Source organism: Neofelis nebulosa, chromosome 13 (assembly GCF_028018385.1).
Source record: "Neofelis nebulosa isolate mNeoNeb1 chromosome 13, mNeoNeb1.pri, whole genome shotgun sequence".
Lineage (NCBI taxonomy): Eukaryota > Metazoa > Chordata > Mammalia > Carnivora > Felidae > Neofelis > Neofelis nebulosa.
Window position 1 is genome coordinate 44,462,617 of NC_080794.1, and position 143,645 is coordinate 44,606,261.

Sequence of the window (143,645 nt, forward strand, 5' to 3'; positions counted from 1 at the left end):
ATTTTGTTACTACAAGGGCTTATAAAAACTCTACGGTATTTTGTTGTTAGAATAACTTCCTAGAAGGGTTTGCAAGAAAAACATGTTTTTAAAGGAGTTCTCCAGGGAGGTGGACTAATACTGTAATGATCGGGTCCTGGGGTCTGGGGCATGCCAGCATGGTCCTGGCTCTGGGTCAGGGGGTAGATGGAAGGGGGGGGTGATTGATGTCTCTCCAAGGATGACTCCGAGTAAGTAGCCTGTGGCCTTATAACAGCACAAGCCCTACGGAGAGGCTGAGCAAGAGGGGCAAGGGAGCCCTAGGCATCCGTCTTTGCCTCGGGAGATGGCTGGTCGTGTGGGAAGTGTTCGTTTTTGGGTGGCATCCTTGTTAAGTGAGGACAAGCACTCAGATTCAGTGCTGTCCCTGAGGTTGTGCAGGGAGGGAGCTGCAGAGTCTGGGCAGACACGAGCCTGGCACCTGGCCAGCCTGGCTGAAGCTCTAGGACGTGACCTGACGCTTGCAGAGTCAAGGGGCAGCCACATCTCACTGAATGGTTCCTCGGGACAGGGCTTCGGGGTCCAGACAGCTCGCTGCCTGATTGCTGCCCCCTGGCGGCTCAGTGGCTTGTGCTCCTGGAGAAGGGCAGTACCCACGCTGGGTGCCGCCTGCTGCTTGGCCACTTCCCTAGAGGCAGGTACGAGCCGGGGGCAAAGCCAAGATCCATGGGGAAGGAAGAGGGGAGGTCTTGGCTCTGTGGACGTGCATCCCCAGTGGAGACAGGGATGGGTTCCTCCATCTCCCCTGTCTGCCAGGTAATAAAACCAAAGCCATTACGTGACAGGAGGGGAAATCCTGGACCCGGATTCCTTTGGGTTAGGACCTGTGCTGTGGCAGGAAGAGGGCTGAGCCTGAGTTTGAGTGTGGGCTCAAAAAAACCCCACTAAAACTTAATGCCTTGGTTTCTTCATTTGAGAAGTAGAGATGACTGCCTTCATGTCACAGGGTGTCCTGGAATATTCAGTTAATTCCTGAAGAGCTGTGACTCCCCAGCCACCTACTGTTCACTAGCCATGTGGCTTTGGGCAAGTCACTTAACCTCCTTGGGCCCTTTTTTTCGTAAATGAGGATAATAATACCCCCACACGGGGCTGCCTTGGGGATTAGATGAGGCGGGTGAGGGTTTTAACATAGGTCCGGATTACTTAGTGTGTGGCTCCAAAATTACTGCTGATAAGCTACAGTTACTGTAGCTGCCAGTGCACCCCTGCCCCCACCCCCCAGGCTGAGCTGCCTGTCCTGTCTCCGTCCTGCCGACCCTCTGTCCTGTCAGGAACTAGGCTTGGAGGGCCGTGGGGAGACTCAGCAGGCATTTGGAGGTTAAGGTCTGTTTGCTTCCTGTGCATACAGGTGTGCATACAGGGTGGGGGAGGAGAGGGTGTTGCTTCTTGCCTGGAGTGTGCGTTCTTCTGGAAACCACAACTCCAGAAGTCCCTGGAGCCCCCAGAGGAAGCAGAGCGGCCCTCCCCCTCACAGGGACCGGGGCCCCACGGGAGAGTCAGCCTAGCGGCGCAGCCTGCCCTCAGGGGGCCCAGGAGGGATGACATGGGCAGAAAGGGGTTCAAGGAGCTTGGGATGGGAAACAGGACAGGTCCCGGAAGCAGTCCTTGCAGGAGATAAAGCCGCACACACGGCAGGACGTCACGTTTGGATGGGCTGGACCCCATCTGGTCCCACTCTGGTAAGAACAGACACCCAGGGAAACTCTGGGGCCCGCCGAGGCCTCAGAGCGAGTGCCCGAGGCCAGGAGGCTGTCTGTGTCCCTTCCACCTCTGACACGTGAGGGTGTTCTTCCACGTGGTGGGGCAGCCTCCGCAGGATGGAAACCAGGAGCCAGGGAGAAGGGATGTGGCTGTGCATGTAAGTCAAGTGCATGGGCCCCTGCTCTGCTTGCTCCCAGGAGATCTTTGCGTCAAAAAACATTCGGCAGCCCTCACCCTCCCTGCCCAGCTGATTCAGCCTCTCTGTGCCTCTGCAAGGCCAGGACTGCGGGCCCTGTTTGTAGATGGTTGTTGGGACGCAGCCCTTCATCTGTCTGTGGGGACTGGGCCCAGATCTTGTGTTTTCTTGTAGTTTTAGATCCTTTTTTTTCTTTTTTCCCCCCTGCTTTCTAAAATCACAGCTGTTGTCCTATATGGAAAGTGATGGAGTGGCCTCTAGGAAGGACTTAGCACCCTGTCCCTGGAGGTATGCGAGCCCAGGCTGGATACCTACCTCCTGGTAGGGGTGATACGGGTGGGACTAAGAATGGGTTTTGTGCTGCATGGACCACCATCAGTCTTCCCATCTCTGAGAGAGGCAGTGGTCTTTAGTGTGCCTTTTGCTAGAGATAATCCCCCTCGAAAGCATTACTTATATAATATTACATATGCACGTATCAAAAATTTTATTTAAATGAGGAAGCTGGTAAGATTAACAGTTTGAAAGAGAAATCACGTAGACCTATATAGAGTAAAAGAATTTTGGGATTGGCTTTTCTTGGGCCTCATTCTCATACGTACAGTTAGGCACGTCCGTAGACAAGAAGTATTTTGTGTTAACTCATAACTTAGTTGTAAAGCAGCTCAAAGGTAATGAAAGCCTAGAATCAAATAACTGGACGACTGTGCTCTAAACAAGGCAGGGTTTTCTGCCAGAGACGCCCAGAATCTTTTTTTCCTCATTCCAAAAAAGATTTCCTTGCACCTCTTGTCTTTCTGGCACAGCTCGCTTTTGAAAATAGGACCCAGGCAGGGAATCCAAAGGAGCCAATCTCTCACTGTGAGAAATGGATTCTGGGGGTTAGAGCATCTCCTACATGCCCTAAGTAAAGGTCCAGGACTGTGGGAGGTGTCCTGGGGGCACGGGTTGCCCTCTCAGCGATGGCTGGCTGGCTTAGGTCCTCAGGCCGTGTCTGCTGCCCTGAGAGCCTACTTGTCAGCAAAGCTGCTTTAGCCTGTCTCCCCAGCCACTCCTGCAGACACATCGGGAGCCACGTCCAAAACTGAATTAGTCTTCTTCCCCCAGGACCAAGTCCCGCCCACACCCCAAACTGTTCTCCACTTTCCCCCATCTCAGCTGAGGGCCCCACCACCCACCCAGCAGCCAAATCCAAGAGGGTGGGCATCACCTGGGTTCTGAGCATGCCATCAGCTCCCCTGCAGTCAACAGAATGCCAGCCAAGGTCAGCCAGCCAAGGTCAGCCATCGTAAAAGAAACCCCTCCTCTGACCAGGAGGCCATCTTCAATGCTTCACTCCCTGGAACAACCTCCGTGGCAGATTTCAGTGCCTTTCTCCCTTTTTTTTTTTTTCTTCTGCACAATTCCTGGGACTCCTCTTGTTTGTAAGGTGTACATTTGAGTCTCTTTTCAAGCATAACTGCATTTTGAAGTGAGTTTACCTCCCTTCCCTGTGCATCTCAAAGTGATTCTAGGAAGCTGCAGGGGGTGGGCGGGCCCTGGTGGTATTCTCGATTAAAAGAGAATCTGTAACGGATGCTCCGTAATGGATCAGCAGGGCAGCACAGCGCTAATGGAGGAACCGGGAACCGGTCCCGTGTCCTCGGTGAACTGGAGATCTTAACTTCCACTGCAGCTTAGGCAATGGTGCTGGGGTTCTCAAGGTGTGGTCCCTCGACCAACAGCTGCGGTATCACTTGGGAGCCTGTCAAAAGTGCACATTCTGTGGTCCCACTCCAGGCCTGTGGAGTCAGAAACTCGGGAATGGCACTCAGTAATCTTTAAAAAAAAATTTTTTTTTTTTGATGTTGGTTTATTTTTGAAAGAGTGCGCGCACACAAGCAGGGGAGGGGCAGAGAGAGAGGGAGACACAGAACGGGAAGCAGGCTCCAGGCTCTGAGCTGTCAGCACAGAGCCCGACGCGGGGCTCGAACCCATGAGCTGCGAGATCATGACCTGAGCCGAAGTCGGACGCTCAACCGACTGAGCCACCCAGGTGCCCCTCCAGTAATCTTTTTAACCAGTTCTTGGGTGATGCTAATGCATGCTTAGGTTTGAGGACCATTGCACGAGGGTAGAGTCAGAAGAGACTAGACACGAGAGCAAGCATCTCCTGAACTTTGGTGACTTTGAAAGATAAGTATCCTTTGGAGTATCTCTGGTCAGCTGGTGGGGGGTGGAGGGGGGAAGAGGGTGAGGAGGGAGGGAGGGAGGGGGAATCTTAGGACTGAAGCCCGAGTGGCCTGCACACCACCTGTGTTCACATGCCATTTGGCCAGAACTCAGGTGCCACATTGAATTACGAAGGGCTGATAAAGGGGCGCCTGGGTGGCTCAGTCTGTTGAGCATCTGACTCTTGATTTCTCCTCAGGTCATGATCCTAGAGTTGTGGGATTGAGTCCCCACATCGGTCTCCATGCTGAGCATGGAGCCTGCTTGGGATTTTTCTCTCTCCCTTCCTCTGCCCCTCTCCCCCACTCACACTTACACACACACTGTCTCTAAAATAAAAAATTAAAAGATTAAAGCGAAACAAACAAGGGGCTGACAAAACTCTAGCCTCATGCCCAGGAAGAAGAGGAAGGACACCGGAGGTCTGTGTCCCAAGCCCCACCGCCTGGGGCAATGAAGACCAGAACTGGATTTCCTGACTTCCAGAATCTCCCTTTGCAAGGAACCCAGGGCCTTGCCCAGCTCACCGCCTCTGCTGAGCCACCTCACTGCTCATTGGCCTGGAGGCCGTGGGCACCTCACCATGCTGGGCAGGTTTGTGGGCTCCACAGGGCCCGAGATGTGGCCTGGGAGCAGATCAGGGGGGTCACGTGGCACACTGAACTCTTGGTGCCCTCCGGGTTGACCCCTGGGGAGGTGTGGGCACAGCTGCATGGCCCTTGAAAGACTGTCCAACTCAGGACAAGAGCCCGATGTGTGGGCCGGGAGGGGAGGAACACGTTATGGGCTCAGCATGATGGGTTTAAGTCTTGGATCCGCTGGCAGCTGTTTGGCCTAGACAAGAAAGCTGACCTTGGGGTAAGACAATTTCCTGCTTCATCATCTTGCTCGGAGAGGTAAAGGAGATAGGGTAGGAAAGCGCGTGGCACAGTCCAGTGGGCGTGTAGGAAATCTTAGCAGCCCTTCCCTTCTCTGAGGAGGGCATGGGGCCTGAGGGTGGGTGGGGTGGGGAGAGCCTCACCTGGAGTTCTAAGCTGCTTGCGAGGCAAGCACACACTGCTTCTCTTCACGGGTCAGGGCGGTCTCGGGGCCTGGTGTGGCTGGGCCTGTGATTTGGATGTGGCTGTGTCTGCAGCTGAGAGGCGCCCCAGGCAGTGCTGACAGACTGTGTGGTCTTTAGCAGGCACCAGGGGACCTTGGGAGGGCTTCGTGGGCAGCTGCCTGAAGTGTAAGTCTGTTTGCCATCTGGGGCTCCAGAGTTGTCTCTTGCCCTTTGAGTTAATAAGAGCCAGTCCTGGGCCGTGACTTAGCCGATCTGTTATTTTTGTGCCGAGTGGCCTCGTTCCAGGGGAATTTGGATGGAGCGGAGTATTTTCTAATTAGCAGGACTGGGGCTTTAGGAGAGATTTAGGGGGCAGGGGTGCAGGCGAGTGTGGGTCATCCGTCTGTCAGACGGCAGGTGCAGAGGTAGCAGCTGGCTCGATACCTTCTCCACCCCAAGGACCCAGAGTGTCCTGCTCCACTAGCTGTGTGCGGGCACGAGGGACTCGGCCTCCTCTGGAAACTGCCACTTTCTCTGCTGCGTCACCAGATTCCTGGAGGGAGACAGAGGAAGTTGGACTGGGGCTGCATTCAGAGAGAGAGCTGGGGTCTGGGAGGACTTCCTGTGAGAAGTGGACCTTGAGGCTCTGCCTCCCCTTCCTGACGTCCTGTCCTGTCCACCTCTGAAGCATCCTTGGCAAGACAAAAGCAGAGACAGCCAAGCCTCTGGGGTGGTCAGGACCCATGGGTTGCAGGGACCTCACCTCAAGCAAGGTTAAGCAAAAGGAGGGGTTTATTGGTTCCCAGGGCAGGGAGGGACAGTGGGACGTTCTCAGACAGAGAGGAAGTGAGGCCTTGGGGGCCTGGACGGGACTTCACATGGCCAGGGTGTTCCCTCCGTCAGCATCTCTGCTTCTCCCCGCATGCTGACCCCGTGCTCTCCTACTGCACGCAGACCTTCTCCCCTGTGGGGAAGCAGGAAGACCAGCGGCCCAGAGTCAGAACTGTGCTAGAAAGTCAGCCCATTTCTCCCAGTGTGGGTATATCAGTGCCAGGCCTGAGTCACACATGGGTCTGGGACTCAGGACTTTTCCTTGACACCACAAGGGGTCTGGGGCAGCTCGCTGGGCAGACAGCATTAGCTGCCACGGCTCTCCACAGCCACCTAATATTTTGATTCCCCAATTTAGTGAAGAATCAGGTCCCAGATTAAGGAATGGGGAGACAGAGCTCACATGGTCACCTCCTGTGTGCCTGGCCGACTCTGACGTGACTCCCCTTACATGTTTAGTGCTGACAGAAGCCCCGTGTAGCGCCCTGATCATTTCCACGTACACGGAAGAGGAAAATAAGTCGTGGAAATGAGAGGCAGTGCCCCAGAGGTCAGGCCTGGCCGGCTGCGAGCCTGGGCTCGGCTGCCGTAATTATCAATGTGTGATTGTGTCTATACTGTTGTCTTTTTGTTTCCCAATGTCAGCGTGGGTGTCCTTGCCCTTCAGAGGTACTCAGATCCTCCCAATTCCATGGTGGAGAAAGCCCCAAGCCCCTCCCCGTGATTTCAGCTAATGCCAGGGACCCACGCTCCCATGTGCCTCCAACTCCTGTGCCCCTTAGCGGTCTCTGTTTTGTCCCTCCTCTGTCCTGACAGAATTGGATAAAGGTTAAGGGTTCTTTGGTCTATTATTTTGTTTTTCCTGTAAAAATCTCCTCACGGCAGGCCTTTTGAGGATTCAGTCGTTTTGGTGATGATTTGAGACACGGTGGTCCACAGCCTGGGGTTGTGTGGCCGTCTGCCTCCTTCCTTCCACTGTCATCTCTGCTCCTGCGGAACCTGAAGTCTGGCCTGTGTTACGTGCAGCCGCTCGGCTCGCCCCAGCGCGGCCTCCCAAATGGGCGAACGAGACCTGGCAAGGTTTCCACCTTGGGTCTTTCCTTTCAACTGGACCTGCTTAGTCTCCTCTTAGAAGGCAGTAAGGGTTGAAATATTCTTTTCCTCCTTCATAAAACTGAGACCATACCACCCTGCTTTCTGCCTTAGCAACACATAACGAGCACCCTTGTGCATCAACAAATATTCTCAGTGGCAGTTCTGTCCTATAGATCTGCCATGATTTGCTAATCCAAACCTTATATATTGAACCCATCAATTACGTTGAACTGTTTGCTCTTGTGACTAATGCTGCAGTAATTACTCTTACGTATGCCACAGAACCCCCAGAGTTCATGACCACTGAGGGATGTCCTGGTAGGATCCCAGGTAACAGACAAGGATCTAGCTGATTAATTATTCCTGGTCTAATTAATTATTCCCTCCCCCCATTATTAGCTGCCATTTTGATTGTGTACCAAATAATTACATATATATTTGGATATGTGTCTGGGCTTTCCCACTTCAATCTGCCTGTTCCTACGTCAGAACAGAGATATTTGCTTGATAAGTTTGAATTGGGCAGTGCAGAGTTCAGTATGCCTCTGTGTCTTCTAGGCTGTTCTCATCTATTCACTCTTTTGTCTAACTTGGGAATTATTGTATCAAGCTTCTCCCCCACTTTGCAATTGATTTTCAGAGTTGGCCTGAAATTGTAGGACATGTATAAATTGATATTGCATTCGTTACACATTGCTGCATAACAAAATACCCCAAAGTTGGGTAGCTCAAAACAACACGTATGTATCTCATACCCTTTCTGAGGGTCAGGAATCTAGCAACAACTTAGCTGGGTGATTCTGGTGAGGTCGCAGTGAAAGTGCAGGACCCGGCTGCAGCCTCCCCTACCCAGATCTCCCTGCCAACCTCGCTCACGTGACTGCTGGTGGGAGACTGCAGTTCCTTACCACGTGGGGCTCACAAGCCTGCCCCAAAGTGGTGAGAGAAAGAGAACCCGAAGGGGAAGCAGAATGTCCTTTATACCCTAATGTCAAAAGTGACAAATCACCACTCTGGTGGTTTCTAGTGATGGCACAGACCAATGCTGACATATGTGGGGTCATATGTCAAATGCTACGGGGTCATATGCTATCCAAGGTCACGAATACCAGGAAGCAGGGAGTCACTGGGAGCCACACTGGAGGCCAACTGACACGGATGAATTAGACATTTTCTGGCAGTATAGCCCCAGAAATCTTAGGCATATCCTCAGGGAGGAGTTTTACTTTTCCTCATATGGGTCCCCACCCATATGTCAAATCTGTTTGTAAAATCCATTGCCAGCATCTCATCTCTGGTTCTTACTGTGAATGGGATCTTTTTCACATTGTATTTTCTAAGTAGTTGTTGCACTTCTCAGGGACACTTTTACTAGAGGAGTTAAAAGTCGGTTTTCATGGCCACAATTTTTCAGTGGTGCTTAGCTGGTGACGAGGCAGAAACTACTGTAGACTTTCACTGAGCCCTTGGATTGCAAAACTGAGACCAAGTTGAGATCCTAAGTGTGCTTTTGGAAGCAGCTTCCCCAAGTGTCTGTGCCAGGGGAGGTGAGTAGAATAGGAGAACCCTCCTGTAGCCAGTCCTTACGTGATGGCTGTGCCCAGGCTTTCCCGAGGCTAAGATGATGGGATTCTCTGGCCATCGCTTGACTCTGCCTTCAAGGGACCATGTGATTAGGGCATGGGGGGACAGCCAGGGCAGGTGGCCTATAGCAATCAGTCTACCTAATATCCCATAGATTTAGCCAATCTGCTCATGTCTCCTACGTCCAAGTCTCCAGCAACCTCCCTTCAGAGTGCTGTTCTGGACACCTCCCCAGGATTTGCACAGGCTGTAATCAGTTCTACCTTGTAAGTTCCTTCCTTCATTCTCTTTTCCTTATTTTATTAAATTAAACGTTTTGTTTTGGAGAGACAGAGACAGAGCGTGAACAGGGGAGGGGCAGAGAGAGGAAGACACAGAATCAGAAGCAGGCTCTGGGGCCCTGAGCTGTCGGCACAGAGCCCGACGCGGGGCTCGAACCCACAAACTGAGCAACCTGAGCGGAAGTTGATGCTTAACTGACTGAGCTACCCAGGCGTCTCCATTCTCTTTTCCAATAGATATTTATCTAGCACCTGCTGCATGCTAAGCAGTAATAGAGGCACTGAGGGCTATCTAATAGGTAGAGATAAAAACACAAGTAAAATGGTATTTTACAAAGTAAGTAATAAGGGAAAAAAAAACTGAGTTGAATAAAAGACGAGCAAGAGTATAGAGGAGTTTAAAAGTTTGAGCAAAGAGGTGAAGGAGGTGAATGAGCCGTTGTGGCTTCCGGACCGAAGGAAGGTAAGACCCTGAGGAAGAGGCATGTCCGGTGTGTTTGTGGAAGGTGGGGGAGGCCAGCGGAGGGAGAGGGGTGGGAGGGCTAATCTGGGGGTGGGGTGTGGAGAGGCAGATCCTGGAGGGCCCGGTGGGCCCCTATAAGGACTTGGGCTTGGACTCTGAGTAAAATGGAAGCCAGCGCAAGGCTCTGAGCAGAGAATGTCACAATCTGATTTAAATTTGAAAAGGACTTTAAGCAGATGCGGAGATAACCTGATAGGCTCTGGGACAAGAAATGTCTCCCAAGTCTTCCCTCCTTAGTCCCCACTGGCAGCTCCCGTACAGTCCTTATCACTTCTCTCCTAGACTTTGGCCAAAGTCCGCTGACTATCCTCCCTGCCACCTGCTCTCCAGACTCCTCTCCGCACCAGCACCAGAGCTGAGAAAATGCCTCCAAGTGGTTTAGGGGCTTGGGAACCTCTGGTGACTTGATCAGTTTACCAATCCCCACGCTGTAGCCTTCCTGGCCAGGGAGCTCTGGCTTTGCCTCCGCTCCGCCCTGCGGGTGGGGGCGGGTATGGAGGCCAATGTTTTGGAACCACATTTTAGGACTTTTGAAATACATTTAGTTTCAGTCATCTATCTTACTTAAAACAATACAGAATGGTCTATAGCGGCCTCCCTTCCCCTTCCAAGAAGCAAGAAACCACGTGTGTGTTCCATATTTTTCCTTTGTTTACACAAAAGTAATCACATACAGAATTGAAACAATGGCTTACGCTGTGCACAGCGTTCTGCGGGTCACCTTTTCGTTTTATCTGCCGTGGACATCTTCTCTCGCTAAAGCAGACATCCTCGACCCATCCTTTGTGACAGGTGTAGTGTTCTGTACTGGGGAGACCCCACCCCATAGAGGGACATTCGGGTGGTTTCCAGTCCCTTGCACAGCGTTGCTTGCGTGTACTCCCGCCCCAGAAGGAATTGCGTTAGGATGCAATATTAAACACATCACATCGGCCAATGACCAAGGAAAACTAAGGGCAGTTGAAAAGCGTCAGACAACTGTAGACCCGGGGGCCCCTCGCCTCGTTTTTAGTCGCCAGTACTCCTTTCGTTTGCGCGGCCCCTGCCCCTGGGGTAGCGGCCATTGACAGCCACCGTGTCCCCGCTGCACGGCGTCGGGGGTGGGGGAGGGATGCCCCTCCACCCAGATCCCGGCGTCACCTCGCGCCGGGTACCCTGGGCTCCCAGCCAGGCTGGCTCCCCGGCTGCTCGCGGCGCCCACACCGGCCGCCAGGGGGCGCTCCAGGCAGGGCCGAGCGGCGTCCTCCGCCGGGGAGGGGGCTCTTGAGAGGTGGCGCGGAGCGGGCCGAGCGGCTCCCACCAGCTCCTGGCGAGCGCGTCTTTCCAGAAAGCCGATCCCGTGGCGCCGGGGCTGCGCTCGGAGGCTCAGCCTGCCGCCCCACCGACCCGGGATTGCCTCGGAGCACCGTGCCCCCTGCGGCAGGAGACGGGGCTCTAGCGGGGGTCATTCCTTCCGGCCGCCACCCACCCTCTCCCGGCAGGGTGGCCGCCTCGAGGACGCCATCAGATCCACCCCGCCGGAGGCGCACTCACAGCCAGCCCTTTCCTGCTCTGCGTACTTCCCCGCCCCCCCCGCCCCCCCTGCCCCTCCCCGCCCCCCGCTCGTTGTAGGCGCCTGCCCTCCCCCCTACCCGAAGAAAGAAGGAGGCTGCCAGCAGGAGGCTGGACTCTATTCGCGGCCCCGTCCCCCTTGTCCCTGCTCTGGACTCCGCGCTCCCACCCAGCGCCGGCTAGGGCGGTGAGAGCTGTGCCCCAGGCAAGGGAAGGCTGTCGGTGTAAGACACCGAGGGAACCAAGACACAGGTCGGGGAGTGGCCGGAATGTCTGAGCCGGGAGCACAGAGAAGAGGGCGGGGTGGGAGCCCAGGGCTCTGCGTGGCCAGAGCCTCTGTGTGGAGGCCGCCAGGTCGGGGTCACACTGCAGCAAGCCGGCTAGACCTGAAGGCGGGGCAGCCTGGCCCTTCGCACTTGCTTTTGACCCTGTGGCTTGAAGCTCATCCCAACAGCTTAATTATTCTGTTGTGTGTTAACCTAGCAGAGGGAGAAGAGGACCCGCTCACACCTGCGTTCCGTCACCCTTGGGTGTCTGATCCACCTTTGGTCCTCTGGGGGGAGGAAAGGGGACATGAAGGCCACCAGTCCTACCAGCCCCCGGTGCCAGACCCTGTTCTGTTGTTTTCTCCTGGTGGGGTAACATTTTTAAGCCATCGAAAGAGTCACAGTTGCCGGTGGATGTTAAATTTGAAAATTGGGTAGAGTCCCAAGGTGGCAACTCGTGGATTGGGTAGCCACAGGCAGGTTACTTACCTTCTGAAGCCCAGCTACCTTGTGGGAATACAGGGTCTGGGGCCCCAGTCCTACCCCGTGGTAGGACACCACTCTGTCCAGGGTGCTTCGGATTCAGGGCTCCGAGAAAACACGGTACCATTCTGTTCGGTGATCTCCAGACACCTGCGACAAACAAAAAGATCAATGACAGCAACCCAAACTGACCCCTGGAGGCACACGCATGGCTTTAGGACCTCATCCTAGGGAAGCAGAGAGGAAGTTGGCCTCCTTTGTGTCCTTGAATTCCATGGGAAAGCCCCTTCCTTGTCCCTGTTGATTTTTTTTTTTTTTTTTGGTCTTGCTGGGCTCTAACACAGTTAGAAGGCAGAGTTTTAAATGCATTACCTCAGGATGCCACATGTCTTGGAAAAGAAGGTTGGCAAGGTGGAGCAGGCAGAGGGAGAGGCTGAGGAGCCTAGAAACTCCTGGCTGGCTCCTCTGGCCTGTTTGAAGTTGGCCCAAAAGACATGGAATTAGTAGGCAGAGCTGCCTGCCCCCTCCTCCTCTTACCCGCGGAGGGGAGATCAGTTCCTGGCTGGCCCGGGGCAGTGTCATCGATACAGCTGGTGTCATCGTTACCTTCCACTAACAGATCACTCGACACCTGTCGGCCCAGGCAGGGCCGGTCCCGGCGATGCCCTGCAGAGCCGAGGCTTTGACCCTCCCCATTGTCCCTGAACCCCAGGGGAGCCCGAGACAAAAGCGCTGCTGGGATGCGGCAGTTGGTGACCCGTCAGAAGGACTAGGTTGCTCCGGGTGCCTGCCCCACCCCCCCTTCAGGTTCCCTGCTGCCTCTTGGCTTCCTGCTGCCTGGCCCCTGTTGCTGTCCTGGGCAGAGGCGATGAGTTTGGCACTGGCTGGGAGCTGAGGCAGAGTGACGATGCTGCACAGAGAAGGGGGCCCCCCGAGTGGCCCCAGAGTGAGGAGCCAGGGGTGAGGAGTAGCCTGGGGTACCCCGCCTGGCAGGGCTTCCCTGGCTGGCCGCCCTTCTGGTGTGTGCACCCCAGGTGACACCATGCTGCAGCAGATCCTACATGACATGTACATCGACCCCGAACTCCTCGCCGAGCTCAGCGATGTGCAGAAGCACATCCTCTTCTACAAAATGCGAGAGGAGCAGCTGAGGCGCTGGAGGGAGCGCGAGGCTTGGGAGGCCCTGGCCGAGGCAGAGGACCTCAGGCCCCCGAAAGTCAAGCGAGGTATGTGGCTGGGAGTCACCGAGGGGTCACCCCCTGGCCTCCCAGGAGGTGGAAAAGCTCCTGATGCCAGGCTGCATTCTTTAAAACGAGCACTAGTGTGCTGAGGGCTGGGGACTTGAAATCCTTGTCCTGTGAGTGTCTGGCCCCATTCACCCGGCCTCTGTGTTTTGACGAGGTCTGCGAGGCTCCAAGGCTGCAGAGGGGATCTCCGGAGCCCCTGATGGGGTTGGGGAGTGGGGACTTGCTCTGTCTTGTTGTGGGAGGCCTAAGTTCTGGGAAGACACCGTTGGGATCTCGGTTTGGGCTCAGACGTCGCTCCATAATTGCCTGGTGAGGGAGAGGGCATATTCTTGACCTTCCCAGTGGTTCTAGGATGGAGGGCCACACAGTTCCTCCCTCCCTTGTGCGTGCACACGGTGGCTCTCAGCTGGGGCCGGCACAGCACACCCTGTCTGTCCTCCCTATTTTCGCGTGAGAGGATGCTCGGGGTTGTGCCTCGAGCCTTGCTGGGCATCTGGAGAGAGGGTGTCAGGGAATGTCCCGCACACAGAATGACCAGCCCCAAATGGCAGTAGCAGTGGCAGAGAAGAAATAGGAGCCCAACCTGCCTTTCGCGTGGCTTCTATGTGGTCATGCGCCCGTGGACCGGTGCCCCTGTGATGAAGATACATGTGAGGTTGTCGGGTTGCTGAGCCTCGGGACAGGGCTCGGGGGTCCTGCTGGGGACAGTACTCTCTGTGGACGCCGCACTTTGTGGTTTGCCAAGCCCCTTCATCTCCTCTCTCATTCGCTCCCCACCCCCAAACCCTCCCCTTGACCTCCATACTCTTCAGCAGAGTGAAACGTAGACTTGATCTGTTTAAAGTTTTCAATCCAGGACCAAGTCCAGCATCTGGACTGGGCATGCAGGCCCCTTGGTGGCCTGGCTCCTTCTCTCCACTCCGGGCTCCCTGCTGGACAGTCCTTGCCACGTGCCACAGGCCACGCTCATACCCATGGGGACACGCTTGCTCTCCCGAGCCTCTGTCTTAGCACAAGGAGTTCTTCCTGTTAGAAACGCCCCCCTACCTTCAGCCTCCGGACAAACTCCTCCAGGACGAGTCCCCACCCACTGGAGTCTTTAGGGGATGCTCCTTGTGCAGGGAAGAACTTGTTCCTCTGCAGGAGTGTAGCGCCCGCCCCTGCTCGAGAACTCGACACACTGTCTATCCTTTATCATCTGCTTGCCTGGCTCTCCCAGGGGTCCCAAAGCCACTGGAGCATGAGAGCAGGCTGCATTCTGTCTTCCATCCTTGGGTCTAACAGAGAGCTGGCACGCAGTTAAATCCCTGTTTTGGACCCCAAGGAGGAGAGCTCTGAGTTGGCTGCGCCTGGCTGGTACCCAGGCCTGGGCCTTCCGGACCGGGCTGCGCTGGCAGCTGCCGTCACGAGCTGGTGACGAGGACAGGCTGCCTTTCCAGCCCCACCCGGCCTGAGCCCTGGGGCCTCACACCGTCTGCAGGCTGGCTCTTCTGGGAGGAAGACAGATGCCTAAAAATTTAACTGCAAAAACATTTTTATGGCAATTTGTCACACACTGACATCTACATTTTTGTGTGTAAATTATACATTAAACTCATTTGGGTTTCTGGTGCAGAAGACTCTTTTCCGGGTAATTAATTTTCTGATTTATAAAGAATGGAGAAGAGGAGGAAACACACTGAGGACTGTGTGTATTCCAGGTCAGGATCTCGTTCAAATCTCAGCTCTTTGCTTCAGTCCTGCCTGCGGAAGGGCCTGGGTGGACCGTGTCGAGGCTCTGGGGGGCTGGCTTTGCCTTGGAAGGTCGCAGAGCTTTCTGCAGGGACTGGGACACACAGTGTCTGCTTCCTGTTCTGGGATCATGATGAAGGGTTCAACAAACCCCCATCTGATCTGTGAGTATCATACATTTATCAGATGCCTGCCCTCACTGAATGCTCCCCTAGCCCTGTGACCCCGTTTCAGATGGGAAAGCCACGGCTCACAGAAGTGACTCAATCCATCCATAGTCACCGAAATGCTAAGAAGTGGGGTTGAGAAGAACATCCCTTGACTTTGGCCTTGGGTCTGGGGACTGATGTCCATTCATTCACTTCCTTTTTGTTTTTTTAATTTTAATTTTTAAAAAATGTTTATTTATTGAGAGAGAGAGTGAGCGAGCATGGGGGAGGGGCGGGGGGGGGCAGGACACAGAATCTGAAGCAGGCTCCAAGCTCTGAGCTGTCAGCACAGACCTGGACGTGGGGCTCGAACTCACGAACCGTGAGATCATGACCTGGGTCGAAGTCGGATGCTCAGCGGACTGAGCCACCCAGGTGCCCCCTCCATTCATTTGCTTCTGAACTCAGACTTTAATTCAACAAATGATCTGTGCATGCATTCATTTGTTCATTCATGTAAGTGAATAAGTGAATACTTATTCATTCACTTGTGCAACGCGACTAAGTGCTGACTTTGGCGAACTGCATAGAGCTTTGGCCCTTGAGACTGGGGGTGGACAGATCACAGGGAACACAGCAGACTGGTGTGCCAGGAGTGAGGCCTGGGGCACAGCAGCCTCATGGTGGCTCAGGGCAGGAGTAAGTGGGGACGTGTTCCACTGGCTGGATCTTTTCCTTACCTCCACTCCCCGCCCCCACATGTCCTGAGGGAAGGATCTGCTATGCTGCATCGAGGTGCGTGCCCCTTGGGGATCCCTGAGCACAACTTACCCGGTACCTGATGAGTCTAGATGATGCCTTGCCTGCTCCTGCCCATTGCCCCAGTCCTGTCTTGTCCCCTAAGGCCTCCCTCCCACCATCTCTTTTCTGGGGATACTTCCCAGCTCCTAGCAGACCTGACCTTGCTGTTTGTAGGGCTCAGGCCCTGTAGGGCGGGGCCGGGCGTGGTGCTCCCTGTCCCTGAGAACTTTGCCACTATCCGGTTGTGGCTGGAGAGGGGGGTAGTAAACACTGGTGACACGGATCATTCTAGTTTACAGAACCTCGGGGGGTTTTATCCTTGAACACACCCTTGGGGGGTGTGATCCTTGAACACACCTTTGGGGACCACACGGAACTGAGCTGGGGTAACAGTGACGGTCATGGCTGTGCACACATCACTCCCCTGACCACGCAGGCACGTTTTTTTGTTTGTTGGTTTTCACTTCATACTTTGGTGAGAATCTTCCGATGTTCTGCCCCGTTGTGGAAGATACAGACCCTCAGCTTCGATCCTTTATACCATCACGTTTGCTGTTTTGTCCCATTTCTGAGAAAATCCGAAGTCTGACAGGACTCTGGCAAGGCATGCTGTAACACTAGGTGCCTGTTAGATTTAAACCAAGCCCATCCGATGTTACCATGACCTTCACCCTCTCTTCCCCTGTTGAGGGCCCTTTCTCCACAAAAGCCCATGCCACACGTCAGGGGTTGTAGAGCCTCACAACCTCCGGCCCCTTCCGTGCTTGCTTGGTCACCCCGTTTCTTAGGCTTGAAGCTGGGTGTTGCCTGGGACGAGGACTCAGGAGACACGTGGTCGCACCGCCGCCATGACCCAGGAAGCTTCCCCACCTGGACCTGTCCGTTCTGCCGTGACTGACAGTTTGTGTCGGGTTCAAGTGCTTCCTCCATAGCCATCTGGATGTCCTTTGTCTGGGAGCCAGCTGTCTCCCCCCCCCCCCCCCCCCCTTCCTGCCTGTTTCTTGAATGTGGCCGACCCTGGCCACCCTGGGAACTGAGCCTGTGTGCTCATGGAAGGGGCAGTTCTCACCACGTGGCCAGCTCCGTGCCAGAGAGCCCCACATCTTCCTGTGTCGGCTCACTGGTCTGCTCCAGCCCCCTCTGCCTCATCCCCCGCCACTGGGATCATCCTAGGCCCACCTCTCTCTGTTGGCTTCGCCTGGGCAGCAACCAGGAGCAGCTCTAGAACACCCTCCTCAGCATCCTCCCTGTGTCTCAGAATTAAGCCACTCCTGCTGCACATCTGCCCCGGCCTCGGTGGCCCACGTGGGTCTGGTCCAGGCCCCGATGACAGCTGTGTGACACGCTCCTTTTCATGGGACATCTGCCTTCTCCCTGTTTCCTGGGAACCATCTGGTAACCATGGCAACCTCGCCTGCTAGGCCTGGGCCCTCCTAGCCTCAGTGAGTTCCCTCCCCCCTGACCCCCATGGAAATGTCGACCTTGAAAACCAGCCCTGCCTGGAACCCTGTACTTTCCTGCAGACGTTCCCCGCATGGCCATGTTCCGGGTGGTCCCCTTGCTTCACGCTCACTCCCGGCAACCCTTTCTCCGCACAGCAGCCAAAGAAATTTTGCAATACCTGATTAGCTCATTCATCTTCCCGCCGCAGTGGCTTCCAATACAAAGAAAATAGAACGCTTCTTGCTGGCCTCTGCCCCCTCTCCAACCTCATCTCCACGCATCTGTGTCCCTCTTCGGGGAATGCTCTCTCCCCAGATCCTCACGAGGCTGAGTGCTTCCCCGATCACCCACTCTCCACGAGTCCCATCCCTATCTCTCTCTCTCTTACGACACCCTGCCTAATTTTCTCTACAGAACCTGCCGCATCTACAGATATCGTTTTTTTTTTAATTGTGGTGAATTACACACAACATAAAATGTACCATTTTAACGTGTCCGTTTCAGTGACAGTACATTCAAAATGTTGTGCAACCACCGCCTTCATCGAGCTCCAGAACGTTTTCATCCCAGAACGGAAACCCTTTATCGATGGATGAAGCCCTCACCCCCCCATCCCCTCCTCCCCTCAGCCCTTGGCACCTCCTGGTCGGCTTTCTCTCTCTATGGATTTGCTGCCTTCTTTTTTTTCCTTACGTTTCTGTTTGCTTGTTCATGGTCTGTCTCCTCCGTTAGCCTGAAAGCGCCGTGAGGCCACGGACGTTGCCGGCTTTGGTGCCGGCATCTGGACGCGGCTGGGGACGTGGGCGCATAGCTTACACATGTGCTGTGTCAACAAGAGCTGGACCAGACGGACAGGTGCTAAAGGGTGTCTTTTTTGAATGGAAACCTGTGCGCTCTGCGGTGTGACCTCTCCTCTAGAAGTCGAGAATCTTCAGTGCAAGTATGAAAAGTCACAATATACTTGTGTGACTGAAATATGATCTATAATAACATAGGAGCTGAAATATGATCTATAATAACATAGAAGTAATGGCAATTCTGTCACCTTTTCTCAGACTTAGAACTCACTTTAGTTTCGTTCCTTGTTTTAGGTTTTTGACTTACATTTTAGTTTGACCAATATGACCTTTTCTGTCTTTGCATCTTCTTAGTGTGTATTTGCCTCCATCTGTTGTTTTTTTTTTTTCCTCCAGCCTTTTGGTACCATTTTGTTTTAAGAGAGCCTATTGGAAAATGTATATGAAATAGTATATGCCATCTCAAAACTTATTTTTGGAGAGTGCCTGGCTGGCTCAGTCGGTGGAGTGTGTGACTCTTGATCTCAAGGTTGTAAGTTCGAGCCTCACATTTGGCATAGAGATTACTAAAATAAATAAATAAATATTTATTTATTTTAAATATTTATTTATTTATTTATTTAAAATAAGTAAATATTTATTTATTTATTTTAAATAAGTAAATATTTATTTATTTTAAATAAATAAATAAATAAATATAAAAAAACTTATTTTAAAAAATGTACTTGAACCCATTTTATCTATCTTTATCAGGGCTAAAGCATTTTGTCCTGAAGATGAGAAATATAAGGACTTTAAAATACTTTTCTTCATGATTTTCTTGGTATAATCAAGAATTTTATTTATTTATTTATTTATTTATTTATTTATTTACTAGTTTTATTTTTTTTATTTTTTATTTTTTTATTTTTAAAAAAATTTTTTTTTTCAACGTTTTTTATTGATTTTTGGGACAGAGAGAGACAGAGCATGAACGGGGGAGGGGCAGAGAGAGAGAGGGAGACACAGAATGGGAAACAGGCTCCAGGCTCCGAGCCATCAGCCCAGAGCCCGACGCGGGGCTCGAACTCACGGACCGCGAGATCGTGACCTGGCTGAAGTCGGACGCTTAACCGACTGCGCCACCCAGGCGCCCCTATTTACTAGTTTTAGAAAAAGTTTTTAGAGAGTGGTCGGGGAAGAGTGGTAATGAGGAAGAGAGAGAGAGAATCCCAAACAGGCTCCACACTCAGTGCAGAGCCCAACGTGGGGCTTGATCCTACGATCCTGGGATCATGACCCATGACCTGAGCTGAAACCAAGAGTTGGACGCTCAATGGACTGAGCCACCCAGGCTCCTCTAATCAAGAATTTGAGATGGATTTTATTTGCCTTATTTATTATTTCACGATTTACATTTTAGGCTTGCAATAGGAGTTTCTTAATCGAATCATAATAACTAATTATTTGGACATTACGTCCACTTGGTAGCTGTGTCATTACTCCCTACATGTTTTTTCCCTCTGAGGGGAAAGCGATCAATGTTTTATTCCCCCTTCGCCCCATGGCACAAGTGATTTGACCAAGCCAGCAGTACACCCCAACCATGGGGATTCTCAGCACGTCACACAGAAGTCACTAAACATCCATCAACTGACGAATGGATAAAGAAATTGTGGTTTATATACACAACGGAATACTACGTGGCAATGAGAAAGAATGAAACATGGCCTTTTGTAGCAACGTGGGTGGAACTGGAGAGTGTGATGCTAAGTGAAATAAGCCATACAGAGAAAGACACATACCATATGGTTTCAATCTTATGTGGATCCTGAGAAACTTAACAGAAACCCATGGGGGAGGGGAAGGAAAAAAAAAAAAAGAGGTTAGAGTGGGAGAGAGCCAAAGCATAAGAGACTCTTAAAAACTGAGAATAAACTGCGGGTTGATAGGGGGTGGGAGGGAGGGGAAAGTGGGTGATGGGCATTGAGGAGGACACCTGTTGGGATGAGCACTTGGGTGTTGTATGGAAACCAATTTGACAATAAATTTCATATTAAAAAAAAAAAGTCACTCAACATCAAGGGAAACCCACGCTTGACACTGACTTCTGCTGCGTCCTGTTCTTGCTCACATAATGTGGTGGGACCCCATTGATCTTGGCATGCTGACTTCCTTCAACTTCCTTCTTGAATTTTTCTGTTAGGTCCAACAGTTTTTCAGTTGACGTGGGAGGCGATGACCACATAGGATCACTGGAGAGAGGGTGCCCCGGGTTTCTGAACTGTAGTCGGAGCTGTTGCTCATGGCCTCTTTCCTGGGTACCAGGGACAGAGCGTCTAGGGCAGCGCTGTGGGAAGAGGGCGTTGGGGAGACCATTGACAGGCTCTCCCCTTTGGATCTCACAGCACCAGATTACCTGCCATTTGTGCCCATTCCTTTTGTTAAGAAAATGTTTCCCGTCGATATGTAAATTTTCAAGGAACAATTCTGGGGAGGGGAATGTTTGATGGTTTTTTTTTTGGTTGAATATATGTGATGAGGAGAGAAGAGGTGTCTGGGGGTGGGGCAGGGTGTCCAGCCTGCGGGGGACACTAGTTAGTGCCGTGTAAACAAGAGGCAGAAAGTCCCTTGTGCCAAGATAATTGGTAAATTGGGGCTGAGTGTGAGTCTGAGGGGTCAGTTCGGGTAGCAGATGAGCAGTGGGGGTGCTACAAGCCTCTTAGGGAGCCCTGAAGTCAGGCAAGAGGAACGTCATGAGAAGCGTGTGTATGGTGACCCAGAGCTGTCCACCTGAGCCCGGAAAGGCGTCCTAGCACCCATGACCTGTAAGGTTGGCACCTGCAGCCCTCGGGGTATATTTGGGGGCAGGCGGACCATGTTCATTCTTCTAGATTTTCACCCTTGAAGGGACACTCCATTAGTTCGTTTTCTGCGGTGCCCGGGGTGGGGGGTGGGGCGGGAACAACAGTCACCAGTCAGTTCTTCCCACTTTGGTTGGGTTGACGTTATTTTCAAAATGCCTCTAGCATGGTAGGATGGAACCAGGTCAACTGGGTTTTCATCTTGGTTCTCTTTTGACCTTTGAAAGTCACCTGCGTCAGGGGAATAACAACCCTTTCTCAATAGTCGTTGGGAGGATTCACAAAGCTTCTTCGACAAGTGAGAAAAGCTTCTGCCGCCGCCATGTCGGGCACCTAATTATACTCCTCGCCTTCCTTTCCTCCTCTTTCTGCCCCCCCCCCCCCCCCGGCTCCGATGGCAGCTCCTCTTGGAACTGGCTCAGCCTTTTCCTGGTGTTCCACCACTAGACCTAGGCTAGGGACCAGCTGCCTCACGGCCCGCCCGGCCAACCTCAGTTTTTCTGGAGTCTCAGCCATAGGGAGGTGCTGCCTTGGCTGTGCCTGTCAAATCATCACCCCTTGTGTGGTTTTATTTTGCGGGATAAATGAGAGGAAATGCAGTTATTTTATTCTTGGTTCTTGGGATGCTGATAAACACCTTTCCTACGGATCAGGCAAAGACCTCAGACGTCGTATTATAGTGCATGCGGGACTAGTCTGCGGGGAATCGCTGTTGTCTGCTGATAGCTGGAGGCACAGCATTGTGTGGCCTGGGACCATCCCGGCTGTGACTGTGTGGCTGGGCATGGGGCCTTGTCCTGGGCAAGGCAGTGGGAAAAAAAGCTAGGGGTCTCTGAGAGCCGTGTGTGCATGTGTGTGGGTGTGGGAATGGTATTCATGTTGCTGGTACTTTGGGGTGGGGGAGTGCTGGGGCCAGGCTTTTCTGTTCCACCTGCCTGAACGGTGACACCCTGCACGGGCCTTCCACCGGTAGGTGCTCTATCCAGGCTTGTGGACTTGACTAACGGGGCCCCACTTTCTGGCTTGCTAGTCCCATGTCCTGCCGGCACGCGGCAGACAGAAAGGTGGGACAGCTGTGCTGGTGAGTGAGCTCCTAGTGGAGATGCCACACTGCCTCCCTGCAGCTCAGTTCCTCATCTGCAATGGGGGAGGGGTTTCCGAGTGGCCGCGAGGATGCCGGAGCCACTGTGCAAAGTTACGAGCCAACTCTGCTTGCACGGCACTGGCTGGGGGCCTCTGGTTCCTTTGCAGCTCCCCGCCTTGGCCCCTTCCCTTCCTGCCTTTCCCCAAGCCTGGAGATACTGTGCTGACTGAGGCAGCTCCATCTGGCAAATGGCGCCGGGGTCCATGGCCCTCCTGTCTCTAGTGGTAGCACTTTTAGAAAGGGAAAAGCCCAACATCACGAGTAAATCACACCAGTGCAAATTGTAACACTGAGATGGGCAAATGTCAAAGAAGTTTGACAGTGGTAATGTTGATGAGGATCCAGGAAAAGAGATATTCTCTCTTACATGGCTGAAGGGACGTATAAAGAGGGACAGAGTGCCTGTCCTTTTCCATTATTTCTGTTGGTTCCCGAGGAGCTTGGGCCCACTGGGATGGGGCAGATAACGAAGACCAATGCCTGGAGCCATGCAGCCGGCCAGCGGTCAGTGGCCCAGCAGAGAACTTGGCTTTCTGGGTAGCTCCCTGCCCTTTCCTGGCTGCTGCCAAAACTCAGGGGCTTTGAGCAGACGGAGTTTGTCTCCGCTCTGGATGGAGGGAAGCCCCTGTCCTGCCTGTTGAAAGGGGGATGCCTGGCGAGCTGCTCAGGTTTAATTTCTCTCCCCTTGCATCAGGGGCGACCATGCTTGCCACCTCCCTGCTTTCTCTTCCGGGTTGGAGGTCAGCAGGGAGAGTTTCTGAGAAAGGCCACCAGCTGCTTATCTCCCGACTCCCTGTAACCCGACCCCAGGTCTCAGCTCCAGCTCAGAGTAACAGGTTGCAGACGGCTGCCTGTCCCTCAGCTAATCTCTCTGGGCAGCTAGCATTACTGCTTTCCAGGTTTTTCTCACATAAAAATTAACAAAGCTTCTTAGGGTTTTCCCACTTGGAACCGGATTTTGCATTCGACTTTGGGGTCTAAATTCCTTGAGGGCATTTTCATACCTATTTCTCCCATGTTCTTGTAAAATTACCTGACCTTAGTTATTTTTATCCTATCATTTCACAGATGTGTTTATTTTCTGGCCACCAGGGTTGGGTTCTTGCAGCTGGGCTGTGTGAGATGCTAAACATTTTGGACGTTGGGTCCGTGCCCCAGTACTTGTGCACCCCCTTCCTTTTACAAATTAAGTTATTTTGTGCCTCAGATGTTGTTCTAGATAAAAATTCGTGGCTGACAAGGAACAGAAGTAAGACTGGGGTCCAGAGACCTCCCTAGCACATTGGCTGGGCTGTGTCAGTACCGAGGGGAGGTGGGGTTGAAGGTGGGGCATTACGGATTTCCCAGTGACGATGACACCAAGTCCTAACATACATGGGGCATTATGGTCTTGGTGGAAGTTCTTGGATTTGCCCCTTATTCTTCTCACAGCAGGGGGCAAGCCTTCTGAAAGAATGTGGCCTGGAGCCTGGGGTGGGGGGGGGGGGCGACTTCAGGAGCCATTTTACACTCACAAGCTTAAAGCGAGTTTGTGTGTGTGGGTTTAGTGTGACCTGACTCCAAGTGTGTGGCTGACCCAGTTCTGAATACGGCATAAAGCAGCCTGATTATTGACAACGTACCTTTTTTTTTTTTTTTTTTTATTTTATTTATTTATTTATTTATTTTTGGGGCAGAGAGAGACAGAGCATGAACGGGGGAGGGGCAGAGAGAGAGGGAGACACAGAATCGGAAACAGGCTCCAGGCTCTGAGCCATCAGCCCAGAGCCTGACGCGGGGCTCGAACTCACGGACCGCGAGATCGTGACCTGGCTGAAGTCGGACGCTTAACCGACTGTGCCACCCAGGCGCCCCTTGACAACGTACCTTATGCCCACACCATGCCGACCTTCTTTCACGTCACTTGTGCCGGAAGTGGTACGGAGGCCACAGGGCCTGAGTTCAGCGGCTCTGACCAATGTCTAACGGCAGGTGTCTTCCACTTATTAATTTCACCTTAGCAAGTCATTCAAGCCTTCCTGAGCCTCAGTTTCTTTTTACGTATGTTGGGGATGATGGCAATAGGACCTGTATCAGAGATCTGTGGGCAAGATGAAACGAGCTGCTCCCAGTACCTGATAAACATTAGCAAAAGCACATTTCTCACCTCGTGGAGCTCTTTTCTGTTTGTTTGTATGTTTTTCCCAGAAGATTAAAGTTCACAGCTTAGGATAAAAAGCACCTGTATAAAGAGAACGCACCAGCTATTGGGGCAGCCACCTCCGTGTAGGATTCATTGAAAGGCACCATTTCATCAGAAGTGGCCCTACCCTTCGGAGATATCTGTATATCTATCAGTCTGTCTATCTATCTATTTAGATTTATTTTAAGGAATTGGCTACTGACTGTGGGGACTGGCAGGCCTGTAGGGCACACAGACAGGCTGGAAACTCAGGCAGGATTTCTATGTTCCAGTCTTGAGGCAGAATTCCTTCTTCTTGGGGAAACCTGTTTTTTGCTCTTAAGGCTTTAAACTGATGGGGTGAGGTCTACCCACATTATATACGGAGAGTAATCTGCTTTACTTAAGTCAACCAATTGTAAATGGTAATCACATCTACAAAAAAAACTTCACAGAAACACCTAGACTAGTACTTGACCAAACAGTTGGGCACATGTCCTATCCATGTCGTCATATAAAATTAACCATCACAGCTTATAATTGATTCTACCCACATGTAGTAAACACCTACTGTGTGCATCTACTGTGAGAGATGCTAGAAGTCCTCCATGTGGCTGCGGTGGCCAGACACTTTGGTAAGGACGTGCTAGGTAAACGGGGATCCTTGCAAGCTACCCCTCAGGATCCAAGAATGGCAAGTACGATCTGGAATCAGAAGGCTGTCTGTAGCCAGAGTTGTTTTTCTCCTGGGTTCTTGGTGTTTTTTCTGCACACTTGCTCCTACAGGCCACCTCCCGGTGCTATTCATCTGCGGACGCAACCCTTCTAATGCTATCCCAGGTCTGAATTCTAGGTGGCCTTCCACTTCCAAGATCTGTTATCATCAAATGACCCCACCCTTTTTGTCTTAGTTTAGATTCCTTTCAGTGGGCATCTGATTGGCCCAGCTCTGGTTCACATCTGTGAGCTAAGAAGCTGGGGTCATGGAGAAGGTAAGGCTGCTGCTTTTCAGAGTGGTGAGCTATGGAAGGCAGAGCTAGAAGGGAAGTTGGATATTATGGGTAAACTGGTAATGTCTCTGCTTAGGGTAAACCTTCTTGTCTTGGTTGGCCCAGCCTTTATTGGTTTTAAAAGTGAAACTTCTGCATCTTGGGAATCTCCTTTGTTCCAGGCAAACTGGGACTGTTGGCCATCCTATCTCTGGTACATCTTTTCTATTTGGAGGGGCAGGGGGATATGATATTACCTTTCCCACTCCTTGACAGGTAGAACATGGGCATATATAGAGGGTAAAGTAAGGTTCCACGTTCTATTTTCTGAGAAGAAAATTCTTTCTCCATTGAGTTACTTTGGCCCTCTTGTTGAAAAGTATTTGACCATGTATGTGTGGGTCTATTTCTGGACTCTGTTCTGTTTCACTGATGCACACACCTACCCGTACACAAATATCACACTATCTATAGTTTCATAGTAAATCTTGAAACTATAATTTTGTAGTAAATCTTGAGACTGAATTGTTTTGAGTCACACTTTGTTCTTTCTCAACATTGTTTTGGTTATGCCAGGACTTTTGCTTCTCCACATAAATTTTAGAATCAGCTTGTCAATTTCTATAAAAAGCTTAGTAGGAATTTTAGATTGCATTGGACATGTAGACCAATTTGGGGTGAGCTGACCTATTGATACAGTTGTCTTCCAATTCATGAAAAAGGTATGGTGCTCCATTTATTTAGGTCTTCTATTTCTCTCATCAATGTTTTGTAGATTGGAGAACACATTTTATTAAATTTATCTCTATTTCATGTTTTTTGATGCTATGGTACATGATATTTTAAAATTTAATTTTTACTTGTTTGTTGATAAGATATAGAAATATAATTCATTTTGGTGTATTGATTACATTTAAATTTTCTTTTTCTTGCCTTATTACATTGGTTAGGCTCTTAGTACAATGTTGAATAAATGTAGTGAGTGCAGACAACCTTGCCTTGTTCCCAGTCTTAGGGGAGGAATTTCAATCTTTGATCCTTTGATATAATGTTAACCAAAGATTTTTCGTATATATACTTTATTAGGGTCAAGAACTTTTCCATTATTACTATTTTGCTCAGAATTTTTATTAAGAATGGACATTGGTTATATCAAAAGTTTTTTGTGAATCTGTTGAGATAATTATAGCTGCTTCTTTTTCAGTCTGCTCATATGACAAATTACTTTGATTGACTTTTGAATGTTGAATTGACCTTGAATTCCAGGATAAACCCTGTATGGTCATGATACATTATCCTTTTTATATATTTCTGGATGCAATTGGCTAATACTTTGTTAAAAATCTAAAAACTGTTTCTGTAAGGGATATTGGTCCATAGTTTTCTTTTTCTTTAAATTTTTTTTAATGTTTATTTATTTTTGAGAGAGAGAGAGAGACAGACAGACAGACAGAGAATGAGTGGGGGAGGGGCAGAGAGAGAGGGAGACACAGAATCCAAAACAGGGTCCAGGTTCTGACCTATCAGCACAGAGCCTGATGCAGAGCTTGAACTCATGAACTGCGAGATCATGACCTGAGCTGAAGTTGGATGCTTAACTGACTGAACCACCCAAGTGCCCCTGCTCTATAGTTTTCTTGAAGTATCTTTAGTTTATTATTAGGATAATGTTGACCCCATAAAAATGAGTTGAAAAATATTCTCTCTTCCATTTTCTGGAAGAGTTTGTGTAGAATTGGTATTATTTCTTCCTTAAATATTTGGTAGAATTCTCTAGTAATTTCTTCTGGGCCCACGTTTTTGTTGTGGGCAGATTTTAAAGTACAAATTCAAATGCTTTAATAGACACAATATTTCTTGAGTGAACTTTGGTATTTTATGTCTCTCAAAGAATTTGTTTATTTAATCTAAGTTACCAGACTATCGGCATTAAGTTCTTTATAAATTCTTTTGTCTGCAGGATCTGCAGTGATGACCCCTCCTTCATGCCTGATATTGGTAAATTGTGTATTTTCTTGCTATTTTGATCAGTCTAGTGAAACATTTATTAATTTTACTAATGGTTTCAAAGAACCAATTTCTAGTTCATTCATTGTTTTCTGTTTTATTGATTTCTATTATCTTTATTTCTTTCTTTTATTTTTGGATTTAGCGTGTTCTGTATTTTCTACTTTATTAATGTGGAAGCTTAGACCATTGTTTTAAGATGCTTCTTTTTTTTAAAAATATAAACATTCAGTGCTATAGATTTCTCTCAATGTACTGCTTTAGCTATGTCCCATGGGTTTTACATGTATTTTCATTTTTCTTCAATTAAAATATTTTCTAATTCACCTCGTGATTTCCTCTTTTATCCATGACTTGTTTAGAGGTATATTGTTTCATTATTATTAAAAAAAATTATTTTAGAGACAGGGAGAGCATGCAAGCAGGGGAGAGGGTCAGAGGGAGGGAGAGAGAATCTTAAGCGCATGGAGCTTAGATCCGCATTGGAGCCTGACACAGGGCTGGATCCCATGACCCTGGGATCATGACCTGAGCTGAAACCAGGAGTCAGATGCTCAACTGACTGAGATACCTGGGCACCTCTAGAACTATATTGTTTTATTTCTGAATATTTGAAGGGATTTTTTTCCAGACATCTTTCTGTCATCAATTTCTAGATTGATTCCACTGTGGTCAGAGTATATACCATACATGATTTCAAACATTTTAAATTTGTTGAGTTTTTTTTTTTTTTTAATGGGTGAGAATATGATCTGTCTTTAGTGAGTGTTCTACGGGCACTTGAAAAAGAAAGAGCTCTGCTGTAGTGTGGAGTATTCTATAAATGTCAATTAGGTTAAAAGTTGGTTGATAGTGTTGTTTGGACCTTCTTTACCCTGATTTTTCCCCCCTACTTATCTTATAAATTACCAGGAGAGAATTTTTCTTAAAAAACTTTATTGAGATATAATTCATGCACCATGCAACTCAGTTATGTAAAGTGTATGATTAAATCACTTAAAAAAATTTTTTTTAACCTTTATTCATTTTTGAGACAGAGAGAGACAGAGCATGAATGGAGGAAGGTCAGAGAGAGAGGGAGACACAGAATCCGAAACAGGCTCCAGGCTCCGAGCTGTCAGCACAGAGCCTGACGTGAGGCTCGAACTCACGGACCGCGAGATCATGACCTGAGCCGAAGTCGGATGCCCAACCGACTGAGCCACCCAGGCGCCCCCGATTAAATCACTTTTAGTAAATTCACCAATATGTGCAACCATCACCACTGTCAATTTTAGAATATTTTCATTACCTTAAGAAAGCCCCGTACACTTTAACTATTACTCCCCTAGGTCCTTTTCTTCCTTCCCCAGTCCTTGGCAATCACTAATCTACTTTATGCCTCTATAATTTCTCTGTTCTGGATTTTGATATGAATGGAATCATGTAATATGTGGACTTTTGTGGCTGGCTTCTTGCACTTAGCATGATGTTTTCAAGGTCCATCAATACTGTAGCATTCCTTTTTGTGGCTGAATAATATTCCATTGCTCAAATGTGCATTTAAAAAAACAATTTGTCCATCTCTTAATGGACATTTGGGCTGTTTTCACCTTTTTGCTATTATGAATCACACTTCTATAAACATTCATGCACAAGTTTTTGTGTGCACATATGTTTTCATTTCTCTTAGGTGTGCACCTAGGATTGGAATTGCTGGTTAAACCTTATGTTTAACCATCTGAAGAACTACCAGCCTGTTTTCCAAAAGAGTTGCACCATTTTACATTCCCACCAGCCGTATGAGAATTCCAATTTTGCTACATCTTCAACGACCCTTGCTATTATCTATGTCTTTTTATTAAAGCTGTCCTGGTGGGTATGAAATGATAGGTCATTGTGATTTTGATTTTGATTTCTTTTATGAGTAACAATATTGAGCATTTTTTCTTGTGCTTATTGACCACAATATCTTCTTTGAAGAAATGTCTGTTTAGATACTTTGCCCATTTTTTGACTGGGTTGGATTTTACTATTGAGTTGCAAGAATTTTTATACACTGTAGGTACAAGTTCCTTATCAGATTTAAAAATATTTCCTCCCACTCCTGGGTTGCCTTTTTACTTTCTTGGTGTGTCCTTTGCAACATGAATGCTTTAAATTTCAATGAAGTCTAATTTTATTTATATATATCTAGTTCTTGTTATTGCTGTTTGTGTTTTTGGTACCACATCTAAGAAACCATTGTCTAATTTAAGGTCATGAAGGGGCGCCTGCGTGGCTCAGTCGGTTGAGCATCTGACTCTTGATCTTGGCTCAGGTCCTGATCTCACGATTGTGGGATTGAGCCCCATGTCAGGCTCTCAGTGTTCTCTCTCTCTCTCTCTGCCCCTCCGCTGCTCATGCCCTCTCTCTCAAAAAGAAAAAAAGAAAAAGAAAAAAGTTTGCAGCAGGATCCATTCTCTTCATTGACACAGGCCTCCCATTGCCCTTTCTCTCCCATCCTGCATCTTGGCTCCATGCTGAGTATTCTAGATATATTCTACCTTCTCAGGGCTCTCCTCCTGTCTCTCCCTTCTTCTCCCTCTGATCTGCTATTTCTAGGTTCCTCTTCATAAAGCATGGAGCCTGCTTACGATTCTCTCACTCCTGCTCCCTTTGCCCTTCCGCTACTTGTGCACATGCTCTCTCTCTCTCTCTCTCTCTCTCAAAAAAAAAAAAAAAAAGTAAGGTCATGAACATTTATGCCTATATCTGCATCTGTGTTTTCAAATTTATTAACATGGAATAGCACATGAAATTCTCTTGTAATCACTCCTTGTTTTACATTGTCTTTTTAATTCCTAATGTTTTCTTTTTTTTTTTTTTACCTTATTTCTTTTTACTTAATTAGTCATGCCAGGTGATTTCTTATTTTACTACATTTTTCAAAGAACAAATGTTTAGACTCATATACGCTTTGCATTTCATTAATCCTGGCTTTTTTCTTCATTAGTTCTTTTCTCTTACTTTATCTTATTTTATTTTTTAAATGTTTTAGATTAAAACGTAGTTAATTCATGTGCATCTTTTAAAAATAAAGCTTTAAAAAATCTCATAAAATATTTGAACATCTAGGCAAAATGGAAAATAATATAATGAATACTCATGGACCCATAATGCCTTTTTAAAAACTTAAAAAATTTTTTTCAAGTTTATTTTTTTATTTTGAAAGAGAGAGAGAGAGAGTGAGGGAGGGGCAGAGAGAGAGGGGAAGAGAGAGAATCCCAAGCAGGCTCCATACTGATAGTGTGGAGCCTGAGGTGGGGCTTGAACTCATGACCCATGAGATCATGACCTGACCAGAAACCAAGAGTTGGATGCCCAACTGACTGAGCCATCCAGGTATCCCCTGGTTTTAAAGTTGTTTTTTAAAATTTCAATTCCAGTATAGTTAATATACAGTGTTATATTAGTTTCAGGGGTACAATATAATGATTCAACAACTCTATACATTACTCAGTGCTCATCATGATCGTGATACGTGTACTCTTTTTTTTAAGTGTATTTGTTTTGAGAGAGAGAGAGAGAGTGCACACATGAGCAGGGGGAGGGGCAGAGAGACAGGGAGAGAGAGAATCCCAAGCAGGCTCCGTGTATTCAGTGCAGAGCCGGTCATGGGGCTCCATCCTGAGAATCATGAGATCATGACCTGAGCCGAAATCCAGAGTCAGATGCTCAACCCTACTGAGCCACCCTGGTGACCCAATAAGTGTTTTAATCCTCAATCATCTTTTCACCCATGCCCCCACCCTCCTCCCCTCTGGTAACCATCAGTTTGTTCTCTATAATTACGAGTCTGTTTCTTGGTATGTCTGTCTCTCCTTTTTTTTTTTTTTTTTTCCTTTGCTTGTTTGTTTTGTTTCTTAAATTCCACATATGAGTGAAATCATATGATATTTGTCTTTCTCTGCCTGACCTATTTCACTTAGCATAATACATTGTAGCTCCATCCACATTGTTGCAAATGGCAAGATTTCATTCTTTTTTTTTTTTAAATGGTTGAATGATATTCCATTGTGCATGTCCATATGTGTCCATCTATAGATGGACAACTGGGCTCCTTCCATAATTTGGCTATTGTAAATATTGCTGCTAGAAACTTAAGGGTACATGTTTTTGTGCTTTTTATGTAAATACCCAGTAGTGGAATTACTGGATCACAGGGTAGTTTTCCTTTTTTAAAACTTTTTATTTTTTATTTATTTTTTAAAGTTTATTCATTTTGAGAGGGAGAGAGAGAGAGCACAGGTCGGGGAGAGAGAGAGAGAGAGAGAGAATCCCAAGCAAGTTCTGCAGTCTCAGTGTGGAGCCCGATGTAGGGTTCCATCCCATGAACCACGAGATCATGACCCGAGCCTAAGTCTGACGCTTAACTGATTGAGCCACCCAGGTACCCCCCACTTTTTTAAATGTTTATTTTTGAGACAGAAAGACAGACAGAGAGAGAGAGAGAGAGAGAGAGAGAGCATGTGCATGCATGCATGAGCAGGAAAAGGCCAGAGAGAGAGAGAAAGAGAGAGAGAGAGAGATCTGAAGTGGGCTCTGTGCTGACAGCAGAGGGTCTGATGTGGGGCTCAAACTGACGATCTGTGACATCATGACTTGAGCCTAAGTCTAGTGCTTAACTGATGGAGCCACCCAGGTGCTCCTGAATCTTAGGGTTAGTTCCATTTTTCTTTCTTTCATTTTTTTTTTTAAAGTTTATTTATTTATTTTTGAAAGAGAGAGAGAGAGAGAAAGAGAGAGAGAGAATCCCAAGCAGGGTTTTCACTATCAGCGTGGAGCCTGATGCGGGGCTTGAACACATGAACCGTGAGATCATGACCTGAGCTGAAGTCGGAGGCTTAACCAACTGAGCCACCCAGGCGCCCCAGGGTAGTTCTATTTTTAACTTTTTGCGCAACCTCCATACTGTTTTCCGCAGTGGCTGCACCAGTTTGCATTCCCACCAACAGGGCATGAGATTTCCTAGTTCTCCATGTTTTCTCCAACACTTGCTCTTTCTTGTGTTTGGACCCATAATGTCTTTATTAAATGTTGATATTAGTGCCTTCTTTGTTTTTATTTAAACACTTCATATACAGCAGAGACCTATGTTAATGCCTTCCTAAAATTTTACTCCCTGTCTCTCTCCCAATATGCAACTCTTATTAAATTCAATGTATATCCTGCTTATATCTTTTCCATACCGCAATATATATTTTGTAGGCACTATGTTGCTTAATCATTATATGAATGACATTATACTGTATGTAACCTGAAGTTAATTTAATTTTGTGGTTCTGTGTTTTTAAAAGACACATATCTGTGTTGTTCAAATATATTTTTCTTGCCGTAGAGTATTACATTATAAAACATATCAAGATTTATTTGTCTGGTTTCCTTTATTGGGTATTTATGTTATTTCCAATTTTTCATATTCTGAACAGTGTTAAATTGGAACAATATTTTCTGGTTCAGTTTTCTTTGAGCACATGTGAAAGAGATTCTGTAAGTTATACACCTGAAGTGCTATTCCTTAGTATTAATGTACAGCATTTTCAACTTAACATTATCAAAGATCTTCAAAGTGGTTGTATCGGTACCTTCTACCATCAGCAATTTGTAACAATTAATGTTGCTCCATATCCCTTCCAACACTTGCCTCATCAGGCTTTTAAAAAAAAAATTTTTTTTTAATGTTTATTTATTTCTGAGAGAGAGAGAGACAAGTGTGAGCGGGGGAGGGGCAGAAAGAAGGAGACACAGAATCAGAAGCAGGCTCCAGGCTCTGAGCTTTCAGTGCAGAGCCTGACACGGGGCCCGAACCCACGAACCGTGAGATCCTGGCCTGAGCTGAAGTCAGATGCTTAACTGACTGAGCCACCCAGGTGCCCCGCTTCATCAGACTTTTTACAAAATTCTTTCCAATCGTGTAGGAGTGAAATGATAGTTCATTCTTGTTTTTATATGCTTGTGTCTAATTAGCGATAAAGTTAAGTATCTTTGTCAGTTTACTGTTTGTGTTTCCTCTTCCGTGAAATGTCTGTTCGTATCAATAATGTGACAGGAATGTGTTAAACTGGAAGCAACAGAAAACCTAATCACCAGGGACTTCTGTAAGTAGGGTTGCTTTTCCACCTAACCAAAAAATCTAGAAGTAGGCAGACCTGAAGCGGGTTATTTGCTCTGTGATGTTATTAATGTTGCTGACACTTCTTTCTTGATCTTCAGATGGTGGCTTAGTAATTTGGCTTTTTAACACCACATCTGTGTTCCAGTCACGAAGAATAGGGGGAAGGAAGACTGGGTGTTAGGGTTCCATGGGTGGCTCAGTCAGTCAAGCGTCTGGCTCTTGGTTTCAGCTCAGGTCACGATCTCACAGTTTCGTGAGTTTGAGCCCTATGTGGGGCTCTGTGCTGACAGTGCGGAGCCTGCTTGGGATTCTCTCTCTCCCTCTCTCTCTGCCCCTCCCTGTTCACACTGTCTCTCTCAAAATAAATAAATAAACTTAAAAAAAAAAAGAGAGAAAGACTGGGTGATATTTGTATCAGGATAGCAAACACTTTACACAGCCCTTTCACTACCTTTTACTTATAATAGTTGGCCAGAACTCTGTCACATGACTACCCTTCCCTGGAAGGGAGACAGAAAATGAGAATTTTATGCAAGCATATTGCTGTTTGATTAAATTCTGCGTACTAAAAGCAAGGAAACAGTGGAAGGAGGATGGAGGGGTAATTGGTAGGCAACTAGTGGCATTTGGGACAATTATCAGTTGCCTTTTCTTCTGTGGGGCTGCTGATCATTTTCTTATTTGTTTATAAGTGTTCTTTGTGTATTTCAGATAAATTTTTTCCCCCTAATCAAGATTCTGTGAAAAAATTAAGCCCTGACATTTTAGCAGTGATTCTTGCAGTGTGGTCCGTGGGTTCCTGGAGGTCTGTGACTCTGCATGTCCACAAGGTTAAAACTATTTTCACAATAATACTAAGGTGCTGTCTGACCTTTTTGCCACATTTGCGCTTGTACTAACGATGCGAAACTAAGAGTGGGTAAATGGGCTGGTCTCTTGGTATCAGTAGCCATTGTCTTTTTCCACCATCGTGTCGTTACAGTCAAGTTTATGATGGTTTCACTCCTCGATGAGACAGTAAACCTTATTTATTATGTTGTATGATAAAATGAGAAGTATGCATAAAGCATTGAGGAAAAGCACTGTGGAATTTCTGGAGTCATATGGTGCACCTCTTGATTCATAGAATACCTTCTATTCTGAAGTATTCATAGAATGCTTCAAGTTTTTACTTGAAGGAAGACTGAAAGATAAACTACGGCTTTGTTAAGACTTGGGGATTTGAGAGGCACCTGGGTGGCTGAATTGGTTAAGCGTCCGACTCTTGATTTCAGCTCAGGTCATGATCTGGGGGTTGTGACATAGAGCCTGGCGTTGGGCTCTGCACTGAGTGTGGAAGCTGCTTAAGATTCTCTCTCTCCCTCTACCCCTCCCGCCGCGTGCTCTCATTCTCTCTCTCTCTCAAAAAAAAAAAAAAAAAAAAAAAAAAAAGACAAAAACAAAGACTCGGGTATTTGAAAATGAATAAAGTGAACCTGTCACTTGAAAAACAACTGATACAATATATGCCAAAGATAAAATCCCAGCTTACAAGCAAAAGTTAGAATTTTTGGAAAACTCTGTCACCAGAATCATGAGACTCATGGTGATGTTAACAAACACTTTTCTAATATTGTAAAATAAAATGTATCCACATTGGGAATATCTACTTGACCTAGTGAACCAGTATCTTCCAAAGGACCGATGAAAAATGTTGCAAGATCATGCATTAGTGAAAGACCCATTCGAAGCACAAAATAAACCAATTGATATTTATTTTGCTTTTTAGAATTTTAAGCTTTTTATTTTGAAATAACTTTAGAGACTTCAGAGTTGCAAGGTGACCCAGAGAATTCCCATATAGCTTTCACCCAGCTTCTCCAAATGGAAACATTTTATATTATCATGGTATATTGATCAAAAGTAAGAAATTAACATGCAATGAGTTCTAACATAACAAAGTACAATAAATTCATTGATATTTTTTCAGGTTTCACATCACAATATACCTTTAAGAAACTACGATTTGTTTAAGTTTCATTGTAGTATCAAAGATTATCAATACATATCTGAAAAAACTATCAATTTTTCTATTTTCTTCTCCTTTCTAACTATGTATCCGTGTGAAGTCAAAAATTTTTCATAAACTTCAACTAAAATTACATATTGCAACAGAATGAACGTAGAAGCAGATATGAGAATCCAGATGTTTTCTATTAAGGTGGACATCAAATAGATTTGCAAAAATGCAGAACAAGGCCACTCTTCCAATTAGATAGTTTTGTTCTAGAATATGCAGCCACTTTTCATAAAAATGCTAGCTGTGTTAGCATGTCATGGATTTGCCATTATTTTAAATAAACATTCATTTTTTTTCCGATTTTAGTTTTGAATATGGTAAATATTAGTAGATATAACTCAAATAAATTAAAGCGTTTGAAATACTCGGTGTCTTTAAAGAATGTAAAGGCATCCTGAGAGCAAGTTATTTGAGAACGGTTCCCTAAAGGATTCACTGTATGTAATGAGTTAACTTTTCTACAGTGCATCAGGCTAGTACTATCTATATACCATCTTTGGGAGAACTGAGGAAAATCATCATTCAAATTACGTTTTAGAGGGCTTATTTTTCTCACAAGACCCCAGTAGGGAAAGATTGTTCTAGACATTAATAAGTTTAATAGATGTAAAATATGTTGAACCATGATTAGCAGATAAGCCCTCTGTAGAAGTTAGCTGTTATTATTGCTTTAATTAATTGTTGCAATCATTTGACAGTTATGTGTATTCAAATATCTTCTCTCAGTTGGTGGCTTGGTTTTTAATTGTCTTTATGGTGTGCGTTTTTGTGTAGAAATTTTAAGCTTTAATCTGTATTCAAATTCATCAACATTGTCTCTTACAGTTTATTCCTTTTATGTCTTGTAGAAGAAATTCTTCCCTTCCCCAAAGTTATCATGATGTGCTTTTATACTTCCCTCTAGAAGTTTCCAAGTATTCCTTTTCATCAACTCATGAAACCACTCTTATTAAGATAACCATGACCTCCATGTTGCCAAATTCAGTGGTCAGTTCTCTGTCTTCATCCTCTTGACTGCAGTTGATGCCTCCTTAATTCCAGAAATTCTTTCTCCCCTTGGCTTCTGGGATATCGCTCTTTTAGGGTTGTTCCCCTGCCTCACAGGGTTCTTTGTCCTTGTCTCCTTTGGGGGTCCTCCTGCTGTCTAACTGTTGAAGTGTCCTGGGCCTCTGTGCTATACTCTGTCCCTGTTGTCATCCAGTTTTGTGGTTTTAGATATCTACACACTGATGACTGCCAAACTTTTTGTCTTCTTTCTAGCCTCTCCTCTCACCCCTATTTTATTCAACTGCCTATTGGACACCGAATAAGCATGTCAAACTTAATTTGGCCCAGATGGAATCATTGATTTCGCCAAGTTGTTTCTTTCATGTTACCAGTTTCAGTCACGTGACCATTTGTTCTATCATTTGAGCTTGAAACATTGGAGTTCTCTTGTTCCCTTTCTTTCACAATTTGTATCCGGAATTTAAGCAAATATTGCTTTTTTTCTTCAGAATGTATCCTAAATCTTTTTTTAAATTTTTTTTTTCAACGTTTTTTATTTATTTTTGGACAGAGAGAGACAGAGCATGAACGGGGGAGGGGCAGAGAGAGAGGGAGACACAGAATCGGAAACAGGCTCCAGGCTCCGAGCCATCAGCCCAGAGCCTGACGCGGGGCTCGAACTCACGGACCGCGAGATCGTGACCTGGCTGAAGTCGGACGCTTAACCGACTGCGCCACCCAGGCGCCCCAGAATGTATCCTAAATCTTAACAACTTTATGACTCCTCCATCCTTACCCCAAGAAATGATTTCCTTTCACAGGGACCGTTCACAAATGCTAATGGACGCACGGTTTTCCCCACAACAGGTAGAGTGCATTGTGAAATGTAAATGAGATATGTCACTTTCCCCGCCCTCCGCTTCTTGTGGCTTCCATCTCACTCAGGATGAAATCCAGAGTCCTTACCTGTGCCATCCGTGTCCACCAGGGCTGGGGCTGCTGCTGCCTCTCCACCTTCTTGCCCACTCTCCTTCTTGTCCACTCTACTGCAGCCACAATGGCCTCCTTGCTGTTTCTTGCACTTGCCAAGCACTTGGCTTCAATAACGATCCTTTCAGGCCCCTGCTTTGCCTGGAGAACTTTTGTTCCCCTTTTCTCTGTAAGAGTTACATTCCTGGTGACCACGATTTGCCAGGGGACCCATGTGGAGTCCAAGGCTTCCACACTGTTCACTGTTTCCACATTCCTGTTTGGAATAGATTCCATGGAGGTGTTTCTTGTATTCCTATGCATTTTTCCCCCTATTATTTTGTATTTATTATTGTTACGTGCTTGGAGAAGAGAGGTGCATCTTCATGGGGACATCAAAAAGGAAAGCCTTTAAGTCTATAATTTTTCTTTTATGTGTCGATAGTTTTGGGCTACATTTTCCTTTTACATAATGCATAATTTCAATTTTGATTTTTTTCTAAGATTTCATAGAAGACCTAGGAGATATCTTGTTAATTATGAATTTATTAATGGCTTTTATTTTTATTTTTTAATTTTTATTTTTTTAGAGAAAGAGAGTGCGAGCAGGGATAGGGGCAGAGGGAGAGAGAGAGGATCTTAAACAGGTCCCACACCCAATGTGGAGCCTGAGGCGGGGCTCAATCCCAAGAGCCTGGGATCATAACTTGAGCCAAAATCAAGAGTTGGATGCTTAACAGACTGAGCCACCAGGTGACCCAAATTTATTAATGACTTTTAAAAATGGCTATTTTTCCCATCGATTTCTAGTTTTTGTATTATTATTAGAGATTATGGCCTATAAAGTTCTCCTCATATTTGCAAGCTCAAAAGGAAAAAAAGTATAATGTCAAAAGCTAAGGAATAAAGTTCTGTAATTATTAACTAAAATTTTGTTGACACATTATTCAAATCCTCTATATTATTTTTAAATAATTAAAAAATTTTTAAATGTTTAAATAATTTAAAAAATCTATTTGATCCATCAACTTCTGAAATAAATGTAGTAAAACTTGCATCACATATATACATTTTCAAATTCTTCTTGCCTTGTTAGGAGTTTTCTGAGGGCACCAGGGTGGGTCAGTGGGTTGAGTGTCCAACTCTTGATTTTGGCTCAGGTCATGAACTCGAGGTTTGTGAGTTTGAGCCCTGCGACGGGCTCCGCAATGACGGTGGAGATCCTGCTGGGGATTCTCTGTCTCCCTCTCACTCTGCCCCTCCCCTACGTGCTCTCTATCTCTGTCTCTCAAAATAAATACATGTTTTTTAAAAATTTAAAAAGTTAGGGAGTGCCTGGGTGGCTCAGTTGGTTGGGCATCCAACTTCGGCTCAGGTCATGATCTTATAGTTTGTGGGTTCCAGCCCCATGTTGGGCTCTGTCGAGCTGACAGCTCGGAGCCTGGACCCTGCTTTGGATTCTGTGTCTCCCTCTCTCTCTGTTCCTCCTCCTGCTCACACTCTGTCTCTTTCTCAAAAATAAAGATTAAAAAATTTTTAAAAAAAATTTAAAAAGTTAGGAATTTTGTTTGATGCAAGTTGTCTGCTGTATCACATATTGTGTCAAGTTTTATGACTGTTACTTCTTCTTTGTGGAGTGCATCTTTTGTTACCACACAGTATTCTTCTTTGTCTTGTTGAACACAGTTGTCCTTGAATTTGCTTTGTTTGACATTGCCACTCTTGCTTTCTTTTTGCTCACCTTTTCACAGTCTATTGTTAGCTAGCTCTTTATTTTTAACCTTTTTCTTGTAAAAAAAATGTATGTTTTATTTAAATAATCCACAGTTAGATTTTATTCTTTTATTCTTTTTATATTGTTATTATTTTTTTAAGTAGACTTCATGCCCAGCGTGCAGCTCAACGTGGGGCTTGAACTCATGACCCTGAGATCCAGACCTGAGCTGAGATCAAGAGTCAGATGCTTAAACCGACTAAGCCATCCAGCTGCCCCTAGATTTTATTTTTTGACCACGTCTGGAAGCCTCAGATTTTCAGCAGGGGAATTCTGTTCATGTTTTTTGTGTTAACGAACATACTTAGGGTTTAGGGTTTCAGTGTTATTTTGTGTTTGTTACCTATATCAGTTAATGATGTGCTTGGCTTTACCTAATGGAGCACCTAGCAAATAGTTGCTTCATTAAATAACTATTTCTTGTTTATATGATCACATTTCATTTGATAATGATAGAACTGTATTCTTTGAAGTTCCTTACTTGCCTGCAGTGGCCAGGCTGGAGATGTGCTGCACGGGTTAGTATTGGTGTATCTGCTCAACAGAATCATGAAGGCCCCGAATCCTCTCTTTCTCCTTGCTTGCCCTTAGCTTGTGGCTTTCTTCCTCCTAGAGACAAAAGTCTTCCAGCTGTCCCTGGCCTCACCTCTTCATTCCAGGGAGGAGGAGGGAGGAAAGGGTGAAGGGGTTTCTTCCAAAGAGTCTTCCCCTTTTGTTCCGAGGGGGAAAGCCCTTTGCTCAGACTTCTGCTTACGTCCACTTTGCCAGAAACAGGGACATTTGCTCTCTTCTAGATCGATCGCTCACCAGTTTTACTTGTCCTTTGAGGCCGGCGTAGAAACATGCCTCTCCCAAAGCTGAGAGATGTCTGTAACACCCTGAGCAGATCGGGGTTTTCTGATGCAGGGAGGAAGGTGGGGGTGGGGTGGGCAGTGGTCAGGAACTGACGGTGCCTGCTGTAACAGCTGCATAGTTTTTGTTGTTTTCTCTTGTCCCTTTACATATTTTCATAAGATCGGTAGGCCTCTTATCATTTATTTCCCCCCACTATTAATTTAGAAGATGTATGGGGCGCCTGGGTGGCGCAGTTGGTTAGGCGTCGGACTTCGGCTCAGGTCATGATCTCACAGTTTGTGAGTTTGAGCCCCGCGTCGGGCTCTGTGCCGACAGCTCAGAGCCTGGAGCCTGCTTCGGATTCTGTGTCTCCTTCTGTCTCTGCCCTGCCCATGCTCACGCTCTCTCTCTCTCCCCAAAATAAATAAACATTAAAAAAAAATTTAAGAAGATTTATAATTTTAATAGCGGTTGCCTCCCTGTTTCAACCAGTCATAATTAAGCCTGTGTTTCTCTATTACAATATTTCTTTCAACGTGCAGAAAAATGACAGTGCCCTCCTGTATCAGGGAATTAATGCTGCCCTCGGTAATAGATAAACGCTGAAATTTCAGCGAATTAAGTGAGGAAGCTTTATTTCTTGATGTGGATGAGGTAACTCTTCTGTGTCATTGGCTTTCAAACATGGACTCGTGGATCAGGCTGCTTTTTTCTCGCGATGCCACCATCTTGGATGAAATGGGTGGATGAGAGACAACGAGGAAAAGACATACCAGTTGCAAAAGCCACAGCCTGAGAGCATACAAATCAGATCCCCTGACATTCATAGACTAGAATTCCTTCACATGGCCACATGGAGCTGAAGGGGAGCTGAGAAAAGTAGTCAGCTGGTGGGTTCAGGGAAGGGAAATAGGGTGCCAGACAGCACGGCCGTTGTCATAGATTGTCATTCTGGTCCCTCACACATTGTGTTCTCCTCTTCCATGTAAATACACTCACCATCTCCTTAATGGGGACACCCCCAAGTCGCAGGCAGTCACTGCATCCAGCCCAAAGTCCACAGTCTGCATGGATTCTGCATTAATCTCTAGAATGTCTGGATGTGGCTGAAAAGACATGTTACCTAAACAACCCCACCCCCACCCCCACCCCATATGACACAGTGCACAGCAGTAGAGCAGGTCCACTATGGAAAAGAAGAGAATGTGAGCCTCACTCAGTCATTAGTTGATAGCATTCCTGAAGTCCTGCTAGTCAGGCACTGTGAAGTTCTCCTGTCCTGGCAGTGAGGGGACAGCCTTGAATGAGGGTAAGACTGTGCCCTAGAGGAGGCCCCTCCTTGTTCATTGTCCCCCTTGGCTTCATCTGAATGAGTGTTGAGGACCACGCCCTCCTTGGATCAGGATACCCTTTGAAATCTGCCTCCCATTCATTCATGGAGGTTGGGTACCCAAAGGTTGCTGAAGTCTTGAATAATCGAAGGCTTTTTTGTTTTAGTTCAGGCTCAAAAACTTAGTAGGCTTCTGATCTGTTTGCTTCCATGTCCCGGGAACAACATCTAAAATTCTTTTCTAGACATATTTTGCAAGCTGACTGTAATTCTCTGCTTCTTTTCCCCTATACCTCTACTTGCAACCGAAGGGCATCTATCTTAGGCTCTTTGAAAAGTAAGTGGGAAGCATTGCACTCTTCATGCGTTTGTGTTAGCCTGGCTCCTCCGAGGAGTTAGAGACAGGGATGGGGTTACACACACAAGGGTTTTATTCAGGAAACGCCTGTGGGGGGAAAGGGGAAGAGTGCTGGAGGAGTGTGGGAGAGCCATCACCCTGCAGCACAAGTCTGACCTTGAGTGAAGGAGGCAGGGAAGGCAGATGAGGGGACGAGGTGTTCTAGGCAGCCATGCAGCCCAAGGGAAGCTTGTCCAGGCCGCATGGAAGCTGCCCATCCGAAGGGTCTGGTGTCCCCTAGGAATGGGCCCACCATGCTGAGTCAAAGACTGGGGCCACCTCTGGGAAGCACGGCCATGGGCAAACACAAGAGCACAGGGACTGTACTGTTTGCTCAGTTATGCTATCTGTAGTTGGATGTCTGCGGAGCACATTCTCATGGCCACCTGTACCTTAGGTCACTTTATTCACCTTAGAAGTTTTATTAGGCTCTGTCATGCAAAACTTAAAAAAAAAAAAAATCCCATCTCTTGTAATTTGGGCCCTAGAAAGAGGTGGCTTTTCCAGTCCTACAAAGTCCCAAATTTCTATATTCTCTCTATTCTCTTTCATTTTGATTTGCCAAGCAGTCAATCCTTTCTCGAACTCCTTTCTTTCTCTTAACACCTTGCTGAACACAGCTGCTAGCAACCAACACCCGCTCTCAATGTTCTGTTTTCTAGCGTCTTCCTTAGAGTGGCAAGGTCAGAAGGTACGAGGGTCTGCCTTTCCAGTTACAGCATCTGACAATTTGATCAAGTGTTTTGCCCTTGCATAGCATGGATCTCTGGCCATCCATTCAGCCTGCTGCTGAATGCCAGCAACCTGCTAAGGCAATGGCATTACATAGTTTACATTTCTGTGTCAGCACTACCCCGCTTTGGGGACAGATTTGCATTTTAGTCACGGGAATCGTTGGGGTCTGTTGCCGCCGGCAAACTAAGAAATCTCAGTGGCTTAAAACCACACGGGTTTATTTCTTCCTCACGTTACAGGCTGATGTGGGTCAGGGGCCTAGTGTCTTCATCTTGCAACACTATCTCCGTCCCCCGTTTCCAGCCAGTGGACGGGAGGGAGAGAGAGGAAGGACTGGTGCGCTGTCTGCTGAAGATCTCAGAGGGGCTCGGCCTCCAACACCAGTTCCAGCCTTGGGCACCGGCTTTGGCAGCTGTGATGCTCCCCAGCAGGGGCGGGAGGGAGAGAGGGAGGTGGCATTGCACTCGGGCCGGCCGGTATCTCTCCGGAATGCCTTTGTCGATGACACTGCTCTGTAGAGAGGTGTGAAGGTTGTGCTCCGTCGGCCAACCTAGCTCCTCCCGTACTAATTGGGACTCAGACCTGTTTCTTCTTCCTTCCTGGTGCCTCCTTCTGCTGTGAGGCAGCGAGTGACAAGCACATCCAGTGGCTCCTGGGGGCAGATGGTGAAGTCTGGGTCTGGATCATGGGAGAAGGCCCTGGCGACAAGCCCTATGAAGAGATCTCTGAGGAGCTGATTGCGGAGAGGGCGCGGCTGCAGGCACAGAGGGAGGCCGAGGAGCTCTGGTGAGAGGTGCAGACGGGTACCGGGTCGGGTCTGAACACAGAGCCTACGGTGGGTCCAAGCCGCAAGACGCTAGGTTGTGGGTGGGAGGGGAGAGGTGCCAGGCAGCTGGCTGGCCGTTTTCTTAGCTCAGCTAAGATTAGGGGACCAAAGCACCAGTCTTCCATCAGGTAGGTCTGGTGGGTTCAGATCCCGGCTCCACCAGTTACTTGTAAGCTGATCTGGGGTCTCAGTTTTCACATCCGTGGTGCGGGCATAACAACACCCTTTCCGTCTGGACATAGATTGGATTCACTGCGATGATACAGATGGCATGCTTTTCCTCTATTCCTCGCGGAGCTGTCCCTGGGACAGCAGAGGAGTTCGGGTTCACCTTTGTGGCTGCTTGTTCCTCTTCACCGTACCTGCCTTTCTCACACAAGGTGCATAGTTGAGCCCCCAGTGAGATTTGGAGTCAGACTTCTTTCATAAACAACTTTTACCTTTTTTTTATCGGAAATCCGTATGAAGTTGACTTCAACATTCCCCTACCCCCCCTATAAAATAAGTGACAATATTTTATTTTATTTTTTAAGTATTTATTTATTTATTTATTCATTCATTCATTTATTTAATGTATGTACGTACTTATTTTTGAGAGAGAGAGAGAGAGAGTGCGCACAAGCACAAGCGGGGGAGGGCAGAGAGAGAGGGGGTCAGAGGATCTGAAGCGGGCTCTGCGCACACAGCAGAGAGCCCGGTGTGGGGCTCGAACTCACGAACCGTGAGATCGTGACCGGAGCCGAAAGCAGACGCTTAACCAACTGAGTCACCCAGGCGCCCCTTAATAACAATATTTTAGTTGTAAAATTGTAACAACAACGCAACGCCCACCGCCTGAGATAATCACGGTGAGCATTTAGGCAGCATGTGCTTTATAAACTGCTTTATTCACACCTTGATAAATTGATTAATATAGATTCACAGTGTTATTTAAGACTACTATATAGTATCCTATTACATGAGAAACCCAATTTATTGGCCCTGTTGATGGACATTTAGGTTGTTCGCCATTAGTTATGTTATAAAAATTCTCTGATGAACATCTTCTACCTACATCTTTGTAAACTTGAGTGAGATATAGGATTTCTGAGTCTTTTTTTTTTTTTTTTTTTATCCCTGGCTTCCTGACAATTCTGTTGATTTACACTCCCTTACAGGAGGGTGACTGTTTCTCTCCAACTTGGCAACATTGAGTTTTGCTGACCTTAGATAGTTGTCATTCTGATGGACCCAGAAATGTTGCTCATAGTTTTTATTTGAAGCTCTGTGGTTACGTGGTCCTTCAGTCTCCTGCATGAGCTTATATCTGCTGGTGTCTTATTGGAAGGAGACAGAAGGAGGCAGAAATCACCAAGAAGTTTCGGGATGCGCTGGCCAATGAGAAAGCCCGGATCCTGGCGGAGAAGTGGAAAGTGGAGACGGAAGACCGTAAGGCTGCCAAAGTCCTGGAGGAGCGCATCCACGAGGAATTCAAGGTGAGGCCGTGCGTGGAACGTGTGTGTGGCCACCTATGCGGGCTCCCAGGCTACTGGCGCCCACCTCTGGTTTGAGCATTGGTTGGCACTGAGCAGAAATCTCACATGTCTGAGCAGGAAGGAATTTGACACACCAGTTGGGCCAATTCACTTCTCACTGGACAGATGAGGAAACTGAGGGTTAGACAGAGGAAGAGATTTGCCAAGGACAAGTAGCTGGGGACCGAGCCAGGATCAGAACTCAGACCTTCTGCCTCCCAAATGAAGGACTTGCAAAGGGACCTAGAAAGTGTTGAGTTTGTGGTCAGACCAGCCTGGTATCCAGTTCCAGTTTTACTGGTTAGTGCTGCGTGACCTTGGGAAACTTGCTGAACTTCTCTGAGCCTTCACTTTCTTGTTTATAATATTAGGGTAATAACAACACCCAACTTGAGATTTTTGGAGGATGTAAGGAGATGAAAAATGCACATTTTCTGGCCCCGGACAGAAAATTGTTGGGAACCTTGCATACCTATTCATGCTGGGAAAGTTCAGTGCTGGTAAAGGAGATTTACACTGCTCTAGTAAGAAGTTAAGATTGCCTGAAAAAATTTTTTTTCCTGGTCCCTATTTTGCGTTTTTTCCCCCTACAGGAATAACACATTTTGGGGGTGAGGGTAGAAAACTCAAAAATACATATAAGTGAAAAGAAGAAAATAATAATCTGCTGAATCCTATTAATGATATTATTTTATAAGTTGTATATTCATGGAATGTGCACATTTAAACATTTTAAAAGTATTTTTTCCTATAATGATTAGATAGAACAATGGCCCCTTAAGATCATTTATGTTGCAAATATTCTTCTCAGTGTTATTTTTTCTTAATTGTGGTTATAGTGCTTTCGGACGTACAAAAGATTACAAGTTTTATTAGCCAACTATATCAATCTTTTTTTTAAATGTTTATTTATTTTTGAGAGAGAGAGAGAGAGCACGAGTGGGGAAGGAGTACAGAGAGAGGGAGACACAGAATCCGAAGCAGGCTCCAGGCTCTGAGCCGTCAGCACAGAGTCCGATGTGGGGCTCGAACTCATAAACCGCGAGATCGTGACCTGAGCCGAAGCCAGACACTCAACTGATTGAGCCACCCAGGCGCCCCTATATCAATCTTTTAAAAATTATTGTTACATGCTAAGAAAGATCTGTGCCACTACAAGCTTATAAAACACTAATCTACGTTGTTTTCTATGTCTTTCATGATTTTATTTCTTTGCACTTAATTTCCCTCCACTTCAATTTTTTTCTTTTAAGGTTTGTTCATTTCTCAGAGACAGAGACAGAGCGTGAGCGGGGGAGGGGCAGAGAGAGAGGGAGACAGAATCAGAAGCAGGCTCCAGGCTCTGAGCTGTCAGCACAGAGCCCGACGCAGAGCTTGAACCCACAAACCTCGAGATCATGAGCTGAGCCAAAGTCAGACGCTTAACCGGCTGAGCCACCCAGGCGCCCCAATTTCCCTCCACCTTAGAGTGTGGTACGATATAGGGCTATAACTTTGCTTTTCTTCCAAATAGTTAGCAAATTGTCCCATCATCATTTATCAACTTTTTTTTTTTTTTTTTTTTTTTATTTATTTTTGGGACAGAGAGAGACAGAGCATGAACGGGGGAGGGGCAGAGAGAGAGGGAGACACAGAATCGGAAACAGGCTCCAGGCTCCGAGCCATCAGCCCAGAGCCCGACGCGGGGCTCGAACTCACGGACCGCGAGATCGTGACCTGGCTGAAGTCGGACGCTTAACCGACTGCGCCACCCAGGCGCCCTCATCATCATTTATTATATCATCTCCCTTCTCTTAGTGCACTCGCTGCCTTGATTCTTCTTACCTACCTTTGGATCTCTTCATGGGTTCTTCTTCATTGATTATTCCTGAACCAGATTCACTTATTTAATTATTGTCGCTTTTAAAATGAAGTTTAACATCTGCTATCAGGGAAGAACCTATCCTTGCTCTTCATTTTCCAAATGTCCTTGGCTAATTTTAGTCATTCTTGGCCCACTAGAGATACATCTGATTCATCATGTCGCCGTCCTCCTCCCCGAAACAACAAAAAAACACACGGTGGTTTTCATTGGAATTACATCTGCGTTCGAGATGTCATTTCTCGTTCAGTCTTTTTTTTCAGGGTGTGGTGTCTTCTTCCTGTTACTCAAAGCTTCTTTTTGTCTTTGATAAAAATTTTTGAAACACCTCTCTATGCACCATCCACCCAATCCCAAACATGCACAATAACTTATATATACGCATGGTGCCTCCGTCTTTTGGAACTGGGCAAAGTTTATTGTTTTATTTAAATGCTCCACGTTTCTTTTCTACGTAAACCTTAGGTTGAATATTTTTTGTTGCTATCGTGAAGATTGTTCTCATTACTTTAAAACCTATTGCAATTGCTGCTTATATATTTACATTGCTATTGATCTTATTTAATTTTCCCTTGCATAATATATACATTTTTAGGAGATTCATTTACTCTCAAAACATACGATTTAAAAGCAATTTCAGGGGTGCCTGGGTGGCTCAGTCGGTTAAGCGTCCGACTTCAGCTCAGGTCATGATCTCACGGTCCATGAGTTCGAGCCCCGCGTTGGGCTCTGTGCTGACAGCTCAGAGCCTGGAGCCTGTTTCGGATTCTGTGTCTCCCTCTTTCTCTGACCCTCCCCTGTTCATGCTCTCTCTCTCTCTGTCTCAAAAATAAATAAATGTTAAAAGCAATTTCAGAATTGCAGCAACAATGAGAGAAAAAAACAAATGTTCGTGTGTTCTCCCCTGAAATTCACCAGTTATTGATGCCTTGTCCAATTTTCATTCTCTTTCCTCCTCTTCCTCTGTATCTGCGTCTATCTATACGCAGACGTATATATACACACACATATCTACATATGTACATTTTTGTTGCTACTGCTAAATTGTTTCGCTAAACAATTTGAATGGAAGCTATAGACATCATATCCTCCAGCCCAGGGGTTAGCAAACTATTTTCGGTAAAGGTGCAGATAGCTAATATTTTAGGCTTTGTCGGCCACACCATCTCTGTCACAACTCCTCAACCAGGCCATTGTAGCACAAACACGGCTACAGACAATATGTAAGCAAATGGGGGTGACTGTCCTTTAACAAGACTTTATTTTAAATAACAGGGGGCAGATCTGGGAGCCTTAGTCTGCTGACTCCTGATCACACACTATGTACTTCAGCGTGCCTCTCCCACGACTGAGTACCTTTGCCCCTGGGTAGCCAGGACAATCCTGATTGCACCTGTTGAAATGAACAGTAATTCCATGATAGTATCCATAATCCAGTCAATCCATAGTGGAGAGATGTTCAGTTTGTATCGTTGGATTTTGCTTATGGTTGTTCAAGTCTGCTGGGGAAGAAAACCAAAACTTTCTGTGTATCTCTAACAGCAAGAATCACATGTTCTAGTCTCTGGCCCCCCTCCCAGTTCAGATACTGGGAGGGTGGCTCCTTGGAGCTGGGGTCCTGGGGTTCATTTATTTCACAAGGAGATTCCAGAGGGAATGAGTTCTCAGAGATTTTCGGGTTGAACTCCTCCTTGAGAACTTCAGTGAGAGAGAGAGAGGTGATACGTTGTGGGGCGCTCTGTGTGGACGTTCATGGAGGGCTCAGTAAAGCCATGAGGTTCACTAAGGAACCCAAACGCAGACTTTTGGTGTTATTTCCCAAGAAGGCCATGGTAATTATATGTCTGTTTTTGTTTTAAGAATTAACTTGCTGAATGTGAATGTTTACACGTCAGTACTCACATTCCGATTCTGATTTGGCATATCTGCATTTTGAAAAGCCTCAGACTTGCAGGTTGTATCTGTGAGGCCCTGGTGGGGCTCATCAGGGCAATGTCTGACAGGAACACCAGCACATGGACTCTGGAGTGGGAAGGGCCAGGTTTATGAACTAGGATATTTCCTGTCAGAGCTGTCTGTAAGTGAGCTACCCTTGTATTGTGATGAGATCTTCATTGCAGGAACCGCTTACCATGGGCTGAAATGGTATCTGAAAAGTTTCTGTGGTGGATTAAATACGGCCGGTGGCAAGTTCTTTGCCATGTCTCTCTTTGAGACTGCTCTTCCCTTGAGTCTGCTCTGGCCTTGTGACTAGCTTTGATCGGTAGAGTGCAGTAGAAATGACTCTGTGTAACATTTGGGGACAGGATACAGGAGATTTGTAGCTTCGGCCCCTCTTGCGATGCTCACTTTTGGAAGCTGCCCCCATGAGAAGCCCTATGACCTTAGCCCATCACTCTGTAAGGAAACCCAGGCAAGCCAGGCAGAGAGAAAGGGGCTGTGGGGGGGAGCACTGAGGCACCAGACACGTGAGTGGAATCTTCTTGGTTCTTCCAGTGAATGACCCCAACCAAGTGATTGACCTTGGATGCCTCGGATTAACCTATGGAACCACAGGCAAATAAGATTGTTGTTGTTTTAAGCCATTATGTTTTCTGGTAGTTTGTTACTTGGTAATAGACAACCGGATCAGTTTCGCCAAAGGGATTTCCGCACTGGATTAGAGATTGGCTTAGATAATTTTTATTGTGTCTTTCAACAGCCAAGACTCTAGCCTGACGTGAGGCTCGCATGCAGGCATACGCCAACAACGTTCGTTTAATTTCATACATTTTTCCCCCTTTCCCTGAGAACCTGAGTGCAGGTTGTTTGGGGGAAGTGATGGTGGTAGTTATAAACTCCCTCCTCTCCTCAAGTGTAGAGGGTGCCAGGGGAGAGAGAGAGATAACTCTGGGAGTAACCTTCAGCCCCCACCATGCCTGGGGGACTATGATGGAGTTCAATGGAGCACCTGTACGTGTCCGGGTGTGAGCAGAGACGGGAAATGGACAGGAGATATGTGGAATCGTGAATGGTCTGCTGGTGGGAGAGGAAAAAGTGATGGGGGAAGCCAGACAGGGATCTGGCAAGGTAGGCTGTGGAGCCCTTGGGTGCTACCATAAAGAGGCAGACAGTTCCCTGCGGGCAGAGCGGAGCTGTGAGGATCTTGAAGCAGAGGGACATGGCCAGATCAAGTTCAGTGAGAGTAACTGGTGGTGATGGTTATGATTCAAGTGCTGAAGGCATGGTGAGAGGGAGAGGCCAGTGGTCAAAGTGGGAACTGCTGAGTGTGACTATGGTGAGATTCAGGGGGATGGACACAGAGAAATGGAGGTGAAATCAGCAAGGCTTGGCATCAGTTAGATGCCGGGATGGGGGGAACCCAAAGAGCAAAGACATCAGAGCCCCAGGCTGAGGAGTAGGGACAGGGTGCCACCCTGTTGCTATGGAGATCTGGGAAGGCAGAGTAGGCTTGGGGGGAAGAGAATGTGCTTGGGCTGGCTGGGCCAATGTGGTTCTCTAGAAGGGGAATTTGGGGTGGGGGCTGGAGGAGAGGGGAGACGCTGGATGGGAAGCCTGCTGGTGGAGGGGGGCTGGCTGGGCTCACTTCCGGCTACCGGTGTGGAGGATGCAGGCAGGTTCTTGAAATCCTCCTGCTTATAGGACAGATAATAGTGAAAATTCCTTTGAGAAAATGGGGAGGAAAAAAAATCCCAGAATCTTGTGTCAGGTTAAAGAGGGAACTTCAAAATAGAAGATACAGACAGCTGGAAACCTGTTTTTAAAAACCATTCTGTTGTGGCTGGCACCATTGGAATGCAATTTACAATGCATATGAAAATGTTCCTTTAGTAAAAAAGGGGATCAGGAGGCCAGATATAATTTGCATATTTTCTCTGCTTTCTTAACTCATAAAACTGCTTTTGGCTGCTTCTGTCTCTGCTTAAGACCGCAGAACACAGACAATAAGGCTCCTTCTCTCTCACTCTGTCTTAGTCTCCCTCCCCTCCCACCTCCTGCCAGTGTTCCTGATAAGGAACAGTCATGGGTTGATAGAGTTAGACTGCCCTTTAATTTTTTTTCCAATTTTCTATTCAAGGCCACTCACGCTCTTTGTTTTTTCTTTCTCCTTTAAGGTTGTAGTTCATTTTGGCCCTTCGTGACATCTTGTATGACTACAGAAACTATCCCCACCTTATTTCCAAAAGGATTATATAAATGGTGGGGACACTTTCCACTTTTCAATTTTCTCTAGAAAGTTGTAGACTTTATCTGAGTTTCTCTTGGACAAGGCTGGCATCGACAGGACGACATGATATAGTTTATGCTTCGCCTTTCGACAATCATCACAAGCCCTGTCTTACCTTCTTCATTTGTTCACTTGCTTGTCCAGTCAGTGTTTATGGAGCACCTGCTATCTGCCAGGCTCTGTGCTGGGGGCTGTCGATGGGGGAGTAAATGATACAGGCCTGGCCCTGCCCTTTTGCTGTACCTCATCTCGAAAAGCATGATGGTATTATTTGGGCCAGATGAACAACTGAAGGGTTTGGGACAGCCCTCCCGCCCCTGGAATGTGCCACTTTGGCGTGTGGACTATTTTGAGCTGAAGGCAATTGAGACCCTGAGGTCTTAGGAGAAACTATCACCCCTCCCTCCAACCACATAGAAGAATCTCAGTGGGGGCTGTTTTCCAGAATGAGGGTTATTAACAGTGATAAATTTTATCTGAGTGACCCATCTGTATGGCAGGGCAGACATCTAATTACCAAATAGCTGCTCATCTCTTTATCACCCTGTGAGGTGCATTCTTTTCTTTTGAAGTTCCAGACCCCTATCGCCTCTCCTAAGCTCAGGATGACACAGATCCCTCATTTTGCCTGATGGTCTTTGGAATTTCCGTATCCGTGTGCTTTCCTTGTATATCTGTTATTAAATCTGATTTTCTCCTGTTAATCTGTCTCACGTCAGTCTGATTCTTAGTGCCGCAGGAAGGATCCTTGAAGGGGACAGGACTGCTTGCTCCCCAACACAACAAAAGCGACTATGCCTTCCAGAAAAGCATCTGTCTCGGTGACATTTTCCATCGGGGTGGGGCGGACCCGGGCCTCTGGGGGCTCCTGTGGTGTGCTGTTACTGATGGGTTATCAGGAGAAGGGGGATTGAATAAGCCGGACGGCTCAGAGGGCTTTGGGCCTGCCAGAAAAAGGCATCCATTCCTAATGTGGAAGGGAGTGTTTTCATAGTCGCCTTTTGGCTGCCTTGGCCTGTGGCTGCTAAATTTAAAGACAGACTTTTCACTGGGGCTCATGGAGGAGACGAAGGATTCTGAAAGCAGCCCCAAACAGGGAGAGCTTTTCAGACAATTTCAGCTGTGAGGGGTGAGTCATTTCAGCAAGACCCTGGAGGGAAGGATGCAGTGCTCTTTATCTGTAGGTGAAAAATGTTTCCTTTTGTTGTCCCCATCCCTGTGAGAAGCTTGTCTTTGTCACAGTAAGTGGCCAGTTATTTTCCTTGGAGATGGAGGCTGTTTTCCGACTCCCAGTCTGTTGTTGTTCATTCGTGGGTGCAGAGGATTGAGTGAACAGTGGCACTGCCGTTTATTTATGTATTTATTTATTTGCTGGTAATTATCACCCCCCCCTTTACTGAGCTACAATGTACAAAGAAAAATTGTATATATTTGAGATGTGCAATGTTTTGGTGTATGCATACATTGTGAAATGATTACCATAATCAAGATAATGAACGCATCTCTCACCTTACCTGGTTACCGTTTTCGTGTGTGGTGAGAACACTTAACATCTGCTCTCTTAGCAGATTTCAAGTACACAGTATAGTATTAACTATAGGTACCATGCTGTACATTGTATTTCCAGAATTTATTCATCCTGCATCACTGAAACTTTGTAGCTTTTCACCAAACACAATCTAAGTGTCTGTTGATCAATGAATGGATAAATAAAATGTGATATATATACATAATGTATATGTGTACATATATATGTGTATGTAATGTGTGTATATATATATATATAATATATATATAATATATAACATATATATATTATATATATATATATATATGATGGAATATTATTCAGTCTTAATAAAGAAGGGAACCCTGCCATTTGTGACAACATGGATGAATTTGGAGGACGTCAGGCCAAGCATCAGTCATGACCCTTCTCTGGGGTGCACTCTTTGTTATGGGCCTCATATGTTGATGGCCTAACTTCCACCATCACAGAATGTAAGTGTATGTAGAGGTAAGGTCTTTAGAAAGGTCATAAGTTAAGATGAGGTCTTCAGGGTGGGCCCTAATCCAGTATGACTGGTGCCCTTATAAGAAGAGGAAATTTGGACACAGACATGTGTGCCCACAGAAGACAGGGCATGTGAGACACAGGGAGAAGATGGTCCCTCTAGAAGGCAAGGAGAGAAGCCTCAGAAGAAACCAGCCCTGCCCACGCCTTGATCTCGGATGAATGGGTGTTCTAATTGATGAGTTATGGCCTCTATAGCTCGTAAGTGTCTGTTGTTTAAGCCTCCTGGTTTGTAGTACTTTGCTATGGGACCCCAGCAAGCCAATTCACTCCTTGTCTGTATCAGAAAGTAGGACCAGGAGGCTGAAGCCCCTCTGACTCTGACAGGTCTTGGCTGACCGTATTTTCCTAAGACCTTCCCGCCTGGAAGACCTGACGTGGGCAGGTGCTGGATCTGAAGTGTCTGGGTGGACGCCATTTTGGCTGGCGCTCTGTGTGTTGGGTGATGTGACCTCCTTGGTCAGAGATGGGGGGACCCTGTGGGGGCACAGGAAACCTGCTGTGTACATCGTAATGCTGTGCCCACGTGGGGCTGATTTTTGCTCTGCTGACATGCTGGTGATTGCCGAAGGTGAGTTTTTTTCACGGCTTTGAGCTAAAACCCCGCTTGTTCTGCTTTGGAGCCAGGCCGACTTTGGTTCCAGTTTTGTATCCATCACCAACTCTTGACTCTAGAATTTCTCACCTGAGGCTATTTCCCTCCTGACCCCACACTCCACTCCACCTGTTGATCCCTGTCTCTGCTTGTCTGCAGATGTCCTTAAAGGGCTGCCTGCGGTCATTCCACTCCCTCCCCTCAGTCGCCTGGATGGCTGCCTTCCCCTCCCCTTACCTTGGCCGCTTTCGCTCTCCCATCACATCCTGTGGCCACCACCCGCCTTCCCTTGTCGCTTCTCTGTCCTTATCTTCTGTGCTGTCTCGATGTCTCTGGGCCTGCAGCTCAGTTTACCACTCCCTTTTACTTGAAATGTTCTCTTCTATTGGCTTCTCCAACAGACATCACCCCTTCTGGGTTTTTAGCTTATCTGTTGGCCTTCCTTCTCAGCCTCCTTTCCTGGCTCCAGCTCTTTCTCTCAAGTTTTAAATGCTGGAGTGGCCCAAGACACTCTGGTTGTTCTCTCTCCCTCTCCCTCTTTTTGACTGTTACTATTGGAGTGTAATTGATGTACAGTGTTAGTTTCAGGTGTGCAACATATTGATTTGACCATTCTATGCATTACGCCACGCTCACCTCGATCAGCGTGGTCACCATCTGTCACCATGCAACATTATTACGGTTTTATTGACTATATTCCCTATGCTGTACTTTCATCTCTGTGATTTATCTCTGGTTGTTTTCTTTTGATCTGCATTCTTTCTCTCAGGGATAGCATTAGGTCCTGTGGCTGAGACACTTCATCCCTCTGCAGATGGCTTCTCAGCCAATATCTTCAGCTGAACTTGCCCTGAAGCCCAGGCACACGCATCCTGCTGCTAACGGCAGGCCTCTGGGGACGTCAGATGGCTTCTCGAACTCATCAAAGATAGCATTTTCACTTTTCTTCTTTCAAACACGGTAGATGATTCTGTACTCAAACATGGCAAACCCATTTGCAATGCTGGCCCTATTGTGTGTGTGGTTTTTCTCTGCCCGGAAATTTCTTTTCCCCAGTACTTACTTACCAATATTCTTCCTTATTGTTCGGTTATCAGATCACATTGTCCCTCCTAGGAGGGCTTCTGGTCACACAGCCTAAAGTAGCTTCCTAAATTCTGTCACTTACCCTGTTTTAATTCTTTGCACACTGTTTATTATTCTCTGGCATTTCCTGATTTTTATTTGTCTGGTGTGTTTCACGCACTGGAAGGTGAGCTCTGAGGGTGGGGCCTGTGTGCGTCATGCCCATGGCTGTGTCCCCAGAGCCCACAGCCCGATGCCGGCCTGAGCCTCTAGGTGCTTTGTGTTTGGTGAGTGACTACATGAAGCCACTTGCCTTCTTTAGCCCTAATTCCCAACTCTTGAGAGTGGCTCATTTGGAAGTGGAAATTTTATTCTTTAGGATTAAAAAATAGATTTGAATTAGTGGAAAAACCTTAATTTATACCATTTCAGAAGAAACAAAAAACTTTGTCTTTATTAAATGAGGGATTAAAACTCAGTTATCTTTTTTTTTCTCTTGTTGATCCATTAAAATAGTAGCAAAGGACCGAGAAAGTTCTAAAGCACACGGAGATAGAAGATGAGAAGAGAGAACAGATGAGAAAATATTCACGAGTTTGGTTGCCGGGAGGGGGAGTGGGGAGGGGTTCAGTGGGGTGCCTGCAGGAAGAGGGTGAGTAGGTGAGCTGTATTGGTCTGGATCCACACGGGCTCAGGACCCGGAGGCACCAGGGACTATGGTGAGGGGAGCTCAGACTGGCTCAGTTTCTCTGTGGTGTGGCTGGACCCCCATGTCCCCATTTTCATCCATTTCTTCCAGGCTGCTACATCCCTCCCTCCAAGCGGAAGGAGATGGGGTGCTGGCAGGGGTCCAGAGCTCAGTGTGTCAGGCAGAGTGGCGAGAGCAGGCCAGGGGCAGATGGGAAACAGTAAAGGTCTGAACACATGCAGTGGGACCTGCAGCCAGGATTCCCCTAGGATGCACAGGGCCGCAGGTATTTCTGCATGGTGTCTTTGTTTATAATAAATTATTAACTTGAGCCACATAAAATCAGCCTGTTAGCTCTGTTCTGGTGACCTAATCGTATGCGATCCTGTGATGAAAATATGGTGCTGCGGGCACCTGGGTGGCTTAGTCAATTAAGCGTCCAACTCTTGATTTTGGCTAAAGTCATGATCTCACGTTCGCGGGATCAAGCCCCACATCCGGCTCTGTACTGACAGTGCAGAGCCTGCTTGGAATTCTCCTCTCTCTCTGCCCCTCCTTCTCTCTTATTCTCTCTCTCAAAAAAAATAAATAAACATTAAAAAAAAAAAAAAAGAAAATACCATGCTAGCTGGCAGGTTTCATCTGCTTGCCAGGTCACCCTCCTGGAACCATGGCCTGGCCATCAGGCTCCAGGATGACTCCATAAATGAATCCTGGAGCCCCTATGGGGCATATGGTTAACACCTTTCACGAAGGAAGGGTCAGAGAGCACCGAGGGGGAGAAATGGAGACTAGGGGTCATGCAGGAGCTGGTCTGGACTTGGAGTACCTTACCTGGATTCCACTGCTGCCCCTGCCAATCCTGGGAGGACTCTGTGGCCATTCCTGGGGGGGACCTGAGAGGGATGTTTGCAAAGAAGACATTTCAAAGCATGGTGTTCCTATGAAATATGAGGTGTGGGCCATGGGTTCTGCTTGCTAGGGTCTAAGGGCTGTCCTGCCTGCAGCCTGCCTCCCCCACAGACTTCTGGTATGCTGGTGGTCAGACATCACTCAGGTAGGATAATCTCCGAGAAAGGACTTCTAGATACTTGAGCGTTCCCCAGCGAAATGGCTGATTCCTTGTCCATTCATCCTAGAGTGGAGCCCACCTCTCAAAGAAGTCCTGTCTATATACCGACCCTCTGTGTAGTTATTTTCTCTCTTGAATATGAATAGACAGCCAGGAAACATCAGACATCTGAGGAAAGCCTCCAACATGAATGACAAGCATCACATAAAACACACTTTAAAGAAAATAAAACACAAAAAACAGAGGAAATAGATCTAAATCAGAATATAGGGGAGAAAAAGCTCTAACATCCTCAGAGATGAAACATTACACTCATAACAGGGATGAAACCAGAACAGGGTGCAATGAAGCCAAAAAGAACGACCAAAGAATAAGAAGGAGGGCTTGGGGATTACAAATGCAGTGCTTGAAATAAAAAATGTAGTAGCAGATTTAGACAAGAAAGTCAGTGAAATCAACCAGGAAGTAGAACAGCAAAGACAGGAGACGGAAAATAAGAGAGAAATGATAAGGCACCAAGAGGATCAAGTCAAGGAGTCCAGCATTTGACAAACAGGAGTTCTAGAAAGAAAAACAGTGAGAGGAGAAGAAATTATCCAAGAAATTCTAAGCCAAGGTATATTAGACTGGAAAGATCTGGGACTTCAGGCAGAAAGTTACCTGAGTGCCTGGCACAGTCAATGAAAGAAAATCGCCACCAAGGCACATCATGTAACTACGTTCAGAATGTCAGCGATAAAGAGAAAAATTAATATCTCATGCAGAAGATTGAGAATCCGAGTGGCAGTACTGGATGCTAGGAGGTAAAGTCTTCTAAATTCTGCTTTAGGAAAATGATTTTTAATTAAATTCTATGCTCAGCCAAATGAGCTGTTATATCTGAAGGCAGCATATAGATGTTTTCAGCTAAGACTCAGTGAGTGTCTCTCTGTGCGTCCATAGCTGAGAAGTCCTGTTGCTGCCAAATGACGAAGGGGCCAGAAAAAGAACAAGGAACAAAGAAACAAGAGCTTCAACTCAGGGAGGGCTGAGAAATGAGTCCCTGGTGGGTGGACAGACAGGAGACTCCGGTAACAACCATTTGAGTTGGGAGAAAAAGGGAGGCTGGCATCTGGGGGCAGTGATGATCCTGGAAAAACAGTAACTGCTGTTTATCTGTTATCATAATAAACACAGTGGGGCACCTGGGTGGCTCAGTTGGATAAGCGTCCGGCTTCGGCTCAGGTCATGATCTCACGGTTCGTGAGTTCAAGCCCCGCATCGGGCCCTCTGCTGTCAGCAAAGAGCCTGCTTCAGATCCTCTGTCCCTCTCTCTCTCTCTCTCTCTCTCTCTCTGCCCCTCCCCAACTAGTGCTCTCTCTCTCTCTCTCTCTGTCTCAAATAAATATTTTAAAAATCTTTAAGAAATAATAAACACAGAGAAAGATCTACCACAGGTCTTAGAGAAGTTTGGGAAAACTCGATATTCAACTTCAGGATAAAACAATTATAAACTCAGGAAAGAAACAGCCATCATACGACCATGTTTTACTAAATATAAGATGCCATTATTAGTTAAGTAACGACTTGTCAATCATCATTTTAAGAAGAAAGAAAAAACCGTTGCCCATGAAAAAGGCAGATTGTAGGTTGTGAGACATATACCCACGTTTCAGAGATTGTGTTAGAAGGCTAAAGAACATCACAGCGCCCCACTCTGGCTTTGCAGTGAGCCATATTTAGTCTGACTCATTGATTTCACCACAGAGAGCGATGTCGACATTGTGAGGATGAAGAGAGGGAAAGTTTGGGTGTGTACCTGTGTGAGAAACATTAGTGCTAAATAGTCATGAAGCAAAAATGAAAGGCAGAAGTTTAATACCTAGAATTGATACATCAAAATATTAGCCGCATTAGGCAAACGGAGATGTAACCACACGAAGGAGCAGCCAAAATAAGGGAGAATGGTGGCCTCTGGACACTGGAGAAGGGTGGGGTAGGTTGGGGTGAAGTGGTTTGGAGACTTGCTGGTTTTTATTGTATTAAAAAAAATTTTTTTTAATGTCTATGTGAGAGAGAGAGAGAGAGAGAGAGGGGACAAAGACAGCTTGAGAGGGGGAGGGGCAAAGAGACGGAGACAGAATCTGGAGCAGGCTCCAGGCTCGTAGCTGTGAGCTATCAGCACAGAGCCGGATGCAGGACTCGAACCCACAAGCAATGGGATCATGACCTAAGCTGAAGTCATATGCTTAACCAACTGAGCCACCCTCAGGCACCCTGAGACTTGGTGTTTTTTTTTCCATTTATGTATGTATGTATGTATGTATGTTTATTTATTTATTTATTTATTTATTTTATTATTTTTTTTTTTTAATTTTTTTTTTCAACGTTTTTTATTTATTTTTGGGACAGAGAGAGACAGAGCATGAACAGGGGAGGTGCAGAGAGAGGGAGACACAGAATCGGAAACAGGCTCCAGGCTCCGAGCCATCAGCCCAGAGCCTGACGCGGGGCTCAAACTCACGGACCGCGAGATCGTGACCTGGCTGAAGTCGGACGCTTAACCGACTGCGCCACCCAGGCGCCCCTGTATGTTTATTTTTGAAAGACAGAGAGAGACAGAGCGTGAGCAGAGGAGGGGAGAGAGAGAGAGGGAGACATAGACTTCAAAGCAGGCTCCAGGCTCTGAGCTGTCAGCACAGAGACTAAGGTGGGGATTGAACTCAGAAACTGTGACATCATGACCCTAGTGGAAGTCAGATGCTTAACCGACTGAGCCACCCAGGCACCCCATAGACTGGCTGGTTTTTTAAATGAGCCTTTGGCATATAATGCACGTTTGACCAAAGGTAGAGGAAAACACACACACACACACACACACACACCCCTTTTGGAGATTAAAAGAGGGACAACAATTGCAGAAGTGGGGCAACCCTGCTTGTCTCTGAAATACCTTATTCGGACATAAGGTTAGGACATGTTCCTATCCTGCTTCACTGGCCCCCAGGAAGACGGGTACTTACCCGCCTTCCCCCCACGATGCAAGATGGCCCAGCGTCCCCTTTTCTTTGCAGAAAGCTTTAGAGTCTACACATTGTTCCATGTGTTTTTACCCATTTGATCCTTCCCGCTGCCTGGATTAGGCCTAACGAACTGTTGCCATTTCATGCTTCAGAACCGGAAACTGAGCCGCCGCCACCTCCGGGGCCGGCCCACCCCGCCCCGCCGCGCATCGGCTCAGCCCTGCTCAGCCGCACAGGGGCGCTTCTCTCTCGTGACCTCACGCCCTTCTGTCCCCATGATATTTTAGAGGAAAGAGGAAGAGGAGCGGAAGCGGGGAGAGGAGCAGATTCGCCTCCAGGAAGAGCAGAGGGCGAAGGAACTCTACTGGACCCTGAAGCAGGCCCAGCTGCAGAGCCACGCCAGCGAGAAGGAGGAGCGCGAGTGGGAGGAGCAGCGTGAGTACTCGGGCCTGCCTCCCCGCCCACCCTCCTCCCACTTGTGTCTGTGCCCCGTCCTCCTTCCGGTTTGCCCTTGCGCGCGGCCCACACGCCTTTAGTCGGGGCCACCCACGCGCGCGGCCCTGCGGAGGACCCAGAGGGTAAGGGCTCTCAGCCTAGGGGGGAGATTTCTTACACTAAAAAAACGAAACCCTACATTTACCAGTACTTCACTGGCCAACCCCTAGGCATCCAGAAATGAGGGTTCATGGTGCTTATCTTGGAGGGACTCATGGGCCAGACTCACAGGCGACGGGCTTGGAGGGGGAAAGTAGCACGTACTGCTGGAACAGAGAGTGGCGATCCTGGCGGGCTTCCAGACGCAGCATTACGGAGTGGAGCTTGATGGGGGGCACAGGAACAACTGAGGCAAACAAGTGGAGGAGGGAGAGGGCGTAGGAGATGGAGACCCCAGCAGGTGTAAAGGCATGGTGACCAGAGTGTGGGGTGCTCAGGAGGGTGGAGATGTACGGGGGTGGCGAAAAGGCTTGGAGACTGTCGGTGGCGAGAAGTTAGGTGGGAGAGGGAAGGCGGGACCAGATTTGCAAGGTGGTGTTTCAATATGTGCTCGGGGTTCGTTTGAATCAGGTCTGGTGTCACATGCAGATGTGGAGATGTGGATCTTGCAGGAGGCAGTTTTTACTCGAGGGGGCGGGGCTACGTGGGGGGAAGGCCTGGGGCCAGTCAGGAGGCGGTGGGAGCCTGGGGACAGTGTGGGCCAGAGTCTTTGCTGTGGTTTGCTTGGGAAAGGGAGGGCCAGGCAGGGTAAGCAGGTTTAGGATTGGCCGGGCTTGAATAATTTCTGCAGTCTCTGGGGCATAGGGGACGTCTCTGGTTGCCTGACACCTGGCTCTGGGGTGATGGGGGCATGTGGATAGTGACCCAGAGTATAAGAACTAGATAAAGGAAATGGTTGGGATGTAGGTTTTTGATTGGCTGGTTTACAAATGAAAGGCACACTTGCACATGAGCCCTTTAGTATCTTTGGGGATTGGCTAACTCTGGGAGGGGCAGTCTCTCTGGGCTCAGGTGTGAAAACATCAAAAACTATGGAAAATAAAAAGGCATGGTTCATGCAGGTGGACAGTGGGAAGCATCCAGAAGTGGGCTTGGGAGTGAGAGGGAGGAGGCGGCTGTTGCCGAGGTACACATTAGAGATGATTGGAACCAGGCCCGCAGCAGGGAGAGCGGAGATGTGGGGTGACTTCTACTCGCCAGCCTTCTGGTCCTCGAGCTTTTCTCAACCACATGCCAGAGTCCTCAAACAGACCTTAGAAAAATTGAAATACAATTCACATGACATAAAATTCACCGTTCTAAGGTGTGCAATTCAGTGGCTTTTAGTATACTCGCTACGTTGTGCAGCCTTCACCACTATTAGTTCCAGAACATTTCGTCACTGCAAAGAGAAACTCTGTACACATTGGTTATTCCTTCTCTTGCCATGCCTCTGGAAACCACTGATGTAATTTCTGTCCTTATGCATTCGCCTATTGCAGATATTTCTTATAAATTGAATCATGCGTTACGTGGCCTTTTGTGTCGGACCTCTTTCATTCAGCATGCTTTCAAGTCCAGCCATGTTGTAGTTTGGGTCAGTACTTCATTCCTTTTTGTGGTTGAATAAAATTTGAATGTAGGCATGTGCCACCATGTTGTTTATCCATTTGTTAGCTGATGGACCTTTGGGTTGTTTCTACTTTTTGGCTATTATGAATAATGTTGCTGTGAACATTGGTGGGTTTTTGTGTGCACATATTTTTCCGTTCTCTTGGGAGTGGAATTTCTAGGTCATATGGTAACTATGTTTAGCATTTAGAGTAACTGCCATACTGTTTTCCAAAGTGACTGTACCGTTTTACATTTCCACAAGCAGTATATGAGGGTGCTAGTTTCTTCCCATCTTTGCCAATGCTTGGTATCTTTTGTCTTTTTTCTTTAATTTTTTAAACGTTTATTCATTTTTTTTAAATTTTTAATGTTTATTTATTTTTGAGAGAGAGTGAGTGCTGGGGAAGGGCATAGAGAGAGGGAGACACAGAATCCGAAGCAGGGTCCAGGCTCCAGGCTGTCAGCCCAGAGCCCGATGTGGGACTTGAACTCACAAACTACGAGATCATGACCTGAGCCAAAGTCGGACGCTTAACCGAGTGAGCCAGCCAGATGTCCCCGTTTATTTGTTTTTTGAGAGACAGAGCATGAATAGGGCAGGGTGGGGGGCAGAGAGAGAGGGAGACACTGAATCTGAAGCAGGCTCCAGGCTCTGAGCGGTCAATGCAGAGCCTGACGTGGGGCTCGAACTCACAAACCATGAGATCATGACCTGAGACGAAGTCACCTGCTTAACTGAGCCACCTAGGCACCCCTGGTCTTTTGGATAATACACATTCTAACAGGTGTGAGGTGACACCTCATTGTGTCATTTGATTTGCATTTCCCTGGTGATTAATGATGTTGAGCACTTTTTCATGTACCTGTTGGCCATCTGAATGTCTTTTTGAAGAAAAAAATATCTGTTCAGGTCCTTTGCCTATTTTTAAATTGGGTTATTTGTTTTGGCTAATCGAGTTGCATGGGTTCCTATATATCTTGGATATTAACCCCTTATTAGGTATGTGGTTTACAAAGATTTTTGCCTATTCCACAGTCTGCCTTTTAATTTTGTTGATGGCTTCCTTTGCTGTGCAGAAGCTTTTCGAATGGATGTAATCCCACCTGTTTAATTTTGCCTTTGGTGTCATATCCAAAATATCATCGCCAAGACCAATGTCAAGGAACTTTTTTCCTAGGTTTTCTTCCAGGTGTTTTACAGTTTCAGGTCTTACATTTAAGCTTTTAATCCATTTTGAGGTGATTTTTGTGTATGCTGTGAGATAAAAGTTCAATTTAATTCTTTTCTAGTAGCTGTCCACTTTTCCCTGCACCTTTTATTAAAGAGACTATCCTTGCCCATTATGGATTCTTAGTGCCTTTGTTGAAAATTAGTTGAGTATATATGCATAAGTTTATTTGTGAACTCTACATTCTTTTCCATTGGCCTTTGTGTCTTTTTGTGTCAGTACTATACTGTTTTGATTACCATAGCTTTGTAATATAATTTGAAATCATGAAGTGAGATACTTCTGGCTTTGTTCTTCTTGCTGAAGATTGCTTTAGCTATTGAAATCTTTTGTGGTTCCATACAAATTTCAGGATTATTTTTTCTATTTCTGTGAAAAATGCCATTGGAATTTTAATAGGGATTGTTTTGAATCTGTACATTGCTTTGAGTAGTATATTTATTTTAACAATATTAATTCTTCCAGTCTATGAACACAAGGTAAGTCTTTCCGTTTGTTTGTGTCTTCTTCAATTTCTTTCTTCAATGTTGTATAGTTTTTAGTGTACAGGTCTTTTGCCTCCTTGGTTAAATTTATTTCTAGTATTTTGTTCTTTTTTTTTTTCTTTCCAAGCTTTTATTTAAATTCCAGTTAGTTAACATATAGTGTAATATTAGTTTCAGGTGTAGAATTTAGTGACTCATCACTTACATACAACACCCAGTGCTCATCCCAACAAGTGCCCTCCTTAATCCCTATTGCCTGTTTCATGCACCCTGATGCTATTGTAAATGGGGTTGTTTTATTATTATTTTTTTGCTGATTCACTGTTAGTGCATAGAAACACAACTGACATTTGTATGTTGATTTTATATCCTGCCATTTTAATTTGTTTATTAGTTCTAACAATTTTTGGGTAAAATTATTAGGGCTTTCTATGTGCAAGGTCATGCCGCCTGCAAACAGAGATAGTTTTACTTCTTCCTTTCTGATTTGGATGCCTTTTATTATCTTTTTCTTGCCTAATATTCTGGCTAGAACTTCCAGCATTATGGTGAATAAAAGTGGTGACAGTGGGCATTCTTGTCTTGCTTCTGACCTTAGAGCAAAAGCTTTCAACCACACACTGGGGCTTATGAGGTTAGTTATGGGCTTGTCATATATGGCTTTTATTATGAGGTACATTCTTTCTATCCCCAATTTCTTGAGAGTGTTTATCATGAAAAGATGCTGAGTTTTGTGAAATGCATTTTCTGCATCTACTGAGATGACCATGTGATTTTTATTCTTCTTTTTGTTACTGTGGTGTGTCAGAGTTATTGATTTGCCGCTGTTGAGCCATCCTTGCATCCCAGAATACATCCCACTTGATCGCGGTGTATAGAGCATTTGGAAAGGCCTCCATGGAGGAAATGGCATTTGGTTTGGGAAAAATGGAGAGGTAAAGAAGGCAGGGAAGGGCATCACAGCAGAGGGAGCAGCACTGAGCAAAAGCAAGGTCATCGTCGTGTGCATAGGGCACGGCACATGTTCTGAATCAGCTGCAGCCTGGGGTTCCTGGTGAACAATGACGAGAATGAGACTAGAAAGGGAAGATAGGCAAGAGCTAAAGAACAATTCATTTAGATTCAGAACGGAAGAAGAGAGGGGAGAAACAAGAAGGTGGGACAAAGGTTTATACTGAAAATATGGTGAACAGGTACAAGGTTAAGTCACATGAGGCTACTCTAGTGTGGGAGGGGGAGGAGCCCTGGACTGGGAGCCCCGCCCCAGCTCTGCCACTGGCTCGTGTGACTGTGGACCAAGTTCGTGCTCAGTTGCTCAGTTTCTGTTTTGTACAGTGGGGGCATCCGTGTTGAGTTGAGGCTTGTTGGGAGGGTAAAGGGAGAGGGAGGATGTGTCACTCAGGAGCGTTTCTCTTCTGGTAGTGACACGATGAGGTGGACTGTTATGGGCTGGGCTGGTGTTTCCTTGGGGACAGAGACAGGAGATTCTCTGGCTCAAGTGCTGCCTGATTGCGAATTAATGTACAGCGTGGCAGCAGAAAATGGAAAACCCTCCAAAAGACAGAGGAAAGGATAATTCAGGTCCCCTGATTTTGGTTCCCTATTTTATGCTTTCTTGAAGAATGATGCGCTAAACCCTGGAGCCTGTCATTCAAAACCAGCAAAGTTGTTCTGCACTCAATTAATTTAATATGAGAGATTATAGTGGGCCATTCATCTCCTGGGAGCAGCAGTTTTTGATAAAACACCTAAATTAAATTCTCCAAGTTAGAGGAAAAAGGGCATTGTTTCCTTTAGTATCACTAGAATACGAAGTTAGTTGTTCAGTTCAAATAGCAGAGCAGGCTCTGGCTTCTGAGAAGCTCTGAATATTCCAGGCAGAAATTCATTTAATTATGTCTCAACTGTGAACTTGCAGGCATGTGGAGTTAGGTGATGTCTAGCTGCCCAGAGATTTGGAGACAAGCCAGCATGACTTGGTAAATGATATACACTTTCCAAAAATTGGAGCTGTGTTCTTCTTCACCCCTCTCCTCCCTCCTTGAACCGTGTGATTCTGGTGTGACCCTTAACACACGATCTGTGCTCTGCTTGGCTCCCCCCTTGCCAAGGTGTGGTCAGAACTGAGGGAGAAACTGTGTGCTCAGGCCCAGTATGGAGTCCAATTACGTTGGTTCCCTTCTCTTTGCCCATAGAAAGGAGACTGCTCTGGAGTCTGGGTTTCATGTGGGTGATTCTAAAATGCTGTGTGCTTGAGACAGGCAGAACCCGCAGGGGTTTGAGGAGACGCAGTGCGGTCTGGAGATGGGGTGGGGCTGGAAGGAAAAGATAACACAGAAGAAGGGCCTGTCCTATCTACTCATGGGATGGGAAATTATGCAATGTCTCTTTGGATGTAACCAGTTAGAGCTGTTCTTCATGTTCTGAGTGCCAAATGTTTTTGGTTTTACAACTTAGAATAGTGCCAGCCTGTGTCTCCACATGCCTGATTCATATCCTGCTTGGGGTTCTCTCTTCTCTTGAATTGCTCAAGAATCCCTGGGGGCTTTCTTTTGTCCCAAAGCAGAGTCATCCCCAGGTTTACCCTGGCCTTAAGGAACCCCTGAAATTACTTCTGGTGGCCACAGGGGGTCACTGTTGGCAGCCATCAAGAATCGTCAGCAGGACATGGTGGGTGGTGACCTCAGAAGATTTGAGTCAGGGTGGAGAGAGGTCTTCTTCCCTTGGCCACGTTTAGCTGGGGGTGAGCCTCACTTTCTTTCCCTGAGGCTCATCTCTCAGGGTTCATAATCTTGGTGCCAAATCCATCTGTTCTGCAGGTGATGGCTGCTCCAGCACATTGAGTGCCCAGGGGCCTGTGTGCATATCCTTCACTCTCTGGAGTGCCTGTTGTCCTTTCCCAGGGGTCAGGAAGCCTCCCTGTTGCACAAAGATTTCATTTTCCCCATTTGCCCGACAAGAGCTCCTGACAACCCAGCCCCCAACCCTACACCAATTCCCCACCTCCACCCCGTTGCCTTAAGTGGGATAGACCCTTTCTGAAGGAGGCATTCCAGTCCCCTTACTGAAGGCAGCAATAACAATAAATATGTAATATTTAATGAACTTGTACCGTGTGACAGGAGCTGTCCAAGACCCTTCTGTGTAGTATCTCGTGTACCTCATTTACAAAGCAATCCCAGGACGTCCCCATTTTACAGGTGAGGAAGTAAGGTGTAGATATGGTAATTAAGTTGTCCAATGTCACGTGGAACAGAAAATGGAGAAGTTAAACACAACTACCCACATATATAATTTAAATCTTTATGAGTGCTTTTTCATATATTTTTCATATATATATGATTTCACATATACGTATAATTTCATATGCTATAATTTCATAATATATCTCATATATATAATATACACAAAAGCACCCATAAAGATTTAAATTATATATGTATACAATTATTCACTATTTTTCGGGGACATTATATTACACCCAAGGGGTTGCTACAAATAGATATTGCTTTGAAGGATTTGGTTTCTCTGTGGAGGTAACCAACCAGATCATCTGAATTCTATAAAACACTGACTCTTTTCTTTCTTTCTTTTTTTTTTTTTAATTTTTTTAAATGTTTATTTATTTTTGAGAGAGACAGAGACAGAGTGTGAGTAGGGGAGGGGCAGAGGGAAAGGGAGGCAGAATCCTGAGCAGCCTCCAGGCTCTGGACAAGCTGTCAGCACAGAGCCCAATGCGGGGCTCGAACCCACAAACTGTGAGATCATGATCTGAGCCGAAGTCAGACACCCAACCAACTGAGCCACCCAGGCGCCCTTACCCTGAGTCTTTTCTATCTGGGCAAAGGTAGAGAGGGCCCAAGGAACCATGGGCAAGTTCTCCAGAGAGACGTCTCATGACGAGCAGCAGCTAGTAATCTTCCAGAACCCCATGCCCACTGCTCCTTTCTCATCTTCCCAAACTGAAACTCTGTCCCCATTAAACAATCACTCCCTGTCCCACCCAGTCCCCAACCCCTGGAAACCAACATTCTCCTTTTTGCTGTATATTTAACTATTGTAAGTACCGTGCGTGGAATATCAGTGGAATCATATGATGTCCTTTTGTGTCTGGCTTATTCACTTAGCATAATGTCTTAAAGATTTGTCCACATTGTAGCAGGTATTGGAATTCCCTTCTTTAAAAAAAATTTTTTTAAAAAATGTTTTATTATTTATTTTTGAGAGAGAGAGAGAGAGAGAGAGAGACAGAGTGTGAGCAGGGGAGGGGCAGAGAGAGAAGGAGACACAGAACTAGAAGCAGGCTCCAGGCTCTGAGCTGTCAGCACAGAGCCTGATGTGGGGCTCAAACTCACAAACCATGAGATCATTACCTGACCCGAAGTCAGACACTCAGGCGTCCCAAGGAATTTGCTTCTTTTTAAAGGCTGAATAATATTCCACTGGAATATATATTCCATATATATATATGCATATATGTATATACACACATACACACAAACACACACATACCATACTTCGGTTATCTCTTTGTCCTTTGATGAACATTTGGGTTGTTTCCCCCTTCTGGCTATTGTGAATCATGCTTCTATGAATATTGCTGTACAAAAATTTGTTTCAACCCCTACTTTCAATTCTTTTGGGTATATATCCGGAAGATTGTATGGCAATTGTATGTTTAATTTTTCTGGACCTGCTATACCATTTTCCACAGCAGCTGCACCATTTTTCATTTCCACCAACAATGCACAAAGGTTCCACTCTCTCCATATCCTTGCCAACACTTGTTTATGGTCTTTTTCTAATTAAAAAAAATTACAAACAAAAGAGCTACCCTGATGCGTGTGAAGTGGTGTCTTACTGTGGTTAGTCTATTGTTTGATATCTCAATTCAGCCTTTCTCCTGAAGTCCTCAGTGTTTTCACACTGTTCTAGCCATCCATTCAGTGTTACTGTGACATGAGCCTCAGTTTCCCATTAGCAGAAGGAGAAAGGAGACCACGGATCTTATCTTGGAAGTAAGAATGGCCATGGTCACCCTTTGTTCTGTGTGTGGAGCAGGCCTCGCAGTGCCTGTTGGCCAGGCCCATGGGGCGTCACCTTGGGCTGGGACATGGGCTGTGGGAGGAAGAAGCAGGTGTCTTGGTGTGGGTCCTCACCTCTGCAGTGGGTCTGCCAGGCCACGGGGAGAGTTTGATACTTGCTGGCTCAGGGCAGAAAATGCCTGTGGCTCCTCATGTGAGTTTGAGTTATTTTCACTGGGTTAGAAGAAAAATACCCCATGGGTTCTGGCTGAGGGTTTTCTGTGGCAGATTCCTGGGATACAGTCTGAATTCATTCCTGATTCTGAGAAGGCACTGAAGCAATCCCTCAGGAGTTCAAAGTGGAATTTAGGGTAAGCTGCTTGACCCAGAGAGGATTCCCCATGATCGGCCAGCAAGGGTGCCCCCTCCTGGACTGGCCAGGAACTCGGTTTTGGACCTGGCAATTCCGGGGCTGATGAAAAGAAACATTTTAGCTAATACTTAACCATAGTGCTTAATATGTACCTGACATGGTTTTAAGTGGCTTACCTTATGAGCTCTCTGGATCCTCATGACAACGTTACGAGGTAGGGACTGTTATTATCTCCGTTTAACTTATGACGGAATGCAGGCCCAGGGCGATTAAGTAACTGGTCCCACGTCACCCAGCTGGTAAGTGAAGCTGGGATCTGAATCTAGGCACCCTGGCTCCAGACTCAGGCTTCGAGAGATTTGAAGAAAGGATCAAAGCCAGGGGCCTGATTTAGTCAGACATCGCTTTTCCAGGACACTTCATAGTTTATAGTGTTTTTATATGTTTCATTTACTCTCCATGACAACTCCGTGAGGCAGACGTTCGTGTCGTTCTCATTTTGACAGAGGTGGAAACTGAGGCCCAGGGCCATTCTGGAATTTTCTTAGGGAAGCCAGGTGGTGCATGCCAAGGATGTGCAGAAAAGGGAACCGGTGTATGCCGTTGGTGGGAACGTAAATTGGTGCAGCCACTGTGGAGAACAGTGAACTTCCTCAGACACTTAAAAATAGAAATACCCCATGATCCAGCTATCCCACTTCTGGGTATACATCCAAAGGAAATGGAAACAAGCTGTTGAAGAGATACCTGCACTCCCATGTTTATTGCATCATTACTCACAATAGCCAAGATATGGAAACAACCCAAGTGTCTATCAATGGAAGAGTGGATAAAGAACGTGTATGTGTGTATAGACACAATATGTATACACACTCTCTGTGTGTATGCACACACACACACACATACACACACACACACACACGCAGAAATACTATCCATAAGAAAGAAGGAAATCTTGCCATTTGCAACAACATGGTTGGACCTTGAGGATAATATGCTAAGAGAGATTAGTCAGACAGAGAAAGACAAATACTACATGATGATATCGCTTATGTGTTGAATCAAAAAAAGCGAAACTCCTAGAAACAACTAGAATGATGGTTACCAGGGGCTGGCTGGGAGGGGGCAAGGACTGGGGGAGATGATGGTCAAAGGGCACAAACTGGCACCTAGAAGATGAGTAAGTTCTGGAGATCTAGTGCACAGCACAGCAGCTCCAACGAACAGTGCTGTGTTATACACGTGAGAGCTGCTAAGAGACTAGATCTGGAATGTTCTTACCACAAGAAAGAAATGATTATGAGAGGTGTTGGAGGGGTTAGCTAATGGTATCGTGGCCATCATTACAATTACAATATATAAATGTGTCAAATCAGCATGTTGTATGCCTTAAACATACGCATTGTTATAGGTCAATTATATCTCAAAGACAAAACAGGAACGTAAGGAGAGAAAAAATAAAACAAACCAAGAAAGTTGTTTTGGAGCTGCCCTTGACCCCGTGTGACTCCACTCCGGTCCCTTTTCCATAATCCCTTTTCTTGCTGCCCAGGGTTGGCTTTGCCAAGGCCAAGGCAGAGCTCCCGCTTGCTTCCTGCTTGTGGCTTTGGCCATGTCCTCACCCCGAGAGCTGTCAGTGCCTTGGCCTTTCTGCGCTGCCCTGGCTGTGTGTTCATCACAGTTGGTCTGAGCTGGCTGAGCACAGCCGAGCAGGACAGAGTCTGCAGAGCATGGGAAGCCCAGTGGAGCCCAGCGAATAATGGGGAGGAGCTCAGAAACCATTAGGCTGGGAAAGAAAGTGGGGCAGGCGGGACACTTCTTAAGGGCTGGGGAGGGGAATTTGTCCTTTATCCTGTGTCCAGTGGGAGCCCCTGAAGGCTTTGAGGAAGAGAATGGCAGGCTTGAGCTGGCCCTTAGGAGGCTGAGTTTTGTCTCTGTGTGTCGAATGGCTCTGGGCCTCACCTGGCTGAGTCCCAAAAGCCCATCTTCCTAGGTTGCCTATGACTTCCTTCTGCAACTTGTCTGTCACTGAGTGTCGCTGTCTGTGTGGGGCTGTGAGCTCTCAAAGGTCGCTAGCTTTTGTAGGGCACCACTGTCTGTGTTTCTTTTGCTGGCTAGTGGCTGCAAAGCCCACGCCTGGGCACCCTGGCCTTGTTTGACCCTCCCACGGCAATGCAAGGCAGGCATCATGGTGTTCCTGGTATCCGGAACGTACAGATGAGCCAGCTGGGCACCAAACCTAGGATTCTCCCTGGGATGGCTTCTTTTTCTGGAATACTCCTGTTGATCTTCCCAGATGCTTCCTCTCCTGTGATGGCTGTTGGCTTCCTCGCAGAATATGAGAGCTGCTGTCCCTGAACCCTGACAATGCTTTATTTGTCCCAGACTTCATTGTGTTAGAGATATTTATCTTGTTTTCCCAGGTAGCACCTTGAGGGTCCGGTCTCTGTTATGTCTGCACCCAGCTCAGAGTTAAATCCTTAGCTGGACACAGTCGGCCAAGAATAGGCATTGTCTGTTGGCTGGCACGTATGTATTGTAGGCACTGGACGATAGCCATGAGTAGAGCAGAAGAAATTCCCCACCTGACCTTGTGGGACTCTGCCTACTGGATCCTCTGTATGTGACCTCCACTTCCATAAATACCTTCTGAGGGACAGACTTGATGTGCCCTTCTTCGGATCTGGGGCAACGTTGTTTTTTGTGTTTTTTTTTTTTTTTTTTTTTGACATTTATTTATTTCTGATAGACAGAGACAGAGTGCGAGCAGGGGAGGGGCAGAGAGAGGGGGAGACACAGAATCCGAAGCAGGCTCCAGGCCCCGAGCCGTCAGCCCAGAGCCCGACGCGGGGCTCGAACTCACAAACCGCGAGATCGTGACCCGAGCTGAAGTCAGACGCTCAACAGACTGAGCCACCCAGGCGCCCCTGGGGTCACGTTTTATTTCAAGAAAGGGTCTTTGACAAGTTGAGAGACAACTTTAGAAGTGCTGCCTCTCAGGACAAGGGCTTATTTGTCTTGTGTCCTCCAGGCACTAACAGAACACAGATCTCTGACGTTGGCAGGTTGTAGGTGTTGGCTCCACATGCATGGAATGATTGGAATAGAAGTAGATTATGGGTAAGATTTTACTCTAGGAGGGGAAGGTGACCTTCTCGGGCCCACTCAGTTACCAGTCATGCACAATTAGGACACGGCCAGCCCTAAGAGTTCTCTGCGGAAAGAACTAGATTTTAGAGGCAGATAGGGACCTGACAGGATGCATTCAGACTACAAAAGAATTAGCTTGAATTCTAGACCTTGCCTCCAACCGGTTTTGTTCCCTCTCTTGGCATTTTCCCAGCTCTAGGACTCCCTTGTGAGTGTTAGAAGCAGCAACACACAGATGTCTTTCCAAGGCCACTTGGCTGAGACAGGGCCCTGCCTGGAGGAACACAAAAGCCTGGAAGGCTGGAGAGAGGGGCCTCTGGGAGTGACAGAGCTCCCGAAGGATCCTCTCGCCAACACACTCGTCAGCTGTCAAGGCCACCGCAAACCAGAGAAGGGGCACCAGGACCAGGACGCCAGTGTTTCTAACAACTCTCCCTGTGGTAGCAGAGAGGATGGTTCCTGGCTTGGCCATTGACCCAGCCCGGCAAGTTACTGTCCTAGCATGAGCCGGGGAGGGGCAGAGAGAGAGGGAGACACAGAATCCCAAGCAGGCTCCAGGCTCTAGGCTCTGAGCTGGCAGCACAGAGCCTGACGTGGGGCTTAAGCTCATGAACCGTGAGATCACGACCTGAGCTGAAGTCGGCCGCTTAACTGGCTGAGCCACCCAGGTGCTGTGGAGGCTGGGTTTCTGGTGTAGAAATTGTGATGGGCCCCCTTCCCTGGGTGGTTGGGGGAAGTGTCTATAATGAGATATCGCAGGCAAAGCATAGAACCCAGGGCTTGGCACAGAGAAAGCTACAATCAATGTGGGTGATGGTAGTGCTATTTGGAGATGCTGACCACCTTGACAGGTGCCCTTGAGGCTGGGCAGGTAGGCACATGGTTTGAGAAGCTGCTCTAAGCAGGGTACTCCCGGAAGGAAATACGTAGAGAGATGTATATTTCCATCCAAAGTTTGCTTGCTCATTCTGGAACAGAGCCATAGGAACAGGCAGATGACCCTGAAGTGTCACGAGTGTTTCTACCTCCACAGGGACAGGCAAGCCCTGGGCTGCTGGCCAGGGCTGGGCCTGCCCTGCCGTTTCCAAGCTCTGAACCTCCATGCAGCCCATGTGGGTGAATCCAGGTGAATCGTGGGACTCTGGGTGACTCCCAGGGCTCTGGGCCCAGTCCTGACTTGCTCAGTGTACAGCCTGGGCTGCGGGTCTGGGTAAACATACTCTCTACCCCTTTGCAGTGCGCCGGTCCAAGGCTGCTGATGAAGAGAGGAGTCGCAGAGCCCAGCGCGCCAGGGACGAGTACCGGCGCCACTCACTCCGTGCCATCCAGAAGGGCACCGTCGCTGGCCTCAGCTCCATGTTCCGAGAGCTTGGCCAGAGCCAGGAGCAGGAGGCCAGACTTGACCACCACCTTCCTGGCGCAGGGCCACCGCCACCCCTTGCCGTACCTGTCAGGTGGGTCTGGGGGACTCTGCAAATGCAGTGTGGCTGGAGGATCCAGTCCTGTCTCTGCTCCAACTGCTGTGAAATTTGGAGCTAGTCATTTCCCCGCTATGGGCCTCAGTGTCTCAGTCTGCATAATGGGGCAGGAGGGGACAGTGAGGAGTCTGGTCGGAGATTTCTAGTAGCCCCGGAGTTCTGGGAGTCTTAACATTTTGGGTCTAGGATGCCTTTGAGAATCTAAAGAAAGCTGTGTACAGTCTTGCTTCCAAAATGTGCATATGAACATACCCCAAAATGTCTGCATATAATTTCAAGCTCTTCAGGGTCTACAGATACCGGGTTAAGAACTTGTAATATAAGACCTCAAATGGGTTAAATATGGTCCAGCAGCTTGGAAACCAGTGTTGGCTGCTGTTTCTAACCGCAGGTGGCGCTGGTGCATCCTGGGTTCTGATACCGGGTTTGCAGGTGAGTGTGCTTGAGTGCAGGGGGGTCATCTCAGGAGTGCTTTGGCAAGGACACTTAAGTGACTGCCCATGCTCGCCAGACCCACGGTCAAGAGGTTGCCTGGAGCGTCTCCTTAGACCAGCCCCAAGGTTGGTCCCTGCACGTCCATCACTGCTGAGCAGCTCCTGCCCCAGTGAGGGTGGACAGTGAGTGTTTGCTGCTTCCCTGAACCACAGTTAATCTGCAGGGCAGTCCATTCACTCCCAAATAACGGTGGCTTGTCTGAGTCTTGCTTTAATTGGGATTTAGGATTATTCATAACCCCCTTCTCCCTCTCCCCACCGTCTAGGGAGAGCTGACCACGTCTGCATTTCTCCTTTCCTTCCTCCCTCCCTCGTCATTTATGATTCACAAACCAGGAAGTTTAAAAAGAAATATGGAGAAAGACAGACTTCCATTCCTGCCTCCACCTACTAGGTTTTCCCGTGCCCCGTGGGTGGGAGCACTGTTCTTAGTTTATGTGTGCCTGCCCACTTCTGTCGTGTAGTTGCTGATGTGAAAAGTCGTAAAAAGTCCTAGCCCAGTCTCTCTCTCTCTTTTTTTTTTTTTTAATTTTTTTTTTCAACGTTTTTAATTTATTTTTGGGACAGAGAGAGACAGAGCATGAACGGGGGAGGGGCAGAGAGAGAGGGAGACACAGAATCGGAAACAGGCTCCAGGCTCCGAGCCGTCGGCCCAGAGCCTGATGCGGGGCTCGAACTCACGGACCACGAGATCGTGACCTGGCTGAAGTTGGACGCTTAACCGACTGCGCCACCCAGGCGCCCCTCTCTTTTTTTTTTTTTATAAGAAAAGGTTGCATGCTGTACACATGGCTCTGCTTTTCACATCAATTCTTAGCTATTCATTTATTTTTATTTAGTTTTCTTTTTTTAAAAATATTTTTAAGTAATCTCTACACCCAACATGGGGCTCAAACTCACAACTTGGAGATGAAGAGTCACATGCTCCCCTGACTGAGCCATCCAGTGCCCCTATTTAGTTTTCTTTCTTTCTTTCTTTCTTTCTTTCTTTCTTTCTTTCTTTCTTTCTTTCTTTCTTTCTTTCTTTCTTTCTTTCTTTCTTTCTTTCTTTCTTTCTTTCTTCTCTTCCTTCCTTCCTTCCTTCCTTCCTTCCTTCCTTCCTTCCTTCCTTCCTTCCTTCCTTTCAGTGAGAGAGAGAGAGAGAGAGAGAGAGAGCGAGCGAGCATGATGAGGGAGGGACACAGAGAGAGGGAGGGAGAGAATCCCAAGTAGGCTCCATTCTGTCAGTGCAGATCCGATGTAGGGCTTGATCCCGTGACCCTGGGATCATGATCTGAGCCAGAAGCGAGAGTCAGACCCTTAACCCACTCACCCACCCAGGTGCTCCGAGTTTCCTTTTTTATAGTTACGTCATATTCTACTCCATAGATGTGCTAGAAGTTAATTATCAAAAACTAGTGGACATTAGAGTTGTTTGAAATCTTTGGTTATTACCAACAGTGCCCTTAAAGAATAGCCTTGTAGACACTCATCTGACACACGGTGGCCACAGGCGGGAGGCCTATGAGTGGCCGGGAAAATGCCTTTTCTTTCTCTCAGACATCTCCTCCTGTCCTCTTTTCCATTCCCACCTGTGCGGCTTTTTTTCGAAGCAAGTGATAACAGTTCTCTTTGGGGAAAAGTAATAACAGCTGGTACGTTATAATCTGCAAAGTGCCTTCAAGCACCTGGACTCATTTAATTGTCTCCACAGGTGTGAGTGTGGGCATCGTGCTTATTCATCTCATAGCGGCCCCCCTCCTCTCCCCTCCGCTCCCCTCCTCTCCTCTCCTCTCCTCCCCCCTCCTCCTCCTTCTCCCCGCTCTTCTGGTCCCCTCCCCCTCCCTCCCTGACTTTCCACATCCCTGCTGTCTTCTCAGCAGGACTTGGGAGCGCCCACGGAGACCTGTCTCCAGGGAAGTCATAGTCCGCTGGTTTAAGGAGGAGCAGCTGCCTCGCCGAGCCGGCTTTGAGAGGAACACCAAATCCATCGCCCCCTGGTTCCACGGTAGGATGGCTTTCCGGGCCCCTGGGGTGGATAATTTCCACGTGTCCACCTCTCTCTGGGGTTGGCAGGAGGTCCTGAAGGACTACGGTCATCAGGGCTAGTGGAGGACTTTGGACTCTGCTGCTTTCACGCTACCCCCACAAAGACTGGCCGGTCTCCCAGGGTTAAGGATTGGCTGTCCTGTGTCGCCCGGGTGAGAGTGGAGTGGAGAGAGGTCCCGTGGCTGTCCTCTGTTTGCTCATTGAATGTGCTGCGTTCAAGCCACAGGTTGTGATTTCCCCAGGGCCTGAGCTGAATTACTGAGTGGCCTCCATCAAGGCCCTCAGGGACCAAGGCAGACATGTACGAGCAGGGGTCCAGGACATGGAAGGCACCAGGGATTTCTAATGTGCATTCCCCTCTCTCTGCTGGGGAGGGATGACCACGATCTTGCTCACTGCTTTCACTCACAGACTCCTTGAACATCGGGGCCTCCTCAGAGGTGTCTTCTCTATACACCCAAGCGTGAGCTCTCCGTGAGCTCTCACTGCACCGTGAGCTCCTGGTAGGCAGGGCCCACATCTCGTTGTCTAAGCCGCCTGCATCCCAGATCCCGGCCATAGGCTGGCACACGGCAGGCTCTGAACAAGTACTTGTTGCTGAGATGACAGAATGGCTGAATGAAGAGGTCAGGGTCACCCAAGCATAGAACATGAGAGCTGGAAGCCTCCCTGGAAGTGTCTCATTCCTCATTTTACAGATAAGGAGACAGGTCCAGGTCAGGGAGGACATTTTCATAATGTCACCAACAGACTTGTAAGGTTCAAGAACACATCTCAAGCTCATGACCCCGTCCAGTGATCTGAACCTGTAGAGGCCTCAAACAGGGAAACAGGATTGTGATTTCAGCAGAGACTTGCTACAGTGAAATAAGAGTGGCTACTGGCCATCAGACTCTTCTGTATCCGTTAGCTGTTGCTACATAACAAATCACCCCAACCTCAGTAGTTGAAAACAAATAAGCATTTATTATTTATTCATACTTTTTTTTTTTAATGTTTGTTTATTTTTGAGAGAGAGAGCGCACGAGTGGTGAAGGGATAGAGAGAGATCGGGAGACAGAATCTGAAGCAGGCTCCAGCCTCTGAACTGTCAGCACAGAGCCCGATGCTGGGCTGGAACCCGTAAGCCATGAGATCATGACCTGAGCCGAAGTCGGATGCTTAACCGAATGAGCCACCCAGGCACCCCAATTTATTCATAAGTTTCTGAATCAACTAGGCAGTTCTTCTGGAATGGGCCAGGCTCAGATGATCTGAGCTCAGCTTGCTTGTGTGTCCCCAGACAGCAGGCTGGTCTCCTGGGTGCTGGCTTATCCGGGATAGACTTGACCGAGACATCTCCTCTCTGCTCCATGTGGTCTCATATTCTCCAGCAGCCTGGCCAGACTGTCAGGTTTCTCTGGATGAGTTGTCTCCTGGCCTTGCTCCCCGAGTCTTCCCTCCCTTGTCAGCACTGAGCCGAGGTTTGCCTGAGGGCTCCTCTGGTCAGAATTGATCTCACCTGCCACAGTTAGCATCCATCAGACCCTTACCTGCCTTTGTTGCACTTCTGCCTGCTTCCTGGGAGCTTGGCCAACCTCCCCTTGGCCTGTGTGCCCTCTTGCGGTGTGAATTGCCAACCTGCTTCCTGGCCAGCTTCCATGTGTTCTCAATTCCATCCGGATGTAGAGATGACCCCAGTGTCACGATGGGCACTAGAGACCGTGGGATCTCAAGGGCTACTAGGGAGGCCCTCACAGGCAAGCTGTGGGCATGGCTCCAGCTCCAGGAAAGGCAGCTGGAGTGAAATCATGCAGACATCATGCAGGGGTGAGCGAGGCCACGTATGCCTTCATCCCCATCTTCAAGAGCCTAAAGAGCTTGTGAACTCCTAAGTATAGGCAGTCACAACATTACAGATGGGGTGAACTGTAGCATTTTTCAGGGACTGTCCCAGGTCATAAAGGTCACAGAGGCACCATCCAGTTCATGCAAGAGTATCTTCAGTGGTCTGCCTGTTTCACTCTGACCCCTCTACAATTTATCATTCACACAGCGTCCTGAGAATATTTTAAATATAAGTCAGATCCTGTCACTCCCCTGCTTAATACCCATCGCTTACTTCCCTTTATACTTGCAATGAACTTCAAACTTCATGCTGGGGCCTGCAGGTCCCCAGATGATGGGTCTTGCTTCCTGCTTCAGCCTTATACCACAATTCTCCCCTTGTCCACCTTGCTTCCACAGCTCTGGCATTTTTCTTCTTCAGACAAGCCATTTTCTACCCCAGGCCCTTTGCACTTGCTTTTAATCTATTTGGTATTGCTCGTTTCCTAGCTTTTTTTGCATGGATGATGCATTCTTATTTCTCATCTCAAATATCCCCTTTTCCCAATAGGCCCTTTCCTGAATCCTTACCTAGAGCAGCCTTTGTCAATTTCTCTCACTTTACTACACTTATCTCTTTAAGAGTGCTCACTCGGGACTCCTGGGTGGCTTAGTCAGTTAAGCATCTGACTCTTGATTTCAGGTTAGGTCATGATCTCACTATTTGTGAGTTTGAGCCCCATGTCGGGCTCTGCTTTGTTGGCACAGATCTCGGTCTCCCTTTCCCCCTCTCTGTCTCTCTTTCAGAAAAATAAATAAACATTAAAAAAAAAAAGAGTGCTCACCCAATTGATATTTATCTTGTTGTTTGCTTTTGTGAATTCTCCTCCCTTAGCAAAAGCCTGTGAAACTAAGGACCTTATTCATTTTCCCTGGATGCCTGCCATAGTAAGTGTCCATAGAAAGAATAGAAGGTGGAAGTGAAGTGTCAGTTTAGATCCCAGTCTTTCTGGTCCCCATGAACAGCCATTGCTTCTGTGCACTGGGCCCTGGTGGGTGTGTGGGTCCCCTCAGGGTCTGATGAGTGAGGTTAAGCTAGAGCCATCTGCTTGTAGACGCCTTCCTTCTTCAGGCCTCCACTTATCCAACAGAAGGATGGAGAGGCTCTTTATGGCCCAGAAAGAAGGGAGTCAACATTCACAGGTGACTGAGCGACACGTCCTCGAAGCCGGTCCTGGGGGATGCCCTGCCTGTCACTCCCAGTTTTGTGTCCCTGTAGCCCTAAGAGAGCTTGAATCATTGTTTTCCTTTTCATTTATCCATTGGGATCATGGAAACACAACGGTAGCGTCTCAGGCACCTGTGTAGTGCAGCTCAGGAGTTCTGTGGAGATGGGGCTTTGCAGGGGCCCTGCATGCTTGTGGCAGCCAGCAGAGAAGGCATGACACAGGGACTCCCAATTGATCTCTAGCTTTATTTTCTCTCCTGATGGAAAAAACGTAATTTTTATATTGTCACAGGACAAACAGAGCCATGATTTAGGTCTTGTAATTTATGTAACTGATTTCATGTTCTTTTGACAGTTCTATCATAAAGTATGTGAGGAAGTTGCTAATACACAGACCGGAGCTATTTAGTGACAGAGTTTTTATTGATCTGTGACAGAATGAAAGAAAAAGGCTCATGTATGGAGGGTGGCCGACCGTCTTTGCTTGGAGAGGACTGAGTCATATTCTAAGATGATAGCCTTTCCTCAGTTTCAGTGTTCAGATGTTCCATCATCTTTTTTTTTTTTTTTTTTTTTTTTAATTTTTTTAAATGTTTTTTATTTATTTTTGGGACAGAGAGAGACAGAGCATGAACGGGCGGGAGAGGGGCCGAGAGAGAGGGAGACACAGAATCGGAAACAGGCTCCAGGCTCCGAGCCATCAGCCCAGAGCCTGACGCGGGGCTCGAACTCACGGACCGCGAGATCGTGACCTGGCTGAAGTCGGACGCTTAACCGACTGCGCCACCCAGGCGCCCCTCCATCATCTTTTATGAATTGGTGGTGACAGTAAACAGTAGTTATTTTTATATAGTGCCTTTGCTCAGAAGAGTAAAAAATGTAGCAGCCCCATGCTGGTTTCCAAACTCTTGAGAGTACCTTTGCTCATACCTAAAATCCCAAAGTCTGGAACGACTGGTATGGTCCAGCTTCTGCCCCAACGTAGGCATTTCCTGACAGCATCTCTGAGAGCCTCCCCTGTACCAAACCTTCCAGAGATGGAGCTGCTGACCATAATGTGCCCAGACAGCCTGCACCCATTTAATTGTTAGGGAGACTTTGCCCCAGGTTGGCTGGGGGCTCTGCCTTCAACTGGTCTTGGTAGACATCTTAGCGGGGGCAGCTCCGCTCCCTGTATCTCCCATGCTCCTCCTGGGGACCGGCAGGCTGGCCCATGCACGCTCTTCTCAGGGACCAGAGACCAAGTGGCATTCTTGGCTTGTGAATCCAGTCTTTGAAGCAGGACGCTATTGCCCTCATCTCACACCATTGGCCACGTTATGTCCCAGGGTTCAGGGGTGGAAAAATATATTCTACTTCTTTCCTGTGAGGAAGACAAGGAGGGGAGGAGAATTTGAGTCAATAATGTCATCTGTTACAATCCCAATATAAGTCTTTTCTTTTCTGGGTAAAACAGTCCTAGTTAATTTAGCTGGATTTTAGATGCAGGTTAAAAATGACCACTGTGATTTCTAGTTCCTTCCCTTCCCTCAAACACATCTGGATGTGTTGTGGGGTATACACTCCAAAGAGCAATGTGGACAAGGAGTCTGAAGCTATGGGGCCCACTCTAGAACCTAGCAGCTCTGTGACCTTGGGCATGTCCTTTATTTATTTATTTATTTATTTATTTATTTATTTATTTATTATTTTTTAAATGTTTATTTTTGAGAAAGAAAGAGAGACAGAGCACGAAAGGAAGAGGGGCAGAGAGAGAGGGAGACACAGAATCTGAAGCAGGCTCCAGGCTCTGAGCTGTCAGCACAGAGCCTGACTCGGGGCTGGAACTCACCAACCGTGAGATCACGACCTGAGCTGAAGTTGGACGCTTAACCGACTGAGCCACCCAACAGCCCCTGGGTGTGTCCTTTAAATGCCCATCTATGAAATTGGGATTTTCGGTGTGAGTGCTGATGTCTCTCCGAGTCTGAGGTGGGCCACCAGAGACCCCACCCCCTCTGGGAAACAGAGTGTATATGGAGCTGGGGGGTTGGGAGAGGACTCAGAACAAGAAGGGGAGGGGAGGAGAACTGGCTTTCTGTTGGGACCAAGGGGTTCTCAATAGTCTCCTCTGTTAAAAAGAGAAAGTGGTAAAGTTATTCCTTGGTTCTCCTTCGTTCATTGTTATGTTCCAGGGTTGTAAGAGAGCCTTGTAGTTATACAAAAATACTCCTGAGGAAAGCTACTGCATATGAGCTTGGCTTGGAGGAGAAAAATCTATTTTTGGACTTCAACATGTATCTAAAATTATTAAGAACATCCTCTGTCTGAACATTGGCTCAGTCAGACCCCATTTCTCTTTCTGTGCTTTACTTGTAGGAAAACAGTCACAACGTGAGCCACGATGTATTGTCTTGGCGGCTTCCCGCTGGCCGTCTTGCAGGTTGACCTTAGGACTTGGTGGGGAATCAGCAGTGGCTGATGTAGTTGGTTTGGTAAACTACTCCCACAAGACCCTTCTCAGGGCCTGGGGGCGGACCTTGAACACAGCCTCACCTGCATGTGGGTGGGGTGTTACTGTCATGGCTTTTCTGACCTTCACCGGGGAGGAGGTATTCCCCATCCACGTGGACAGACGGTGCAGTCTGCAGGGTGCCCAGCAGTTGGGGGTGGCTTTCCACGCAAAACTTGAGCTACCCAGTGGAACGGGCACTGCTTCCTACTTTTCCACACTGTGACTCCCAGGGCTGCAGGGTTCTAGCATGGGCCCAAATCTTTAGACTCCTTGTTCACCTTGATCTTTTTTTTTTTTTTTAATGTTTATTTTTTGAGGGAGAGAGAGAGAGAGAGAGAGAGAGCTAGCAGTGGAGGAGGGGCAGAGAGAGAGGAAGACACAGAATACCAAGCAGGCTCCAGGCTCGGAGCTGTCAGCGCAGAGCCCAACTCGTGGCTTGAACTCATGAGCTGTGAGATCATGACCTGAGCTGAAGTCAGACGCTTAGCCAACGGAGCCATCCAGGCGCCCCTACCTTGCTCTTGATTACAACGCTTCCAAATGTATTTGAAGGAAGGGAAGGAAATAGAAGTCATTGTCATATGTAGCGATTACCTGGGGGAATGTTGGTCTTGGAAAAGAGAACCTGTGGTGTGGGATGGATGGGGGAACAGAGCCGCCACTTCTTGATCTCAAGTTCTGTCTTGAGAGGAGGAGATTATTAAAGGGGATGCGACCGGAGCTGGGGGCTAAGCGTTTGGAAGAGATATGTTTCACTTCGGTACAAGAAAGAACTTTTTGGTGGCTACAGCTTACCACTGGGCAGTCTGGATGGCTAGTGGACTCACCGAATGGGAGAATGGGGACCTTTACGCTTTCTGTCCTTTGTGTCTGGGATACAATGTGATTCTGAGCGCATGTTTCGCTGGCATCACTCGAGGACCATTGGCTCTGCTCCTGCTGAGGCTCCAGAGCTTTCTCTGGTGGTTGGGAGCATTGGAAACTATGGCCAGGGCACGGGGCTGGCCACTAGTGGGCGCTTGGGAGTCTGCGGGCTGAGGATGAAGGGTGTTCTTCCCAAGACTGTTGGCTTCTTCACCTTCCTCATTTCTCTATTGCTGGTGGCGTTACTGGTCCAGGAGCCGAGGCACAGGCAGTGGTGACCCCTTCTGGATCGTTTTCAGGAGTCCTGCAGCTGAAAGGCGGACCCACCAGGCGTCCTGCAGGGAGGCAGCCCTCTGTGAGGTGGGAAGGATTGTGTCTGGAAGGCAGAGGCCGAGTGGGAATGGAGCGTAGACTCAGTTCCTCCAACTGCATGCGCTGGGAGGTCCCTTCTTCTCTGAGCTGCATGGAAGGACTTGGTTGGCTGACCAGCGCTGATCATCGGCGATCCCTCCAGCATGATGGTTGCATGTGGCTGTTTAGACATATGGGGGTGGGGGTGGGGGGTGGATGTGCACCGTCTCACAGGGGCTCTCAACTGCTCTTGACCCAGTCATGGTTCACTTTTTACAGGTGACCATACTGAGGCCCAGAGAGCTTGAGAAACCAACCTCTGTCACCCAGCAGGAATCACAGGAGCTGTAGGGCTTCTGGATCCTGGCCTTTCCTACTGCATTTTGGCAGTCCCTTAAATATACTGTTACCCAGGGAGGGAGATCGGGGCCTAGAAGTGTTGCCTCTGGATTCACTATCCCTTACTGTATATTCATTTGAACCTCTTTTATTTTATTTTACTTTTCTTCAACGTTTTTTTTTTTTTTTTTTTTAATTTATTTTTGGGACAGAGAGAGACAGAGCATGAACGGGGGAGGGGCAGAGAGAGAGGGAGACACAGAATTGGAAACAGGCTCCAGGCTCCGAGCCATCAGCCCAGAGCCTGACGCGGGGCTCAAACTCACGGACCGCGAGATCGTGACCTGGCTGAAGTCGGACGCTTAACCGACTGCGCCACCCAGGCGCCCCTGAACCTCTTTTAGATGCTGCCCGGGTTCTTTATTTTTAAATCTCACCCCTGCTCATTCTGTGACCTTGTGGAGTGGAGATGCCACTGGTCTCCTGGCCCGGCTGGAGGGAAATCTGGCCTGGCAATGCCCTGTTTGGCCTTTGGGATCACTCTCAGAAGCTAGCTTTTCTGGGGCCGAGATGGAGAGAGTGATCCAGCTCAGGCCCCGTCCTTGCTGTCCAAGATCCGTGGGAGGACAGGGAACCGTGGTGAGGTTTGGAACCTGCAGCCAGAATGAGGGACTTGGGCAGCTGTGGACCCAGACACGAAATCCATGCTAAGCCTGGAATAGCCGAAGACACCGGCAGGTGCAGAAAGTAGTAATATCCACTTTGTAGTTGTGTTATGAGGATTAAGTTATAATATTTATAAAGTGTTTAGAACATTCCTGGCATACAAGAAATGCTTCCATTTGTTACCTGGAATAAATAAACACGGTCGCATTTGGAGATGCATATCATGATTTGAATATGTAAATGGTGGCCTCACACCCTGAGGCGATGCTTCTGCTGTCATGGAAGTAAAGAAAAAGATGACATCAAATGACTGTGCTTAAAAGGAAGACGATACCTGTTTAGCCTTTCCACCCCCAAAAAGCGAAAGTCTGGATTTTCTTACGTTATGAACATGATCCCCCTCTTGCAATGTTTTTTGAAAGCTGTGAGGGTAACACACGGGGTCATTTGGAAGGATGGTTGGCTTGTCACAGATCCATCATGTCAAAGTTAGATTGCTAGTTCTCCTCTGCCCAGCAGAATGTGGAATGGAAATTTTCCACCAACTCGGATCCCAAATGCAAACATTTCCAAAGAGGAAAAAAGTAGGTCAGTTGACCTACTTTCCTCTTAAGTTCTTGCTTAAGCTGTTCCAACTAAGAAATAAAGGGATCTTTCTCCTTCTTTCAAAAAAAGGTTGGGCGCTGGCTGTAAAGGCTCAAAAAAGGAAAAAAAAAATTACAAAGAAGAGCAACGCTAATTTTTGCTTTGGGAAAGCGTAGATTGTAAATGGCATTTTCAAGGTCTTAACTCTTTCCTTTTGGCCGTCTGTCGTTCTGTGTTTTTGGTTTCAGCCTTTTGTGTCTTGTCTACCTCACACGTTTATTTTGGCTCTTTTGCTGCCATTTAAATTTTTTTTTTTTAACGTTTATTCATTTTTTGAGACAGAGAGAGACAGAGCATGAACGGGGGAGGGTCAGAGAGAGGGAGACACAGAATCTGAAACAGGCTCCAGGCCCTGAGCTGTCAGCACGGAGCCCGAAGCGGGGCTCGAACTCACGGACCGCGAGATCATGACCTGAGCTGAAGTCGGCCGCTTAACCGACTGAGCCACCCAGGCGCCCCCCATCTTTACTTTTTGATCCACAGGTGGGGGTGACTAAAATGTGTGGGCAGGGACAGGGCTAGGGGATCTAGTTGGATTTGAGAGGATTGAATTTTTGTTTTCTTTCTGGATTTAAAAAAAGCACAGAGTAACAATAAACCATGATTTCTGTTGATGTAATTGATTTAATATTCTTCTGATGGTCCCGTCGTATTTCTGGTGTTCCCAAAAGATCCCTCCTACCTTCCTAACTCTGGGAAGTGCCTATCATAGGTTAGACCCTTCTTCAACTCCAGCAAGCTCTTTTGGGACTTTCTTTGCTCCAGGCTCTGTAGTCTATCTAGTTTCTCACCTGTTTCCAGCCCCAAGTTCATCCCAGCCCTGGCACCCACGGCCACTGCTCAGCCCAGAGCATCAGCTGTGCATTTTCCTGAGGGCAGGCGTGGGGTTGAGAAGGAAAATTTAGAGCGAGGGGCACAGCTGCTGTCTTGAAACCATTAACGTCCCCATACCTGTTGAAGGCCTCAAGGTCAGGATGTGAAGTACATGGTGAAAGTCACAAGGTGCTGACTTTGATTCAGTCTGGTGAACTTTGCAGCACTTAGCTGTCCGGAGACGGAATAAGCTGTCTCTGGGAGTCGCGAGCACCCAGTGCTGGGGTGTGTAAACAGAGGCCAGACAGCCCTTCGGTCAAAACAGCGAGCCTGTGGATTGTCCAGTCTGATGGGGATTAGGTCTGATCACATGACATTTCCCCCCTAACCTGCCCACTGTTAGTTATTCTGTCTCTGCTTACCTGAGAAACAAATACCGTGGCTTTGGCATTTGCTGGAGAATCAGGTCTAGTCTCAACTACAATAGTAGTTGAGAAGACTTTCTGGAAATGAAGATTCATTAATATTTATGCTTAATTATTAAAAGTTGATCGGACTCAAATTACCTTCTGTCTAGTAATTAAGTTCTTTATGGATTTACATGCCTGAGCATTTGCTTACAGGTTTCATTTCAAACCAGGATGCTGCTTTTGGGTGTTGTGATTCACACTCCGTCTCACCAGCCTCCAGGGGGTGCACAGGGCAGGAGGGTGGCCCCTACCCCTGCGACAGCCTAGAAATGCTTCCTGGAGGAGAACAGCATGGCTTGCATACGCAATCAATGTATGGTTTCTCTTGTAATAGACACAAATGTGCCGCCCCTGCAGACAGTGAGGCATTGCCAACGTTTGTGCAGTCGGGATGTAGGTGTCAGTGTCCAGAGAAAATGCAGTTCCCTTGCTTTTCTACATTTTCTCCCATATCCTGAACTTCTCATCACCTCCTTTTCCTTTCTGGGTAGTAGGGAAAAAAAGTAAACTCTAGTCCATTTTTGGTTAACTTTGTCCTACTCAGTGGAGTAGTCTTTTTTAGTTAAACTGCCTTTTGGGGGAGATGAGGTCTTTGGGGTTTTCTCCCCCCACCCCCTTGCTTCTCTGCAAGAGGGCATTGGGGTGTTTGGGGCTTCTCTCCAGGGTGAGGAGGTGGTCAGGGGCAGGGCTGCAGGGCAGATGTTCAGACATCGTCTTGCATGAGGGTATGTGGCTGAGGCGACCAGAGAGGCAGAAACCTGGGTGTCTGCTTCTGAGTCCTGTATGCCCTCCAAGTCTCCTACAGTCTGCAAAGTCCTCACGCAATAAATAGAGCGAAACTGGGAATTGTCAGTGTTTGGAATTACCCAATTACCTGGGCAGGGGCACGAGGAGGCAGGCTCCCTGCGTAAGGCATTTGCATAATTAATTTATTGATTGTTACTATTATGCTGCTGTTGTGTGCTAGGCACCATGCTAAGTACAGAGCATGTGGTGGTGAATGAAACTGACAACTTCCCTGCCCTCACAGAACTTACATTCATTTGCAAGTAACAGAAAAAAAATCAAACTGATAGAATCAAAGAGAGGATTTATTTGCTTATATGACTGAAAAATCCAAAGGTATGTCTAGCTTCAGGCTTTGCTTGATCCAGGGAGCTTAGGTTGGCCTGGCCTTTCTCCATCTCTCAGCTCTGTTGCTCTACATGTTGTTTTCATTCCCAAGCAATGCATCAGCCTGTGGTTGCATGCCCGCTTTTGCTGAGTTTGACATCCAGGAGACACAGAGCATGGTTTTCTCTCAATACTCTGAATACTAGTCCCCATACCCTGCCTTGTTGGGTCTGCTTTGGTCACATGCTCACTCCTGACTCCAGTCCCTATGGTCAGAGGCATGAGACCTCTGATTGGCTAGGCCTGAGTCACATGACCATACCTGGCATGGGAGACAGTCCATCCCACTGCAACTGCATAGACATGAATGAGAGGGTGTGGCTTTCTAAAAGAAGGTCCAGGATCCCTTGCCAGAAGAAGGGCAACTGGTCTTGAGTGGGCAAGACTGATGGATGTCTATCATAGAGAGGAAAAAAAACCTGTCCTCTGTCCTAGTGAAACTGTCCGTCCAGTCAGCAAGACTGGCATGAATCAAATAATAGATTTATGCTTCCAGTTGAAGTTAGTGCTACACAGGATCCTTGGGTAGCCAGGTTGGGAGGTCATTTTGCTGGGTGGTTGCAACCCTCTGTCACCAACAGTGGCATTAGTGATTTGAACCTGGCATGTCAGCTTGGAGCAGGCAGTCATAGGTGTGGGATACTGCCTCTTGTGCATGGCTGTATCTGGAACCAAGAAGCTCATCTGCTGAAACCCTTGTCTCAGCAGTTCGCTATGGTTAAATTTCATTTGGAGGTATAAAAAATGAAGGCATGCGAGCTCCTTTATCACAATCTCTGTGGCTTTAGGATGCTTTAAGAAACTGTTCAGAATGAAGAGCTTAACAATTCCAGCCTCTTTAATGATACCATCCAGAAAGTATGGCAATAAGAAAGGAAAGTCACAAAAATGAGTGAGAAATAGCTAACCCGTCATGGAGGAGTTGCCGGCCGGTGAGGCGTAGCTATAGTGAAAGCTGTAAGAAATATGCACGTCAGATAAATTGAGACCCATAAAAAGTAAACCCGTCGTGTCTGGCCCTCCTGCATTTCTTTCTTTCCAGACAGAAACCCTGACAGAGAAATAAAAGGAGCTCATTTGGTTACCCAGGTGCAATTCAGAGCTAATGATTTCAGGGAATGGGCATGGAGGTAGAGGAGGGGCTGGGAACTGAATCCCGGGCTGGCCTTAGAATTTGCTAACATGTGGATTTTTGGGTCCCTTATAGCTGAGCGTCTTTTGAAGCTGTGCCTTCCCTTTCCTGGGCTGCCACAGTTAGCACCGGTGGGATAAATATTTTGATAGCAACTTGAAGTTGTTGGCAGGTTTGAGAGCATCTGCATGGGATGCAGGGAGATGATTAGGTGGCGTGGGGAAGAAGGCACGGGGATCCATGGGGATTCGTGCTCTGTGCAGTAAGAAGGGAGTCGGGAGCTGCTGGCTGCACCTCGCGGGGGTGCTGGGTGCAGACGCCTGCCTGCCAGTGATATTAATGGGTATTAGGACAGGGATAGCAAGCCTTGCCTTAAGCCTTGGCTTCTTGCCTGGCCATCCTCCCGTCCTGCGTTTCTAGCTTCTCAACCGTCAGGGGGCAGCTGCCCTGGAAGGCTTAGGTTCCCTGACCTTGGCCCTGGCTTTTTCTGCAGAGGTCCAGCAGAGGGCGCTGTAGTTGCCTTTGACGCCCAAAGTCCAGAGGAGCCCTGGACTATTTTGCTCTAACTTTTGTTGTTATTGTCAATGAGAGATCTGTCGGGTCTATCTCCATGTGAGTGGTTCTCAACTTACCAGGGGTGATTGTGCCCCAGGGAAGAGCTGATAGTGTCTAAAGGCATATTTGGTTGTCACAACTACAAGGTGCTGTTGGCATCTAGCGGGTAGAGGTCAGGGATGCTGTTACACATCCTACAATGCATTCTGCAGACCCTTATCTGGCTCAAAATGTCAACAGTGCCAGGTTGAGAAACCCTGGTCTACCTGTAGATTTATGTCTACCTCTCCACCGAGCTTTTTAATTGTTGCTGGAAAGACCTACAAGTGTAACTTCTTGTTTACTTCTTTAAAAAAATTTTTTTTTAATGTTTATTTATTTTTGGGAGATAGAGAGGCAGAGTGCAAGCAGGGGAGGGGCAGAGAGAGGGAGAGACACAGAATCCAAAGCAGGCTCCAGGCTCTGAGCTGTCAGCAGAGAGCCGGATGCGGGGCTCAAACTCACCAACCTGCGAGATCATGACCTGAGCCACTGTCTGACGCCCAACAGACTGAGCCACCCAGGCGCCCCTACTTCTTTTTAGAAATGATCTTACCTCGTCAGGACCTCTATTCTGCTAATGCCTGAAAAAAAACCCTTAAAATTTCCGGTTCCTCTGGTTTAAGAGTCTCTTTCAGTTTACCTCGGTTACTTTCTAGCAACTATTCAACCTTAATTTTAAACTCAAAGTTCTGCTTCTCCCTTCTCACGGGGTCTCTCCGACATCACTCCTTCCCCCCAAGTAGTGTCTGAGTGTAAGGGCAGCTTGTGGCTTGGGAGGAAGCCAAAGAAAGGCCGTGGTTGGTTGCTCATCTCTGGACTTTGTTCTCTGCTTTTAGGGGTCCCCTTCCCCGCGCTGATTATCCCCTAAACTTAACTTGCCTGTACCTTGACTCTTGCTGGGGCTTCTGAATTTTAACAACTGACATCAATTAGCTGTTAGTGAAGACCGTCCACCCCAAAGCCTAAGTTCGGGGGTCACCTTGCCTCTTTTCTGGGCTCTGCTCTTTTTTTTTTTTTAAGTTGATTTATTTTGAGAGAGGGAGGGAGGGAGAGAGAGAGAGAGAGAGAGCGAGCGTGCATGTGCAAGTGGGGGAGGGGCAGAGAGAGAGGGAGAGAGAGGCAATCCCAAGCAGACTCTGCACTGTCAGTGCATAGCCTGACTCTGGGCTGGAGCTCACCAACCCGGAGATCATGACCTGAGCTGAAGTCTGATGCTTAATGGACTGAGCCACCCAGGCGCCCCTGGGCTACACTCTTAATGACGATTATTTTTTCAAAAAACCCTAAGTCCTAAAGGTTCATTTCACTGGCTCCCTCTTCCCTCTCTTGTCCTCACAGTTTATGATCATTATAGAAAGGAACAAGGCTGTCTCTTATTGTTTTATTTTCTTACTCTCCTTTATTTTTCACTCACATTCCCATTCCTCCTCAATAAGCAGCCTCTCTGATAATACTGTGTATCTGTTCAAACGGTTCTTGTATATATATTGTATATATATATCACCCGAGGGGGGTTACTCTGCTCTTTATTTTCTTTTTTTCTCATGGTAGCGTTGACCTTGGTGCTTTTCTGTGGCTAGTTTTTATGTGAAATTAGTTTGCCTGAACATTTCAAGTGAAACAAGAGCCTGGAGAGTTGTTTTGGACTTTCCAGAGCCTCCTGTTCTATTATTTTTGTGAAGTGCTCACAAACAGGGCAGCTTGCCTCTCCGGAGTAGCTCGGCTCTGTTCCCCTCCCCCCACGTGGGTCTGGACCTTCTCCTTCTTTCTTTTCTTTTGTCCTACCCGGCTCAATTTTTATGCCACTCCCAGTGGTCGAAGGTGGCTCTGGATGGTGTCACCATGGGCCTCTTGCACTTCCCCAGGATTGCAGAAGGCAAATCCTTCCCAAGTTTTGACTGCTGTTCTTAAAATTAGCCTCCTCCTTTCCAGTGAGTTCCTGTTGACTGCTCTCGGGTCCATTGGTCACTCTTGCTTCTTTCTTCTTCCTGTGGAAACACCTGGTATTGTGAAGGTCTTGTGTTGATTATTTGTTCCCACCACTGTTTGTATGTGGAGTTCATGGGACCACCTTGCTACCTAGTTCTGTTGTAACCATAGCCCATGGCCTTTTGGTTTCGTCTTTACTTGTCCTGCTTCTTCTTATTTGGGGATTTGGACAGATTGGAAAATGATGTTGCTGCCATCACAGATTCTACCTTGTCCTACCCTGTGCTTAAGTACATTTACCTGAAAGCTGAGGTAAATCATTCTTGTTCCTCACTCTGTCTCACCGAGCATCTGTTATGAGAGCCATGCTGTTCCTGTCTCTGGCCTATTATTTCTAATTGCTGCACAGTATTCCTCAGGGTGAATCTACCTGGTTTTGCTCATCCACTCTGAGTCACGGACACCCTGATTGCCCCCAACTTACCAGCACCACAGATCAGTCTAAGAACCAATTATATCTCTTGCGCCAGATGCTTATGGACCCGTGTGACGATTTCTTTAGAATATATCTCAGTAATGGAATTGTTGGGCCAGAGGGTATACATGCAGTTAATTTGACTAGGGGTACCAGTGGCTCTCCAGAAGGCTGATCCGGCCCCTATTGCCAGCAGCCAAATGTGAGAGTTGCTCTAGCCCCATGTTCCAGATCCCACACCAGAACGCGGTAGAGGTCCTTGGTCCCCTCCACGATTCACAGGAACTTGGGGAGGCTGGCAGACATCATCATCAGGCTCTTCTGTCTCCAAATACATCATTCTGCCCTAATTGTGGCTCTATTATGTGGGCAAAATTGGGGTACGGGGGGATATTCTACTTTCTCAATATCTGTGGGGTTCAGGAACATGAGTGGGGCCCCTCCCTTTAGTCCTTCATCCCCTCTGTCCCACCCCAGCCCAGGAAAAGCTCTTTCCCATCTGGCAGAGACTTCTCATAGGACCTATCCCATGTCCTCTCTAGAGTAGGTCAGTTAATTGTGTTCAGACCTCCAAGTATTACTTTAAATACAGAGGAAGTTTCTAGAATGTAAAAATCACTTTTTAGCTTTTTGCCAATCCTGGCTTGCAAGACTGTTTACACTCTAGCTCGGCGAGTCTCAAACCTGGCTGCCAGTTGGAATTACCTGAGAAGATTGTAAACATGACTGATGCTTGTTGTTCCCAAAGTGACTGACACAAGACTCAGTCAGAGTGGGCCAGGGTTGAGAACCATGCTCTAGAGACTCAAAACAGCCAACACTGACATTTAAAGCTCATTAGCGATCCTTTTTTTCCTAGGTGATAACCTCCCTATCCCTCAAAGGACATTGACCGACTTTGAATGAATGTCATAGCATAATGTGTGGGGAGGTACAGAGCAATGATATTTAAATACTTAAAATATTCAATGTTGAATATACGTGGTGTGTGCACGTACAGATGTGAAGGGCATGAAGGGAGCTTCAGCAGCGGGGACACGACCAATCCTGGAAGCACCTGTGTGCTCGACCCCAGGGCAGCCCCTGCTCCTTCCACCAGATGTGATCTGTCGCCTGAGTATTTTCTCCATCAGCTCTTTGCTTCATTTCTTATTTCTATGTTAATCTCCAAACACTGTAGTGTTTAGCTTTGTGAGCTTTTCCATTTAATATAAACGGAACTATAGTGGTGTTATTTTTTAGTTATTAGCTTGTTTCACGCTTCATTGAAGAAAACTTTTCTCTCATTGCATTTTTCCATCTCCGTTGTTTGGAGGTTATACCGCTCTCAGTGCTCGTCTTTCAGTGGTTGGTTTAGAGGATTTAACATTCATATTTCACGTATCCTAAAGTTGATGTATATCGTTACCCTCTTCCTAAACACACAGAATTTTTATTTATTTTTAATGTTTATTTATCTATTTTGAGAGAGAGTGGGCACACGAGAGAGGGTGTGAGTGGGGGAGGGGCGGAGAGAGAGGGAGAGACAGAGAATCCCAAGCCGGCTCCGTGCTGTCAGCGCAGAGCCCAACTCGGGGCTCGATCATGAACCGTGAGATCATGACCTGAGCCGAAATCAAGAGTTGGAAGCTTAACTAACTGAGCCACCCAGCTGCTATTTTTGTTTTTTATTATTTTTTGAAGTTTTATTAATTTAGGTAATCTGTATACTCAACATGGAGTTTGAACTCACGACCCCAAGATCAGGAGTCGCGTGCTCTTCCGACTGAGCCAGCCAGGTACCCCCTAAACACATAGATTTTTTGAAGTCCAGCATTTCTACTCTCAACTGATCAGATGTTGTCAACATTACAGTTCTATCTTTTTTAAACCCTCCACTATCAATTATTAGTATTATTTTGTAAGTCAACATATACTTTTAACTTAACCTGCGATATCTGTGCTCATCATGCCTTCTAGCCTCTCAGATGGTCTATCCAGGATCCAATTTCTTCTACCTGAAGTACGTCCTTTAGAATATCCCTAATTGTCAATTTTCTCAACTTTTTTTTTTTTTCTGAAGATGCCTTTATTTCGTCCTCCTTGAAAGATAGTTTCATTAAACACTGTTATTTTTTTTCTCGGCGCACTGAAAATATTATCCCATTGTCCTCTGGCTTCGACTGTTGCAACTGAGGAGTTAACCAGCAGTCTAATTGTTCATTCTTTGTAGACAATCAGCCTTTTTCTCTGGTTGACAAAATGAGACGTTAAGTGGCTTTGTGCAGTTTCCCTGTGATGTGTCTGTGATGAATCACTCTTAAATATTGCCTCCTCTCCATTCTCCTCACCAGTCTTCTCTGGGATCCAGATCATACACGTGCTAGATCTTTCCGTCCATCTGCTGTGTCTCTTCCTGTCCTGAGACTTAAATTAGGCTTCTCTTAGGTTGCATTTTTATAAATGTGCCATGGACTCGTTCTTCTTAGTCTTCGCTGTGACTCTTCACTCATTTTATCCCTCCTTCTCCCCTTTTACCTCACCACCTCGGCTTACGGCCACGGAATCTACGCAGCCCCCAAGGCCTGCTTCTCATCCCCCTTCGTTGCCTCTTTGAGGCCTGCCCTGACTTTTCTACAGGCCACATTAGTCTCCTCCTTCTTGCGCCTTTCACAGCCCTTACTGTCCTCTGCATGAGATAACATGGTGTAGAGCAAAGAGTACTAGACTTGGAGTCTGAGGACCTGAGTTCAAATTCCGACTCCACCATTTAATAGCTCTGTGACCTTGGGGAAGTCCCTTTTCTTGCTGACCCTCAGTGTCCTCAGTTATGAAGTGATGATAATTGGGATGGTAGGAAGACTGAAGGAGATGAGGCCCACTGAGGCCCCAGATGGTGTCCCATGCTGGCTGTGACATGAGGCTTTTCATGTAACCCCCAATGTGTCCTTTTGCCCCCCTGCTTCAATATAGAAGCCATTTCTGGCAGACTAGTGGTCTGGGAGCTGGATTCCAGTGCTGTAGCTATGGAAATGTAGCTATGAAGCAATGCTTAGATGAAGGAGCCCTCATTGCATTGAGATCGCTGGCTTGTGTGCCTATAATTCATACCTCCTGAGGCCATTTTTTTATCCTTGAACATTCTCATATTCTTCTTCTGCTTAGGGAACACCAGTCGTTTCTCATTGCCCTCAGAATTAGGTCCAGAATCCTTCTAATGGTCTGGGGAGCGCATGGGAGCTTGGCCCCTGCCGACCTCTGTGTATGTTGTCACCACCCATCTCCTACGTTGGCCTCCCCTCCTGCCATGAAGACTCATGTGCTAATCCCTTTTGCAAAACAGATACTTGCCTCACCCCTCTGTTTTAACCCTTCTGGTCTTAGTCTAAGTGTCACTTCTGCCCCTGGCACCAGAGCTGGGTGGGGTGCTTCCCCTGGATGCTCCCATAGCACCCGTGGCCTTGATCACCACTGGTTACAGTGAGCCTTTTCTTTAAAAAAAATAAAAAATAAAAAATAAAATAAAATAGAAAAATTCTGCCAATCTCTACTTCTGTCCAGAGTCAAAACTTCTGGGAGGCAGGAACTGTTTCTCATTCAGTGCTGACTCCCAGGTGCTGAGCATGGGGCTTGGCTCCTAGAGAGTGCTTAATACATACTTATTAAAGGGAGGAAGGAGAGACAGGAAATGCTACATTTCCCATCGTTGGTGGGTGAGAATTGGCTCAGAAGGGATCTACAGTTGCAGTCTCCAGTGACCATTCCAGAACAGGTGCTGTGGGGCCTCGGCCATGTCCCTCAGCCAGCCCTGGTCATTGCTGAGGCAGAAAGTTCCCATGATCCCTGGGGAGCACTGTGCTCGCTCCCCAGTCAGAAGGGGTGACTTGAAGCTCTCCCTTCTTCCTCAGCCAAGAGGTTGTGGAGTGTTTAGAAGGGGCAGAGGTGGGATGGGTTGGGGTATGGTTAGTGCTTAGGCTCAGTACACTTGGCTTAGAGGCCATCCAGGGAGAGAGAGGGGGAGATGGGGAGGGCAGGGTGAACGGGGCAGGAAAATGTGACAGCTTCTCCTTGTAAGTGTCCCTCGGGGCTCCCAGCCACTAATTCTCTTGGGGGTCAGGTTTGCTGTGAAATGGCCGGTGCTGTCCTAAACACTGAAGCTGTACTCCTTTTGGTCTTGGGCCCAGTTACAATTTTGATTTCTAGGTTAAGTATCCAAGAGCGGGGCAGATCTCACACATGTTTACTATTCCAGACACCCGGAGGAGTCTGCGGGGGGAGGGGGGGAGGCGGCGATGGCAGTACAGTCCCCACCAGAAGAAGTCCTCCTCAGCAGCCTCAGTCTGGGGGGATTGGGTGCTTGGGCAGCACAGCCTGGCAGCACGATGACCAAGGCTGCTACCAGAACAAGGTGACATCCAGTCTTGGCACACGAGCAGCACCCTTGGTGTGGCCAGGACAAACTAGTTGCGTGTATTAGACGGCCATTGTGGAGGTGCCTGGTGGCTCAGGCGGTTAAGTGGTTGAGTGTCTGACTCTTCATTTCGGCTCAGCCCGTTCGGTGTGAGATCGAGCCCCGCGTTGTGCTCTACAAGGAGCATGGAGCCTGCTTGGGATTTTCTCTGCCTCTCCCTCTGCCCCTCCCCTGCTTGCATGCATTCTTTTTTTATAAAAAAAAAAAATTAGGTGGCCATTGTGTTCTCAGGCACTGTGGTAAGCACGTTCACACATTAATTTAATGTAGGCTCGAGCAACCTCATGACGTAGATGGTATTAGTGCGACTGCTTAATAGATGAGGACGCTGCCCTGGGTTTCAGAAGCTTAAGTAACCTGCCCAAGGCCACCTGTTGAACAAGTCCCTGAGCTGTGGTTTTAGTCCACGCTCTGGATTACTGCTTCGGACAAGCCCCGCAGCATTCCAGGTCCTTGGGGCACAGACATCAGCTTCTGTGTCAGTGTGGGGCTTCTGGGAAGCAGAAGTGCAAGGGATTTACTGGAAGAAATGCCCATGAAGGATAAAGGGGAGAGGGAGCAGGAGGAGGTGGGGAGTCTTCAGACAGTGGTGCAGGGAGGGAGGGAGGGAACGAGGGAAGGAGGGGCGGTTGGGGGAGGAGCCTGCTACTGGAGCGCAGCTCAGGGCAAGTCTTGCTCAGGCTGATGGGAAACCCCAGAGCAAGGACTGCTCACTCAGAAGTCCTGCACTGGGTGGGCACGGTGGCTCCAGTACCCTTGTGCTCATAGAAACCTCTGTGCTCTGAGGCAAGGGCGCCCAGTCTTTTTTTTTTTTTTTTTTATGTTTATTTTACTTTTGAGACAGAGAGAGAGAGAGCAGGGGAGGGGCAGAGAGAGAGAGGTACAGAGGACCTGAAGCGGGCTCTGCGCTGACAGCAGAGAGCCCAGTGCAGGGCTCGAACTCACGAACTGTGGGATCATGACCTGGGCTGAAACTAGGAGTTGGACGCTTAACTGACTGAGCCACCCAGATGCCCCAAGGGCACTTGGTCTTGTACCCTCTGTGCCAGAAGCAGCCTGGGGAGAATATGTTTCAGCGGTGCGTCCTGAGCAGCAGCTGGAGGCTGTCAGTCCAGACACCGTTTGCAGCGGAGTCCGTCCTGAGGGTCCCACAGTTGCCACAGGCTCCATCCTTGAGCTGTTCACCACCTGTTTCCTAGTGTACTGTAGCCTCTGGGCAGGGCGTTATGAAAGCTCGAAGGTGGGTATCCCGTGCAGCCTCCTGGTGTAGAAATGATTTCCTGACAGGGTTGAGCAGATTGCGCACCGAGTAAAGCGAACTTGCCAAGAGGGCTAGTTGTGCGCAGGAGGGACTGAAATGCAGAAACGAGAGCTTGGTCATTTGGGTCCAGACGGGTACCCTTTTCAAATTCTACCACTCAGAAGGACATCTTTTTCTAACTTGCACAAAGGCGGAGTGTAAGTGATCAGCAGCCTGTGCTTCCCAGGAGAGAAGAGACATCCTTCATTGAGGATTTGGGGTCAGCTGGGACAAAGGGGGCTGGGCTGGGGCTGAGGCTTCTGCACAAGGGGGGCTTGAGGTCAGCAGCCAGTAATGGCTCATGACGGAGTGAGTGAATGAGCCTAGAGAGGTGGGTGAGATGGGGTCCTGGAGCCCAGTGCCTGTCATTGCTGAGCCTGGACTCTGCTGGATTTCAGGGGGGCTATTCAAAGGTTTTAGATGGCAGAGAGACATGACATTGTCCTTTTGGTCTTACTGGTCACTTTTGGGTGGTAAAAAGTCGAGTCCTATTCAAGTTTGATTGTTCAGTCTCCTACCCCATGTAACACTTCTCTCCTCTCCCAGTTTCCAGTCTGGGCTGGGCTTTAGCTTGAGGTGTGGGGAATGGGGTTGGGGGTGACATTTGCTGGTCCCTCTTCCTCCTGAGCCGGCTCTACACTGTCTCACTTTCTTCCCCACCCCAGCTACCTGTAGGGTCTAGGTCCTCTGATACTGGGGCAGGGAGGTGGGTGAGGGACTGTGCTGAGTCTTGTGACAGATTCCAGGTGGGCCATTTTGGCCCTCTTTTGGCTGTCACTGCTTCCCTGGCCGAAGGCACTAATGCCCTCCCTGGGGGTAGGGGACAGCCCCAGGGTGCACCCTCCTGCTTACGAGGGGTTTGTGTGCGATTCTTCAGGTGTCCTGTGGCAGAAGGGCTCCCTACTTCCTTCCCTTCCTCTCTCTCTTCCTAATTTCCTACTTCTATAGCCTGGTTGGGGAGAGGGTGGCTCACTTGATTGCCTCTTGATAAGCCATGGGCAAGGAGGAAAGAGGTGGCTCCCATTTGTGTTGGCTGTCTTTAAAAGGGGGACAGGTGACAGTGTGATTGCCTCTATGTCCTCTGCTTTGGGCACAAGGAAAGTCTGGCCAGATGACCTATAAGTAGGAGAGTGATGGTGGTGTGTGTGTGTGGGGGGGAGGGGAACACTACAGGAAAGTGCAATATCGAAAGCAGTACCAGGGTGCAGCGTGGGACAAATCACAAGTCCCTGGGTCACAGGGATGAACAGCCCAGCTGTTTTCTAACCCTTGGCTATGTCACTGCCGTAAATGATCCCACTGAATGTATGCAGCGGGTGAACAGGTGGGTGTGTGAACAAGACAGTGTGCTCCTCCTCTCCCCCGAAATAACAGAGGACAACAGCAGCCAACATGTCCCCAGGGACATGTTCTCGATTTATGAAAGGCTTTCATGAACTTTATCTGACTTGAAAGTTGTGAGGTGCCCTCGAAGTAGATGGATTAAGATGATCACTTAAACGTCGAAGGACACCGCAGAAGTTGAGGGGTTGGCTGAACATCCCGTAGCCCGGATGAAGGCAGGGGTCAGTAGGTAATCTAGGTTTTCTGGCTCCTGCCCTCTTCCCACTGCCCTGCCCTCAGAGGTGGACCCACTGCACGCATGGCTTCCTGTGCTCTATCCAGATGAGCGCAGCTCCCTAAAAGCCCTGCTGGAGATAGCCACTGGCGAATACTTGACTCCAGGGCCAGACCGCCTTTCATACGGTGGTGAAAGCACATTGTGAAGGACTGTAGAAAATTTTGTCCTTTGAGCTGTTTGCCTGGTGTCCGCAGGTGGATGGAGGAAGCCCTCTTTCTTCTTCAGAGGACGTGCTGTGTTCAGGCGCTCATTCACGGGTACAGGAAAGGTAACTGGGGTAGTAGTCGTAAGTCCCTCCAGTGTTGTTATCAAAGCAGGACTCTTATTTGTAATTGATAGATGCTATAATCCTGGCTCATTGCTAATTCTTTGCTTACCCAGTTAATCCAAGTTAGTGTGGCATAATTTGGAGGAAAGAATGCTAAACTCAGGTCCTAGTAGGAATTCTGCCCAGACAGCTTGTTCTGGGCCAAGATGAGCCCACTGTGGAATGAGGCAAGTACCTGAGCCCCCCGCAGCCTCCCTTCCTGACACCCTTGAAGGAGGATGAGGGGCAGGGATGAATGGAGGAGAGTGGCAGGGGAAGGTTTGCTGAACCTATGGCCTTTTTTCCCCCCCCCTTTTTTAAACCAGGAATTATTAGCCGAGAAGATGCAGAAGATCTCCTTGAGAACATGACAGAGGGAGCATTTTTGGTCCGGGTCAGTGAGAAAATCTGGGGTTATACCCTCTCCTATCGCCTGCAGAAAGGGTTCAAGCACTTTCTTGTGGATGCCTCTGGAGATTTTTACAGCTTCCTGGGAGTGGACCCCAATCGCCATGCGACGCTCACTGATCTCATTGATTTCCACAAGGTATCCCTCGTAGGGGTGCTGGTTGAGAGATGGGACTGGTAGAAACTTGAGCTGAAGGAGAGCCAGGTTGTAGGTGTTAAGAGAGGAGGTGGAGAGGGAGCGGGCAGCCCCCGAAGGTCTGTAGGATCACAGGAACATGGGACATTGGGGTGGAAGAGAGTACAGTTGTCTAGACAGGCTCTGGAACCTTCTGTTCTTCTCTCCGGCTTACCCCCTGACTGATACAGGCACCTGGTCCCTAGCGTCTTCTCACCTCGAATAGCTGAGGGCTTCCTACTGTCAACACTTAGGAGCTGGTTGACTCACCTTCAGTCCAAGCCTGCATCTCACCTACAACTCATCCCTAGGATGTCCTGCTTGAGAAAATTCTAGGCAGGTCTCTGGCAGCTCTGTAGAGTTAGCTGAAGCCTAGTTGTCAGCCCCGTGGTTTGAGAAGCTTTTCTAGTAGAGTTACCATGTCTCTTGTTCCAACTACAGCTTTACCACATGGTATGTGTATGACCTTGGGTAAGTTCCTTAGCCCTCCCTGAACCTGAGTTTCCTAACCAGGCAAATGGATGTAAATAGTACTTAGTTCAGATCCTGTGACCATTAGATGAGGCAGTGTACATAACAGTGCTCTGTAACTGGGAAGCGGTATGGAAGTTCTTGTTTTCCAGAACCCTTTCTTGTTATTTGTCCCCTGCTGTAGACCTCTCATTGGGAAAGATGTTGCCTCCTGAACAATATATTTAGACAGGAGCAACTTTTGTGTTGATGTGGCTGTTGGCACGGTGGTAACTGGTAGCTGGGAGAAAGCCTAAGATGGAACTCGATGGCCCAGAAGGGTGGGGGAGGGATTCCGAGAGACAGAGTGGTGGGAGCTCACTATCTCCCTGAGCTTTGCACCTGTGGAAAGGTTCACAGGGTTACTTGACCATCTCACTGGGGTTTTGCTGTAATAGGGAGTCTTGGATTTGTATTGTTTTCTCTTCATGGATGTTCCCAGGGCTCTGAGGACAGCTCCTGACTTGACCTTATAAGTCAAGCACATAGACAGTCACCTGTTTACAAATACCTAGACATTGGCTGGAGAGTACGGCTGGAAAACTGGACTCACCAGGTTGAAAGCAGATTTCTACCTGTGTTGGGAACAGTCTTCTAACAATTCTAGGAAAGAGAGAGTGAGGGCATGTGTGGATGTTGGCACCTTCTCTGTATCCGGCATTGTGCCTGTTGCTGTACATCATGGTCTCACGTAATCTTCATGGCAGCTCTGTGAGGGAGGCATATTTCACAGATCAGGAAACCAAAGCCAGGGAGCTTGGGTAGCTTCCCTAAGTTTTCGTGGCTGGTACCACTAGGTCCAGCAGTTAATCCTCAGGCTGTCTGCCTCTAAAGCTTGTGTCTTTTCCCTCTGTACCACAACTGCTTGGTTTCCCCTATCAGATATAATGTGCTTTGAGCAGCGATGCACTTCTTGCCCCTGGAAGTGTTTAGGCAAAGGGAAAAGGTCCGTCTCTTGGAGATGCTATGCTATGGTTCCTGCACAGGAAGGCTTGAACAGTATCTTTGAAGGTCTTTATTCTCTTCCGAATCTGGGGTTGGAGACTGCCAATCCAATTTTGTTTCTTTCACAAAAGGGAGAGCTCATCTATGCCCATGTGGCAATCTGATGGCCAGCGTGTGTAAATTAAAATTTTAATTACACAACTAATTTATGATTACATTCTAAGAAAAATCAGATACAGTACAAGGTGAAAGCCTTGTTCTTTAAAGATTTTTTTAAGTTTATTTATTTATTTTGAGAGAGAGCGCAAGCAGGGGAGGGGCAGAGAGAGAGAGGGAGAGAGCGAGAATCCAAAGCAGGCCCCGCACCGTCAGCACAGACCTTGATGCGGGGCTCAAACTGACAAACCATGAGATATGACCTAAGGTGAAGTCCGCCACTTAACTGACTGAGCCACCCAGGCACCCTGTGCCTCGTTCATTTAATATCCCCTCTTCCCCTGGGTGGCTCAGTCGGTTAAGCGGCTGACTTTGGCTCAGGTCATGATCTCACGGTTTGTGGGTTTAAACCCCACGTGGGGCTCTGTGCTGACAGTTCAGAGCTTGGAGCCTGCTTCGGATTCTGCTTCTCTCTCTCTGCCCCTCTCCCACTCACACTTTGTCTCTGTCCCTCAAAAATAAATATTAAAATCCCCACTTCCATCCTCCACCTTGAATTATTAGTTTGCCATGTATCTATCCGAGTATTTCCTGGGTATTAACATAGAAATTTATGTACATAAGGAAATACATAGTTGTGTTAATTTTCACATAAACTGGACAATTCTTTACTTAATAGCTCAGCAATATGATTGTTTTGTTTAACACGATATATCATACGGTATATTTTTTGAAAGCATGGTCCCTGGAAGCAGGCTGCTAAGTTTTAAATCCCAACTTCATTACTGTGTGTGATTGCAGGCAACTACTGATGATTTGATGCTTTAGTTTCCTCCTCAGTAAAATGGGTTTCAAAATAGCACTCGCCTCCTTAGGGTCACTGGCAGGTTTCACTGAGAGAGCACTGTGTAAATTGCCGAAACAGTATACCTGACATTTGTAAGTGATCAGGACGTTGGCTGTTACTGAAACGTTTCTATTCAGTCCACGCACCACATCCTTGTACGTGCCCCATGGTGTTCCGCAATGGCCACTTAGTCAGCTTCCAGGCTCCCACAATCACAAATGGGGCTGCAGAGATTTGCTTGTCTGTGTCTATGTCACTTAGGGCGCATGTGCAAGGATTTCTCTGGATGGATCCCTCGTACTGGGATTGCTGGATAGAAGAGTATGCACATTTTAATTTGAAAAGATCTGCCAGATTGCCCTCCAAAAACATAGCGCCAATTCATGCTTCTGCCAAAGCGAGATGAGGCTGTTTCCCCACACTGCTGCCAGCCCTGGGGATTATCAGTCATTTTAATTTTTTCCCATTAGATGGGCAGATGCTGTATCTCCTTGTTGATTAGCTTGCATTTCTCTGATTCCTGCTGGCACAGAGGATCTTTTCATATGTTTACTGGCCACTTGGATTTCTGCTGGGGATTGTCTGTTCCTGTCTTCTGTCCATTTTCTACTTAGACATCTCCTTTCTTACTGATGTGTCAATTCTTCCAGCAACAGAATCGCTCTTTAGTTATGTCCGTCCTGCCCCTTAGGTCTTCTATGGAAATTTTTATTTAAATGGGCATTCTTTTCATTTCCAGGTTCTTTAATTTTGAAAAAAATATAGCCCATTCTTATTTCATGGATGATTTATGTTCTTATGTTCTCCTGAGGAGATTAATACCCATCCCTTAAAAGCTCCTTCCGTTTGTTTTATAAACTTGACCTTCTCTTCAATGTCCATTCTGTTGTTGAGTTTGGCATCTTTCTTTTATAGGTGTGATTTTTCCTTAAATATTTATAGATTTTGAGCTATGAGGTGGTGTCTGAACTTGAAATTTCCTGTTTATCCATCAATGGATGTAGTCCCTCTTTCCCAAATCTGTTCTCTCCGTGCTGTAAGGGTTGGAGTTGATAGTGAGTAGCTAGCTCATCTTTTGGGCATGGGAGTGTAGGAGCTTTGGTGGTCTCTCCTCACTTGTGATCTGCCCAAGGCAAAGACCTTTGCTGTCTGGGGTTCCCCAGCCCCTGCCCTACGTTATCTCCTCTGACAATCTCATCCTGTAGGTCTTTTGGTTTTTCAGTACTCTTTAACATTTAGCTTTGTGGATGGCCTTCCTTCTTATTTTCCCGTGTTGGATTTCTTTCCATTTTCCCAATATGGATTTACTTCTTTTTAAAAGCAGATTTTTTTTTTCCTGTCATTTCTATAAATTTGAGTGAGGAGAAGGCAGATACATATTCATAGACTTTCTATCTTGAACTGGTCTCTCTCTGGCGGATGTTTATTTCCCTTGCTTGATTATAAGTGCTCTTTCCTTTTTGTTTTCCCTTTTAGGAGGAAATTATCACTGTTTCAGGGGGAGAGCTGCTGCAGGAACCCTGTGGACAGAGGGACAGCCCGCCAGACTACCATCTGTTGTTTGAATGATTTTTTTCCCCCTTACCAATTGGACTTCTTTGGGCATCCAGTTTTTGAACTCAACTTAAGAATTTCCCAGCTCAAATCCTTCCTTATGGCCTTCTGGAATATCCACCACCATCCAGTGGATTAAGTAGATTAGTATGCCTCAAGGGATATGAAATATATGGCATATGTGCTATCGGTCCCTGTCCCGATGCCCAGGACAGAAATTGCAAATAGCTGCTGCAACTCTTTCACGAAGAGTTTAGTTATGACTTCAGAAGAGAAGCCTATCTGCCCTAAATCGAGCTCCTAGAGCACACGGACCATGTTTTAATAATCGAAAATAATTCCAGTGCCGAACTCTGATTTTAACATATGGTAGACATTCAATAAATATTTGTTTGAATGAATGCAGTTCTTCTGAAAGTTTTCCAGCACTAATCAGCAGTCATTTCTAGTAAGTTATTTCCTACCTGTTCTGTTTATAAAGTCATGGAGAGGATAGAAGAAACGTTGCAAAGAATTTATATGGAAAATATAGACGCTGCGTCTTTAATGGTGTATGTTATTCCCCTCATTGATTTTATCGTTGGAATTACCCAAGGCTTCTGAGACCCAGCTTCCAGAATAGGTGACGGATACTGCCCTGCCTGCCTTATTTGCCACCCCTGCTTGGTCTTGGAAGCTTATCTTGACCCTGGTTTTATAATATTGAGGCAGTGGTTTCATGCACTCCCAATAAATGTGCCCAAAACCTGGGGTGAATTATAAATCCAAAAAAGCCTTTGCTCTCTAGGATTTACCCCTCTTTATGCATGTTATTCAAATGATTACTTCTGCCTTTACGGTCCTTTGGACATTGATCCTTGTGTTCACTTACTCTGGCTATGTTTTTCATATCGACAGGATTCTTCCAGTGACCCCTGAATAACTCTCAGGGGCAGTGTCTTTGCCCACACTCTGCCTTCACGTTTATGGACATATGCGTAGAGACAGCATGTTGTGATGGGAATATTATAGTGGCATCAAGCAGACTTGCGTTCAACTCCCCACCCTGGACCTTACTAGTATTGTAATGCTAGAAGCCCCGTATTTGGCGGGAGTGGGAGGATGGATGGACTTTGTGCCTTGTCGGTGGACGGGCATACATTACTTGATGGTCACGTCACACATATCTTATGTCACCTCTCACATCATGCGTCTCTTCCGTCACGTTATCTCTTACGCTCCATTTCCTCTCTTGCCTCTTCTACTCTTCACATCCTTGGCTGCTTATTATGCCCTGGTCACCATCACTGCAATTAGTTCTGCGTGGACTCTGTTTTTTGCCACTGGGCCCATCAGCTTCATTTGAGATGAGCCAACGCCACCTGGCCCCACGTGGGGCTCTGGGCCTCTCATCCCCTATGGCTGCAGACGCAGAAGACACCAGAAAACCAGCAGGAGCAGGGCAGTTAACTCCCCATGCGGTGAAGCTTGCATCAATGGGAGACAGCAGCTTGAGGATTAGTTCTTCTGTCTTCCTCCTCCGGCGGGGCTGTTTGGACTGGCAGCTCTTCCTATGACCTCTGGGAAAGCAGTCCTGCAAGACTGAGCAACTAGTCCCGATGGAACCAAGGAGCGGCCGGATGAGGCCCACCCCCTCCTGTGTGGCCCCCCTCCTTCCCCGCCTCGCTCTCCTGCTCCCCCCCGGGATGGCACTCTTGAGCTGAATGACACCACAGAGGCATTTGCCGCAGGCTCTGCCTCTTAGGGAAAGCCAGGGAAGGCCCCATCGTACAGATGTGTTCGATAATGTCAGCTTTGCAACCTGGTGCCCTTCTGCTATCTCACAGGGCCCCTGAATGAATAAAACCAAGAGAAGGCAGGAAGCCGGCTTCCTGAATATGGAAGTGCTTTAAAACTATTACCTATTATGGTTCGATTTTCTTCTATTAGACGTCGAGTGGCCTCAGACGAGCTGAATTTTAGTTTTGGCCATGCTATTTACAAACTATGTGACTTTGTTCAAGTCAGTTAACCCCATGAAAGCTTCTCAGTATACTGAGAAGAGAGCTTTTTGTGTGGCCGTCACTGGTTTTTTTGGAGGGTCAGTTACATGAGCAGTAGGAAAGCTTCATCTAAATGGAAGGCATTGCTAATAACAACCCCACTAACAGCAACAATTATTCTGGGCTCAGCAGCGATGTGTCAGGGGAACATGGTGTTGATTTTCAAGGTGTTAGAGGAAGCTTCTTATTCCAAGAACTAGCAGCAGCTCTGAAAGCAGACCAAGGGTTGAGAACCTGAACCCCTGAGCTGTTGTTTCTGTCGCTCCTAATTAATATGTGAGAGACAACAGCTGGGTTTTCCATGCCTAACACATTTATTTCATTCTGTTTGGGGCCTGCACTTTCTGCACATCTCATATATTTTAGGTTTTACCTGGCCTTAAAATAAATTCCTCGTAAGTTGTCCTGCAAATGAAATTACTGTCTGGAAAACTGCAATTTCATCTTGAGAGTTTTATTATGCTAATAAATGTCAGGATTCTCAAATAAAGGGATTGGCTTTTTTTTTTTTTTTTTTTTTTTTCCTCCCCGAGCCCTGCAAATATAATGAAAAACAGTCAGTCAGCTACAAGATTCCGCAGAGAGAAAATTTACAGTCTGGAACTAGAAAGAGAAGTTGTAAAAAACACTAGGCAACTTATCGGAAGATAAACGTCGACGAATGGAAGGGTGACTTGGGGTCCCGGTCAGGGAGAGCCCTACGTGGCTGAGCTGGGGAGCTGGACACCTGGGGTATAGGGGTCTGGGGAGCATAGGCTGCAGGTGGCTTCTGGGAGTGGGAACGGAGCCCTGGACATGAAGACCTGGGTGCCTGGGGAGTGCGGCCCTTTTTTATACCCTCGAACCCTTCCTCAGCCTGAGGACCAAATCTGGAGCCAGAAAGACCTCTGTTCGGTGACCCTAGACAAGTGTTTCCAATTCTCTGGGCCATAGTTTCCTCTGTGAAATGGGGTAAACGGTGACTGTCTCAGATGGTGGCCTGTGAAAATGTAGTCAACCCTTGAATAATGTGGGGGTGAGGGGTACCGGCCTCCCACACGCTCAAAAATCCACTTATAGCTTTTGAGTAACCTCAGACTTAACTACTAATAGCCTGTTGTTGACAGAAGCCTTACCAATAACATAAACGGCCAATGAAACACCTACTTTTTATATGTATCATATACTGTATTTTTTACAATAAAGAACCTAGAGAAAAGAAAATGTTATTAAGAAAATCATACTGAGGGCACCTGGATGGTTCAGTTGGTTGAGTGTCTGACTCTTGATTTTGGCTCAGGTCATGATCCTAGGGTCGTGGGATTGAGTCCTATGTCGGGCTCTGTGCTGAGCATGGAACCTGCTTGAGGTTTCTCTCTCTCTCTCTCTCTCTCTCTCTCTCTCTCTCTCTCTCTCTCCCTCTCCCTTTGGCCCTTTCCCATGCTCATGCTCCCCCTCCATCTCTAAAATAAAAAAGATAATAATACAAAAATAGAAAAAGAAGAAAATCATACTGAAGAGAAAATACATTTAGAGCACTGTATTTATTGGGGAAAAAAAACCACGTGTAAGTGTACCCGTGTAGTTCAAACCCATGTGGTTCAAGCATCAACTGTCACATGATATGAGATTTTGTAATAGTAATGACAAATTCTGTTTCAGCTATGTGTGTGTGTGTGTGTGTACTCACAATCATGCTGAGGCAGACAATACTATCATCTCCACCTTGTGCATGGGGAAACTGAAGCACAGAGAAGTTTAGGACCTCCCCAGCGTTACCTTTCTGGGAATTCGTATTTTAGAGCTGGGATTTGCCAATCTGGCTTCAGAGTCCGCGTAGACCTTAAACCAGCGCTTCTCAAACTCGGGTGTGCAAATGAGACACAAAGGGATGTTCTTAAAATGCAGATTCTCCTTGTGTGCATCTGGGGTGGGGCTTGAGGTTCTGTATTTCTAATGAGCCCTTGGGTGCTGCTGATGTTGCTGAACTGTCTGCCACACTTTGAGAAACCAGCTTTGAAAGCAGGGCTTTGCAAACCATTGCTACAGGCCAAATTTGGCCTGAGGCCCTATGTTTCTACAGCCTAAGTAAGAGCCAAGAGTGGTTTGTACATTTTCAAGTGGTTGGAAAAAAAGTTAAAAAGAAGAATAACATTTTATGACCTGTGAAAATTTTATTACATTCAAATTTCAGCACTCATAAAGAAAGTTTTATTGGAAGAGAGCCACGCTCATTTGTTGACATCGCGTCTTTGGCTGTGTAGGGCCTGGAAAGCCTGAAATAGTTACCGTCTGGCCCTTTACAGAGAATGCTTGCTGACCCTGGCTTTAAATTACGTGCATATGTCATGAATTATTTTGCTCTTTTGGTCTGCTTTATCTAAATCTACTCTTAGGAGCGATTCTCACACTATATTTATACCCTGAACAAAATGTGTTACATTTTCCGACAGCGTTCCTATTTGAAATACAATACATCTCACCCCCTCTCTGGTAACCAGAAAGGAGGCTCATTTCTTTGACAAAGGGTTTTAACCAAATGTAAGCCAGTAACTATCACGGTTATATAGATGCTTCACGTGGACATTGAATCATTTGCCTCTAAATTTATTATCCTTTCTTACACTTAACTGTGCCTATGTCTGTTTTGCCCTCCTGTCTGTGCGGTCACCGAGGTCCGACAATGTCATATTTACTGGTGTGTTTTATCATGCGTGGAACAGTGGATGTTGTTGGGTTGTGTGTGTTATAGATTCGGGACAAACGGACTATGCAGATCTCAAAGCCTTGCTTTACCCTTGACAGGAGCCCTAGAGTCGAAAATCACAGGCTGAGCTAAATGATGGCTGCCTTGGGTTGGAATCTTGAACCCACTATTTTCAGTTGTCGAGAGGAACGAACCAACCAACCAACGAGACTGAAAAGGTCAGAGACAGCCCATCTAATAGCTAGGGTGGGATGGGCGAACTGAGAATTAAAACAGAAATCGCATCTTGGCCAAGCTGTTCTGTGACTTGCCAAACGTAGACTGAACTCAGCCACAGCAGGCCAGAGAACTGCCTGAGCCCAAACTCTTTTAGCTTGTTTGTGCAGACTCGTGTGTTCTCACAGGACGTCGGATGCGCTGATCTAGCGGTCACTCTGCGTGACTTTTTTTTATTATGGTAAAATATACGTAACATAAAATTTACCATTTGAATGCACTCGGCACCCTGCCCGTGCACGGAACACTTCATCTTGTAAAACTGATGCTCGGTACCCATTAAACAATATCTCCCCATTCTCCTCTCCCTCTGGCCCCTGGGAATCAGCCTTCTACTTTCTGTCTGTTTTAATTGGATAACTCTAGGTAGCTTATATAAGTGGAATCATTCTGTATTTGGCTTTTTGTCACTTGGCATGATTTCTCCAATGTTCGTCCGTGTTGTAGCATGTGTAAGTATTGTCTTCCTGTTGAAGGCTGAGTAGTATCCCCTTGTATGTATGTACCACGTTGTGCTTATCCATTGATCCATCCATGGACGTTTGGGCTGCTTCTGCCTTTTGGCCATTGTGAAAATCATCCCGCTAGGAAAACTCCCTGGTTTACAGATTCTGACCAATCCCTGCCCAAGCCGTTCCCAATCTCAATAAGAAACCTTGCCTAACTCCCGCCTTACGAGAAGTTCATGGTTCCTCTGGTCTATGCTCTTTCTTGTCGCAATAAGCTAATAAACCTAACTTGGGTTACACGTATGCTCTAGGTGGGCTTTAGCTGGTGGGCTTTAAAACGATGATATCTGTGAAGCATGGGGTCCATGAGAAGCACTTAATAAGAGCTGAACGTCTTCTCCCCCTTGACCACGCTAAGAGCAGCTGTGCAAGTCCGTGTCATGAGTCGCAGTGTGTGCACTTACACCCTCGTCTCAGAGAATGAGCTTCTGGACTGGCTGGGCTACGAGCTCATCCCCCAGAAGACTGTGTAAAGCGGTCTTTGCAGAGCCAGAGGCAGATTCAAAAATGGTGCGCCAGCTGCTTTTCTGAAGGGAAATTTCTTATCCCGGGGGCACCCAATGTCAGAGGCCCAGTGTTCAGAGGGACCCCCTCAAGGGAGGCTGAAGGAGGAGGCCTCAGGAACACCCGCGTCCTGTAGAATGGGGGGGGGCAGTGGAGCTTGTTTATGGTGGACCCTTAACCCATTTGCTAAGGGGCTTCTACCCTCCATGGACACCTATCCTACTCCCCCCTCGCCTCTTCTGCAAACAGGAGGAGACAGCGGAGGATAGTGGGGAGAGTAATTCTTTGGGGCTATCAATATAAACCTAAATTTAAATGGCAGAAGAATAGAAGAGGCTGCCAGGGGACACCTGGGTGGCTCAGTTGGTTAAGCGTCTGACTCTTGATTTTGGCTCAGGTCATGATTTCACTATAGTTGTGAGATCGAGCCCTGCAATGGGTGTGGAGCCTACTTAAGATTCTTTCTCTCCCTTTGCCCCTCCTCAATCATGTGTGCGTGTTCATGCATGTGCTCTTTCTCTCAAATAAAAAGAGGAGAAGGAGGAGGAGGAGGGGGAGGGGGAGGGGGAGGGGAAGGGGAAGGGGAAGGGGAAGGAGAAGGAGGAGGAGAAGGAGAAGGAGAAGGAGAAGGAGAAGGAGAAGGAGAAGGAGAAGAGGCTGCCAGGAAGAGGAAACAAGTGTCGTAAGCAAAGGTTCGGAAGCATGAAGGTGCATAAGTGTCTGTGCATGTGTGTTTGAGGGTCAAAAGCCTTAAATATGATCCAAAGGGGTTATTCAGACCCAAACATGGGCTGTGTGTGTGTGTGTGTGTGTGTGTGTGTGTGTGTGTGTGTGTGTGAACGAAGGCCTGAGGGTCGCTCTCTAGGATACTATTCTCTACTCCTCCCTTATCATACCAACTAAACATTTGCATGACCAAATTCATCACTGGGGACGCATTCTGCCCAGATTCTCAGCCGTTGGCCAGGTGCCTTGGACACTTCTGCAAGCCTATGGGGCAACAGCAATTTGTGCGTATAACTTGGGTGTTGACCAAAAATTCAGCATAACCTTCCATAACTTGGTTTGTTCCTTATACGTCTTTTCCTGAATCCTTTAATCAATATTGCTTTAATCAGTATTGCTGACTACCTTTTATGTCCTCTGCTGGAACGTCTCTGGGCAATTTCTCTTTTATTCTCACATCTTCATGGATTTTTGGTGGGTTTTCCATTTGTTTTTTTCTGACTGGCTGTCATTATTGCCTTTCATTTCACCATTTTCTGATGGTTCTTTCTGCCCTGGGCAGCTGCCAGGCAATTCGATGAGAGGAGGGAACCCACCCCCTTATATGTGGCCTGGGTATTCTTTGCAGCATCATGTTTCTACTGGTTGTTTGTTGTTGAACAAAACTATAGACATTTCTTTGGGATAATCAAACCTCCCCTCTCATTTCTGGTTTCTAAGGATTTATGAAAAGTATGACACACATATAAGCCGATAAAACAAACAGAACAGCCAAAATATTACAATGAAACACAAAAATTAGTATTCTAATAAATAACTACATCCATAAAAAACATCTGTGAGCTAGTAGCCCAAAGTCTGACTCTAGCACACTGTTTTAGGAACAAATCTGACACCTCCCCAAGTCTGCCTAACAAAACATCGTTTTCCATTAACAGCTTAGCAATTTGTTCAAGAGGCATGGAATCCCTGAACAAATGGGCCATCGGGAAACTAATTAATGATGCTCTGCATTAGACACGTTCTTAACCTTAAAAAGCAGATGCTAACTCATAGTTGAAACAGAAACACAAAATCATTTTAGGAACAACTTAACTTTTATTACTTAGTGCATACCAAGGAAGGAATACTTTGTGTTAAAAGCACTTACCTGACACATCTATAAAACAATAGAGCCCGGGCTGATAGGTGTACCACACATGGCCCTTAAAGAGAAACTGTCAGTATTCACAATAGAGATTTATGTTCTCAATTAAGCAATTCAATTATTGGTTTAAGGGAGGTACCATTTCTCCCAGCAATTTGAAAAGCCCTGAGCACTAATTTTTTAGCCAATTGTATTGAAAAGTACGATGGTGGCTCAAAAAGGAGAAAAAGTTAGAGATACATTTCATGGGCTCTTACAAGCTTTTTCTTGTGTCCCTGTTACTTCTTCAGATAGAATCATTTTTCAATACCATTGAATATGTATTCTGTCTTTTGCCACAGACATCTGAGAGTGGCCAGAAGCAGACCTAGGGGCTGTTGGTGTCTATATTAGTCAGATCCCTTAATAGGAAAGAAGAGGGAGCCCCATACAGGGCCATCTGATGAGGCTTCATTCCCAAAGGTGGGGGTGTAGGGGAGCCAACTGGAAAGTGCAGTGACCTATGGCTTAGTAGCTTCCCAGCTGTCTCCCTCCCTAGCTCACCCCCAATGACAGGGGAGGAAGCAGGTGCCATATGAGGAAGGAGAGCCACATGCAGGTGACCAGAGACAGAGCTGGCCTCAGGTGACCTTGCAGGCAGGTCCCTGGGGCAATAAATAAATACCCTGACCTCACCCTCCTCCTTCCTTCTAATCTCTGCAGCGTGCCCCAGTGGCTGCACCGCCTAAAGCCAGAGGGTCTGAAACTCTGGGTGAAATCTACCCAGGTCAGTCTCCAAGGTAGAGGGGGCCAAAGGTGTATCTGGGGGGCAAAGTTAGTCTGATGGTGTCCCAGCATTCTTTGCCAACCCTGAGTCCTCTCACACATCCAGAGGTATATCCCTGCCTGCTTTCCTGTTCCATCCACCCCTGTCACCTTTCCAGTCCCCCTCGGAAAGTCTGTGAATGGGCCTCTTCATCTTGCTTTGAAGGCAGACACCATTATCTCATTACCTAACTTCCAGCTTTTCAACTTGGCTCTAGTGTTTCGGTGCCTGCCACCACCACCAGGTGACGCTCACTTTTCCCTCCTTACCTGAGGAGACAGACAGCATGGCAGTGGTCACTGGACCCCGGGATGGCAGACTGCCTCATCCTCTATACTCTGATGTGCCCATTTTGATGGATTTTCTATTTCGTTTCATGGTTAGCAAGGAACCCATTCTTGGGATATTTCGGTCCTGACTGTGACCGTTTGATCCTTTTGTGGGTCTCCAAAGACAAAGTAACCATGGGAGATTTGTGAGGGTCATCAGAGAAACACACAACTGGAGTCAGTACACTCTGAGCATCTCTGGAGGCTCAGGGCTCCCGCGCAGGTCCCTCAAGCCCCTACTGCTGGAGGAACATGAAGCCTGGGTCCCGCCCCTCAGGAAGCTCTGTCCAGAGTCTCCACGCAGTAGTTCTACAGTGTTGGCAGGATGAGGGGGTGGCCATTCAAAATGGCTGTTGTCATTTCCTCACTGGTTCATCTGAGCATGGGATGAACCACTAGTGTGATTTCTAGCAAATTAGGAGGAAGAAGTGAAATTCAACTATAGTTGAGACTTCTGGCTGAGTCTGATATGGCCATATTTGAAATTTGGCTACAACAGGACAGAAAACACACTAGCAATGAGGGGAAAGATCCGCAATTGTCTGCTTCTGTCTGTCCAGCCAGTAAATTGTCTAGACACAGGATCACATACCAGGCATGAACAGGAAGATCTAAAGTAGTTTCCAGTGGTACATGAGAATAATCCAGGGATCTTTAAAACAAACAAACAAATGAGCAAGCAATGCCTGCCCTAGTTATGTGGACACTGTTGGTCTGAGCTGGGGTCTCTGTATCAATATATTTGAAGGAAATGGGGGACTCTGTGTGTCAGAGGCTAAGTTTGTCCTCTGTGGGGCACAGGATAGTGTGGACATACTGCATTTGTGGGGATGATGACATTTATAACCTTCATAACTTCAGGTAACTGTGCAAGAAATGAACCTTTACTTTTCTTTAATTAAAACTAATTTATGTCAAATTCTCATTCTGCTGAAATAAACTTGGTTATTTCAGGTTAAACTCAGCCAATTCACAATCCTGTCTTCTTCCCTGCATGGATTTAAAGCATTGGGGGCGGGGGGTTTGTGACTACTCCTGGGTGGGATGGGGCTGGCTCGGGGTCTTCCTTTCAGGAACTGTTCCTTCCGAGTCAACGTCCACTGGATGTAGCCCTATGTGATGTTGGGGTCTGTCCTGCTTTCCTACTGGGTGTTGGTGGACGTTCCCATCTTGTTCCCAGCCATGACATTCACACTGCCACTACTGATAGTCCTGGTCTGGCTTCAAAGCCCCAGTAGGTCCACCCTCTGTGAAAGGCACACAGGAAAAGATCTGTCTGCTTTCCGAGCTCTCTCTATCCAGATGTGTGGAGACTGTGCAACCTCCTGGGACTATCCTTCTAGGTACATTCATATATATATTTAAATAGAAACATCACTTTTATTGACAAGTTAGGGCCACAAATAAGACAGTCCCAAGACAAATACACACACACACACACACACACACACACACACACACACACAGATGTATATCTATCTGCAGGGTTTGTCTTTGGAGAAATGAACCTGAAGTTACAGTTCAGTCCAAAGACTACTGCAGATTTTCCGCTTGCTCAGGGGAGGTCAGTCTTTTGTTCTATTTAGGCCTTCAACTGATTGGATGAGGCCCACCCTCAATACAGAAAGCAATCTGCTTTATTCAAAGTCCACTCATTTAAATATTAATCTCATCCAAAAACACCTTCACAGAAAGATCCAGAGTAGTCTTTGGTGACATATCTGGCACTGTGGCTCAGCCAGATGACATAAAAATAACCATCACAGTGGCCCTTAACTCTAGAAGCCAATGGCGATGTTAAAAAGCATTGACTTCCTGATGACAAGACTTGGGCCATGGTGTCCCTAAGGAGGGCCTTACTTGTTGGTCCCCTCTCTTGGTGTTCTGCCACACCTATGCCTCAGACTAGGAGGACCCAGCTCTCTCTAGCCTCCCAGATCAAAGCCTTTGCTAAATCGCTCCCTGCTGCTTCTTCAGCCTAAAATGGGAGAGAGAGATTGCCTCCAGGCTCTGCTCTTTCTCTGAGGTTGCCAATTCAAAGGCATAGGATTAAAAATAGCCCTCCTTCCAGAGTCAGCCTGGATGAATTCCTTGGGGGGCTCTCCCATGAAAGCACATCTGTCAGGGGCTTATGAGCCTGTCCAGTCCTGCCTTCCACTTGCTAGCAGGTGAAGAGAAGTGACCTGCTGTAGCAAATCGCCCGTGTCCTTTGGGTATTTTATGTGACTTCTGGAAGCCATCTGCATTAGCTCCAGCTTCTATCCTCCTCCGAAGAGGATGGATAGTTGTAGGCTGGCTGTGTCTGAGAACTCCATATGCTTGTTCACCTTCTACAGACAAATGCACACTCCACACTGGATCCTTTCTAATGGCAGGGGTCCTTTCACCTTGGAAACTCCAAGAGTTTTTTTCCCTTTGGCAGAGACAGTGTGGTCAGGACTTGCACGAGAATGGAGTGTAAATCCAGATTGGAATCCCTGACCTGCACTTGCTTGCCTCCGGTCGGGTCTGTGCTCATCTCTGTTGCTTCATTTTGCATCCCAGCAGCAAATGTGCCAATTATAGCCAGCATTTATTCACTTTTTGACATTCCAGGATGCTGCTAAGCTCCTGCCCTATGTGGGGTGCTGGGAACGTAGGGACAAATCAGCCACAGGCAGTGCTTTCAAGGGGGCTCCCAGTCCAGTGGGCCCCTTGGAGCGGAGAGTGGCAGAGCTCTCTCCCACCTCCTTGGACCCCACTTTACCATCGCTGCTGTCAACATCGTGTTTTTAATAGCTTGTGTCTGCTGCTCTTCTCGAAGGACTCTACTAGGGTGACTGGAGCCACTTTGCAAGGATGTGCCTTGGGTTTACATTAATTTCCCTCTCCCACCCTGGCTGCCACTAATCAATGCCTGTTGGGCATGAGTGTGGGAGCCCAGCCCCTTGTCTGGGGGTGGGACACTTCTGAGGTGCAGATGACCCTCGTGAATTCCCGAGGGGTCAGCCCGAAGCCACCCTCTGCTTCACTTCCGTCTGAGATCTCCTCCTGGCTCAGCTTCCTCCGCTTCCTGTCCTGTCCTCCCTTCTCCCCACACCGATCTTCCCCCAGGAATTGCCTTCATAAATCCCTGCTCTGCGATCCTCTTCTGAAGGTCTGCTTTGGGGGGAGTGTATCCTAAGTCACAGCAACCTAGTCAGAAAAATACAGAACCATATGATTAAGCTTAAGGGGTGCTGGGAACACAGGTCAGGGACTGTGGGTGAGTGAATGTGTGCGTGTGACACACACAGAAAAGCATGTCTGGGGAGTTTTGGCGCCACAGGGATGCTCGTGTAGAGTCGCCGTATCTATTCTGTTTCTGGCTGCCTGGCATCTGAGCCCTTTACCTGAGTGAATCTGGCTGGAATGAAGGCTGTGTGGCCCACCACGGAAGTTGAAAAGCCCAATTTTCCCGTTCTCTGCCCCTCCTTATAAGAAGGGCAAAGTCCCCCAGACTTGCCCATTTGGACAGATCGGTCTGAACTTGGCTTTGCAGCTGCTGAGTCACATTTCTTATTGGACTGGTGATGGTGGCAGTGTGGGGGCAGTCAGCCCGCGGCAGGTGGTGATGGTGAGGCCCACACCTATGGCTTCTGGTGCTTGGCAGTGGAGGGGTCGGCCCTGAACTGTTTTGCACTGCGGTCTTGGCCGCGGTTCTGACTGTGATTTTCCATCATTCCCAACCACCTGCCTAGGCTTCTCAGTGATGCTGGGAGCTCCTCTGGCAGGCTACTTTAGTGCTGAAGTCACCTGGAGGCAGATTCTGTTGTAGCCAAGAGGCCTGACTGGCCTTGGGTCAAAAGTCTGGGGAGGATGGAGGGAAAGGGCAAGGGGAGGGGGCATGTGAAAAGCCACGGAGGTGGAAGGGGCACCAGGAGCTAAGGAAGTTTGACATTTATTGGACACAGAGTCAGGGATGAGCTGGAGAGGCCAGAGCAGAAGGATCTCATGGGTTCTGCGATGGAGATGGGCCTATGTTTCTGTTGCTTTTTCTTCCAGATGTAACCCAGATGGGGAGATGGGCCTTCGATGCTCAGTGACTGAAACTCTTTGGCCATATGATAAATTGTAGTATATTTTATTTTCAAATGAACGTTTCTATAACATCTCCTGCCTCTAACTTCCTGGAACCTGGGACCCAGAACTAACCATGAAGAAAGGGTCCTGGTTTTTCTGGAATTCCAACCCCTCTGACACAAGAGGAGCCAAGGCAGTGGGGATGGTCCTTTTCAAAGCAGTTCCCATTCTCTGTCTAACTTATGCGTTCTGTTTGTCAACTCCTTACAGGTAAGAAAACTGAGGCTCATGTGACTTAAAGGTTGTTTGAGGTGACCCAATGACAAAACATTGATGCTGGTATATGAACCCAGACCTTCTAGCTCCATAGCATTGAGTCTTTCCCTCTGGGCTCACTGAAGATTTTATTTGCAGGTCACGTTTCAGTGTCTGCCTGGAGCACAGGTGAAATACGGCTCACTTCCAGTGTGGCGATGAGGCATCAATCTTATTTCTTCTGTGTCTTTCCAGTTTGGATGTGAGAGAAGATGTACATTCATCAGGGACGCCTAAGACCCCTGTTAAGAATTCAGCTCTAACTGAACAAAAGCCTCGGGGTTCACAGTTATAGGTGGATCTCGCCTTGGCAATGAGGGGGCTAATAAATGACTCTGACGTCCATAAGTGTGAGATGCTATGATTTCCATGTTTGTGTAAATCAAAGCCTTTTACTAGCATCCACGAGCAGTGAGCTGCTGAGGACATGAGCCTATTGGGAGAAAATTCGCATAGTGGTGCTGGTAATACTCACCTTTCACTGCACGCTCATTACACACTGGAGACCATCCTGGGTACTTATATATGGTATCCACACAATCCAGGCAAAATGCAGTGAGGAAGGTATGGACACGCCCATTTTACAGACAGGGACTTCAAGCTTCAAGACGGTTAAGTCGTTTGTCTGAGATCACACAGCTGGTAAGTGGGAAAATTGGGGTTCAGACCATTCCATCTGACTCCAAAGTTTATGCACTTTCGTCTACAATCTTGCTACTCAGAGTGTGGTCCTTGAGCCAGCAATCGTATCACTGGTGACCTTGTTTAGTGATGCAGGGTCCCAGGCTCCACCTGGAGCCCAGCTAATCAAAATTTGCATTTCCACAAGATCCCCAGGTGAACAAATCTGTTCACCTTAAATTTCTTAAAAAAGCTCTTTTAATGTTTAATGAGACAGAGAGACAGAGCATGAGTGGGGGAGGGGCAGAGAGAGGAGGAGACACAGAATCTGAAGCAGGCTCCAGGCTCTGAGCTGTCAGCACAGAGCCCGACGTGGAGCTCAAACCCACGAGCCACCAGATCACCACCTGAGCCAAAGACGGATGCTTAACTGACTGAGCCACCCAGGTGCCCCATGCTCACATTAAATTTCAAGGCACTGCTCTGGACTAGGCTACCTGGGTTTCCTCCTTTCAGGATCTCGTGGATGGAATTCTGATGGCCATAGTTTCAATTGAACATGAACATGAACAATGTCTCATGGAATATTTCATTTCCCCTCTATGTGGACAGTTGTTTCACTTTGGCCCCATAGCTTATGTATAGGTTTCCAACTGCTGGGGATGGGCGGGCAGTAATAGGGAGGGCGGGCAGGACTGTGATACTCTGTTTGTCCAGCAGGGGCACCTGCTGCATCTGCCGACCTCTCTAGCTGCAGACCCCCCAACATGGTGAGTGTAGGGGAGACCATGCCTAGGTGAAAAACTCCTGCCGTCTGATTTCTTGGACTGGGGCCCGTGATCCCGCAGTGCTGTGGCGCAGAAATGCAGGGGGCTTTGTCAGTGTGTGTGTTTCCGAGTAAGCCATGCTACAAACCCCCCCGGAAGAGCCTGCACACTTCTCTGCAAGTTGCAAGCCAGCAAGCACATGGAGGCGGGAGTTGTGGTCAAGGGCAAGGGGCCTGGGTTCTAACTCTACCTCTGCCGCGACCTCACAGTGCGATTTTGGTTCCTGGTTCTTTTCTCCACCTTAGTTTCCCCAGCTGTCTGAGGACTAAGGTGCAGGACTAAGGATGAAGGTCTTTTCAAGCTGTAACAGTCTATGAAGTCGTAATTAAAATGCCCTGGGAGAACACATTGTCTATTTAAAGGATTTTTTTTGTTAAATGAAACTGTGCAAAGCTAATTATCACTCCTTAATTCATTTATTTTATAGCTTTCCTTTTTTTTTTTTCCCGCCTTTTTTTTTTTTTTTCTGGTACAAAAGTGAATATTTAAGTTGTGAAAAGAAATCCCAACAAAACACAAATTTGAATAAGTTGCCAAACACCACAAACATCTTCAAATTCAAGGTGGAATAATGTTTGCTAAACAAGTGCCTACCTACCACTCGTCTAGAGTACTTACACCTTCCTACCTTTTTCTTGGCTTCATATTCTTTGACCATCTTGCCCAAGAACTGTCATTTTCCACGCAAAGAATTAAAAGGATAATCTCCTGTTTCTTCTAACAAAGTTGATCAAAATTTAAGGCATTTGGGACGTATATGTACCACGTGACTTCAGACACACACATACATACTCATTTGTTTATAGCCTTGCTACAGGATTGTGCTTTTCAAATAGGAAGTCTGAAAAAAATTGTGTTTCACTCAATTTTCATCAACACCGAGAAGGTATAGGGTACATTTATAACTCTATACACTGCATCCTTGAGTATGTTTTTGAAAGGAGAGCACTTCCATTTTGGCTAAACGGCAGTGAGAATTCTGGCTTCCACTGTCAATTGTACACATATGATGGCTTGAGAACTTTCTCACAGATTGACTTCTGGCTCAGTACACGTCAGACCATGTTTCTCCTTCTCTGTTCTCCATTTATTTCTGGGGCTAGGTGCAGTAGGACGTGTTCACCGGGTAATGGAACTGGTGGTCCTATACCTTCATGAGAGGATGTAGATATGTCATCATGTAGAGTATTCTGGAAGCCATTCCTGCACTCTTGCCTTCTTCAGAGATCTGGACAGAATTTGGGCTGAGATTCCATCATTGCTGCTGAGGGAAGTTCACCTCAGGGGACAATGCAGGCCACTGGCTATGGTTGAGCCGGGCTTTGATCTTCCTCAGGGAAGGTGCCAGTGGAAGATGAGGCCACCGGAAAAGCTTCTTCTAATGCTTTAATTTCACCTCCTCTGAGCAATTTCAAACCTCAATGCCATTTCCTCCTATATGATGTGTCCTTTCTTTTCATTAAGTATTTTTCTCACCATATGCCCAAAGCCTGAAACTGTGGGTGGACTTGGGATGGAAATAGTTGCACCTTACTTTCCCTCTCGCTCCAAACCACAACTTGAAGGGTAAGTAAAAAAGGAAGCAAGGGGCACCTGGGTGGCTCAGTCAGTTAGGGATCCGACTTTGGCTCAGGTCATGATCTTGTGGTTCATGGGTTCAAGCCCATTGTCGGGCTCTGTGCTGGCAGCTCAGAGCCTGGAGCCTGCTGCGGACTCTGTGTCTCCCCTCTCTCTGCCCCTCCCCTGCCCACGCGCTGTCTCTTTCTCTTTCAAAAATAAATAAAAACATTAAGATTTAAAAAAAAAAATAAAAGGAAGCTAATGTTTTGGATGTTCTGTGCCTTTAGAGAACATTTCCCAGTCAGGTCTCCTGCTTCTCACCTGTGCTGGTAATTCTTTGCCTTTTTTTTTTTTTTAAATTAAGCCTCATATGAGGATGTAGTAAGCCAAATTCAGAATGAGAGAAATCCTATAGGACAAATGACCTGACTTCTTCAAAAAAGAAATGGCATAAAAAAGTGGGGGCGGGGCAGTAAGTTGTAGATGAGAAGAAACTTAAGAGACAGATCAACCCAATGTAATGTGTGGACACTGTTTGAATCCCGAGCTGAACAGATTGCCTATAAAAAGGATGTCTGTGAAAGACGTGGGATGTTTGAACATGGTCTAGAAATCAGCTGATGCTAAGGAATTTTTGTTAGTTTGGCCGGATGTGCTGTGCTGATAGTTTGTTTGTTTATTTATTTACTTATTTTCCCCCCTGTTATTGGTTTCTTTTTTTTTAATTAATTTTATTTTTTAAAAATTTACATCCAAATTAGTTAGCAAATAGTGCAACAATGATTTCAGGAGTAGATTCCTTAATGCCCCTTACCCATTTAGCCCATCCCCCTTCCCACACCCCTCTAGTAACCTTCTGTTTGTTCTCCATATTTGTGAGTCTATTATGCTTTGTTCCCCTCCCTGTTTTTATATTATTTTTGTTTCCCTTCCCTTATGTTCATCTGTTTTGTCTCTTAAAGTCCTCATATGAGTGAAGTCATACGATATTTGTCTTTCTCTGACTAATTTCACTTAGCATAATACCCTCCAGTTCTACCCATGTAGTTGCAAATGGCAAGATTTCATTCTTTTTGATTGCCAAGTAATACTCCATTGTATATATATACTACATCTTTATCCATTCATCCATCAGTGGACATTTGGGCTCTTTCCATACTTTGGCTATTGTTGATAGTGCTGCTATAAACATGGGGGTGCATGTGTCCCTTTGAAACAGCACACCTGTATCCCTTGGATAAATACCTAGTAGTGCAATTACTGGGTCATAGGGTAGATCTATTTTTAATTTTTTGAGGAACCTCCATACTGTTCTCCAGAGTGGCTGCACCAGCTTGCATTCCCACCAATGCAAAAGAGATCCTCTTTCTCTGCGTCCTCGCCAACATCTGTTGTTGCCTGAGTTGTTCATGTTAGCCATTCTGACAGGTGTGAGGTGGTATCTCATTGTGGTTTTGATTTGTATTTCACTGATGATGAGTGATGTTGAGCATTTTTTCATGTGTCGATTGGCCATCTGGATGTCTTCTTTGGAGAAGTGTCTATTCATGTCTTTTGCCCATTTCTTCACTGGATTATTTGTTCTTTGGGTGTTGAGTTTGATAAGTTCTTTATAGATTTTGGATACTAACCCTTTATCTGATATGTCATTTGCAAATATCTTCTCCCATTCTGTCGGTTGCCTTTTAGTTTTGCTGATTGTTTCCTTTGCTGTGCAGAGGCTTTTTATTTTGATGAGGTCCCAGTAGTTCATTTTTGCTTTTGTTTCCCTTGCCTCCGGAGACATGTTGAGTAAGAAGTTGCTGCGGCCAAGATCAAAGAGGTTTTTGCCTGCTTTCTCCTTGAGAATTTTGATGGCTTCCTGTCTTAAATTTAGGTCTTTCATCCATTTTGAGTTTATTTTTGTGTATGGTGCAAGAAAGTGGTCCAGGTTCATTCTTCTGCATGTTGCCATCCAGTTTTCCCAGCATCACTTGCTGAAGAGACTGTCTTTATTCCATTGGATATTCTTTCCTGCTTTGTCAAAGATTAGCTGGCCATACACTTGTGGGTCCATTTCTGGGTTCTCTATTCTGTTCCATTGATCTGAATGTCTGTTCTTGTGCCAGTACCATACTGTCTTGATGATTACAGCTTCGTAGTATAGCTTGAAGCCCGGGATTGTGATGCCTCCTGCTTTGGTTTTCTTTTTCAAGATCGCTTTGGCTATTCGGGGTCTTTTCTGGTTCCATACAAATTTTAGGATTATTTGTTCTAGCTCTGTGAAGAATGCTGGTGTTATTTTGATAGTATTTGCATTGAATATGTAGATTGCTTTGGGTAGTATCGACATTTTAACAATATTTGTTCTTCCTATCCAGGAGCATGGAATCTTTTTCCATTTTTTTGTGTCTTCTTCAATTTCTTTCATAAGCTTTCTATAGTGTTCAGTGTATAGATTTTTCACCTCTTTGGTTAGATTTATTCCTAGGTATTTTATGGTTTTTGGTGCAACTGTAAATGGGATCGATTTCCTTGACTTCTCTTTCTGTCGCTTCATTGTTAGTGTATAGGAATGCAACCGATTTCTGTGTGTTGATTTTATATCCTGCAACTTTGCTGAATTCATGAATCAGTTCTAGCAGTTTTTTGGTGGAATCTTTAGGGTTTTCCATATAGAGTATCATGTCATCTGCGAAGAGTGAAAGTTTGACCTCCTCCTGGCCGATTTGGATGCCTTTTATTTCTTTGTGTTGTCTGATTGCAGAGGCTAAGACTTCCAATACTATGTTGAATAACAGTGGTGAGAGTGGACATCCCTGTCTTGTTCCTGACCTTAGGGGAAAAGCTCTCAGATTTTCCCCCATTGAGGATGATATTAGTGTTGGGTCATTCATATATGGCTTTTGTGATCTCAAGGTATGATCCTTCTATCCCTACTTTCTTGAGGGTTTTTATCAAGAAAGAATGCTGTATCTTGTCAAATGCTTTCTCTGCATCTATTGAGAGGATCATATGGTTCTTGTCCTTTCTTTTATTGATGTGATGAATCACATTAATTGTTTTGCAGATATTGAATCAGCCCTGCATCCCAGGTATAAATCCCACTTGGGTGTGATGAATAATTTTATTTAAGGTATTGTTGGAGCCCTGCATCCCAGGTATAAATCCCACTTGGTTGTGGTGAATAATTCTTTTTAATGTATTGTTGGAGCCAGTTGGCTAATATCTTGTTAAGGATTTTTGCATCCAGGTTCATCAGGGAAATTGGTCTGTAGTTCTCCTTTTTAGCGGGGTCTCTGTCTGATTTTGGAATCAAGGTAATGCTGGCTTCATAGAATGAGTTTGGAAGTTTTCCTTCCATTTCCATTTTTTGGAACAGCTTCAAGAGAATAGGTGTTAACTCTTCCTTAAATGTTTGGTAGAATTCCCCTGGAAAGCCATCTGGCCCTGGACTCTTGTTTTTTGGGAGATTTTTGATTACTAATTCGATTTCCTTCTTCCTGTTTCAGTTTTGGTAGTGTATATGTTTCTAGGAATTTGTCCATTTCTTCCAGATTGCCCATTTTATTGGCATATAATTGTTCATAATATTCTCTTATTATTGTTTTTATTTCTGCTGTGTTGGTTGTGATCTCTCCTCTTTCATTCTTGATTTTATTTATTTGGGTCCTTTCCTTTTTCTTCTTGATCAAACTGGCTAGTGGTTTATCAATTTTGTTAATTCTTTCAAAGAACCAGCTTCTGGTTTCATTGATCTATTCTACTGTTTTTTTGGTTTTGATGGCATTAATTTCTGCTCTAATCTTTATTTTTTCCTGTCTTCTGCTGGTTTGGGGTTTTATTTGCTGTTCTTTTTTCAGTTCTTTAAGGTATAAGGTCAGGTTGTGTATCTGAGACCTTTCTTCCTTCTTTAGGAAGGCCTGGATTGGTATATACTTTCCTCTTATGATCGCTTTGCTGCATCCCAGAGGTTTTGGGTTGTGGTGTTATCATTTTCATTGGCTTCCATATACCTTTTAATTTCCTCTTTAACTTCTTGGTTAGCCCATTCATTCTTTAGTAGGATGTTCTTCAGTCTCCAAGTATTTGTTACCTTTCCAAATTTTTTCTTGTGGTTGATTTCGAGTTGCATAGTGTTGTGGTCTGAAAATATACACAGTATGATCTCGATCTTTTTGTACTTGCTGAGGGCTGATTTGTGTCCCAGTATATGGTCTATTCTGGAGAATGTTCCATGTTAACCGGAGAAGAATGTATATTCTGCTGCTTTAGGATGAAATGTTCTGAATATATCTGTTAAGTCCATCCGGTCCAATGTGTTATTCAAAGCCATTGTTTCCTTGTTGATTTTTTGATTAGGTGATCTGTCCCTTGCTGTGAGTGGGGTGTTGAAGTCTCCTACTATTATGGTATTACTATTGATGAGTTTCTTTATGTTTGTGATTAATTGATTTATATATTTGGGTGCTTCTACATTTGGCACACAAATGTTTACAATTGTTAGGTCTTCTTGGTGGATAGACCCCTTGATTATGATATAATGCCCTTCTGCATCTCTTGATACAGTCTTTATTTTAAAGTCTAGATTGTCTGATATAAGTATGGCTACTCTGGCTTTCTTTTGTTGACCATTAGCATGATAGATGGTTCTCCATCCCCTTACTTTCAATCTGAAGGTGTCTTTAGGTCTAAAGTGGGTCTCTTGTAAACAGCATATAGATGGATCTTGTTTTCTTATCCATTCTGTCACCCTATGTCTTTTGATTGAAGCATTGAGTCCATTGATGTTTAGAGTGAGCACTGAAATATATGAATTTATTGCCATTATGTTGCTTGTATAGTTGGAGTTTCTGGTGGCGTTCTCTGGTCCTTTCTAATCTTTGTTGCTTTTGGTATTTATTTATTTATTTATTTATTTATTTATTTATTTATTTTCATCTTTTCTCCCCTCAGAGAGTCACCCTTAAAATTTCTTACAGGGCTGGTTTATTGGTCACCAAACTCCTTTAATTTTTGTTTGTCTGGGAAACTTTTTATCTCTCCTATTTTGAATGACAGCTTTGCTGGGGAAAGAATTCTTGGCTGCATATTTTTCTGATTCAGCACACTGAATATATCCCGCCACTCCTTTCGGGCCTGCAATGTTTCTGTGGATAGGTCTGCTGCAAACCTGATCTGTCTTCCCTTGTATATTAGGGACTTTTGTTCCCTTGCTGCTTTCATGATTCTCTCCTTGACTGAGTATTTTGTGAATTTGCCTATGATATGCCTTGTTGATGGTCGGTTTTGTTGAATCTAATGGGGGTCCACTGTGCTTCCTGGATTTTGATGTCTGTGTCTTTCCCCAGGTTAGGAACGTTGTCCGCTATGATTTGCTCACATAAACCTTCTACCCCTAATTCTCTCTCTTCCTCTTCTGGGACCCCTATGATTCTGATGTTGTTCCTTTTTAATGAGTCACTGATTTCTCTAATTCTTTTTTTTTTTTTTTTTTTTAAATTTTTTTTTTCAATGTTTTTTATTTATTTTTGGGACAGAGAGACACAGAGCATGAACGGGGGAGGGGCAGAGAGAGAGGGAGACACAGAATTGGAAACAGGCTCCAGGCTCCGAGCTGTCAGCACAGAGCCCGACGCGGGGCTCGAACTCACAGACGCGAGATCGTGACCTGGCTGAAGTCGGCCGCTCAACCGACTGCGCCACCCAGGCGCCCCTCTAATTCTTAAATCGTGTTCTTTTGCCTTAATCTCCCTCTTTTTTTCTGCTTCATTATTTTCTATAAGTTTGTCCTCTATATCGCTGATTCTCTGTTCTGCCTCATCCATCCTTGCCGCTGCAGCAACCGTCATGATTGTAGCTCAGTTATAGCATTTTTTATTTCATCCTGACTAGTTTTTACTTATTTTGTCTCCTCAGAAAGGGATTCTAATCTATTTTCAACTGCAGCTAGTTTTCTTATTATTGTGATTCTAAATTCTGATTCAGACATGTTGCTTGTATCTGTGTTGGTTAAATCCCTGGCTGTTGTTTCTTCCTGCTCTTTCTTTTGGGGGTGAATTCCTTCGTTCATCATTTTGAAGGGAGAAAAGGAGTTAATGAGGTAGAAGAAATTAAAATTAAAAAAATTAAAATTAAATAATATTAAAGTTAAAAAACTAAAAACACACACACAAAATCAAATAAATAATGCTAGATCCTAGGTGTGTTTTGGTCTGGGTGTTGAAAGTGGCTTGATCGACTAAAGAAAAAATGGAGGAAAAAGGAAAGAGAAGAAGAACGGAAAAGGAAATCGTTTGAAAATTTGAAAAAACGAATACACTGCAGTAGACTAAAGTGAAATGATGGAAGTAAGATAGAATTTGAAAAAATTTACACAAAAGTAAAGAATATAGTAGAAAAAATTAAATAAAATATTTTTAATAAAAATTGAAAATAAAAATGAATTTTTTCTCTTTCTGTATTCAAGAAAAAGAAAAGAAATGAAAAAGAGAAAAAAGAAAAAGAAAAAAAGGAAATCATTTGAAAATTTGAAAAAGTGAATACACTGAAGTAGATTAAAATAAAATGATGGAAATAAAATAGAATTTGAAAATATTTGTGCAAAGTAAAAAATATAGTAATAAAAATTAAAGAAAAACATTTTTAATAAAAATTGAAAATAAAAATGAATTTTTTCTCTTTCTGTATTCAAGAAAAAAGTGAAAAAGAGAGAAAAAATGGAATAGATGGACCTGCTAACAGATTCAAATATGACTGAAATTACTTCGTTTTCCGCTAGAAGTCAGACTACGAAGCTCTTTATAGTCCATAAACTAAGCAGACGGTGAGACTTGTATTCTTGAAGAGTGAGGCTGGCCCAATTGGGCGGGGCTCAGTGTAATGGCTCCATTCTCCACTAGATGGCGCTGCTAGCCTACTGGGATGGATTGTTGTGGTGCTCGTAGGTGCGTATGTGCATGCGCGGGAGCAGTGAAAATGGCGTCACCCAGTTACCTAGTCTCTAGTATCGGAACTCTGTTCTCCTGATCAGCAATCGTGCACCCCTCCTCTGTCTTCAGCTTTCGTCCACTCCCCGCTTTTTCACTGTCTGTTAGCAAGCCCCAGGCAGTACCTCTCTCCCGAGTTTTGTCTCAGATGCAGCTGTTTTCCCCGGCCCCTTAGTTCTGAAGGACTTTGGCTTTGACCCGTTCCGCCCCTCTGTGGAGGGTCTCACGGAGCAATGGCCGAATGCCGGCCGCACCCAGGAATGTTCGCAGGACCGTGCTGCTGCCGAAACCCACAGACTGCGGCCAGGTGCCAGCCGGCCCCATAAAAAAGTTCGCGAGACAGTGTAACAGCAGCGTTTCAGGGATTATGGAAAATCACAACACACAACTGGCACCAGGCTTCACCCTTAACGACCTTGTTCCAGCACCAGCGAATGCGGCCGTTCTCTGGGGTCTGCTGGGCCCAGGTTGCCTCAAGCCTCTACCAAATGTCCTTCTAGCAGTGGAACCGCTTTTCCCCGTGTGGCCCAAGAACCTCCCGGACCCCACTCTGCTCCTGGGGACTCGCCCTTCCCACCAGAGCACCACCAGGTATGGAGCTGTGGAGTTGCAGACTCTGTGCTCGCCCTGTTTACAGTTTTAATGGAGTTTAAACCCTCTCCTTTCTCCTTTCTGCCTTTTCAGTTTAGTCCCTGCAGCTGTTTCCAATTTTCTGCTTTCTCTCCAGCTGCTTTTCCCGTATTCTCCACCCTCCCCACCCCGGTCTCTGTCCTCTCTCCACACGCAAGAGCACCTCCCTGCCCGCCGTGGCCTCTCTCTCCCCCAGTTCACCTCCTTGCACCGCGCACCTGCTGAATTCTGTGGTTCAGGTTGTGCAGATTGTTGTGTGAATCCTCAGATCAGTTTTCTAGGTGGGCAGGATGGTTTAGTGTTGGTCTGGCTGTATTTCATGAATGCGAGACACTCAAAAAACTTCCATGCTTTTCTGCCATCTTGGCTCCCTCCCCGATAGTTTAAATTATGGGTCAGTGCAGGGTCACCCGCTACTACCTACGCCCCCCAGCAGTAGAGGATGTGTAGGGAGGGAGGAGGCAGATGCACAAATCCAGAGGGGAGATGGCGGCGGCTCGGACAAGGGGGCGGCCCTAGGGTTAGTGGGAAGGAATAAACCCCAGAGCCATTTTCTCTTTCCGTTTCACCCATTGTCTCCTCCCCATACTATCATGCCTTTTCTTGTCCTTGGGCTTTGCTTACTGGGTTGCCCCTTCTTAGAAGCCTTTTCTTTAGCTTCTTTCCTCTACCTTCCACCCAGCCTACCTTCGGTCTGCCTCCTCCAGGGAGCATCCTCTACTGTAGCACACACTGTCGGCCCTTCTCTGAAAGCCCACTGTATGCCCACGGAATTCATGGGCATTGGCATACAAATCAGCTCTTGGTCACGTGCTCATCTACCCAGTTGGACAAGGGTTTTTTTTTTTTAAGTTTATTTATTTATTTTGAATGAGAGAGAGAGAGAGAGAGGGAGGGAGGGACAGAGAGAGAGAGAGAGAGACAGAGAATCCCAAGCAGTCTCCACACCACCAGTGTAGAGGCTAACACGGGACTCGAACCCACAAACTGCAAGACCATGCCCTGAGCCAAAATCAAGAGTCAGATGCTCAACTGACTGAGCCACCCAGGCCCTGCTGGACATTGGGTTTTTTGAGGAAAGGCAAGGGCTGGGTCTGATGTGTGTGTATCTCTCCTAGCATGCATGCTTAGAAAAGGTTTGCTGACTGAGAAGCACACCAGGCAAAGATAATTTATCCTGGAGAATGCACTTGCATTGAGATAGGGTTGGCCCCGGCAGTGCCTCTACCAACTCACAGTGGGTTTGGAGGCAGCGAGAACACCAGGTGGGGACCTGCACATACCCCGGAGGATAGTGAGTAATGTGGCTTTATTTCATCCTGTCTCACCCCTGATCATGGCACTTCAGAGGTGCTCTCCTCAATGACGAGGCAAGACTCCTGGCAGAGAAGGTGTTGATCTGTTTCACGGCCGCTTCTCAACCCCGGTCATATGTTAGAATCACATAGGATGGGGGGAAAGGCAATCCTTACACATGGCTCTCCTCACCTCTTGCAGACTAATTAAAACAAAATCTCTGGGGGTGGGGTGGAGACCCAGGCATCTTATTTCAAAAAAAACCCATCCAGGTGATCCCATTTGCAGCTGAGGCTGCAAAGCACTGGGCTGTGGGAATCTTTGCCCCACTACAGAGCTGGGATTTACTGGAGTCATTTACAAAGCTGCCAGCTGTTCCGTGTTGGCTGTGCCAACAGAGAGAACAAGCTTATAGTTTTTTATTTCTATAAAATACAGCCAATAGTCCCAACAGTAAACAAGGGAGGGTTCTTAAAGCCATATGCTGCAGGAAAAAATCCGGGTCTGGGCTTAGCTGCCAAGAGGAGGAATTCAGAAGAATGGGATGGAAGTCTCTTTGCCAAAAAGAAGGGACTGAGCAATCATTTCAGATGTTTTATAGTTCCTTGTCCTGGGAAGGAGGCTGGAGCATGGGGTGAGGACAGTGGGCAAGAGCGCAGGAGGAAGGGGAGAGTGAGGAAGAGCATCTACCCTGGGATCTGTCCTCAGAGGAAGAACTCTAACAATCCGAGGGGGACTCAGCTGCCTGGAGCCCAAGGTCCAGGGAGAGGGTTAAAGTATCCCGCTCTCTGAGGGCCCTGATACCCCTCTATACCATTGCCAGTTCTTGCCAAATGGATGTGACCTGGTGGGGCATAGCTGGGAGCTGAGCAGGGCACATGCAGGTGGCTGAAGGATGCTGGTAAAGGAAGGAAGTGCTAACCAGCTTGGTGACCCCCTTCTGTGCTGCCATGTTAGGGGTCTCCCTCCCTCTCAGCACTTGCTACCCTGTATGACCACTGAGTGGATAAAAGAAATGAATGACTGGGGCGCCAGGGTGGCTCAATGGGTTAAGCATCAGGTCATGATCTCACGGTTGATGAGTTCGAGCCCCACATCAGGCTCTGTGCTGACAGCTCAGAGCCTGGAGCCTGCTTCAGATTCTGTCTCCCTCTCTCTCTGCCCCTCCCTCACTCACACTCTGTCTCTCTCTCTCTCTCTCTCTCTCTCTCTCTCAAATAAACATTAAAAAAAAGAGAGAAATGAATGACTTACATGATACTTGAGGTACAAAAAGTGACATATTTCCTATTTTTTCTAAATCATATAAAATCCAGCTCTGAGATTCACTCATAAACAGGCCCAGTCATTTCTGGGCTTTCCCTAGACAAGCACCAGAGGCTTTTTACATCCATGGTTGTTGCCAGTTTCCTTTTCTTTGCTTTATCCGCTAATGATGCCACTGCTTCCCTGGGAAGTCTGCTGTGAAGATGTTCTAGTCTCAATAGGAGTGGAAACCCAAGCCCTTCCCCTTATGCAGCTGATCCTGAAGGGCTGGAACAACACTGCATTCAATCCCTAATGTCCAAAGGGGCCAGTTCCCTTGGTGGTTCCAAAGGGCCCCCTTAGACTAGTTCTCACTGGAGTCTCCTGGGGAACTTGGGACACTACTGATCATTGGCTCTCACCTCCAGATTTTCTGACTTAATTGGCTTAGATGTACTCTGGCCATAGTGACTTAAAACTTCCAGGTGATTCTACCCTGTAGTCAAGATTGAGAGCTACCGCCAGCCCAACCCGTCTTCATTGAGCATAGAGAAGGTTCACAAACCCAGCTGCAGAGGGCGAGTGGTTAACATCAACACCACACACCAAGTCTCCCACCCACCCAGGTCCAATGTCTTTTCAAGTTTTGTGCAGGCTGAAGACAGTGGCTATAGGGCGGCCCTCAGTGACCGGTGTGAGATCACTTGCCCAGATTTTTGAACACAAAAGCTTACTCATGCACTCATCCCACGGGTAAAGGAGGCCCAAGCCTTCAGACTGAAAGCCCTGGCTATCTCTTTGGGGCAATAAGACACAGCTATTTCTAAACTGGGTTATAGCATATTTCTTTCTTTTTTTTTTTAAATAATTTTTTTGAAAGAGAGAGAGAGAAACAGAGTGAGCAGGGAAGGGGCAGAGAGAGAGGGAGACACAGAATCCGAAGCAGGCTTCAGGCTCCGGGCTGTCAGCACAGAGCCCGACGTGGGGCTCGAACTCACGGACTGTGAGATCATGACCTGAGCTTGAAGTTGGACACTTAACTGACTGAGCCACCCAGGCGCCCTGGTTATAGCATATTTCTAATGAATCATGCTGCCATGCTAGTGGACTTGTCTGTATTTGTCTGGAGAGGCAGTTCCACGAGACTGGGGACCAGATCTGTGAGTTTACTGCTATGTCCCTACTTTATAGGACAGAGCCTGGTAACCAGCCAGTTGTTGGGAGAACAGATGAATGCCTGAGTGGATGGACGGATGGACGGACGGATGGGTGGGTGGGTATATGATGGCTATGTGGATGGAAGAACTGGAGCCACAGCCTCCTGAGAGGCTGTGGGAAAACCAGCCCCTCACTCAGGGTTTAGGGTTCTTTTCAAAAGTCAGAATTAGAAGGACATCTGAAAGCGGAACAACCTAGAAATTCGATTTTTCGAAAGGCCAGAGCCTCCGAGTCCTGGGAAGTTTTATTTTAGCTATTTATGTTGTTGCAATTTAAGCTCTCATACGAGTAGCCACCGCATTAGCCTCTCTATCTTGTGACATGCAGACCCCACGACTGAGGAGCGGAAAGAAAGCACATTCCTAAGAAAGCCATCAATCTCAGAGTGACCTTTCAGCTACGATTTATACGAGAGGAAAAAAGAAAATGCTACAGTGAAAAGACTAAGATTTCTTTCTTTCCTTCTTTCCTGGCTACCTTTCTTCCTGGAGGAAATACCTTTGGGCTGCCTTTTATACCATCATTGTGAAGACCTTCTCTGCAACCTGTGCAGAAGGGGTCCCTCGGGGCAGAGACACCTCTGAGCTGGTGGGTGGCGATGGGAGGGTGTGAGGTGGCTGTGGTTGACTCCTGTGCCGACGTGGCTTCATTCTAGCTGTGCCCGAGCAGCACGCAGTCCTGTGGGCTTCTCACCTGTCTCTAAGTAAGGAGAGAGCAACCCATGTCCCTGCGGCACAGTCTGCCTTCTGCTGGGGACACGGGACCCAGGCCTGTCTGTAGAACGGTATCTCGGGTGGCTTGCAGGTTCTCTTGCTTGCCCTATGGAAGCTCTCAGAACCTGACGTCGGTCGGGCCTATAGACCAGACCTATAGGCCTATAGCCTACAGAGGGGCCAAGAATTCAGTAAGAACCCAGGGTCAGCAGGTGCGTTCTACACCCTGATCAGCTCTCACTTCTGACCCCTGACCCTTGCCTCGGCAGGGCTTGAGCCCACCAAACCCTATCATGAACTGTTAGGCACCATCATGAATTGGAAACCCATCCTTGGAGGAGAGTCAGTGCTCTGCCCCTGTTTGAGGTGACGGTTGAGGTTTGGCCATTTTGAACCTTTCTAAGTAGGGGCAGTCAGCTGTCCTCCCTCATCCCAGGCAGCGCTGGACGCCAGCGCCATAAAGGAAGCGGTGAACCCATAAAGCGTGTATTGTTTCAAGGATGTGAACTTTCCTTTGGGGTCCTGCTCTGTGTCAGGCTCTATATGCTTTATACATTTCATCCTCTTTAAATTAAAAAAAAATTTTTTTTATTTTATTTGAGAGAGAGAGAGAGAGGGTGAGCACAAGTTGGAGGAAGGGACAGGGATAGAGAGAGAATCTTAAGCAGGCTCCGGGCTCAGCATGGAGCCCAACATGGGGCTCGATCCCATGACCCTGGGATCATGACCTGAGCCGAAATCAAGAATCGGACCCTCAACTGACGAGTCACCCCGACACTCCACATTTCACCATCTTTGATCTTACAACAGCCCTCCAAATGAGCATGATTGCCCCATCTTAACAGAGGAGGACACAGAGACCCAGAGCCATACAGCTAGAAGGAGTCGTGTTTAAAATCTTGGCCTGTTTGATGGCCCAGTGACTGACAGCAGAGACCCCTGCAGAAATTCCTGAGACTCCAGAGGGTACATATAGGAAAGGTGGGAGGAGGGACACAGGTGAACAGGAGTTCACCCAGGCAGCGTCAGGGTGAACAAAACCTTGAGAATCTGAGACTCACGGTGAATGCCAAGGGCAGGTGCACTCAAGGTCCTATTTAATTCTGTCTGGAGTTAATTGAACAAGGGCAGGGTCTGCCTGCTGTTTGGGGGCAAGGTTGATAGGTGGAGTGAAAGAATGCTATTTTGCTTTCTCTTTCTGTGGGGGGGGGGGCACCACTTCATGTACTGACCCAGTTTGGATGGAAGAACGAATACAATGGGCCATTGAATAGACCTTCAGAGACAAACTGTATCATTTAGATAAAATAAAATAAATTTTAGCATGAATGCGTCCCAAGTTCACTATTCGGCCCTTAACATCAACTAGTCAGGTACAGGTCAGTCAGAAGAGGCAGAATTTAGGCTCACCCCAATAAAGGCTGAAGGGTCTGCTTCGGGAACGTGGGCTCTGCTATGAGAGAGATAGCACAACTAGAGAAAAGATGGGTGTTCTTGCTGTACAGAGATCTCATCCTGTGGACTGGGCTGCACTCTTCACATGATGTTTGGGAAATTGAAGCATGCACAGAAAAGCATTCATTCAGATTCTAGTCCAAGATGGCAATGTAGGAAGACCTTGAACTCACCTCCTCCATGGACACACCAAAGCTACATCTATTCATAAAGTGATTCTTCCTCAAGAAGAACTGAGGGCTGACTGGACAGCTTCTATACAACAAAAGCTAGAACGGCAGGAGAGAAGGAGACATGAAGGGACCTCTACCTCTGACACCGGGGACTGCAGTGGGGAGGGACAGTGCAGAGGGAGGGAGCACATTCATCTACCCCGAGGCACAGGAAAAAAGCCATGATTTAAAAGAACAACAAGGGGGCACCTGGGTATCTCAGTGGGTTAAGCATCTGACTCTTGGTTTTGCAGTTCCAGTCATGATCTTTACAGTTTGTGAGTTCAAGCCCTGCGTTGGGCTCTGCACTGACAGTGCGGAGCCTGCTTGGGATATTGGGATATTCTCTCTCTCCCTCCCTCCCTCTCCCTCCCTCCTCTCTGTCCCTCCTTGCCTCTCTCTCAAAATAAATAAATAAACTTAAGAAAAAACCTAAAAAGTAAAAGAACAACTAGCGTATTAAAGATCCAGTTCTAGAACCCCGCCAGGTGATGGGTTGGAGGAGTTGGCAAGCACCACAGTTTATATTTCCCCTTGGCCTTGACAGCACTGACAGGAGCAAGGTCCAGGCACCATAGCCTGCCTGCTGTCTCAGTGAGCCCCGGGCTGCCAGGCCCACCAGCCCCAGCCATCCCACCAAAGCGGCCCCTAGGACACTCCTGGTCAGCACTCATTACAGCTCAGGCCATTGTGCCAAGGCGATGCAGGTACAAAACACCCCAGAATACTCCAGGCCCACACTACTTAAGGTCCAGATGGCTTTCTGGGGCACCCCTGGCACAGAGCACTGTGGGACTTCCTGGTTCACACCTGCTTCCAGCTACCTGGCCAGGGCGTCCCCTGGGACACCTCAACTTACACCCACTTCAGCTACAGCTGTTCTGCCAAGTTGCTCCTTGCACAGAGCATTTTGGGATTCCCCAGCCACCCTGTCAGAGCACCTCTTGCACAGGGGACCCTGGGACCCCTCAGCCTGCATCTCACCTTGACTCCAGCCACCTGGCAGGGTGCCCTCTCTGCAGAGAGCCTGGGGACACCCTGGCCCATGCCCACTTCACCCCCATGCCATCCTGCCTGGGTGATTCCAGGATAGAGTGCGCAGGACCCCCAGCCCAGGCCAGCCAAAGTCACCAGCCACACACAGTCTACCCAAGGCGTGACCATACACAAGAACATTCTTTCAAGTCGAGGAGAAGTAGCTGTTCCACCTAAATATAGAAACAAATACAGAAAGTCAAGCAAAATGAAGAGACAGAGGAATATGGTCCAAATAAAAGAACAAGACAAAACCTCAGGAAAAGAACTAAATGAAACAGAGATAAGCAATAGGCCCGATAAAGAGTTTAGAGTAATGATCATAACGGTATTCGCTGGACTGGAGAGAAGAGTGGAAGAAAAGCATTCATTCGTTCATTCTTTTATTCAAAAATATTCATTAGTATCTGCCAGGGCCAGGCACTCATGAATTTCTTAATCTAATGTAGACATGGTAATAAACAAGTGTGGAAATAACAAGGCAGATTCAGATGCTGATATATGTGCAATACAAAATTGAAACAGTGGGGTATGTCAGAAAGTCCCCGGTGAGCGGAGGCTCCTTTAGATCGAGTGGCCAGGAAAGCCCTCTTTGAGGATCTGACATTTAAGCTAAGGTCGAGATGATAAGAAGGAGCCAGCCACGCAGAGAGCCAGGCAAAGAGAACAGTGGTGGGCAGCCTGAGGTGGAATAGACCTAGGTGTTTGAAGAACAGAGATAAGGGATTGAGCACTAGTCCTAAATTGATGGGATGTATGGCAGGGATGGCTAACTAAGCCCTTTCTTCTTCTAGGCACCCACGGCTTGTATATTTCCTAGCCACCCTTGATGCTGGGTATGACTCTGATTAAGTTTCAACCTGTGGCATGTGCGTTTGGTGATAGGTCCTGCTTCCAGTCTTGGCCTGTAAGAAGCGCCCCCAATGCCTATTTCCCACGTCCCATTTTCTTCTGCTGGTCTTCTGGAGATGAGCAAGATATTAGGAGTCGTGTTCTGAAGATTAAAAAAAATATTGTTAGTTTATTTTTTGGAAGGAAAGATCAAGGTTCTTGTTTTGGTTACATTAGGTTTGAGATGCTAGTTAGAACCCATAGGAGTTTGCCCACTCTGAAGTGGGTGCATATCAGATCACCCACACTTCTGACACCAGCTGCAAGCTTGGGGACTTTTTTTTTTAATTTTTAAAAATGTTTTTATTTATTTTTTTGAAGGAGAGAGAGAGACAGAGAGAGAGAGAGAGAGAGAGAGAGAGAGAGAGAGAGAATGAGCAGGAGAGGAGCAGAGAGAGAGGGAGACACCGAATCCGAAGCAGGCTCCAGGCTCTGAGCTGTCAGCACAGAGCCTGACACGGGGCTCGAACTCACAAACTGTGAGATCGTGCCCCGAGCCAAAGTCGGACGCTCTACCGACTGAGCCACCCAGGTGCTCAAGCTTGGGGACTTTTAAAACCACCTTCATTGGGGCGCCTGGGTGGCGCAGTCGGTTGGGCGTCCGACTTCAGCCAGGTCACGATCTCGCGGTCTGTGAGTTCGAGCCCCGCGTCAGGCTCTGGGCTGATGGCTCGGAGCCTGGAGCCTGTTTCCGATTCTGTGTCTCCCTCTCTCTCTGCCCCTCCCCCGTTCATGCTCTGTCTCTCTCTGTCCCAAAAATAAATAAAAAACGTTGAAAAAAAAATTAAAAAAAAAAAAAAAAACCACCTTCATATTTGATAATTCACTAGAAGGACTCTTGGAGTTCACGGAAAGCTGTTTTACTCATGTTTATGGGCTATTACAAGGCAAGGATACAGATTAGAATCAGTCAATGGAAGAAGCTCATAGCAGAGTCCAGAAGTACCAAATATGGAACTTCCGTTGTCCTTTCCCTGTGAAGTCAGGATAGTATTTCTCTCCCAATATCAATGTGTGACAATATGCATGGAGTATTGCCAACCAGGGGGCTCACCTGGGCCTTGGCATTCAGAGGGCTCATCACATAGGCATGAATGAGTACTCATGGGGCTGATCTTAATTTCCAGTCTCTTTGGTTATGCTGATACTATGTAACCTAAATCACGTTGTTAGACTATTTGGTGCCATCCAAGGCTCTCAGGAAAATAAAGACACTCCTATCAGTCAGGATATTCCAAGGACTTACAGATAAGCTCCCAGAAGTGAATGGCAAAGACTAGATATTTTTTGGGGGGGCAAGGTTAACTTTTTTACTACACAATATCCGAATGGAAATGTCTAGTAAATAATTGGATATGTAAGTGTAGAGCTCAATGGAAAGGTATGAGCTAGAGTTAACACAGTTGGGGCAGTCCTAGACATAAGGATGTTATTAGAAGCCAGGGGTAGAAAGAGGAGGTTTGAGGGGTTAGGACAAAGCCCAGGCACCCTACCATTTGGAGGCATCCAAACAACCTGAATTAACAAAGGACACTGAGTGGTATCAGCCAGTGAGGTAGGAGGAAACTAGACACTTACAGGGAGCCATATATATATGTAGTTGAACAGTTAAAGGTGTCAGAATCATAAATATATAAGAGTTTGAAGGAAGAATAATACTAGTATTTAATGGAATACTTAATATGCATTAGGACTTACGCTGGCATTGTGCATAAAACTCTATTAGCTATATCTTCTCCTGTAAATTCTCCATTTTATCAAAATTCCCAACATGTATTAAGTGCTGAATATGAGTTAAGACCAGTGTTCACATTGTGCACCGGACCCTATCAGGTGTCTTCTCTATTAAATTCTCTGTATTACAGAAGAGGCGTTAAGTCTTAGGAAGGTCAAATAGCCGGATCGGGCCCCAACTAGATTCACTCCACATCCATCTGACTTCAGAGCCCTTGCGATTAAGTAGTGGGCAACAGAGTTTCTGTTTGGTCTTTGGGGACTGAGGAAGGAATGGGGAGTCCTTAGTGGAGACAAGAGGTGCTTTCGTAGGGGTGTCGGGGTGACTCAGTTAAGTGGCTCTCAATTTTGGCTCAGGTCATGATCTCACGGTTGGTGGGTTCAAGCCTCGCATGGGGCTCTGTGCTGACAGCTTGGAGGCTGGAGCCTGTTTTAGATTCTGTGTCTTCCTCTCTATCTGCCCCTCCTCTTTTGTGCTCTGCCTCTCTCTCTCTCTCTCTCTCTCTCTCTCTCTCTCTCTCTCTCTCAAATAAATAAACATTAGGAGGTGCTTTTGTAGGGCCACCATTTGGAAGCAGATGTAGAACTGCTCTATGTAGCAGCAGAGGGCAGACCTCGAGCCTACACTGGTCTACTGACAAGGTTTCATTTGACACAAAGAAAACTTCCCAGTGGCTAGTGTTCTCTGAGACAGGCGCAGGTGGTGTAGAAGGTGTTCAGACTGGTGAGTCATGGTCAGGGTGGATGGATGTCCTTCTTCCAGTTCACTTTGCTTCTTCTCGTATGTGGGAAGCTGCTACTGGGGTCCAAGCTTTGCTTCCCCTCTATGCTTTCTGGGCCATTAAGTGTAATCCAAATACCACAAGCCTCCAATCCCCTCAAGTTTTTCTTCCCGTATCTTCAGTTTCCTTAAATGGAAATCAGCCAGTCAGTAAGCTGCAATTGGGTGGGTGCCACATGGTTGTTGCCATGGAGGGCTATACTGGGCACTAATTTTGTGTCAGGTGCTGTATTAGGTGCATCTCAATAATCCAATAACATAGGTACTATCATTCCCTCATAAAGGTGAGGAAACTTCAGAAAGGTGTAGTTGCAGAGCCTGCATTCTAACTCCAGCTGGCCTGGCCCCAAAGCTTGTCCACGTGGCTGTGTATCATTGACCAGACCCTGGGTGACGTTCCTTGTGGCCGTCCAGGCTACAGTGCAAGCTGTCTTGTCAACCTCATTGGTTAATTATGGGATTGCTGTGTTTCTTCCCTTGAGCCATTAGAGATAAATAACTAGCTGTTGATGTTTTGGGGAAGGTCCAATAGCAGAAATGTCAGCTTTTTCAGAAGAATAACAGCTAAGGAGTATTAGGTGAGGAATAATGTGGATTTTGCTTGAACATCAGCTCTGGGAAGTGGGGAATAGACACCCCACCCACATCTGTAGCCACCAGTATTCATGCTGACCTTGACACTCAGCCAGATCTTAGGCTGGGAGGTGAATGTGCAGTGTGGGTGTGTGAGTGCTCATTTCTAAATGACTGAGTCTTCCCCTCATGCTTTTTCTTCTTTCTTTCTTTCTTTCTTTCTTTCTTTCTTTCTTTCTTTCTTTCTTTCTTTCTTTCTTTCTTTCTTTCCTTTCTTTTCTTTCCTTTCTTTCCTTCCTTTTCTTTCCTTCCTTCCTTCCTTCCTTCCTTCCTTCCTTCCTTCCTTCCTTCCTTCCTTCTTTCTCCTTAGTGACTGAACCACTGTTCCATTAGCAAAGTGTAAACAATATTCCATAATCTAATGTGATTCTCCTAATGGGCCTGGAGGCACACAAGACTATGCTACTGTTCCTGTTTTACAGGTGAGGAAACTAAGATCCAGCGAGTCTGAGCAAAATGCCCAAAGTGACATAGTGGGTTAATGGCCAACACCCGAGTGCTTTCTACTCTACCACACTGCTAGCCAGCCTCGCTCACAGGCCCAGAGAGAGGAGTCCAACCTCTTTCCAGAGTGGAGAGGTGAGTGGAGAGGAGGGAAAATGGAGATAGCAGCTATTGTGTTTCTTTACGAGAACCATTCTACAAAATTTGATTCTTCCCAGATCTAAACCAAGCATGGCGGCTGGGCTAGTACCTAATTCTTAGGCTTGACCATGCATGGAGGGAAATGGGATATTGAATGCTTATAAGGTGTTATTGTCGTGTTAATGCAGGAACTTGGAGTGATTACACTGTGAAATTTACCTGGCAGCTCAGCAGTGAAATTGCAGCTAATTAATTTTGCCTGACTTGATGGAATCCTCCTCATTCTTAATCCTCTCTCTGCTCTTTGCCAAAAGATGAATGAGGGGGATGTAGATGGAAATGTAACTTGCAAAGTAGCTTCTCTGTGTGGCCACCTGGCATTTCTCCTGCAACCCACCCATTTTCAAGCACAGAATTCTCTTTTCCTGGGGTCTGGGTAGAAAGAAAGCTGGAGGCTCTTAGGGGGTTTCATTCATTTCCAGCAGAGCTACAGAGGAATTGAAGATGAGGAGTCTGAAGTAGGAAGAAGGAGATTTAACAGTCCAGTTTTGTAGAGTTCATGGAGAAATTCAGAAAATTTTTTAGAGCTGGAAGTATAGAACTCATCTATTGTGTTCTAGCACTCTCTCATAAAATTGTGGCAATCTGTGAGTGAGTTTGGACTGAGCCCTGGGAACTTGACCTGAAAGGGGCAAGCTTGGGCAAGGACCCATGGCAGTTGTCTAGTGTTTGGTATGGCCAGCCAAGGGTTGAGGATGATCTGAAAATGATCTGGGGCTGCGGCCATGCAGAGCAGCCTGTGAGCCAGGTAGGCTCTTTAGAGATGACTGAACCATGATTGATCATGTCTTAATGCTTTGGATGGTGGAAGGACCCCCTACTGGGCATTGTTGGGGTTCTAGCCTGGGCTGCTGCAACTCCATAGGTCTCAAGCTTAGGGTGCAGAGTAGCAGATGTCCCTATAGCTGTGACTACGTGTTCTCAAGGCATGCCAGGGCTCCTTTTGGGGAACGTTTTGCTGATCAAAATTAGGACGCTTCCCAAGCCTAAGCTATTTCTTTTTTCTTTCTTTCCCAGGCTCTGTCTTTAAAGTGTTCTACCCAGGGGCACCTGCGTGGCTCAGTCGGTTAAGCATCTGACTTTGGCTCAGGTCATGATCTCATGGCTTGTGAGTTCGAGCCCCACGTCAGGCTCTGTGCTGACAGCTCAGAGCCTGGAGCTTGCTTCAGACTCTGTTTCTGTCTGCCCCTCCCTGACTCACGCTGTGTCTCTGTCTCTCTCTCAAATATATATAAACATTAAAAAAATTTTTTTAAAGTGTTCCACCCACATTCTGTCCTGTAGTCTGGATAAGTGACAAGAAGCAGGCTTTCCATTTCTTTCCATCTCTCTCTTGCAGCCCTGATTACTGATCTCTGTCCCCTAGGAATGTCATCACACAAAGGGCTACATTTCCCAAGATAAGGGACTGGAATTTAGAAGTGTTGGGGGAGGGGGGCGCCTGGGTGGCTTATTCGGTTAAGTGTCTGACTTCGGCTCAGGCCATGATCTCATGGTTTGAGCCCTGCGTCGGGCTCTGTGCTGACATCTCAGAGCCTGGAGCCTGCTTCGGATTCTGTGTCTCCCTCTCTCTCTGCCCCTCCCCTGCTCATGCCCTGTCTCTCTCTGTCTCAAAAATAAATAAAACATTTAAAAAAAATTTAAAAAAAGAAAAGAAGTGTTGGGAAATTATTGAAAGTTTTTTTTCCCCCTCTACTAGTTTCTTTTTAACTTAATAACTGTTCATTTTACAATAGTTTTTAGATTTACAGAAAAATTGCCAAGAGAGAACAGAGAATTCCCATGTATCCCACACCCAGTTTCCCCTATTATTAATATCTTATAATAACTGGATACATTGATTACAATGTATGAACCAATATTGATATATTATTATTATTAAAAAAAATTTTTTTTTGCTGTTTATTTATATTTGAGAGAGAGAGATAGACAGACAGAGCACAAGCAGGGGAGGGGCAGAGAGAGAGTGGGAGGCACAGAATCCGAAGCAGGCTCCAGGCTCTGAACTGTCAGCACAGAGCCCAATGTGGGGATTGAACTCATGAACTGTGAGATCATGACCTGAGCCAAAGTCAGACGCTCAGTCAACTAATCTACCCAGGTGCCCCTATTGATATATTATTTTTAACTGAAGTCCATACTTTATTCAGCCTTTTTGAGTTTTTACCTAAGGGGCCTTTCAGTTTCAGGATTGCATCAGAGATACCATGTCATATTCAGGTGTCATGTGTCCTTAGCCTCCCCTTGGCTGTGAGTGTCTCAGAACCACCAAAGGGTGCTATCTGGTCACATCTGAGTTTCAGAAAATTCTGAGACTAGAGTGATGGAAGGTGGGTGTCTTCTCAGAGATGAGCCTTGGGGTATGAAGAATGGCAGGTAGACTTCTGGCATCTGGGCTCAGACCCTTAGTCGGTGGGGCAGGGATCTGGGGCCGTGGGCTATTGCTTCTCACTGGGTCAGACCCACGTTCTGCTCCTCCCAGAAGTATTGTCAAGAAATCTCTTACTTTATCTCAGGTTTTAAGATTTATTCATGTGTAGTTGTTTTATTTATTATTTTATTTATATTGTGCCTGTAGGTGTTTCCTATCATTCCACTTTTTAATTTTCCCCGTTTTGTTCTGATCAGTGTTGCCAAAGTTCTATGTTGTTAATTTCTTCAAAGAACTAGCTTTTGGTTTTGTACAATGTCTATTTTTTAGTTACCAATTTCATTTATTTTTGCCTTTTTGCAATTTCTTGAATTGGAGCTTTTCAATTTCTGTTTTTACTGTTTAGATGAATTTATGAGTATCTGGAAAGTTCTTCTATTCCCACAGATTTTGAAATGGAGTGTCTTAATTGTTACTGAGTCTTAGAGCATTTATTAATTTCAGTTATGATTTGTTAGACCAAAAGTTATTAGTCATATCTAATCCTATTTCCTGATACATAGAATTTTGAACTTAATGTTTTGTTAGTAGTCTCTATTGGAATCTGAGTAGAGAACATACATACCTTTGTCATAGTAGAATATACCTTTTAGAATTTATTGACACTTCCATGGTGTTATAGATGGTCATTTCTTGGTGCAGGTTAAATATGTAATTAGAAAGAATGCATACTCTGTACTTATTGGGTATGAAGTCCTCTATCTTCAATAATTGCATTATCCAGATAGTCTCTACTTTTGCTCAATTTTTATGGCTTTATTTATCAGTTTCTGAGAAGGGGATATTAAATTCTTAACTGTAATTGTTGATTTATAAATCTCTTCCCACAATCCTGGAGGTTATTGCTTTGTATATTTTGAATTATTATTACAATTATATTGTAAGATATATAAATATTCATCATTATATTTTTTTTACCCTACTATTTCTTTTGATCAATATATATGTAACATTACTCTTTGGTCTTTGAATTCCATTTTGTCAGGTATTGAAACTGCTCTCCCAGCCTTTTTTTGGTTTCATATTTGCCTGGTATATCTCTCCTCATTTAAATACTTTTTAGCTTTTCTCTATTTCTTGGTTTGAAATGTATCTAAGACAACATGTTGGTAGATATTGTTTTCTTTAATCCAATGTGGAGAGTCTCATTTTAAATTGGTAAGTTTAACCCATTTGGGTTTACTATTATTAGATTAGAACTTATTTGCCATCTTAGGTCATATTTTCCATTTGTTTTGTGTGTTTTTCCTCTTTTCTGTGTTTCGTTGGGTAGATTGAGTTTTTCTCTGTTGATATAAAAGCCATACGTTCTATTTTGCTCTTACTGTGATTTCCTCCTCTTATCTAACTGATTGGCTATTATCTCTCGTAGTGTTAAGAGTTGTGAAAATGGCATCCTTGCCTTGTATCTAACAGTAGAGCAAATGCCTTCAGCAATCCCCCATTAAATGTGATGTGTGCTCCGAGTAACCACATTTTCTCTATTATCATAATTAATGATAAAACTCACTTTCCCCCTCCTCACTTGAACCCAAGCCATGAGGAAAGTAATCATCACTTACTTTCATACTTTCTGACTTGCCAGGTTTGCAAATAAAGGTTGGAGTCTTTCTGAATGAGCCCACATTAATATACAAATGGATGCATTTTCTTTTGTAGGAACAGTGGCATATTAATACAATAATTTTGAAACAATATTTATAATACATTTAGTATTAAGTGCCTGTGGCAGAGGCAGTTACTTGTTTACCCTAATTTCCATTTTCCGTTTCACATAAGCTTTGATTTTTTACCAGGGCACATGGCTGCATTGAATAAGACTACATTTCCCATCCTCCTCTGCATTCAGATGAAGGCGCGTAATTAGGTTCCAGGCAATAAGGGTAAATGGCATTGTTGTATAATAGCTTCCGGAGTGCTTTGCCCCTTCTTCCTCTCCTTCTGTCCTTGCTTCTTGGAATATGGATGTGATGGCTGGAGCTTCATGATGGGACATGAGCAGGAGGGCTGTCCCCTGGGAATGGTAGTGACTGATGATGCTGCAGACACTAACCTGGCCCTGGCTTGCCTGCCTTCAGACTTTGAAATAAGACAAACATAAACCCGCTTTAAGCCACTGTCATTTTATGTCACTGTTAACTGAAGCTGACCTTAATCCTAACCACTATAGTTATGATTTTGGGGTGTTCCTTTCTTATTGCCCATCATTTTATATTATGACTTTTATGTTCTTTATTTTGATTTGACATTTAGTCTGGGAAGTTGGTCTTTGAACTAGTCAGATTTGAGTTTAGATTCTTATTTTCTCGTTTATTAGCATAAAACTAGGACTATTTTCTGTATTTAACCTAATTCTTTATTTGCAAATCACTAATAACATGTATCTTACATGACCGTTGAGGGATCCAATGTTTATAGAATGTTTAACAAAATGCTAGTCCTATAATAGCCTCTTGATGCATTTTTGGGGTTCATTGTCCTCTTTACTCTCCATGTTGGGGA

General features: G+C 46.6%; 1 protein-coding gene across 4 annotated transcripts; it reads left to right on the forward strand.

Annotated features, from left to right (window-relative positions):
• Window positions 1–37,054: 37,054 nt before the first annotated feature.
• SH2D4B (SH2 domain containing 4B) lies at window positions 37,055–105,412 on the forward strand. Of its 4 annotated transcripts, none has more exons than XM_058696853.1 (7): window positions 37,055–43,125; window positions 44,493–44,640; window positions 59,552–59,699; window positions 72,851–73,067; window positions 75,445–75,572; window positions 98,600–98,820; window positions 102,791–105,412. In XM_058696853.1, exons 1-7 carry the CDS (start codon window positions 43,025–43,027, stop codon window positions 102,881–102,883), a joined length of 1,056 nt encoding a protein of 351 aa, XP_058552836.1. In that variant the 5' UTR covers window positions 37,055–43,024; the 3' UTR covers window positions 102,884–105,412. The 4 variants fall into 4 exon arrangements, with proteins under 4 accessions (XP_058552836.1, XP_058552837.1, XP_058552839.1 ...); XM_058696854.1 differs by having other exon boundaries at window positions 75,448–75,572; XM_058696856.1 differs by lacking the exon at window positions 102,791–105,412 and adding an exon at window positions 98,161–98,234 and having other exon boundaries at window positions 98,600–98,794.
• Window positions 105,413–143,645: the final 38,233 nt, after the last annotated feature.

What these genes read in the sequence shown, in the direction of transcription:
- SH2D4B (XM_058696853.1), top strand. Translation starts at nt 43,025, where the DNA reads ATGGGAGAAGGCCCTGGCGACAAGCCCTATGAAGAGATCTCTGAGGAG. An exon ending in GCATCCACGAGGAATTCAAG is followed by an intron (nt 44,641 to 59,551) that starts GTGAGGCCGTGC and finishes ATGATATTTTAG; the next exon opens with AGGAAAGAGGAAGAGGAGCG. An exon ending in ATCTCATTGATTTCCACAAG is followed by an intron (nt 98,821 to 102,790) that starts GTATCCCTCGTA and finishes TTTCCCTTTTAG; the next exon opens with GAGGAAATTATCACTGTTTC.